Source organism: Solanum lycopersicum, chromosome 4, assembly GCF_036512215.1.
Source record: "Solanum lycopersicum chromosome 4, SLM_r2.1".
Classification (NCBI taxonomy): Eukaryota; Viridiplantae; Streptophyta; class Magnoliopsida; order Solanales; family Solanaceae; genus Solanum; species Solanum lycopersicum.
Window position 1 is genome coordinate 57,356,066 of NC_090803.1, and position 141,464 is coordinate 57,497,529.

The 141,464-nt window shown below is 33.9% G+C and overlaps 11 protein-coding genes, 2 long non-coding RNA genes and 1 other non-coding gene across 25 annotated transcripts; 6 read left to right on the forward strand and 8 right to left on the reverse strand.

Annotated features, from left to right (window-relative positions):
• Positions 1-4,780: 4,780 nt before the first annotated feature.
• On the forward strand, positions 4,781-18,978 carry LOC101260813 (putative transcription elongation factor SPT5 homolog 1). The gene is made up of 22 exons (XM_004237681.5): positions 4,781-5,293; positions 9,656-9,894; positions 10,246-10,392; positions 10,516-10,677; positions 10,758-10,841; positions 11,117-11,187; positions 11,276-11,636; positions 11,731-11,883; positions 11,974-12,071; positions 12,171-12,219; positions 12,291-12,443; positions 12,535-12,678; positions 12,791-12,887; positions 13,073-13,231; positions 13,486-13,534; positions 13,608-13,702; positions 13,797-13,866; positions 14,342-14,405; positions 16,372-16,489; positions 16,588-16,731; positions 17,298-17,398; positions 18,563-18,978. Exons 1-22 carry the CDS (start codon positions 4,975-4,977, stop codon positions 18,806-18,808), a joined length of 3,123 nt encoding a protein of 1,040 aa, XP_004237729.1. The 5' UTR covers positions 4,781-4,974; the 3' UTR covers positions 18,809-18,978.
• A 2,308-nt stretch (positions 18,979-21,286) lies between these two features.
• TRNAL-AAG (transfer RNA leucine (anticodon AAG)) lies at positions 21,287-21,367 on the forward strand. The gene has a single exon. It is a non-coding gene; the product is annotated as a tRNA-Leu (tRNA).
• A 1,902-nt stretch (positions 21,368-23,269) lies between these two features.
• LOC101261114 (alcohol dehydrogenase 1) lies at positions 23,270-26,422 on the forward strand. The gene is made up of 10 exons (XM_004237682.4): positions 23,270-23,421; positions 23,599-23,735; positions 24,647-24,693; positions 24,774-25,099; positions 25,179-25,261; positions 25,348-25,423; positions 25,505-25,566; positions 25,662-25,757; positions 25,848-26,009; positions 26,097-26,422. The coding sequence occupies exons 1-10, from the start codon at positions 23,388-23,390 to the stop codon at positions 26,211-26,213; spliced, it is 1,140 nt and encodes a 379-aa protein (XP_004237730.1). The 5' UTR covers positions 23,270-23,387; the 3' UTR covers positions 26,214-26,422.
• Positions 26,423-26,751: 329 nt separating this feature from the next.
• Positions 26,752-34,641, reverse strand: LOC101261407 (maltose excess protein 1-like, chloroplastic). 4 transcript variants are annotated; one of them, XM_069297267.1, is made up of 11 exons: positions 34,375-34,565; positions 31,342-31,400; positions 30,044-30,489; positions 29,756-29,929; positions 29,378-29,668; positions 29,199-29,288; positions 28,134-28,235; positions 27,920-28,038; positions 27,489-27,551; positions 27,330-27,391; positions 26,752-27,101 (listed from the first exon to the last, which is right to left on the reverse strand). In XM_069297267.1, the coding sequence occupies exons 3-11, from the start codon at positions 30,284-30,286 to the stop codon at positions 27,019-27,021; spliced, it is 1,227 nt and encodes a 408-aa protein (XP_069153368.1). In that variant the 5' UTR covers positions 30,287-30,489; positions 31,342-31,400; positions 34,375-34,565; the 3' UTR covers positions 26,752-27,018. The 4 variants fall into 4 exon arrangements, with proteins under 4 accessions (XP_069153368.1, XP_004237731.1, XP_004237732.1 ...); XM_004237683.4 differs by lacking the exon at positions 31,342-31,400 and having other exon boundaries at positions 34,375-34,641; XM_004237684.5 differs by lacking the exons at positions 31,342-31,400; positions 34,375-34,565 and adding an exon at positions 31,600-31,818.
• Positions 34,642-45,637: 10,996 nt separating this feature from the next.
• On the reverse strand, positions 45,638-48,283 carry LOC104647120 (uncharacterized). The gene is made up of 3 exons (XR_741225.4): positions 47,958-48,283; positions 47,386-47,656; positions 45,638-45,734 (listed from the first exon to the last, which is right to left on the reverse strand). It is a non-coding gene; the product is annotated as an uncharacterized lncRNA (long non-coding RNA).
• Positions 48,284-48,990: 707 nt separating this feature from the next.
• LOC101261913 (protein trichome berefringence-like 7) lies at positions 48,991-52,841 on the reverse strand. The gene is made up of 4 exons (XM_004237685.5): positions 51,695-52,841; positions 50,231-50,389; positions 49,668-49,972; positions 48,991-49,545 (listed from the first exon to the last, which is right to left on the reverse strand). Exons 1-3 carry the CDS (start codon positions 52,495-52,497, stop codon positions 49,684-49,686), a joined length of 1,251 nt encoding a protein of 416 aa, XP_004237733.1. The 5' UTR covers positions 52,498-52,841; the 3' UTR covers positions 48,991-49,545; positions 49,668-49,683.
• Positions 52,842-58,686: 5,845 nt separating this feature from the next.
• Positions 58,687-67,545, reverse strand: LOC112940021 (pentatricopeptide repeat-containing protein At3g09040, mitochondrial). 6 transcript variants are annotated; one of them, XM_069297272.1, is made up of 7 exons: positions 63,937-67,545; positions 62,485-62,605; positions 62,307-62,360; positions 62,099-62,192; positions 61,210-61,335; positions 61,025-61,123; positions 58,687-59,130 (listed from the first exon to the last, which is right to left on the reverse strand). In XM_069297272.1, the coding sequence occupies exon 1, from the start codon at positions 67,330-67,332 to the stop codon at positions 64,267-64,269; it is 3,066 nt and encodes a 1,021-aa protein (XP_069153373.1). In that variant the 5' UTR covers positions 67,333-67,545; the 3' UTR covers positions 58,687-59,130; positions 61,025-61,123; positions 61,210-61,335; positions 62,099-62,192; positions 62,307-62,360; positions 62,485-62,605; positions 63,937-64,266. The 6 variants fall into 6 exon arrangements, with proteins under 6 accessions (XP_069153373.1, XP_025886560.1, XP_069153374.1 ...); XM_026030775.2 differs by lacking the exons at positions 61,025-61,123; positions 61,210-61,335 and having other exon boundaries at positions 62,307-62,605; positions 63,937-65,312; positions 65,388-67,545; XM_069297273.1 differs by lacking the exons at positions 61,025-61,123; positions 61,210-61,335 and having other exon boundaries at positions 63,942-67,545.
• On the forward strand, positions 62,092-62,707 carry LOC138348328 (uncharacterized). Its single transcript, XR_011220836.1, has 2 exons — positions 62,092-62,232; positions 62,310-62,707. It is a non-coding gene; the product is annotated as an uncharacterized lncRNA (long non-coding RNA).
• A 683-nt stretch (positions 67,546-68,228) lies between the features above and the next one.
• Positions 68,229-72,384, reverse strand: LOC101262410 (serine carboxypeptidase-like 42). Its single transcript, XM_004237686.5, has 10 exons — positions 71,737-72,384; positions 70,979-71,086; positions 70,787-70,879; positions 70,583-70,675; positions 69,855-69,940; positions 69,459-69,737; positions 69,243-69,376; positions 68,950-69,042; positions 68,735-68,852; positions 68,229-68,636 (listed from the first exon to the last, which is right to left on the reverse strand). The coding sequence occupies exons 1-10, from the start codon at positions 71,981-71,983 to the stop codon at positions 68,469-68,471; spliced, it is 1,419 nt and encodes a 472-aa protein (XP_004237734.1). The 5' UTR covers positions 71,984-72,384; the 3' UTR covers positions 68,229-68,468.
• Positions 72,385-79,342: 6,958 nt separating this feature from the next.
• Positions 79,343-83,409, reverse strand: LOC101262713 (zinc finger CCCH domain-containing protein 55). Its single transcript, XM_004237687.4, has 4 exons — positions 83,232-83,409; positions 82,263-82,532; positions 79,676-81,890; positions 79,343-79,575 (listed from the first exon to the last, which is right to left on the reverse strand). Exons 2-4 carry the CDS (start codon positions 82,523-82,525, stop codon positions 79,540-79,542), a joined length of 2,514 nt encoding a protein of 837 aa, XP_004237735.1. The 5' UTR covers positions 82,526-82,532; positions 83,232-83,409; the 3' UTR covers positions 79,343-79,539.
• Positions 83,410-89,214: 5,805 nt separating this feature from the next.
• On the forward strand, positions 89,215-90,861 carry LOC104647123 (uncharacterized). Its single transcript, XM_010321740.1, has 2 exons — positions 89,215-89,338; positions 89,651-90,861. Exons 1-2 carry the CDS (start codon positions 89,215-89,217, stop codon positions 90,859-90,861), a joined length of 1,335 nt encoding a protein of 444 aa, XP_010320042.1.
• Positions 90,862-93,226, forward strand: LOC138348204 (uncharacterized). The gene is made up of 2 exons (XM_069296827.1): positions 90,862-92,453; positions 92,644-93,226. Exons 1-2 carry the CDS (start codon positions 90,862-90,864, stop codon positions 93,224-93,226), a joined length of 2,175 nt encoding a protein of 724 aa, XP_069152928.1.
• An 11,782-nt stretch (positions 93,227-105,008) lies between these two features.
• On the reverse strand, positions 105,009-110,128 carry LOC101263017 (putative UDP-glucuronate:xylan alpha-glucuronosyltransferase 3). The gene is made up of 4 exons (XM_004237688.5): positions 109,680-110,128; positions 107,970-108,179; positions 107,091-107,728; positions 105,009-106,675 (listed from the first exon to the last, which is right to left on the reverse strand). Exons 1-4 carry the CDS (start codon positions 109,745-109,747, stop codon positions 105,645-105,647), a joined length of 1,947 nt encoding a protein of 648 aa, XP_004237736.1. The 5' UTR covers positions 109,748-110,128; the 3' UTR covers positions 105,009-105,644.
• An 8,359-nt stretch (positions 110,129-118,487) lies between these two features.
• Positions 118,488-135,791, reverse strand: LOC101263308 (zinc finger CCCH domain-containing protein 38). Of its 4 annotated transcripts, none has more exons than XM_010321733.4 (5): positions 135,171-135,609; positions 126,756-127,727; positions 120,886-121,213; positions 119,003-120,503; positions 118,488-118,859 (listed from the first exon to the last, which is right to left on the reverse strand). In XM_010321733.4, the coding sequence occupies exons 3-5, from the start codon at positions 121,149-121,151 to the stop codon at positions 118,824-118,826; spliced, it is 1,803 nt and encodes a 600-aa protein (XP_010320035.1). In that variant the 5' UTR covers positions 121,152-121,213; positions 126,756-127,727; positions 135,171-135,609; the 3' UTR covers positions 118,488-118,823. The 4 variants fall into 4 exon arrangements, with proteins under 4 accessions (XP_010320035.1, XP_069153375.1, XP_004237737.1 ...); XM_069297274.1 differs by having other exon boundaries at positions 126,327-127,727; XM_004237689.5 differs by lacking the exon at positions 126,756-127,727 and having other exon boundaries at positions 135,171-135,791.
• Between the last annotated feature and the right edge of the window lie 5,673 nt (positions 135,792-141,464).

A 141,464-nucleotide genomic window follows, 5' to 3' on the forward strand; every position in this document is an offset into this window, starting at 1 on the left:
ATTGATGGACGATAATAGATATTTTAAGTGTGTGAACATGCTCATATTTTATGGAAATAGAGTGATTCTATTCTTACACGATTCCTCCTCCTTGGTATATGATGTCGGTAAAAGAGTTCGAAATATATTTGAAATTTGATTAAAATTATTAATAATAATTTTAAAGTTTAGAAAGGACCTATTATCCTTTATATTAAATGTATTTTAAAGATATATAAATGTCCACGTGAATATCATAAATATTATGTCATTATAAATAGTAACTTATCTACATTTATATATCTTTAAAATACATTATTAAAAAAGATGGAAATAATAAGTCCTGCTTAAGATTTAAAATTGTTACAATAATTTAGATCATAATTCAAATATATTTTCGACCCTTTTCCTAAAATTATAAAGTAAGATCAAAGGAGTAAATATAATAAGAATTGTTTTGAATATATATATATTTTGGATTTTAAAAAAAACTAAAGTAATTTAATTAATTTGATTTCAAAAATAAATTAATTAAGTAGGTTCTTGAAAAACGAATAATACTAACATAAATTATGACATAAAAAGTAAAATACAACATTTAGATATCAATTATCGTGTTTAATTAGTTGTCTATGTGAAAAAAATTTGATCCTTATGCACTGGTCCAAAATGAGCACATCTTTAGGTTAAATATAAAATTTAGGCCTAATACATAAACATGTCATTTATTTTGACTTCAACATATAACTATGTTATCAAATTTTGAGTGTGTACAAGTAGACAGTTGTTATTACATAAAATCGAACGACAGGCACATGTGTCCTACGTGTGTCTATTTGTTTAATTCTCTACAAGTTTAAATGTCTACTTGTATACGTCCAAAATAAAAGATCATAATTGTCAATTGAAGCCAAGTTAAGAATCATATTTATGTATTATGACCTAAAATTTACGTTATAAGAATCACACATCAAAAATGATGTTTAAAGGGTCATAATTTAAAGTTAAAAAATCTAAATAGCTCACTCTTTTGGCTTTAGACTTTCTTAAAAATGTATAAAATATCCATTAAACTAGACACAATTAAATAGATTTTTTTTGTCTAACAAATTTTATATTATATAATACTTACTGTTACATAAAGGGAGCAACATTTACATAATCCAATGGGTATAAGAGGATTTAGTTGGTAGAGAGTTAATGTGAATAGAGAGGTATTGAAGTCTCAAGTGAGATCATAGCCAATGTTGGTAGAATCATTAGCCAATGTATCATAAATTTGGAAAAAAGAAATTAGTATGAGTTAATCTCAACAATAAGATACTTGAGTAAATAAATAAAAAATATTTGTAAGATCCTAAACAAAAAATTATGTCAAAATCAGTCAATCAAAAAATTGAGATGATTACACGTGAAGGGACCTTTAATAAGACTCCTAATATATTATCGTGTTGATTGTAACATTACATGTTCAAAATTCAATAATCTCTACACTTGGTAGTGAAATTTCTTAAAAGAAGAGAGATAAAAAATAAAATGATGTAAAATCATAAAGAAGATTTTCATTCTTTATTTCTCCATCATACATTATGATTTACGTTATATATATAATCTCTAGATCATTTATTTTCACTATTTACTACATCATTACCACTTTATTCAATATTGCTCGAAAGACTTCTTCTAGTATAAATAGAAATAGTTTTCATTTGATTTGAAACACATAATACACAAGAAAATATAGAGTGCATAAAGTTTGTCAAAAAGAAAATTTTTATTAGTTGAAGGGAGTTGTTTTTTTTCTGTAGAGCTTTGGACTCGACTCTTATCCAGAAATGTTGAGTTATTTTTTGTGATTGAGATATTGTATCCGGGAGGCCGGAGGGGACAAGGTCAAGAAGGACTACTGTTGAATTGGTGAAATAACATTTGATGCAGTGGACTTGAATATCTTTAAAGAGAGCGAGATATCCGCACCTTAATAATAAATAAGATTATGGGTTGTATAATTGCAAATTTCACTCACTCCAATCCACCCTATTACCATTTCTAACAAATACATATGTTGATTGCTAACTAAATTTATGCTTTGGTAATTCGAAAAAAGAATCAAAGAATTCTGAAGCGATAACAAGAGAGAATTCAAAATTTCTGTAAAATGTATGTATTTGTTAATAAGTCATTCCCTTTAAGTTATAATCATTCAATGTGAGAAGTTGCACTCAATCATTTTTTACCATATTGATTAACTCAAAAAAGTTATATTGATTAACTCAAAAAAGTTACAACTATTGGAGAGAAAAAGACATAACAAAAGTACAATAATGAACAAATAAAGAATTAAACCTTTTACAAAAATAAAATAAAATAAAATAATTTAAGTTAACATTCTACACAAAATAATGGAAATAAAGGAGCATAATGTCACCAATGATTTTGGAAAGGTTACATTATGAAATTCAACCCAAAGTCACTAATCTCATATGATGTAGTGTAGTATTATGACACTTCAATGTAAGCTATTTTTTAGAATATTTGAATGCCCTAAAAGATCAATAAGGATTTATCTTGATTATTCACATAAATTTGTATTTTATTATTCATATAACTATTTGACCTATTATCTTATTTTAATAAGATTCATATTATTCTACATAAATATCTATTACATCTCTCATATACATCTATCGAAAAATTAGATACTATATAGGCAATACACTACAAGTTTATAACACAATAATTTTTTAATATTAGTATTTATTTAATAACAAAAGAAATAATTGCCACCAATTTGCTCGATGCAGTAAGTTATCAAAGCAAAATTGAATATTGTCTTTTTTATTTTTATTCATAGTTAGAATCAATTTACTCAGTTACTTTTTTATTAAATAAAGCTTTAATCGATCTTGACAAGAAATACCAATCTTAAATCTTCTTCAACAACTGCATTATTTTTATTGTTGATATATCTCTATCTTAAGTTTCTCTATTTTTCCATACTCTATCTCATTCTCAATGCAACTGCTGTCGCTAATAATTATAACAAACACATACATAAGTAAAACTCAATCTTGCAGTACGAGGATACAAGTTTTCTTATATAAAGAAAATTATTGGGTTAAAGTGAAATTCAGAGATCTATGAAGAAACACTAGATATATGCTTAACACATGCAAGTCGAACGTGTACGAATAAATTGTTGTAAGTTTCGTGCTTCGTTCTTCTCCTCTTGGTCGAGCTACTTCGTTTCTAGTTCTTGCCTTTTTTTTGGATGTATCACTCTGTCATTATTTGATTTTTGATTCTCTGATCAGACGCAAAATTATGTATTCACTTAACGTATTTTAATTCCTGCTCAACAGTTTTATAGCGATTATTTCAGACGTTTCTAGGAAAAGAAAGAAGCGCAACTTTGTATGCAATAACTCAATGACTACTGAGATAACATATCATACATAAATAAATAAAAAATAATCATATGTATCTAATTAAAATTTAATCTAATCATTTTTGTAGATTTATACAAATTTTTAATTATCTTGACATCAATAAATAAGTTCTCATTGAATCACCAAAATTTATTAATGTTTATTGTTCCTCAATATATTAAGACGTAAGAGCTCATCTTATATAATAGTTTTTGTTGATGGTTTGTTCTTACAAATTTCTTTCTTTTTACGATCTTTCTTTATAATTTGTTGATTGCATATGTTATTTAGGTTATAATTAAGATTTCTTATTTAATTATTTAGACACTAATGCATAAGTTATAATATACGTCATGATAATACATAAGTAAATAATAATCTTTTTCTTAAATATATGCTTTCCATATATTTCGTTTTATGTATTTATTTATCATCAATACATATTCTAATTCCCTCATTCATAAATTATGTAATATGCTATTTGTATATGTGAGTATATAAAGTTCTTGAACTAACTCTTTATATTGTCATGTTTTTAAATTCTAATAACAATGTCTTTTTTCTTCGTACACAGTATTGATATTGAACATTTTCTTTTATTAAAATATAAAAAATCACTAATGAAGTATAATATTTAAGTAATTAAATTTAATTTTCTTTTCTAATATAGAAATGTGTTTTCTTTTAATAATGATTTTTATATATGGAATGGATCAAAAGACGATCCATATTAATTATTAATAATAGTTTTCATCCATTAAAATATAACGAAGATATTATTAATAACATGAAAGTGATTATGTAATTCAAAAATAGCTGCTGAAAATTCTTGAATGTAACAGATCAGAATAAAGCAGCTACTTGTAAACATTTTTGAACTCTTTACTCGAAAAAAAGATTGACTATGAATAAAATAAGGATAAGTATAAACAATCACGAAATTCTAAAATAAAAGTTTGTACTATTTCAAGCTTCTATCTTCTTGAAATAAATCGTTGAGACGAAATCAACATTCAAGTTATTCATCGTAGAGTCATTGAATTTTGTCATATGAGATCAAAACTAACTATTATTCTTAGGAGATATTTTGGAGAATAACAAGTTTTCAAATAAATAAATAAAAATAGAATAAAAAGTAGTCGCTTCCGCTTTTTCATACAGAAAGCTTCGCACCCAACTATTTGTACATCAATCTAAATAAATAACTGATATTATTATTACCTTCTTCGTTGAACAGTATTTGGATTGTCGAGAACAATTTCTTTCACTTTTTAATTTTCGCTTTGGTGATAATATCGATTAAATTACCCAAAAAAAGAGAGAGAAGAAAAATAACAAAATGTATATTAAGGACTATTTTGAGTTTAACTACTAACTTGAGGGACTAGTTTGTTATTTTTCTCCATTGTTTTCCCATTACACTCATCAAATCTTCTTCTCCCTCACCTAGGGTTCCATCACCCTATACAATCCAGTGAACCCTTCCCATTTCAACACTTGGACCTAAGGATTTCGAATAATCTCTCTATAACTCAACACAACTCTACAAATTCGAAGCAATTCCGATATGCCGCGCCACCGGGACTACGACGACGATGACGATGAGCCAGAGGAGGAAGAAGAGGACGTGTATGAAGAGGAGGACGAGGAGGAAGAGGACGATGGAGGGAAGGCTGGACGGAAACGTCGTAGATCAGATTTTATTGATGATGCGGCGGAGGAAGATGACGATGAGGATGAGGACGATGATGATGAGGATTATGGCGGTGGAGGTGGAGGCGGTGGTGGGAGAAGACGACCTAAACGGAGGACTGGTTCGGAGTTTTTTGACCTAGAAGCTGCTGTAGATAGTGATGAGGATGAGGAGGAAGAAGAAGGCGAAGATGGTTAGACTTACTATCTATTCTGTTTCCTTTTGGTTGTTCAGCTTGATTTGTTTAGTTGCCTGAATAGAATGAAGAATTTATCATAAAAATGGATTGAAAATATTGTTTTTTTTTTTAAAAAAAAGATTGGAATTTGGGGATAAGCAGATGAAGTAGGATCGGTATAGGTGGAGAGTTTTATTTTTCAATGACACGGTCTTTCAGATCTTTAAGGGTCAATTTGAGCATATGTTTGAAGCTGAACTTGCGAAATCTTTTGTTTTTGAAATTGAAGTCCGGAAAAGAAGTTGGTTGAAGTTTATGCTATATTGAAACATGTCTTGACAGTATAAATCCCTTTGTTGTGGCCTCTCCTTATCAAATGATCAAAGGCCTCTCCTTTTCAAATGATCTTCATCAGTGGTTAAGCTTACAGATGAAGGAGTATGCTGAAGAATTCAGCAACCTGATTCAGCTCCAATCATTTGTGTTTCGTCTGAATTTTGTATTCCAACTGTTGCCTGCCAAATATTCTGTTACTTGAATTCTTTTTCAAGTACAAATCTTAATATTATTCTCTAAGGGTAGATATCCCAACCATTTATCTTGCGAAAAAGATATTGCTCCTTCCAATTAGCCAATTTTGATTCACATCTATCCACTACTCCTTGTCAAATAAATTCAGATTTTGCTTGTGCTGCCAGAAGAATCCCAGGTAACTAGTAGGAAGAAACTGTGTTTGGCATCCTAAAATTTCAACAACAATCAAATCTTGAGTTGTGTTCAATTGAATTATTCTGCTCCTTGTCCAGTTTAAGCACACATAGTATCAGCCTCAAATATCTTAATTGACTCATTTCCATTCACAAAAATTAAGAGAATCATATGTATAGACAAGATGTGAAATAGAGAGGTCGTTATCCTGTCTGCATTTTCACTCTGGAACCACTAATCCAGCTTTCTGAACTGTAGAGTTGGTTGTTTTACCAAGTCAATCCGTTGCCAATTAGAATAGGAAATGAGAAATATGATCTCAATTCTCATTGTGTGAGGCCTTGTTGGGAAGCAAAGAAACCCTGTGATGGTCCATGTATAGTACAAAGAGCCCGAGAACTTGAAAGTGGTCATATAATGCCAAGTCCAATTCATCATTTTCTTCTCAAAGACTAAACCTTTAACAAGAGTTCCCTATTCACATGAATGTATGCCTTCTCAATATCAAGTTTGCACATTGTACGTGGTAATGGTATCTTCTCGCCCAACCTAGTATCGAGGCATTAATTAGCGGTTAAAGCTATGTCCATGGTTTGCCTCCCTTTCCAGAATTCAATAGGACTGCTGGACACTAATTTAGGCATCACCCTTCACCTTTCAGCGAGAATTTTAGCCACAATGTTGTAGAAACTACCAAGTAGAATTATAGTTCTACAATCTCTTAATTCTCTAACCACACTCTTTTTAGGGATAAGAAGTATAAATGTGACATTAAAGCTCTTCTCAGATTCGTCATGGAAATATATGAAGGCCTCCATATTATCCTCTTTCAAGTAATTCCACCACTTTTGGAAGAACCGGATAGTATACCCATGTGGTATTGGAGTTTTGTGACTAGCACATTGCTTTATTACTTCAAGGAACTTCTTTTCAAATGACTTTTGGAGCGAAATATTCCTTTCATCAGTGATCGTACGAGCTAGTCTTAATTTGATTATAGGTCGCTAAGTTTCAGTCTTCAAAATGAAACTTTCATAAGAATCCAGAAGTCATTTTTATCTCAACTAAATCCTTTAATATTGTTCCATCCACTTTTATCACATCAATATGATTACTCATTCTGTTAGCAATGACCATTTTTTGAATAAAAACTTGGTATTTCTATCTCTCTGCTTTAGCCACAAGTAGGGGTGTACAAGACTGGGGTTGGTTTGGATTTTTCATATATTAAACCAAACCATTTGTGAATTTTATAAAATTTATAAACCAAACCAAATTAATAAAATTTGGGGTTTTTCAACCTCGGGTTGGTTCGGGTTTTTCAAATACCAAACCAAACCATTGTGTCGAATTTTTAAATTTATAAATCAAACCAAACTAATGAACCTCGGATCTTTTCCAAATTTTTGGATTTTTTGGGTAAAGTTTGCATATAAACATATAATTAACTTGTGCTCCATATATTTCTTTAGTCCAACCAAAATACAATTATCTAAGGTCTTCCTTAGAAAAATAACATGAAATATGTGATGAGTACTGTTGACACAAAATTATTCAATAAAAAATAATAATGAAATCGTCATGTAAATAAATATTGTAAAGTCGGAACGGAAATAATCACAACTTAAAAGTACTAATGCTAAATTAAGTTTAATAAATATTAGTTACATTACTAAATATTTAATTAATTGTCTAAACCAATGTAAAACTACAGAACAAATATTCAATATTGTTGTCATTCTTAGCGTTGAATTGATTTTCTTTTTGCAGTGGTATTAATTTGATTTTTATTTTATAATTATCAACATCTATGAACTATAATCTCTATTGGATCATTCCGAATTCTAAGTTTAAACTTGAAATAATATATTAAAAGATAAAAACTATGAAATATATAAGAAATATTTTAAAATTATATCAAAGTAAATATTTTTATGTATAAAATAAAATTTTAAAAATTTCATATATAATGTCGGGTTGGTTTGGTCTCGGGTTGTTTCTTTTTTTAGTTAAAACCTAACCAACCCAAATATAGTCGAATTTTTTTTCCAATACCAAACCAAGTCAAACCAAACCACTAGTTGGATTTTTTTTTCGGTTTGCGGTTTGGTTCCACAAACATGCCAACTTCCTTCTCCATGATATCTCTTCTTGTTTTGCTCTCTCTTTCATCTCCATTTGGATTTTGGCCTATTTTTAATTCAGCTTCAATCAAATCTATATGTTCCCCATATCTATCTAAACAGCTCGGTTATATATTTAACACCGTTGCCTAAAAAGTAATTACTTGACTTGGGATAGAAGACCTCGCCATTACTCAATAAAAGAGTATGCAGTGTAATGACACTGGTGGTATAATAAGATGAAATCTGTGGACTGCTATAATTAAAGCAAAATATGGTGAATTGAGCAATATTAACAAGCCAGAGCCCTCACCTCATGATACATATCCTTGGAAGGATATCTTTGAATTGTGAGAGGATTTCTAGTGCAATTCATCATTCAGGTTAGGTAATAGATGGATCACACATATCATTCTGGAATAATGGAAGTGGCTTTGAATAAGGAGCTTCATAATTTATGTGCACTGGCGAACAACGAAGAGCCTAATGTCGAACAAAATTGGCAGCACAACAACAGTGACCTACTACTCAGGAGGAACATTCAGGACTAAGAGATGAATGAGATATGAAATTGTTTGTTAAACTAGCGGGGGTTTCTCCATACCTTCAGGTGGAAGATGGAATATTCTTTGCGGCGAGGCACTATCTACAACTCTGCTCCACAAGGAGTTTATTTGCCAAATGGACAAAACCACCCCCTCCGCTTTAGCTGGGTAACATAATTTGATGTCTGCGTTATATCAAATTAACCTTAGGGGGAGGAGCACTCAGACATGAAACAGGTGTTATTTGTGCCAGATAGAGTTAGAAAATGTTGGACACTATTCCTGCATTATGCAGTAGCAGCATGTTCTTCTCCTTTCTCCTTTTTGTGAACTGACTTGCGTCATGCGTAATGGTATCAAGAAAGCATATGCAAGCTGGTGTTCGTGATGCGTTTGGAATGAGAAATCAGAGATGTTTTGATGGGTTCTCAGCTCCAAATTGTGCTCTAAAAGCAATGGCTTAACTTATTTAGCTGGCTCAATCAAGCTCCTGTAACTAGTTGTGCTATTTTTGGATGTGTTTCTTCCTTGATATTAGACTACAGTCTACACTAGTTTTTGCTTACATGAGCAAATACACTCTTTCCCGTTGCAATATCTTCTTGATGTTTTTAAATGAAACTTTTCCACTGCTGCCCCGAAAAGGATATTATTCAACATCTGTCACATATACTTTCTGGGTTAGCTGTTGTAGCTGTGACACTATCCTCGGGGAAATCTTTAGTTCGAGATGCTATGTACAGTTTATTTGCAGTCTACAATGTACTAGCTGGAATTTCTTGTCCAGTCTATGAGTTTGAAAGCTGGTGTGACCTGAGTTTGTCTCTGTTTAGGAAAAATATAAGGGGAACTTATTTTATAAACGGAGTAATACTTTACCTTGCTCAATAAATAAATAAATAAATAAACGGAGTAATAACTTTGAGCTTTTCTTGTGGTATCTTTCTCCCTGCATTGTCTTTTATCTGTTGTGGTTTTGATTGTTAGATTTTCTTTTGCAGATTTCATAGTAGATAGTGGAGCAGATATTCCTGACGAGGATGGTGCCAGACGTGAATATCGTCACCGATTGTTGCCGCATGAGGACCAAGAAGAAGACCTTGAGGAGCTTACGAGGAGCATTAAGCAAAGATATGCGAGGTCACCTCATGTTGAGTATGATGAGGAAGCAACAGATGTTGAGCAGCAAGCTCTCTTGCCATCTGTCAGGGATCCAAAGCTCTGGATGGTGAAATGTGCGGTATGGTGTTGGCGTTCTGCCGTGAAGTTCAGCATTTTATTATTTTTTTAAAATTACAGTGGTGTACATGGTATCTTATGTAACCTCACTATTCCATCGGTTGCCTGCTACTTCCACTAACACGGGTACCAAGTAACTCTGCTCACAAAGGCTTAGGCTGAAGGAAAGAAATCACCTATTATTTTTAGGCTCCGCTAGGATTTAATCCGAGATCTCGTGGTTCTTCTCCTACTTCATTGATCACTGGGCTGGGCCACTCCCTTGTGTGCTTAGGCATTTTTATATTTCTTTGTATTTTTTTTCAACCTTCACATTTTGTCTTGTAATTTGTTGCTACATCATGTTTTGTAGATTGGCCGTGAGAGAGAGGTTGCGGTTTGCCTAATGCAAAAGGCGATTGATAGAGGACCTGAATTGCAAATTCGATCAGTTGTAGCCCTTGATCATCTTAAGAACTATATATACATAGAAGCGGACAAAGAAGCTCACGTGAGGGAGGTATGTCATAGATGATACAGTATGCTCTGTTTTGGCTTATATTTATGTGAATTGCTAAAATAATGTGTCCATCGTGTAACCACCCAATAACCCGATTATTTGTATCATGCCTATATGCTTCAGGCGTGCAAGGGTATGCGCAATATATATGCCTCTGCGAAAATAATGCTGGTCCCCATAAAGGAGATGACTGATGTCCTTTCAGTTGAAAGCAAAGCGGTTGATCTTGCCAGGGATACTTGGGTCAGAATGAAGATGGGAACTTACAAGGGAGACCTTGCAAAGGTTGTCAAGTATTCTGCATTTTCTATTGTTATGAGTAAATTTGGAAGTTCTGTTCTGATATCGATCTTTCTGCTATGTAGGTTATGGATGTAGATAATGTGAGACAGAAAGTCGTCGTGAAATTAATCCCAAGGATTGATTTACAGGCTCTTGCGAACAAGTTGGTATGTTCACTCTTATACTTGTTAGTTGATAGGTTCTGTATTCTTGAAATACATGAGCATCAAATGTTTATGTTGTAAGAACCTATTGAATTCCTTATCTCATTAAAGGGATTGTTGAAACCTGGCTAACTTATACATCTTTGTAGATCCACAGCATTATATAAAGCTATTTTTTTTTGGCAATTATTAATATTGTGCTCACCTATTCGAAACAAATCTTTCTTGTCGAAAGAAACGGTTGACGTTCCTTCTTGCATGTTGTATTGCTTTTGTAGGAAGGGAGGGAAGCTCCAAAGAAAAAGGCATTTATTCCTCCACCACGCTTTATGAATATCGATGAAGCTAGGTAATTGTTCCTTGGTGTCTCTAGTTGCAATAAGAGCACAAATAATGGTCTACATGGAATTGCTTAATCTGTTTCTCATTGATTGCAGAGAGATGAACCTACGTGTGGAACGTAGGCGAGACCCGATGTCAGGTGACTATTTTGAGAATATTGGAGGTATGATGTTCAAAGATGGTTTCTTGTATAAGACAGTGTCAATGAAATCAATCAGGACCCTGAATATACAGCCAACTTTTGATGAACTTGAGAAATTCCGGCAAACTGGTGAGGGTGGGGATGGTGATATGGCTAGTCTATCTACTTTGTTTGCAAATAGGAAAAAAGGTCATTTTATGAAGGGTGACCGCGTTATTGTGGTGAAGGGGGATCTCAGAAACTTGAAAGGCCATGTTGAGAAAGTCGAAGAAGATACTGTTCATATCAGACCAAATCAGAAGGACCTTCCTTTGGTAATATTTCCCTTCTTTAAATACTTCTTGTTTCATGAATCAAGTGTCTCAGAATGAGTAGTACTGTCATTTTATTTACTTATTTTGGGAGCAGACTTTGGCTTTTAGTGACAAAGAGCTATGCAAGTACTTTGATCTTGGAAATCACGTGAAAGTAGTATCTGGTTCATCTGAAGGTGCAACCGGTATGGTTGTCTCTGTTCAGGGACATGTGGTTAACCTGGTATCTGATACAACAAAGGAGCTTGTAAGTTGAGCATACATGGTAATTTGAGATCTCTAATCTAAAGTCTTCAGACCAATGGTGATTCAACTTTTTTTATTTTTTATACTGCAGCTCCGTGTATTTGCCGATAATGTTGTTGAGAGTTCTGAAGTAACATCTGGTCTCACTCGTATTGGGGAATATGAGCTCCATGATCTTGTAATTCTAGAGTAAGCATTTAGCTTCTTATGAGAGTAAACAGGACATGAAAAAGTGTAGTCCTTTTTGAACCAACAGCTAAATTTCTTAATTGATTACACTTTCTGCAGCAATAAGAGCTTTGGTGTGATTATTCGTGTAGACAGTGAAGCCTTCCAGGTGAGTACTGTAGTTTGAGGTTGAAATTATTCTGCTAAGTGTGTTGCTCACATTTGGGTGATGTTATATAGGTCCTTAAGGGTGTGCCTGATAGACCTGAAGTAGCACTTGTTAGACTTAGAGAGATCAAAGCGAAAGTTGAAAAGAAAGGAAATGCCCAAGATCGGTATAAGAACCACTTGGCGGTGAAAGACGTGGTAAAAGTTCTCGAGGGTCCTTGTAAAGTGAGTATTGGCTTTTCTAAGAACTTTCTTGGGACTGACATTGTTTATACATTTTGTATGTTGTTGTTATAACAATTCTTGATACGTATAGGGAAAACAAGGTCCTGTTGAACACATCTTCAGAGGAGTAGTTTTTATTTATGATCGTCATCACCTTGAGCATGCTGGTTATATTTGTGCCAAAACCCAATCTTGTGTGTTGATTGGTGGCTCACGGGCAAATGGTGATAGAAATGTATGTATAGTATTTTCTTGCTTCTGGAAGTTTGAGCTCACTATTGCTTTTGCAATTCTATCTTAACATTGTCTTGCTGGCAAATATTGTTCTTACAATGGAACTCCTCTAGGGTAACCCCATGTCATCAAGATTTGCGCATATGAGACCTCCACCACGTGCTCCTCAATCTCCAATGAGATCATCTAGAGGTGGCCCACCTATGAGTTGTAAGTTTCTGATAATGGTGATATCTGGATGTAATAAGTTTTTTTTTTAAATTAAAAAAATCTGTTAACGTGTGGAGCCCTGATCATCCGATGTTTATTATTAAATGCTTTTTATTACCGTTTCTATCTTTATTTTGTTTTTCATTGAATTATTAGTCTCAACCTTTATGCTTGGCGCGTTCTAGATGGAGGCAGACATAGAGGTGGACGAGGGCACGATGCTTTAGTTGGAGCTGACGTGAAAATTCGCCTTGGACCATTCAAAGGCTGTAAAGGGCGTGTTGTTGATATCAAAGGAACTTCAGTCCGAGTTGAACTTGAAGCCCAGATGAAAGTTGTTACAGGCAAGTGTTTCAGTAATGTTGAGAATAGCCTCATTTTTTCTGAATTCTTTTTTTCTCTCTTTTTTTTTTTGGGTGGGGTGGGGTGATTTCTTAAATGCTAAGGGTTCTCTTTTGGAAATTTTGTGGATGGAGGCTATCTTGAATCCACCTTTTGGACAGTCATCCAAATTTAGGGCATGATATTCTCTTTGAAGTTTTTGTTTGTTCAACTTTTGACTGCTTTCACTCATTGCTGACTGCAATGTTTCTTGCAGTTGATCGCAACCATATCTCTGATAATGTTAACGTGTCAGTGCCGTTCAGGTAAAGTATATGTCCATTCTAAAATTTGGGTTATTTTTCATGTTCATCGTCTAACAATTTTTTCTGTGTGCAGGGAACCATCTAGATATGGTTTGGGAAGTGAAACACCATCACATCCTTCAAGGACTCCACTGCACCCATTTATGACACCTATGAGAGATCCTGGAGGTCCATTATTCTGCTGCCCTGTTCCAATAGTGTTTTTCATTCTTTTCCCTCCCAGCTATTTGACTTTAGCTCTTCTCGTTATTTTCTTCTATAGCAACACCTATCCATGATGGCATGAGGACGCCAATGCGTGACAGAGCATGGAATCCAATGAGTCCAACTAGGTATGTTGTTTCTCTGGCGAAAATAAGCCCAATGGCTTAAGGTTTTGAAAATAGAATGAAGGCCATGTAATCTTCCTAGTTCTTATTTAGACCTGAAACTAATCACGAACACATATGAAGACCAAAGATCAGCAATCACTGTATCTAGTAAATGCACAAAAGCTTTCAAGTTTAAGGCTATAATTTTAGAACTTCCAGCCACACAGAGGAGAAATTTACATGTGACTTGTAAATTTTCCCTCTTTGTATGACTATAAGTTATAGAATTATCATCTTGAACTTGAAAGCTTTTCTGTGCATTTGCTAGATATAATGAGTGCTGATTTTTTATCTTCATGTGTGTTAGTGATTACACTTTAAGTGGCATGCTCTTGCGTTAGATTGATCTTGCTATTTTAGTTTGTTGCTTTTACTGCCATAGATTTGGTGAATTGCAATTCTATTCTCTTTATATTAAATGGTTGCAATGGCACAGTGACAGGGGGGGTGATTGGGAAGATGGAAACCCTGCTTCCTGGGGGTCAAGTCCGCAATATCAGGTTTTCACGCTTTCCACTTTATTTCTATATAAACTGTACTTTTCTCTTAAATGTGATTTGGTGTATGTGCGTTGCACGTGTAAATCGTATGTAGTGGAAATGACCTTAGATAGGAGGACACAAACAAGGTCGCATTGCTAGTATTTTGCTTTGTTATTCTTTCACTTCCATTACTTCTTTTTTGGACTACTTTGGATTGTTTTTCCTTGAGCCGAAGGCCTATTGGGAACCACACCTCTCTACCTCTGAGGATAGAAAGTTAGGGTCAAGTCTGCATACTTCTTACCCTGTGTAGACCCCATTTTTTGGTGACTACACTTGCTGTTGATATTATAATTTCTCCTGACAGTGTAAGCTATCCCATAAAGTTACAGTGCTCTCTCTAGTCCCACTAGCCTCTAATTTTTCTCCATCTATTTGGCCTTAATTTTTTGATAATGACTCTATTATCTCCTCCATTTTTTGATTACGAAAAACATAATACATTGGCCTTCCATATGTGGATATATTTTTTTTTGTTAGCATCTTTTTCGATTGTTGATTCAACCCTCTGACATTCCATGATATAATGCTGACTTTGGGTCAGCAGATCTGGACCCAAATTCTTTTTATTGAATAAGAGGGCTGTTGGCTGAATAATGTTCCCCCATGGCATGGTCACGTGGATATTCCAACCTAGGAAGGCCTCCACCTCTTCTGGACACCCCACGTGCCCCATCTAGCTATATCACCTTGAAATGCTACCCTGTACTATATGTGCCTTCTATTATCCGCTGGTCTGATGTTCTCTCTCTTCTGGCAGCTCTGATACTGATTCTCACAGGAACTTCACACCAAATTGATACTGATTCTCACAGGAGCTTCACACCAAATTTGAATCTTAGAGACAATACCTTCACTTTCCACCTTCACCACTGTGGGACTTCGTCGCCGTCACCCCTAACCATTAGTCGTACCCCATTTTGAGTGATTTCTCAACTCCATCTCTTCTTCAGTTTGAATCTAGCCACCACAGAGGTCTCGGATCTCCTTGAAAACCTTTTGGACCATTACCGAAGGCTAAGACCTATCAATCAGACTTGATTCACCTCTTCATGTCTTGGAGCAGATCTCACCGTCGGCGTCCACCATTGCAGTTTGAGTTTGTGTTTTTTCCGGTGCCAATCACCTCTCATTACATTCTCTGTTTCCAACTTAGAAGAGAACTTGAACATGAACAAATTTTGGCCCATTTCATAAATATTGATTCCAGATGACTGCTGCTTATGCATCTTCGTATTTCTGACTAAGAGGTATCAGAAAAGTTTTCTTAGAGAGAGAACATAGAACTTCCATCTTTTCACAAAGTTACCCTTAACTTTCGATGCCTAATTTAGAAATTCAAATAGCTAGAGCATCGTTTTCGTGTTGAACGAAGTTCTTCTAAATCAAGGCATTATGTTCCATTCTTTTTGAAAATTATTTATATTCCAATTTAATTGTCGCTCTAACTCCTTTTACACCCTTTTCATTAATTTTTTTAGAAACAATAAATATAAGAGTTCATTAATTTCATTAATATAAGGTTTTAGTTGGTGTTAAAGAATGACAAAAGTCTCACACCGGTGGTTAAAGAATGATCCAAGTCCCATAAGGCTTAGACAATCCTCCTCCCTTTGAGCTAGCTTTTTGGGTGTGAGATGGGCCTAAGACCCGATTTCACTTGGTATCAGAGCCAGGTTGCATCTCACCCGATGTTGGGCTCCTAAAATCAAAATTGCCCATCCGCCAGATGCTAAGCACTGGGCGTAAGGTGGGGTGTTAAAAAATGACAAAAGTCCCAGATCGATGGTTAATGAGATGGGTAGACTTCTTATAAGGCTTGGACAGTCCTCCCTTTGAGCTAACTTTTGTGGTTGGGGGGGGGGGATTATCATGCATTTTTCTCTTCACAAAGAAAGATCATCATGCTTTGTTCATTTTTCAGCCATCTAGTCCTCGTTCAAGGGCGTATGAAGCACCTACTCCTGGTTCTGGTTGGACTAATACACCTAGCGGTAATTACAGTGATGCTGGTACCCCAAGAGACAATGGTTCTGCATATGGTAAACCTAAAGTCTCATTTATAGGAGTAAAAGCTGCATTTTTTTTCTTTCGATCCTTGTATGGAGTATATAATGCCATTTTTCTTTGTTCCATGCAGCTAATGCTCCAAGTCCTTACTTGCCATCAACTCCTGGTGGACAACCACCAATGACACCAAGTTCAGCATATATACCTGGTACTCCTGGTGGGCAGCCAATGACTCCTGGAAGTGGTGGGCTGGATATGATGTCACCTATAGGAGGTGTGTCCCTTGTTCGGCACAATAATTTGTGTCTTTTGGAATGGCAAATCACTTAGAATATATATATTACTGATAAGTTAAAATGAGAAGCATTTTACGCTATTGAGCTGGTAAACTTGTGACTGCTGCAGATTTTATATATTTTACCCATAATATCTTGTCTAGCAATAGAAAACATTTTATTGAGATCAGATGGTCTCTTGTTTCCACTTTGCCATGTGATGAACTGGTGGTCCTTGTTATTCATATTCGTGCATTTTGATTTACAGAACATTGCAGTATTAAAATTGTCATTTAGCTTACTGTGTTCAATTTTTGTATTTTCTCAATGGTTTGTGCTGATTATAATGTAGAAATTGCTCTAATGTTAATCAAAATTGCAGTGTGAGGAATGCAAATTTGTCCGAACAGTTGCGTCTTTACTTGCACCATGATGATTTAGACATAGAGGAGAATGACCTTTAATGTTGTTCATCATTGCAAATTCATTTTATTATTTTATCTAGAAGAGCCGTTGGCAATACTATTTTCAACATCCAGTATAGCTGACAACTTTGAAATTGCAGGTGGGGATACAGAAGGTCCTTGGCTCTTGCCTGATATCTTGGTCAATGTACGGAAGTCCAATGATGATACTGTCATCGGAGTTGTCCATGAGGTGTTAGCGGTATGATATCCTGCACTAATTTATCTACTCCATAGTGGGAATTCGCTTCACATACGACCTGATTGTGCATGTGATAAATATTAGTTCTCCCTCCGTCCCATTTATGTGATGGTGTTCGGATTTCGAGTCAAACAAATTATTCTTTGACCATAATTTTTTTTGTCTTCTAATTATCTCGAATTATTAATTATTACAACTTATAAATCCTTTAATATAGTTTTCGAACATATAATTTTGTTTCAAAAAACTAATAGATACTGTCCAATTATATGTTTGTTTGAATCTCGAAAAGCGGAAAATGTCACATAAATTGGGATATAGGGATCATTACATTTTAGAGGTTTTTATTTTTATTTTTAAAATTGTACATTTAGAGAATGTTGAGAAGTGCATCGAAACCTCTTAACCACTTCCTGGGAAGATGCATTGCACATGTAAATACGACATTATACTAGTGATCCTAGAAGTGGGGGTCCGGGAGAGTTGAGGTGTATGCATAGATCCTTGATTTAAGAAAAGCGTTTCCAAAAATATTGTAGAAAGGACAACTACCAACGACAAAAAATAACCCAAGTAACAACAATAGTAATATAATATAATAATAGAACAATGATACTGATAAATGGACGAGGGAGCATGGCTCTAAGCTAGAAGAGCAATGCACATGTGAATATTAGTTCGAAAGGGATTATTGAATATTCAAGTTATCCCAAATAAGGGTTGTGAAAATGACGGAGTTAGACAAATGAATGTTTTTTCTCTAATTTTGCTGGATTAGATCTTGAACTTTGTAATTTCATTTTTACTTTATACTAAAAATATTCATCCTATTTGTTCCAATTGTCGTGCTCTCGGTACTGGGACGTTTCGAAATGATTGATATCTTTCTAGTTCTACAACTTTAAACTATCCACTCTTTAACTTTGATGTGATGCTCTGTTATTGTTATTTAACCACATTTTTTCAGAACGTTCTTCCATCATCAGTAGTGTGTATAGAAGCCATTAAAGTGAATGTGTGTAACGTATATAAAACTGTGCTAATGGCTCTATTTAATCAGAGGTTGATTCTTCTGCTTTTTTGTATCTGGCTGTGAACTTTCTTTTCAAGGGAATAGTTTCATTGGAAAATTAACCAGTATTCTCTAACTTGCTTGTGGAGCAGGATGGTTCCTGTAGTGTTGGTCTTGGATCAAGCGGCAATGGTGACACTATCATTGCGCACCCAACTGAAATTGATATAATTGTACCAAAGAAGTCTGATAAAATCAAGATAATGGGTGGTCCTCAACGTGGTGCAACCGGCAAGCTTATTGGTGTTGATGGCACTGATGGGATTGTAAAGGTGGATGATACCCTTGATGTTAAAATTTTAGACATGGTACTTTTGGCCAAGTTAGCGCATGCATAGTGACAAGCAATTCTAGTTAGTGAACAAGTTGTGATCAATAGTTGTATTATATTTTCATGTTATGCTCATGAGTTTCAAGTGTTTACTTTGTTCCTTTATGTTTGAACGGAACTATGCAAATGCATTTTCAAAAGAATCGTTTAAAAGGGGATTTTCATGTTCAAGTGAAACTCCGGAGGCCATCGTTTCTGATGTGTTTGTTTATTTGGGTTTGAATTGAACGCCTCCAGTGGTCCTCTCTTGAAAATTGTCATAAAAAATGATTAATGGTTGTGTGAGAGTATAACCTGCAGCCTAAGTCCAAATGCTGTCTCTCTTTTTGTGCTTCTTCGAGATTGAGAGAGGTGAGTGGGATGGGGGTGGGAGAGAGAATGAATATGTATGTTGTATCATGAATACAATCTATACATAATATATATATCGTTGTTAGAATACAAATCTAATCTCTCTCTCACTTATATTTGATGGGATACAATTGTTGTACTTGTATCATGAATACAGTCAATACATATTATAAACATTGTTGTTAGAATACAAATTTCATCTCTGTCACTTATATTTTATTGAATACAAAATAAATTTGATATTGAGAATTGATACATATTATATTCGATGTACCCCAAACACAGTGATTCTTAAGTACAAGTAAAAATTTGCTCCATCATCTGGATCTATTGATACAAGTTAAAAATATGTGATATCTACTCATTACGTGATGGTGATATAAAGTGTAATGAAATATTTTAAATTAGGTAATTTGATCGGGCTTCGCGCGGTCATAAATAATAATTGCATTGAACTTGAAAAAAAGTTTTTACTAATATCAATATATTAAAAATAATGGAAAATAGGTTTTTCAAAAAATATAAGCATAAATTTGATTAATTTTCATTATCACATAACTCAAGAACCTATAATGAATGAATTATTAACGAAATAATATATCATTGGTTCTTTGATAAACATTAAAAGGAAAATAAAAAATAAAATAATAATATATATACAAGGACATTTGTAATAAAAAGAATCATTTAAGTTGCATAGATTATACAATTGTGATATATGTCTTAAGAGAAAATTCAAAAATATGGTAACATATTCAAAAAAAGACTTGAACATGAAAACAATTATAACTTTTGAACTTACATAACGAATTTCTTCAATTGATAAGTGAGAAATTTCATATCTATGTAAAAATAGATAACATGTAAAGCTTATATATAGTACTTTTACGTTATAGAATTTAGGCATAATATATATATTGGACCCTAAACTTGACTTCAAATTTTAACTTTGACCTCCAACTTTCATAATGCACAAACAAACACTTTAACTATCCAACTTTTAAATAAATAAACACATTAATCCTACATGACACAATACGCGTAGGACACCACGTAGGACAAAAAATAACATGTAGGACATGTGTGTCTATTTGTTCAACTTTATACAAGTTTAAGTGTCTGCTTGTGCACACCAAAGTTGAAGGGCATAAATGTGATTCAAAGCCAAGTTAAAGGACACATTTGTGTATTATGCCTAGAATTTAATATAGAATATCAAAACACGAATTCTTGAAATAGAGTACAATAATTATTTTCTACACAATTAATATACGTACTATAAATGTATATGTTCAATAATGTTGGAGACAGGAACTTTATAGTAGCATAGACAATTGAGTTTAAAACATGTACTCAAAAAGAACAATTAATATCATATGCATATATTAATGAATGTAAATAAAACATACCAGGATATGTAAATATAGAATGAAATAGAAAGGAAATAATCGAGACCACTGAATGCACGACGTCCCCTTAAGAAAACTATTCCCCTCCAATACCAGATGTTTAATGAATTATATCCTCTCACGATGGAACGATTTTATTCACCAACTTATTCATACAAAAACAGTGGTACTAGCAAGTCACTCAAAATGAGCATAGTACACGAATATTTAATTTGACAGAAGTAGAAGAAGAAGATCACAATGTTTGTTGTTTTAAAATGAGACAAAGCCCTCTATTTATAGAAAACACAGGGTAGTGTGAACAGATGTTTATTGTGTTTTATTAGAAAGGTTTTAACTATTTGGAAAAGTTGCAACCCTTCGGATTGTTCACAACCTTTCATTTAAGTCGAGTCGCAACTTTTCATAAATTCGCAACTCATAATTAAAGTTGAAACTTTTCATAAAAGTCACAACTTTTGATAAAAGTCGCAACTCTTCGTTAAAGTCACAACTTTTTATAAAAGTACAAACTTTTCATAAAATTCACATATTTTCATAAAAGAGCAAGACCAGTCTTGAAAATAAATAAATTTATAATTTTTTTTTATTATGGTGGCGCCACGTGGACAGGCCTCGGGTTCTTATATTATATAAATATACGATTGATCTTAGTATCCTCTTGTGGTCTCAAATTCTTTTGCATACAAAGATATATTAAATGTGGTGACTATTAATAATCAAATGTTGAGATGGCCGAGTTGGTCTAAGGCGCCAGATTAAGGTTCTGGTCCGAAAGGGCGTGGGTTCAAATCCCACTCTCAACATGAGAACTGTTTAAATTCTTTTGTGTGATGATGGAAAAAAGTATTAAGTATTCACATTGTAAATTAATATTCTTTTTCATCAGTTCTAAAGATAACTAAATGAGCCCTTGCTACTGTTTTACTTTTGAAGGAATAAATATTTAGTGCATGCTTGTAAATGTTGAGAATTTTTGTTCAACTATCTATAATTTTTTTCAATGCTTTTGTGTATTGATGGAAAAAAGTATTAAGTATTCATATTGTAAATTAATATTCTTTTCATCAGTTTCTAAAGATAATTAATTGAGCCCTTGACCATTATTTTACTTTTGAAGGAACAAATATTTATTCCATGCATGCTTGTAAATGAAAGTTCAATTTGTAAAAAGTACGTATGTAGTCTCAATTTGTTTGTATAGTCTCATAAATGGAGTTGAGATAATTTAACAATTTTGATATTTATGTGACATGTTTAATATCAAAAGCTATTTCATAATATAACATTCCTCAAAAAAATTATTGTATATTAATTTTTATACCCATTCATACTAATCAACAACGATGTACTCAATGTAATTTTTCATATGAACCTAATGAGAATAAAATATGTGGAAATTTTATCTCTACATGTCTTAGAGGGTTAAGGAGTTGCGGTTCTAGAAAAAAACAATTCAAAATAGTTTGGAAAGATTGACAAAAGTAAACAAATCATAACTAAAATACCACAAAAAAATCATGACAAAGTAGTATGATAAAAGGAACGAGAACTACAATTAAAATAATATGATAATCGAAATATAAGAAACACTATCGAGTAACATAAATCAAAAAACAAGAAATTACAAGAGTAATACTATGAAATAACTAGTGCGGAAAGAAAAAAAAATAACGATCCAACTACTCATTATTCTTCGACCTTGATGTGTCCATATATAATATTTAAGGTCAAGTCCTCTAGTTAAATTCGACCTTCATTCATAAAAAAAATAATGAAGTGCTTCTCACACCTCCTTTAGTTAAATTCGTTTCCCTAAAGTCTAAGAACCTTATCTAAACAAATTGTTCTTCAAAATCTCAAAAGGAACAACACTCTTTTGATTTTCACCTTACTAAAATATCACTCACATCTATTTTTCTTCTAGTCTATGGAATACCTCACTTTGCTCTCAAAATGATTTTTCTCTCTAACTTGGTGTGTACTACAAATGAGCAAGAATGCTCTATTTATAGAAGGATAAAATCATGCCTAGTCACTAATGACATATGCAAATATAGCAAAGTAAAAAAAAGGATTGCAAATCTTACTAATTTGTCAACTACCAAATCATTCATTTTCAACTCTAATTACTATTCCTTTTTAACAATTACTTGTAGCAATTGAATAACAAAAATTGACCAAAAAGATAGGATGAACTCAACAATATAATCAACTATTAGTGTTTTGATTATATCTTTTTGTACAAAATAAAATTTTGCGATGTGATTCTTTATTATTCGAAACCTTAAGAAATATACCTACATCTTTCAGAAATGATCGTTAATTGTATTATTATTGTGATTGGGGACTAGAATAAATAAAATTTTACCTGAAAAGAATCTGAATTAATAGAGCTATCCAAAAATTAAAATAATACTCTTTCCATCCACTTTTTTTTATCATCATACTTTTCATTTTTAAATTCAAACGATAAAAATTTTGATCTTATAATATTTTTTTTCTCATTATATTAATATGTATTTTATGTATAGTTTTTGAATATATAATTTTTTTTTTAAAAAAAGTTAAATTTTTAAAAAACATAACAAAGATGGTGGTAGTAGTATGCTATTTGGCACAATTACATTAAAACTATAACTAGAAAGTTGACAAAAAAAGAGGTGTTGTAATGAAGATAGAAGAAGGAAGACACGTGGTCCTAAAAACAGAAATGAAGTGTGTAAGCCTTTTTACGCTCGCACTATAACAGACGGTGCCGAGTTATCATAAATTCAACAAAACACCATTTTTAGAAAAAAAAGTTTAAGCCATAAATCAACAACAATGAATACTGCTGGTCAGGTTATTCGCTGCAAAGGTGATCCTTTTTTTTTTTTTTTTGGCTATATCAAGGATCTGTGTAGTTGTGATTTTTGGGGATTTGGTTGTTTGTGATTTGGAAAAAAATATGATCTTTTTGTGAGTGAAAGTAAAATTTCTTAGATTTTTTCAAAATCTGTGGCTCTTTTATGGTCTTGTGATTGTTTTTGTGTAGCTGCGGTTGCATGGGAAGCTGGAAAACCTTTGGTAATTGAAGAAGTGGATGTTGCACCTCCACAGAAACATGAAGTTCGTCTCAAGATTCTCTTCACCTCATTGTGCCACACTGATGTTTACTTCTGGGAAGCTAAGGTCTTTTTCTTCAAACTTTTGTGTGTTTTGAAATCATTATATCAACTTTTTTGAGTGTTTAGTGCTAGTTCAATTTGTAAGGATTTGATTCTCTGTACAAATATAGAGATATTATTTTTTGATGACAAGGGAAATCCACAGCAGCTATCCTATGCTAGCTCGCAAATCACGTAAGAGAGCTAACCTGCACTAGGCAAGCCCGGTGCGACAAGCCGGACCCAAAAGGCAAATCCATTACTTTCTCGGTGCGACGAGCTCTCGATGCGACGAGCTCGACCCAGAAGGCAAACCCCTCACTTTCCCTGGCAAGGGGTTTCACACTTGAGACCTCCAATATGGAAGTCCCAGTCCAAGCCCAAACCCCTCACTTTCCCTGGCAAGGGGTTTCACACTTGAGACCTCCAATATGGAAGTCCCAGTCCAAGCCCAAACCACTGGCCCACCCCGAAGGGTAGTTCACACTTGAGACCTCCATGTCCCAAGCCCAAACCACTGGCCCACCCTGAAGGGGAAAATGGCCCACCCTGAAGGGTAGAATGGAGAGATATCTAACCACTATGTAGTGAATTACCTAACTCTGTCAACTTTGGGTTGTTAATTTTTAATTTTCTGTGTTGATCATGCTTATTGGTGTTAGAAGCACAAAGGGTTCTGTTTATTAGATAGAAAGTTTGGTATAATGACTATACTTGTTGTTACCTATGTGATCCCAATAAAAAATGTATGTTTTTTATGAGGTTTTTGATATGTAAAGTTGTTATCTTTTGTTAAATATCACTTGGTCTGTTCTGCTTATACCTTTTTTTCGCAATCATGGTGAATATTGTAGCATTCGTCTTGACCCTTTTGCATATTTTTCCATCTTGATGGTTGGTGTAGTTATTGATTTGCAATCCTCTGTTTTGCTGTAGGGACAAACACCTTTGTTTCCTCGAATTTTCGGACATGAAGCTGGAGGGTATGGAGTAGTTGATTTTCTTATGTTATTTTCGAACTTATTCAGTATGTATAAGAGTGTTTACATTTGTGTGGTTGTAGAATTGTGGAGAGTGTAGGTGAAGGTGTTACAGATCTTCAACCAGGAGATCATGTTCTTCCTGTGTTTACCGGAGAATGTCAGCAATGCCGTCACTGTAAATCATCAGAAAGCAACATGTGTGAACTCCTAAGAATAAATACAGACAGGGGAGTTATGATTAGTGATGGTCAAACAAGATTTTCCAAGGATGGAAAGCCGATATACCACTTTGTTGGAACTTCCACTTTTAGTGAATACACTGTTGCTCATTCTGGTTGCGTCACCAAGATCGATCCACAGGCACCACTTGACAAAGTTTGTGTCCTGAGTTGCGGAATATCAACAGGTTTTATTCAACTTTAGTCATTTGAGTAAGTTTTTTATAATTGGATATTGTCTTATGGCGGAGTTCATCTATTCTGAAGGACTTGGTGCGACTCTGAATGTTGCCAAACCTACTAGAGGTTCTTATGTGGCTATTTTTGGTTTGGGAGCTGTTGGCCTTGCTGTGAGTGTACATTCCACCCTCTGCTTTTCGATACAATGTCCGTTCGTTGTCATAATGAGAATGTTGTGTCGGTCATCTTGTATTAGGCTGCTGAAGGAGCTAGGCTAGCTGGGGCTTCTAGGATCATTGGTATTGATTTGAATCCCAGCAGATTCAATGATGGTGAGTGCATTTGATTATGGATGACCAAGAATGTAATGTCAAAATTTGTTGATTTTCTGTTTTTCTTTTGAATTTCGACAGCCAAGAAATTCGGTGTCACAGAGTTTGTGAATCCAAAAGATCATGATAAGCCTGTTCAGGAGGTTTGTTTGTCTCTGGCATGTCCATCTTGTTTCCACTGCACATAACATATCATGTGTAGCAACTTCTTGTCTGAGGTTTGCGCGATGATTTTCAGGTGATCGCTGAGATGACCAATGGAGGTGTTGACCGGAGTGTCGAGTGTACTGGAAATGTTAACGCTATGATCTCTGCTTTTGAATGTGTTCATGATGTAACAATTCTCATCTGTTTTTAAGTCTTTTTTCCATCTCGTTCCACTCAAATGTAAGGGTCACAATCTTATGACATACTTGATTTACAGGGTTGGGGTGTGGCTGTGCTTGTTGGCGTGCCAAACAAAGACGATGCATTCAAAACTCATCCCATGAACCTGTTGAATGAGAGGACACTCAAGGGCACCTTCTTTGGTAACTACAAGCCCAAAACTGATCTCCCATCTGTGGTGGCCAAGTACATGAATAAGGTAATCCTTGCACCTATTTTCGATATATACTCAAAACGACTATCCGTGCATAGAAGTTGAACTTCATCCCGGAGTAAATTTTTTCAGGAACTAGAGCTGGAGAAGTTCATCACCCATCAAGTACCATTTTCAGAGATCAACAAAGCATTTGACATTATGCTGAAAGGGGAAGGCCTCCGTTGCATGATCACTATGGGACGTTGAAATATGCTAAATAGGGAAAATAGGACAGTATATTACCTAGTAATATAGAGCTTGAATGTAATAAAACAAACGGTATTTTAATGGGTAAAATAATGTTAAAAGTAGAGTTTGGAGGCAAAGTATATGTTTTCTAAAAGGCCTCCTGAGTTTGCTCAACATATTGTGTAATAATATTTGCATATTTTGAAAGACTTTTTGAGTTTTGGTCACTTCCATGTTATATTCGTACTGTTGTGCTTTAGAACAAATTTTAGACTCTAAATACTACTAACTTAGATCTTTTAGACTACAATAGGTCATTGTAACACCATCAAGACTATGAGAAGTTAAGTGCAAAAATTCAAAGTGTACGCAAATCATACTCCTTATCTATCTTGCAGAGGCAAATAGGTGTGTGGAAAAGAGACAAACCAACCAACAAGAAAGTATTAGCCACAAAATAATGTAATAACCTAAACACAATTAATTTTTTTGCAAATATGGTTTTAAACTTTATATTTATTAAGAATTTGTCCCAAAATGTAATACAACAAATATATTTGCACTAACATTGCAAATGTAGCTTTATTATTGATTAATATTACATGTAAAAGAACCACAGGAACCTTCCTCATAAACCATATGCTGAATAATTTGACATTGCAACTAGACCTTGCCTGATGTACCCCCAAAAACACTTGCCAAAAGCACTTTCACCAAATCTTCTAAAGAAGAGCAATTGATTCATAGCAGAAATGCCAAACTTTAACATTCTTGCATTTCAAATATGTAGCCAAAGCCAACAAGGTAGGACAAGTAGGATCAGTTATGAACCAGAAATCAGTTCCTTCAACGATTTCAATGGAGAATTATATCCATATACTTGTGTGTCTCTCCAGAAGCTGAACACTGTTTTCACCCACAAAGAAAAGAAAATGAAAGAGGAGTCATATTGCCATCAGCAAAATGCAATAACACGCGAGGGAACGGGGGAAAAGGCCATCATGAGGCACCCCGAGGGATGACTGGCTGAGCCATCGATGAACAAGGCATGGAGTTGTAGCCCAAACAGTATAGTTAAACTTGCGAGAGACAGAAAGTTCAAGTTAAAACAAAATAAATGAAGTGAGAGTGTACCCAGCCATGCTACAAAGGCAGTTGTTGAAGCCAAGAAAAATTCCCTGCTTATAACTTCGCAGCTGGATGTAGAACAAAAGGGATTTATTAAGTAGAACAATGCTCAATTCTTGAATAAATCTTGAAAACTATTGAGCACAGCACTTCTGCACAACTTACCAATATAAGCAGACAAGGTTTCCCCATCCATAAAAAACGCATGCCCAAGTTGAACCGGTGAACCTATTATTAATCAAGAAGAGAATCAAGAGGGGAAAATTAAACACCATAAAGAAGAACTAAAAGAAATACTCAGCATCACGGGACTAAACAGCTGACCAGGTGGTAGGTGAAATTTAATGAAGAAATTTACAAAAGAAAATTTGAATTGCACCAAATGTGAACAAATTTAGTTCTGAAGGTTCACAATAACAAAAAAGTAAAGGAAGAGAACAAGAACATTATACAAAAAAAGAAAAGAAAAGTTGTAGACAATGATGCTTGTAAGCAAAAATAAATAGGTGATGTGAGGAACGCTAGATATAATTTGACAGCTAAAGTAGAAAAAGGAAGTTTGTAATGTAAGGGAAAACAATTGTAAGATGCCATACCACATCAAATCCCGAGTAAAGAGTGCTCGTGGAATCATGAGTCCATTCCCAATCATTGCAAGCAACATCGAAAGAGCTGATAAACCTTTTATATTATCTGGATTTAGAAGGTTTGTCCACTAGACAGAAGGTATAAGTCAGGATGAGGAACCTCAAACTTGTGAAAAAACCAAGATTTGACAATTTTACTCCAAAATAACTTCATAGAAACTACCATTTGTGAAACTGGCATCCACATGAAAAGAAGTGTGGCAGTCCATCCAGATAATGATCCTACAAATTTGATGCCCTTCTCTGGAAGTTTCCCAGTCCGAGACTGTAAATAACAGTAGCTTGAAATTCAGAATAATTCAGATCCATGTTCTCATTTTCTCAAGCATAACAAAATTATCTTCCCACAGAAAGTGCATACAAAAGTCTCTAGCTTGCTCTTGAGCCAAGGAAAATGAACACAAGATAATTGTCAATCCTAATCGAGTTAGTGTGTGTAATCTAACAATATCAAAAGTAAAGAAAAGTCAATGTGTGAGCAACTGCCTTTGCGACATTATTTGGTAACATGAAAGTTAAGCGTTCTCTTATACGTGTGATATATGCAATAAAAGCAAGCAGAAAACTTTCAGATCAAGTTCCAGTTATGGTCACCATGGAGCAAAAATGACATAAAACCGCAGTAAGCCACAACAGAAGCTTCCATACTTCCAGGCACATCAATCAGATGTGACAACCTCCCTACAGAATTTCGAGCTTCCACATGCAGTCCATTATTGTACCTTTAAAAGAATATCTTCTTATTCATAAAGACACAAAGCATAAACAATCATCAAATCTGGAATACAAGCGCTCAATCACCTAGTTGAGCCACCACTTTAGACTTGCCCTTCCAGTTTATATCAGAAAACTGAAACCTTTTATTAATATTAAGGAAGAAATATGAAAAGAATTGACTGATAGCCAGTTATCCCACCCCAAGCCAGAGAAGCTATCATCTCTCTCCCCTCAGTCATGAATGAAGAAAAAAACCCTTCTTTGCTTCTTGTGTGGCCGCAGTAGTTCAGAAACAACATAAATTTGAACATAGAGTTGAGTATTCTCCCAGTGCACATGTTGAATTAGCTTTCTATTTATTAAGTCGAGCAAAAAAAAATAATCTTCTTTTTCTGGCATTGCAATATTTTTCTTCAGTTTGTTCACTTCAAGGCAGAATAATAGAAATGGCCATTTCAACATTATACTTGAAAAAGTAACCATATATACAAGCTACAGTGTCAAAGCTTACCATAAAGACAGCTAAGATAGCCAGAACAAAAGCCACAGCACCAGGCAAGATGGTATTTGGAACATATGGGATGAAAGTTGACCACATGACCTGGTGCAGAATGCCAAACAAATATAAGAATCTCAACCAAATTCATCATATGGATGAGTAGAAAATGAAAGAAAAGAGAGGGTGATTACTTGGGGAAGCGCAGATAAGCCAGCAATAGTAATGAAATCCTCCCAGTAACGCCAGATTACGGGATTGAGCAAGTGGAAGTAGTTCATGAAGTTCACAACAAGACCACACGCAATAACAACAGAAGTGACTGCATAATGAGGCAAAGGCATAGATCCAGCCATGGCTAATTGTGATATCACAACGTAAATGGTCACGACACCCAAAGTTTGCACAACAACCACTTCCGTCTCCCTCTTCTTTATAAAGTATGATAGCAAAGATAAATTACCAAGTAATCCAGTGAACATCCCCTGTATTATGTTCATCTCAGATTATTTATCTCTCAACATTAATAAGACCACAGCTATAAGTAGCTAGAATAAAGCAGAATGCCATACCAGCCATGGAACTGCAAATAATGCAGCTTGATTTCCTGCTAGAAGGTTACGAGCATTCAGTATTATTTGAGGCAGTTGTAATATGAGAAACGGAATATTTGCAGCTCCTGCAAATTTCGCAGTCAATGAATCCCATTGCTTAAAGCTCTCGCTGCTCTTTAAACCTTCTGAACTCTAGATTTAACATCACTGTTAGGTCATATTTCATTACCTCCAACTGAACCGTAGCTTACTTTTAAAAATGAGCCCAACAACCATTATTAGATGCATATGAAAGGGGATTAATACCTGTTCAATAGGATAGGGAACATCTGAGTCAAGCGCCGAAACTGGTTTTAACCGGTATTGGCAAACTAATGGACTTAGGAGCACTGACTTGTTCAAAGTATTATTCTGTTTGACTCTTTTCTTATATGGAGGGAGAATTGGAATTGACTTCGGATGCTGGAGATCAGCATTGAACATATAACATTTGGAAGGTTGGCGGGAACGTAGGACTGCCTTACCCACTGGCAACAAAGATCCAGCCATTCAAGATATCAAAAAATGAAGGAACTATAAGTTTATATTCATCACCAGCTGTAAGGGAGATATTTTTATCTAAAAAGGTCAATCGTAATGGGTATAAAGGGTAATTCCCAAAGAGGCAGCTGATCCAACTTCTAATAGTTTTCAACTAAAATGAAAAGACAATTACTGGTATGCTCCAACACAAAGTCCAGCCTGTACGAAATCTGCATCAAAAGCCAAAAGAATTAATTCACAAAAAAGAAAACAAATTAGGACAGTAAACTATTAGCACAACATACTTCAATCCGTTTAGCTATAATAAGAAAGAGCAAAATCAGAGACACCGGAACATAACAAACTTCTTTAATTTCCATCAGTCCAATTCACTGTGTGTTGGATCAGTGTCCTCAACCTTGGCTATACATTGATTTCAAAATACATAATCCGAACAACTTAAACAATCTTTGATACATTACTGCAAACCAAGTCGGAAGCACACAAAAGAACGTGACTGGGGAAAGGGGAAGAAAGTATGTGAGGGTCATCTCAGAACATGGAAGAGAACTAGTAACCATTTAAGCTAACTCTCATAATTATATACATTTTATTTCAAAGGATGTATAAATCAACATCCAAATTGATACGGAAAAGCAGATGGTTCCACCCTCGTACTTTGAACCTCTTCATTCTTTTTAAAACGGAGGGAGTATATAACACTACAACAACAATACTGTGACTCAATCACAAGCAAGTAGGGGTCGGCTACATGAATCCTCATTGACCATGTAGCTACATTTAAGACAAAGTTATGCAATACTAAACATCCAAAAAATTATTTTGAAATAACAAGATCTCCGGTTAGACCCTAACAAACACTCTTTCTCAATGAGAAGACTAACAGGGAAATCTTAAGAGAAACTCTAATAAAGAAAAAAAAAACTTAAATCATTGTGAAATTGGTGAACTGATAATAACATTTCAAACTTGAGTAAATTGCAAAGAATACATAGCTATGAAATGCTTAAACCATCCACCATAAATAGCATAGCTTCATCATAAAGTTCCAAACTTTACACCTAAAACCATCTTTAGTTCATCACCCCATACTTCTAATAGTGCATCATCTCCTAGAATTCTGCAGCAAGTTTACAAATTTCTGAAAAATGCATGAATATAAAACTAGCAGAAGTCTATTCAAAGCTCTTTTATTTACAAGAAAACAAACAAAAACTATTCACCAAAATAACATTTCATACCAAAATTCAAAGATTGTTTCGGTTCTTGAAAATACCCATTAATATTTTAACATCAGAAATGTAAATCTCAAAGCATACCCTTTTATAGTTGGCTTTAATTGGACCCTTTTAGGGGCATAAGAAGAGGTTTGTAATATAATAGTGAATTGAGCTTCCTTTCAATTGATGACTGAAATGAGAGAGTGAAGTGGCAAAGATGAGGGAAATGTGGAGAAGAAGATGATAATTTGAGAGTTTGGGGAGAAAAATCCTTATTTTTTTTTAAAAATTAGTCACCTATTTTCCATTTCTTTATTAAAAAAAAATAAATCCATTTTCACATGTTTTAAATTTAATCTTAATAGTAATATATTTGTCAGATTTAGGTTTATAATAGTGAAACCATAACATAATATGTCTAAATATAAAAATTGTGACTAATAAATTTGTTTGAAAGAACTCCTCTCAAGGGACAAGTATATGTTTGGACTGATTTTCAATTTACCACTTATAAATAAAAAATTATAAGTTGAAAATTATTATAGCTTACGATTTTTTTACTTATTTTTATTAAATTAACTTAAAAATAAGTATTTATAAGTATTTTCTTTTATTTTACTCAAACACATACCTAACAATAATGATCAATTGCCTATCATTAATTAGTAAACCATTATGTTGCAAACTCTTACACAAAGATGAGATATAAGTTTCAAAGTTGTAGATACATTGACGATATCTAAAAACCTAAACAAAAAGAACTCAATTACGAACAAAGATTCGGTTAAGTAATTTTTAGTGACCTTATAAATTTATGCCATATGTACCATATAATAATTTATGGATAATTTATGGTTGAAATTCATTAAAATTATATTCATTTTAATTATAAAAACAACAAATTCGTCAATTATTTTTATTTTTTAAAATTATTAAATAAAATAATTAAGTGTACCCAAGCTAATTTTTTTTTTAAAAATAAGGCTGACGAGATTATGCGGACTTCTCGACTTTTTTACCCGTCAAATCTCGTACTTGTATTGAATTTTTTAAATTATTCTAATTTTAAAGAATTTGACACTTTTGGAGAATCTGAATAAATATTTTTATAATTATTTGAAAATCTTAAAATAAGTTTTTTTTTATCTTATCATGTTCTTTAATTGAATTACTATTTTAGAATTCAATGATGTTTTTAAGTTTGATCTATTTTTGAAGATTATTTCAGAATGAAGAAAGCACGTGGAAAATTACTCCCGAAGAAGTTTGACGGATAAAAAGTCAGAAAGTTCGCATATTCATATCAATCTTAATATTTTTCTTGAAAATATTAACTTAGTACACTTAATTGTTTTATTTGATAGTTTTTCTTTTTCTTTTTAAAAAAAATTGACAGCTTTGTTATTTTTATTAGCTATTATTATATGAATATATAATTAAATGATTATCAATCATAAATTATTATACACTACACATGACATAAATCTATAATGTCATTGAACATTACTTAACCTAATTATATTTAACTAACTCTTTATTCCACGATTATATACCTCTAAGATGGAAAAAAAAACAAGAAGTTGGAACTTGCTCAATTTTGTATGATAAAGATAATAACTTTGTTAGGTCATAGACACATATAAAAAAGAAAGCTCAAATATCAAAACTTGATCCAAAATAGACGGGCATCTCAAAAAAATGAAGGATGGGTCATATGGATTGTGGGATTTGTGTATACTCCCCCATTCTTATTTAGTTGTTTATTTTAAGTTTCATATCCCTTAAGAAATTAGGTAAATTTATTATTGTCTTCTTATTTTGTGATCTCAGTCAGATTTTTAATAAATGAATGAAAATTAATTTATTTGATTAATTACATTCACTATTGCGCATTAACTTATTATTTAACTTTTCTATGTTAATCAAATTTATACTTTCTAGGATAAAATAGAAAGAATAATATTATTTATATATTGCTTTTGTGATTGCGACAAGTGTTCTATTAAAAGACGACATATATAAGAAGGGATGTAGTACTTAATTTTTCTATGTTAGATAAATGTATACTTTCAAGTTTCAAGCTAAAAACTTTCAAAGGATAAAATAGAAAAAATAGTGTCATCATGTATTGATTTTATGACATAACAAATACTAAAAAATACTATCTATTTTTAACAGTAACGACACATAAATAGGAATTAAAAGAAGTGAAAGAATTAAATGGCTACACGGGGATTCACAATCTATAATATAACCTAGTTGACTCATGTATATAACTATTCTATTGGTTCACTTTTATTTTTCAAAATATATTTATTAAGAAAATAATGATATGATGTGATTAGTTTATTATATTATTTTTATTAATTGGATATATTTATGTTACGTCAGTAATCAATACTTTAATATAAAATATAAGAAAATTTAATTATTTTTTCTTAATATGTTAAAAATGTGAAGTAAAAATAAAATTCAAAATAATGGTCAAATAAAAAAAGTATAAAAATGTACTAAAATATGTGGAATTCTCTATTTTCTCGAGATCCACTTGGAGCAACTTTGAAATCACGAAATGACAAGTATGGAGGTGTAATACAACGTGATCATAATAAATGGACTTATATATGTGCACCAAACACTCCTCCTTCACCTTAATTATTTATCTATGATTTAATAATAGAAAAATTTACTAAAATTTGCAATTTAATACTCATTTATTATTTAAAGAAAAACCATCTATGATTGAAAAAGCAAAGATTTTTAGTATAAAATCAATATGTTGTTCACTACTTAATTAAAATAATTCGTCATTACTGAATTAATGTTACTTGAAAAAAAAACATATAATTAAACATTAGATTATTAAACAATTACCTGAGGAAAAGTTGTACAAGATTTTGATAGTTTGATTGTAAGATAAGAATATGGATGCTATTTGAAGTTTTTGAATAGAAAAAGAAAGTAAAAATATTAATTGGATAATGAGAAAAAATTGGAGAAAGAAAAGCTTATTTATGAATCATGAATTGGAAGAAGATTTAATGGTGAGGAAAGTGAGGTTGCAATTGCTCTCAAGTCCAAGACAAAAACATCTACATACAAAATATGTTGCAAATTCTCCAAAATACTCTTACATTGTTTACTTCTTTACTCAAATATTTAAGGTTATATTTGTCAATTTAGAGACTTGGTTTTTTCTATATCATCATCTCATGTTTGTATAGACAATCTTTGAAGTACATAATACGCCAACAAGAAAAAACAAAAGTTTGCTTAGATTTTTTTATGACCAACTAGATGTTAAAAGACTTAGCATGAGACTACAACTCCAAACATTAAAAAATTCAAATAAAGAGATTTTTTAATCAATAACTTATAAAAATCTCATCCATTTGAGAGCTAATTACTTAGATGTACACTAATTTAAAATATTATGCATCTTATTAAATTTTAGTGCATGCAAATAAGTATAATTAATTTGCTCTAAATATGATGATCCAAGTGAATTCACATGTATACAAATCTCGATCGTTTTTCTTCCATCTCGATTGTCGCTCTCCTTTGTCTTTGATTAACTAAAGAGTTTTACCATAGATAGTATTTCTCTCACTTCCTTTCTGTGCTTAGAATCCTTTCTTCTCTGCTATAGTTTATTTTTTCAAACATTGTTTTTAGCAAATCAACAATAGATCTATGGATTTTATTTGTAGTGTTGATATTTGGACTTCAAAATTTATTTTATTTTTAATCATTAATAATTTCCAACCCACCACTCTTTTTTATTTTCCATCTCAAAAAGCTTAGTTTCTGTTTTCATATTGTTTTTTTTAAAAGAAGTTCTTTCGCTGTCATTCTTACAGGACGACTTGGGTAATAAATCCTAGATATTTTCCAAATCTGGCTTCTTTGAAATTCTCTTTCGTAAATTATTTTTATTCATTTTGTTAAATTGTTTAATATCTGTATATATCAATTTTTTCAACATCAGACTTAGTTAAAGAGAATGAATATATTGAAGATGTAGAAGCTGAAGAAAATTAAATATGATGAAGAAGAAAATATCGAAAAAACATTCTTCAACACATAAAGAATGAAAAGAGTCGCAATAAGTAATGTAATGAAATTGAATGAATGGTACATTTTTTAATAAAAAAACTTACATATTATTTTTCAGCAAGTTAATGATTCTTCTAAAGTATGACAAAGAAGAAAGAATTCTAAGTATAAAAAGGAAGTGAGAGAAATATCAACTATGATAAAACTCTTTAGTTAATCAAATTAATTCAAGTCATTAAATTATTTATATGACATGTTAAAATATTAATGGGGATAATGAAGGAACTAAAGGGATCCATTACTAGAGACGAGTCAAATCCGGGATGGGTTGATGACAGAAAGAGGATATTGATTTTTTTAAAACTTTATTTATTACCAAACATGCTTTTATTTTTTTTAATTTTCTTGCCATGTTAGTTTTGGTGGGTAAAAAAAATTCAGTTTTAAATTGTAAAATGTGTAATAGATTGTCATGATAATTTAAGTATGTTGCTAACTTTTCAAAATAAATTCAGAGTTAAATTTATGCATTTTAAAATGTATGTGTACCTAATTTTAAAACTAATTAAGAAATCACGAGTTCAAATTTTAAAAAATGAGAGATAGATTCTCTCGTTAGGAAAATGTTTGACTCAAAATATTGCTTTCAAGAGTTAAAAGAAACTAGAATGAAGGGTAATTACCACTCGTTATGAGAATGTTTATCATAAATGAAAGGTAATTACCATACTTATGAAAATGTCTATCATGTAAATTTAAAATTGTGTAGAGGGAACATATATTATCAATAAGTCAATCTCATAATAATTCTTAACTTAATAGAGTAATAATATTTGCATATGTAGTTTAATTTGAAACCTCTATTTTCTAATTTTGGAGAAGGCAGAATACATACATGTAATATCGTAAGTATCAGTTCAAGGTTACTAAAAATATTTGTTTCAATTTATTTGTCATTTTTCGTTTTACAAGAGTGACATAGTTTAAGTTTGACCAACAATTTACTGATTGAATTTTTAATTTTTTAAAAAAAATGAAATTTATATATTTATAAATTACATAAAAAGTACTATAGGTCACCATGATTGACAATTCAAAATGTTTAAAAAATGTATGAAATAAAAAATAAACTTATTTGAATTTCGAAAATCAAAAAGTACCACATTTAGAAATGGAGGGAGTAATTATTTTTCTTTCATGTTCTTGAAATAAAGACTAGTTTAATCTTGTTCTCAAATATAGTGCATTTGTTGGAGAGAGGTAAGGGTGAAATAGTAAAAAATACTTTTATTTATGATTTCGCAAGAAACGTGTAAAAGTAAATATCATAATTAATATGAGACAGAGGAAATACATAGACAAATAACGTTCAGAAATTAAACGTTGTATGTACACTATAATTTTCATAGAATTAAATGATCAACCATTATTAGCCTTTGATAAGGCAATTGTTAATATATATAACAAAATTAAGATGTTGTCGAGGACTATACATGGCTATTTTCAAGAGCAGAAGTTGTAATTTGTGATGATTTGTTCTTAGCATGCAATAAGTTATGATGATGAACTTCTTCTAATTCCTTTTTTGTTCTTATTATAATATCATCCTTTTCATGCAAATCTTCTTCAATTGAGAGTACTATTGTCTCAAGTTTCCCATGAGGTTCTTCAACAATTGCTTCCTTTATTTTAACATGATTATCAATGTGTTTCACTTCTTTTTCTTCAACTAGCATTGTACTCTTCTTTTTTTTCTTCAAGAAGTATGTGCAAAAAGCAAGAATAGCTAGGCCAAGTAAGATGCAACCGAATGTCGAGAAAATGAGTATTACTATGGTGTAGCTTTGATCAGAGGAAGGTGGTGGTGGTGGAAATGGGAAGTTGTTATCCATAGTTTTGATGTGTTGGGAAATTGTTATGAATTTTGTTGAGAGTTCTTGATGATGACTTTTGAAGTTGTGATGAAGAGTATATTGAGTTCTTGGCTTCTTATTTATGTGTGGTTTTCTAAAGGTTTAATTTATTTGTATTACTTTTCTTTTCAGTCGGAAAAAAATTATTTCTTTTCTTTTTTGGTAATTTCTTAATTTTAGGTTTCAACATGATTTTTGGTACATTCTACATATTTTTATTTTAAAATTACTTATTAAAATATATTTTTTATTTTTTTAAATTTCGTGTTAAGTTAAAATCAGATAAACAAAAGAGGGGTTTTCTCCCTTTGTTTTTAGGGTATGCTTTGAAGTAAGCAAAGACTTGGCTCTCATGTGAAGATATAGGAAGTCTTAATTTTGATGCGTTGATTGTAGTGAAGAACACTTTTCCCTTTGTTGCACTCTTTTACAAACGTAGTTATTTTGCTTTTTAAGTGATCTTCTAGTGTCCTACTCCTCAAAACATGGAAATTCTATAGGAAACTCAAAGGCAATTGTGGTGTTTGAGCTAATTTTACGAAATATATATCATATTTCATCAAAAACAAATATCAGGTAATTCAACATGCAACTAATTTCACAATACGTGTCAAACTAAAGTCAATGTCGGAGTAAGGATTTAAATTAAAAAAATACAATATCTAAAGAAGTAAACACACGAATAAACTGAAAGAATTCAACATACCCTATAAATACATTAAAAATAATTTTAACTATATATAAATACTATAATTTGTTTGAATGAACTCCCTGACCATTAGTTGGCTCAGCCATAGACCAAGGATAGAACAAATAAAAAAAATCACTTTCACTGATTACTAAGTCACACCGTTAATTCTGCTCTAATCATGTTGAGTACAAAATAAGTTCCATTATTGATCCACCCTTTTCTTCTCCCACTTCGCTTGAATATGTTTTAATATAATAGCTAGTAGATCTCTAGAAATTCTATCGATGTACATAAAATTGAGATTAAGGGAGTAATATATATTATTTGAAAATTACGTATAATATATTATAAATTATAATACTTAATAACTTAAAATATTTTAAAAGAACATATAAAAAATTTAGTCGATTCTCCGAATTTTATCCGCGCGACATAAATTGGACAAAGGGAATAACATATATTATTTAAAAGTGATACAAAAATTAAAATACTATAAATCACAGTAAATAATAATTTTTATAAAAAATTCAATTGATCGACTCTTCAAATTTCACAAATAAAAATTAAAAAATATGCACATATATCGGACTCGCACTTACAAAGACTTCTATCAAGTTACCGTAACATAGTTACATAATAATATAATACAATATAATATAATGGAGTAATAAATTTCACATTTTTTTTTGGTTAAAACTAAGGTAAATATGAGCTTTGTGTGAAATGGACCTTAAATTTCGCCGCTCTTTACTTCTTGTCGCATAAAATCATTTGAGGACATTTATTTTAGGTAGTTATATTTGAGAAATCCATTCAAGCACTTCAAAATAATTGATTATTGTCATCTTTTGATATTGTGTAACAATATATTAGAAAAAGAATAAAAAAGAGTTATTGTTTTGATTCTTTAATAAAATCAATGGATGCTTTGAAGGATTTAATATGGATGTCACATTATTATAGGAGAATCTGAGTAATATAGGTGTTTTAGTTGGATATCATTTGACTAGGATTAGGCATATTATGGTTTAAAACAAAATAAATGACTGAACTAATTTTTTTTCTAAAAAAATTGATTTCAATTTGTTCGATCAATTTGATTATTAATTCTAGAATTTTGGTTATTTGGTTCGGCTTTCGATTTTAAATTATTTTAATGCGGTTAAATCGAAAAATCAAAATCAAATTGCATTATACTTACAATTACGAAAATTCTCACAAAAATTTTTCAGAAAAAAAATTCTAATTTTTTCATAAATCACATTCGAAAATTGTGTTTTATTCATTGTTAGTGATCTTCATTATTCTCCATTAACTAAACTAGTAACATACATTTTCTATTATTACACAAGAACTCCACTTTATTGTATATACTAATGAACATTTTTGTGATTTGCACGATCATAAAAACTCTCTGTAAATTTAGAAATGAACTTCTTATATATTCTTACAAAATCAATAATATATATTAAAATGTTTCCTCTGATAAAATAAAGTAAAACATGAAATGAAAAGTATATAGGTAATATAAGTAGAAATTAATTGTATTTTAATATCATTTCTTAATTATTATTTTTAAAATTTTATTTTTACCCGTATCTAATCTCCCCGTCATTTGTTCATACCATAAATAATAAGCTCTAGTTTAGAAAATATATTATTTTTTCTCAATATATCATTATTCTCTTCTTGATTATCACCACTGTTTGCCAGTTACCTCTCTTCCTTAAACTCTCGCTCACCACTCTCCCTCTCTCGCTCCATCTCTCGCTTCCTCTCACTTTTATACAAACACAAGTGTATAAATAGTGTTACTGTTTGTATAAAGCAAGAAAAGATTGTATATTCACTTGCAAATGTATATATCTTCGTCTTATATGCTTATAATTATACAATACAAATATTTCTCTGCGCAATTTTTTTGTCTTTCTCTTTTTCTCGTTTTATACATACACAAATTATACAATTGATTTGTATACAACTGATTTTTTTTGGATATGTTTAGCGAATTATACAATTGGTTTCTTTGTATATGTATAGCAAATTATACATATTTATGTTTGTTATGGAGCACAATTATGCGAACTTTGCTATAACACACAAATATAAATTTGTGTTTGCTATATGTGAAAGTTACTCTTTTTTAAATACTTTTTTTCTACTTTAATATTCTCATCACCAATGAAAACTCTAACGTCTTTCATCTTTCTTCATCTTTTATAGTAATTATCTTGCCTAATTATTTAATCAAATTTAGATTTTAAAATTAATATAATAGGTTACACATTAAAGAGACTCGAATACAATAAGTGATAGTTAATAGTAAGTAATTAAAAATATGAGTTACATGTATTCATGAGAAATATTTGAAGCACTGACTTTTATTTTTTTGACATTTTTTTGTTTTAATAATAAAAACAGATTTAAAAATAGGAAAATGGTAAAAAAAATTGAGAAAAAGAAAAATGTGGTTATTAGTTATAGAGTTGTAATACCACTTTGTCTATGCCCAGTTATATAGGAATATACATAGATATTAATTTTAAATTTCCAATTACCATATATTTGGATAAATAAAAAATTGTGGTGCTAATTCAATTTTTTTTATTTGTTAATGTTTTTATTCATGAACTTTTTGATATTTTCATAACCATCTACAAAAATACACAGGAAAAAAAATTCTTACATAAATAACGAACAAAAAAGAAAATAAATCAACAAATTAAAAGAAAAACACACATATAATTATAACAAAACCTCCATCTATTTACATTCACTACTTAAATAATACATTTCTCTTCAACTTATTTCTAATTATTCTTATGATTTATTGTTCAATGTTCATTTTCATTTTCTCATTTTTTTTCTTTTATTAGTATAGTTTTTTCCTCTTTTTAAGTTTTTTTTTCTTCATCTTTTTAGAAAATTATGTACTTAATAATGTACCATATGGTATTCATTTTGATAAAGACCATGATATATTCTTCAAGATTAATCATATTGATGTTCATATTAATTTGGTATAAGTTCATCAAAATGAGAAGGAAATTTAATTATCTTGAAGGATTTCATCAAGAGATATTAGCACAAATTTTTGAATGATTTCCAAATATTTTGAAGATTTATTTGATTTCATCTAATATTATTCTATTTGTTTATATATTATTTTGATTATATATAAATAATTTCATGTTATTCAACAAAAATCAAGTTATGAAACTCTACTGATCATCATATTAGAAATCTCAATTAGCAATTTTTACTCATTTTACTTTGCTCTTCTTATTATTATCATGTGAATGAACAAAGATAAAAGGTTATACAATTTTATTTTTATGTATAGATGTTTATCGAGTTCTAGTTAATAGTTCAATTTCTGTGATAATTTGAAGATATAACATTACACATGAATCATGATACATTTCTCATTACTATTGCAAATTGGTAATTGCTGCCCCTTCAAATATATGCTATGGTTTGTCATAAAAACAATCATAAAATGAATTAACAAATAAATAAAAAACAATCTTTTTAGTATTTTTAAAATTTTTTAATAAAAAAAAGGGGAAAATGCACAAGTACCTTCTCAACCTATGACCGAAATCCCAGAGACACACTTATACTATACTAAGGTCCTATTACCCTCCTGAACTTATTTTATAAGTAATTTTCTACCCCTTTTTAGCCTACGTGGCACTAGTTTGAAAAAATTAAGTCAGCTATCCTTGGGCCCACAAGATACTGCCACGTAAGTGTGTCTCTGAGATTTCGGGCATTGGTTGAGAGGGTACTTGGACATTATCCCTAAAAAAAAGTTATTTATTGAAAAGAATGAAGAAAGAATTTCCCCTTACACATTAACTATATTAAAAATAAAATATATCATTTCTTTAAGTTCTCTTAATTATTGAGAAACATAAAAAAAGTATGTGACATTTATCTTTTTTTTTTAAAACCTCTTCTCTTATTTAAAAATTGTTTTCTTGTAAAAGTATTTTACTTGATTAAATACAAACAATTAATTATTAATGGAAGAATTATTAATGGAAGAACATTTACAACAAAAACTCTTCACATAACTCACACATTTTTAGTTTTCACTCTTATTAAAATAATTTTCATTTTATTTTCTTTTTTTAACCTTCTTCTAATTATAAATTTTAAAATAACAATTTAAAAAAAAGATATTTTAAGTTATTTTTTCTTTATTATTTAATTTCGACCAATATATCTATCTAGGTATAAAGTTAAAATATTAGATATGAAATAAGAAGATGTAGTATCTTTCTATATTCATTTTTCTCCTAAACTTTTAGCATTTTCTCTATTTTTTTCTTCACCACTGTAATATTTTAAAAAATGATTCCAAAATCTCCTCTTAAAATTTACTCTCCATCATTCACATTTTTTTATCTGTGTAACTTCTATTTTAAATTGATAATTAAAATATTCATGACTTCAAAATCTTTCTCATGTGAACAACACCTAAATTAATTAATGTGCAAGTTATGTATTTATCTTATCTTACTTAGTTGCTACAAGTAACGATTTTAAACTCAAGAGATTTTTAATAGAGTTTTGCATTTTATTACCATTATTATTTTTATATATTCTATATTCTTAGTATACTAATAATTTGGAATATTGTCATCGCTGTTGTTTTTCCCGTTCTATAATAATTATTATTATGTCGCCATCTTTTTATCTTGAGTGTTTGATTTTCATATTAGATTCACCCTAGTTGAATAATGCAAATATAATTGGTATAGGTATGATATCTCAATATACTGAAGATGATTTTCACGAAATAAAAGACTACATTTTGTCATTGTACAAGCAACAAATTTTAAAAGATGTAATTTTTTTAGATATATATTACGATATACAAGGCCCTACCCCCCTTAACCCCAAGGCCCTACCCAACCCCCCCCTCCTAGCCCCCGGCCTCGAGGAACCCAGCCCCTAAACCCAACCCTACCCTACCCCCCGGCCTCGGGGCGCCAGCCCCCGAGGCCCTACCCTAACCCCCCTCCTACCCCCCGGCCTCGAAGCACCCTACCCCCTCCCCCCTCCTACCCCCCACCAGTCCTCAGGGCGCACGCCCCGAGAACCCCCCCCCCCCCAGTCCTCGGGGCGCACGCCTCGAGAACCCCGCCCACCGGAGTCCTCAGGGCGCACGCCCCGAGAACCCCCCCCCCCAAGTCCTCGGGGCGCACGCCTCGAGAACCCCGCCCCCCGGAGTCCTCAGGGCGCACGCCCCGAGAACCTCCCCCCCCCCGGAGTCCTCGGGGCGCACGCCTCGAGAACCCCGCCCCCCGGAGTCCTCAGAACCCCCCCCCCGCCCCCCGGAGTCCTCAGGGCGCACGCCTCGAGAACCCCCCCCCCCGCCCCCCGGAGTCCTCAGGGCGCACGCCGCTAGAACCCCCTCCCCCCGGAGTCCTCAGGGCGCACGCCGCTAGAACCCCCTCCCCCCGGAGTCCTCAGGGCGCACGCCCCTAGAACCCCCCCCCCCCCCGGAGTCCTCAGGGCGCACGCCCCGAGAACCCCCCTCCCCCCCCGGAGTCCTCAGGGCGCACGCCCCGAGAACCCCCCTCCCCCCCCCGGAGTCCTCAGGGCGCACGCCCCGAGAACCCCCCTCCCCCCCCGGAGTCCTCAGGGCGCACGCCCCGAGAACCCCCCCCCCCCCCGGAGTCCTCAGGGCGCACGCCCCGAGAACCCCCTCCCCCCCCCCCCCCCCGGAGTCCTCAGGGCGCACGCCCCGAGAACCCCCTCCCCCCCCCCCCCCGGAGTCCTCAGGGCGCACGCCCCGAGAACCCCCCTCCCCCCCCGGAGTCCTCAGGGCGCACGCCCCGAGAACCCCCTCCCCCCCCCCCCCCCCCGGAGTCCTCAGGGCGCACGCCCCGAGAACCCCCTCCCCCCCCCCCCGGAGTCCTCAGGGCGCACGCCCCGAGAACCCCCTCCCCCCCCCCCCCCCCGGAGTCCTCAGGGCGCACGCCCCGAGAACCCCCCTCCCCCCCCCCCCCCCCGGAGTCCTCAGGGCGCACGCCCCGAGAACCCCCCTCCCCCCCCCGGAGTCCTCAGGGCGCACGCCCCGAGAACCCCCCTCCCCCCCTCCCCCCGGAGTCCTCAGGGCGCACGCCCCGAGAACCCCCCTCCCCCCGGAGTCCTCAGGGCACACGCCCCGAGAACCCCCCTCCCCCCGGAGTCCTCAGGGCGCACGCCCCGAGAACCCCCCTCCCCCCCTCCCCCCGGAGTCCTCAGGGCGCACGCCCCGAGAACCCCCCTCCCCCCCTCCCCCCGGAGTCCTCAGGGCGCACGCCCCGAGAACCCCCCTCCCCCCCTCCCCCCGGAGTCCTCAGGGCGCACGCCCCGAGAACCCCCTCTCCCCCCCTCCCCCCGGAGTCCTCAGGGCGCACGCCCCGAGAACCCCCCTCCCCCCCTCCCCCCGGAGTCCTCAGGGCGCACGCCCCGAGAACCCCCCTCCCCCCGGAGTCCTCAGGGCGCACGCCCCGAGAACCCCCCTCCCCCCGGAGTCCTCAGGGCGCACGCCCCGAGAACCCCCCTCCCCCCCTCCCCCCGGAGTCCTCAGGGCGCACGCCCCGAGAACTCTCCCCCCCCTCCTACCCCCGGCCCCGAGGCCCTACCCGCTCCCCCCCGGTCTCAAGGCTCCCAGCCCTGAGGCCCTATCCTACCCCCCTCCTCCTACCCCCCCGGCCTCGAGGCTCCCAGCCCTGAGGCCCTACCCTACCCCCCGGCCTCGAGGCTCCCAGCCCCAAGGCCTACCCTACCCCCGGCCCCGAGGCCCTACCCCCTCCCCCCCGGTCTCAAGGCTCCCAGCCCTGAGGCCCTACCCTACCCCCCGGCCTCGAGGCTCCCAGCCCTGAGGCCCTACCCTACCCCCCGGCCTCGAGGCTCCCAGCCCTGAGGCCCTACCCTACCCCCCGGCCTCGAGGCTCCCAGCCCCAAGGCCTACCCTACCCCCCCTCCTCCTACCCCCCGGCCTCGAGGCTCCCAGCCCCAAGGCCTACCCTACCCCCCCTCCTCCTACCCCCCGGCCTCGAGGCTCCCAGCCCTGAGGCCCTACCCTACCCCCCGGCCTCGAGGCTCCCAGCCCCAAGGCCTACCCTACCCCCCCTCCTCCTACCCCCCGGCCTCGAGGCTCCCAGCCCCGAGGCCCTACCCTCCCCCCCTCCCCCCGGCCTCGAGGCTCCCAGCCCCAAGGCCTACCCTACCCCCCCTCCTCCTACCCCCCGGCCTCGAGGCTCCCAGCCCCGAGGCCGTATCCCCCCCCCCTCCCCCGCCTACTATCCTAACCCCTACTACCCTACCCCCTACCCCCTTTCCCCCCTACCCCTACCCTCCCTTCCCCTCCCCCCAAATCCTCTACCCCCAACCCTACCCCCTACCCCTTACTACCTTACCCCCCTGCCCCCCCTCTACCCCCCTACCCCCTACCCCCTACCCCCCCCCCCCCCAAGAAAGATATTAGAAGTTTACCTCAACATGCCAGTCAAATCATATAGCGCGCATGCCCGATGGATGGAATATGTGGAAAGCCTTTCCTTTTTCCTTGCCTAGTACGATGATCAAAGATAACATTATGACATGGTTGGTGACAAAATGTTAGCAAGAAATTATGAAACAAACAATCTTTTAAGGAGACAAAAAAACAGAAATTGGTCCACTAATCCACATTAATGATCTAGAATGCCACTGGTAAATTGACAACCAAGAAGGACTTTCTACATATTGACAGACAAGGACTTCCTAAATATGAGGAATTGAAATACTCGAAATCAGAAATACAACCTAATTAAGCATTCACACTGATTTAGAAATTTCTAAACACAAACTATTGGTAAAATGATTGCGACTCCTGTAGAAGTATTTCAAATTGCATCAAGGCACAAACATGGCAGCATTGGAACATGTATATCATTAACCAACCCTATTTCTAAACAGGCTTGCCAGATGCTAGACGAAATGGGAAAGATTTACAGTATATCATTTATTTCAGAATTCATATAATGAGAGGGGAAACCAACACACAAACTCATTTGACAGTATCTAAGAGAAGGAAGAAATAAACACAAACATGATCAATATATATTTAAAAGAAGAAAAAGAAATATGTATTCATGCTCTCAGAAAAGAGCCAACTATTAACTGCAGAAAAATCATTTAATGAGTACACTTTGAAAACACTGATTGTAGACAGACTTTCAGGACAACTTATTATCAAGACAAGGACAAACAAACTTATAGTTACACAGATAAAGTTGATCAATTTTATATCAAAATATAAGAACAGGAAATTCAATGACAGTTAGGCTAAACAAAAATTTACATCGACATGAATTAGATAAAAAGCTTAAGCACATAAGCAGCCGATATCCATAAATGGTTTCTCGATGCTCAAAATAGACGATGTGGCAGATCAAAGAATCAAAGCAAAGCTAAAACTCGCTGTTAGCTAATTATTTTTTAGAGTAAATTAAACCCCAAGGAACGAGATACAAATGTAAGCTTAAATGATCCCAAAACATGAAAATTAAGCACTATGTGCATATGTAAAGCAGAATTGTTTCAACAGCCTATTAACACTGGAAATTTCTTCAAATGTTCATAAAGCAAAGTGGACAGATAAACAAAGGAAACAAAAAAGCTGCCCTTTAGTCGCTAGCTCATTTCTCTACCAAATCGTAGGAAGATGCCTCACGATTCGCTATTGTATGTACTACTTATCTTTTAAGACCATTTTCTCCAAACATAGTAGAAATTGCTCGATATGATGTCCATTGTAAGAACTAAGAAGTCATTATGAGCTGCCAAGTAGGTAACTGATTCACTCTCATTGCCAAATTTCAAGGAGTTCTTTTGTTTAATATAAGGTTATCCCAACTGGAGCTTTGTTATGATGCAGAATCAACGACAAGATGAGATGGTGCATCAAAAATGTGATATCTACAATTCAAGATATGGATAAATCTTATTTCTCTACCTTTTTCTCCTTAAGATGTCACAACACACCATACAAAAGGGTACATCTATCCCTATTTTCATTTCTATGTCATCAGACAGAATAATGTGATGTCCTAAAAACAAGTTGTAAAAAGGATAATCAGCCTGCATTGTTAATTGTAAATATTGTTTCTTCCAATAATCAGCACAACCAGGTAAATGTACATATGCTCAAGGAGAAGACAAGAAATCAGAAACTCTCACCTCATACTTTTGAACCAAAAAAGCCCAGAGAGTTTTACACTACTGTCCAGGACTTCGATCGACTCCAATAGAAAGTAAATTTGTAGATATCTCTTTCCATAGCGCCAATCGTCCACGAACAACCTGGAACTTGCTGTGGAGTTCCCCGTGCAACGTAATCAGTTTCCTAATCACATCTGTTTCTCTTTAAAGGCTTGGAAGATATCATCATAGATTGTGGAAAGCCAGAATCACTTTGAATGCTCTCTTTTCTGGATGATTATGATTCCTCCTGTGTTGAAGTTTGCACGTAAATGTTTAAATTTTCCATTCATCCAAAATACTTCTTAACCATTAAAAGAAAACTTAACTCATACATAATTTTTGAAACAGTGAACTTGTTCATACAAAGGGAAGTCAATAATCAAAGAATTCAACTACCAAATATCACAATCTCGGCCAAAAAGAAAACCCCAAAAAAAGAAATCACAAAACCCACCCATATTTTCCTTCCGTACACAAATTGACGCAAGAAACCCCATAAAAGAAATTGAATGATCAAACCATTAATCAAAAACATAGACAAGACTCACGAGTTCGGAGGAATGAGAAATCGAGCAGTAACAGTTGTATGATTCGATTTTCCGATGAATTCGCTGCCATTGCTCGTCTCTTCGCCACTGATTATTCATCGCTCTGTTCTTCAAGAGAAGGAAGAAGAAACTTATTCTTCAAGAAAAAGAATGAAGAAGAAGAAGCTAATTTGAATTGATTTAGATATCCGTTAGGAGCGGACAACGGAAGGATCTCACATTTTGAATTCCCCTTTGCTTTTATATTTTATTTTTTGGTTAATCATATGGTAATTAACAGATTATTATATTAATTAATAGAAATATAATTTGTTAGAAGGAATGAAATATGTTAGTTTATACTACGTTTGGTACATCTTAATTGGATTTAAATTTAAAGTTATAAAAAAAAAATTATTAAAGTCACGAGTAAGCATTGAAATGATAACATATTCGTTAAAATCTCACGAGTCAGCTAGATTCCAAAGAAGATAGTCTGTTAGATTTTGTTTCAAAATTTTAAACGGTGAGACTACTCATAATGTTTCCCCAATTTATTACGGAAGTTCTCATACACTTTTTTTTCAGAAAAAAAAAATTCAAGAGGTGTTAGATACATGAGTTAATAATACACAAGAAATAAATAAAAATCATTGTAGTTCCTAAAATTTTGCTCGAAATGAGAAAATATGCGTGAGAAAAAAAAACAATCGAACTATACATATAGCTTCCCCAACTTGTTACGGGCGTGTTATGGTTCAAATCGACTGAATTAATTTTTCTTTTATTTGATTTCTTTTTTTTTTTTGGTCGGTTTAGGTTATTAATTCTAAAATTATGATTATTCTATTCAATTTTCGATTTTTAACTCGATTAAACCGAAAACCTGAAATTAAATTGCACTATACTTGCAATATACAATTTACACTACACATGGGCAGTTGAAAGGTTCAAACCCAATTGAAAATTATGTCCAACCCAATTTCCAAATGGTCCAATGATTAATCATAATTTAAGGAGTTTCTCAACTTGTGTGTGACTATTGTGTCCCAAATTTGAAAATTTAGTTATTTATTAAATTTGGTATAATCAAAACCGAGAAAATCAAATTTATTTCAATTTGGTTGGTTTAACATTTTTACCAAACCGAATCGAACAGACCGAACGCCCAACAGACCAATTACCAAATCCACCTATCATCGCCGGCATAACCATAAAAAAGATCGAGACCCCCGGTAATCTCTTGCAGGGCGCACAAGGCAAGGCCCTTAGTCTTACCTCATGCAGTTTCTTTCAGGATCAAATTTTTAACTTGACACAAGTCAAATATTATGTATTCCTAATAAATTGCACGAGTACAAGCTCTCCATAACTACCACATGATTAACAACAACTTCGCACGTTGAGATCGGGCTATGTGAATCATCAGTATTCACATAGTCCACTATACAAATAATAAGAAAAAGGTATATGATGTCTGTATCAAGACAGGTTATACTGCAGCATGCATTGACAGCATCAACATGAAACCATTGACGACGATATCCTTGCAAAGTTCAAGACAAAGACGACGATGTATTTGTTAATGGTTAAACAAGTTGAATAAGACCTGCACAAAGAAAATGTATACAAATGCTGAAATCAGACTATGGAACAGAGGATGACAGGTTCGAGTCCAAACACATTATCTAACAGATGTTCGTAAGGGAAGAGAAAGAATAGGAAACGTACTTGTATATCCGTGAAGTTAATATATCTGATCCGAGAACAGGAAGGTGAAAAGCAGTTCATTCCACATATCAGGCACACCAGGTAAGCAGTAATGGCTGCAATCAGGCACTAATGGATTATCACTCCAAGTACCAACATGTGCATCGCTCCGGTATGCCCCCATCGGAGTGACATGCAGCAATGTCACGGGGCTGGATACATTTCTCACAGTGTCAATAATTATGTCTGAAAACAGATCCTCATCCTTTCCGTTGGTTTCCGACCAAGGCAGTCGTGTCACATTGCATGTATCACGGGATTCGTCACTGATTCGAGCATAAGTAAAGACTCATCAAATTTAGAAAGATTTATATGTGGAGAAAATATAGCTTTTACCATGGAATAGATTTTGATATTAAGAACACAGCTCATGAGATCTTCATAGAACAAATATGCAAACTATATCCAAGTGTCTAATGAATCAATTGTTCAATCGAAAGCCCAGACATAAATTTTAAATTTTCAATGGAAGTCATAGCAAAATCAATGGAGACGAGCAGGTTATATCAGAAAATTAAGCACACCTCCAATGAGTAGCTTCGAAAGTCCGAAAGAATACACGTGTCCTATCAGTGTTGACCTTCTTTTCAACCCAAGATTTCCAAGTAGCTAAGGCATGCTTGAAGGCGCCATTTATCGTCATTCCGAGTTTCATCTTTCCATCAATCTGGAAGTACCACCCCCTGTCTGAAGAAGCATGTCAGAAGAGTTCTCTAGACAAATTGGTAAGTAACTTTGCCATAAAGCTTTTACCAGCATACAAAACATAAAAAGCTCAAACAATTTTACTGCAAAAGTAGTGATCTTAGGATATTAGATGAGTAAGAGGAAAAGTAGTTCAATTTCTTGCATATCACGATGTCCTACAGATGCTGGTATATCACACACACACGAGCAATCATGCACGAGCAGAGTATACCAGAACTGTGAAAATTTGAGAATTGTAAAGATATGACAACTAGGACTAACTCAACCTCAAAAGCTAGCCATGAGAGGAGGAATACCCAAGTCCATATAAGCAAACCACCAATCCATTTTCCAACCAAGGTGGGACTCTAACCCACTCTAATACCCCTTTCACGCCCAAGCACAACTGAAGCGTGGACCAGGAGTCCAAGAAGGGTAAAGATATGACGATATTGGCAGATCAAAGACTCAAAGGAAAGCTAGAACTCACTGTTAGCTAATTATTTTTTAGAGCAAATTAAATGGTTAGTACTTAGGACAGAAATTTAAACCCGAAGGCATGACATACAAATGTAAGCTTAAATAATCCCAAAACATGAAAATTAAGCTACTATGTGCAACTGAAGCATGGACCGGGAGTCCAAGAAGGGTAAAAATATGACACCCGTGCCTAACTCAACCCCTAAAGTTAGCTTATGAGGAGAGGATTAACCAAGTCCCATATAAACAAACCAATGCGGGGCTCTAACATAAAGTCTCTACTGTGATCTAAAACAAACAGATTCTCTAATTTTGTGAAGTAGATATTTTACATGGATAGGGGAAAATCGTATCTTATCATATAAAGACAGTGACTTGGGTGATGTAAGACTCTCTTGTCTCATATGATGAGGATTCAGTGAGGACAGTGCCAATCTTGCTAACTGTTTTTTTGCAGATCTCAGATTCTTAATAAGACAACTCTCAACATTTCATAGTGTCCATTTAAAGACTACAGAATCACAACTGCGACAAATCTACAAGTCTCCTAAACTTATAGCTTATATCAATTATAATGAAATAGATTCAGGGCTTGTGCTATAATTAATTGATGACCATCTACCTTTTCAAGAGCATTTTACAAAATCAGAAATATACAAATGGTAAGTTTCCAAGCTAAAGTTCTATCACAATAGAGTTGCAATATAGTGTACGAAGAAAACTACCATAGTAAGAAAGGGCATAACATCAAAAGCAAATAGTTTCAAACTAAATAATAATTGACATCTTCAAGAACAAGGAATTCATCATGAATCACTTACAGTTCAAAAAGCTTCGTGGGAGTCCACCAATGACCGGTATTAAAGATTAGTATATCAGATTGAATCCATTCTTTGCTTATATCATCCATCTTATCAAGCATTAGTGCTTTCTTGATCCTCTTTGGTGAACGTTTTGGTGGCGCACCAGGTTGTACAAGGAAAATTGACCTATAAAACTCAACTGTTAAATTAAACGAGCTAAATCGAACTTGTAAATGCCTAATCTGTCTAGTGATCTTTCTTCCTTTGACTTCATATACACTTTTTTTGTCCTCAACACCAGTCATCAATATGCATATCATAGACTCCCATTGAGTTCTACTTAATGAATCACCAACAAACACAACCCTTTCCCCCCTTAACTTTTCCAAGATTTCATGAACATCAAACCTTGGAATTTCACAATTCCTAGGTTTCCACCTCCACTTAAGATACTCTTTATCCTCCCTCCCATTAGCTAAACAACTAAAACCTTGTTCAGCAAAAGGACATTCTGATGCATTGTACAAAGGATAGCTTTCATCAGGCACCCAATTTCCAACAAAAAAATTACATTCACCACTAAAGTCACTTGTTCTATTCTCATTCTCATGAACAATTGGTTCTGGAAAAGAATATATATTGTATAAATAACCAGACCCTATTGCCACAAGAAACAACAACAATAAGGGTCCAATCACAAGAACCCCATTAAAAGAATGAAAAACCCAAGTGTGACAATGTTTCATCTTGCCAAAGTTCAAATCTTTAACCAAATCTGACCTCAAATGGCCACAAGAACTGAACTTTAACTTTTTCACCATCAGTATGAACACAAAGAACCCTATTAAAACACCCAAATACAGAAAAAGAAAGAAAAAAAACAATCTTTATCTCTAAATCAAGAAGTAAAATAAAGATTTTGAAGAAACCCCATGAAGCTAAACAGGTTATTATAGCTGGAAAATTAGTTAAACAAGAAGAATAAATGGATCTTGAAGATTTTCTTCAGTTGTAGCTGGCTGATTAGGACAAACAGAAGACAATATGGGCAAGAACAGGGGATATGATTGTCATTTCCCAACTCTCAAAGTCCGAATATGATATATGAACTAAAATTTGGTGGTAAGTAAATATAGCATAATACTAAACTATATCTTTATATGTTGGAAATCAGGTGCTGACTGAGACAAAATATACTGCTCGTACGGCTGCAACTCATTCCCTAACATATTTTAATGTACAAAATTTTTGGTTGTTTTTTACTGTTTTGTCTTTCCTTATTGTTTTAGTTTCGATTTGATATTAAAGCTCGATTAAATTTATGCTACACAATGCTGAATTCATTTTGAGATAACACTTTTACCAGAACCTTTTTTCATATTAAAATTCCAACTCAAAGTCTTTAATTATAGATGAAACAATAGCGGAAGTTTACTTTTGTGACATCTTATATCAATGTTAGTTGTTACAAATAGTTCCATTCCTTTTTAGAATTAGAGAACAAACATTATTAAGTGAAACAGTAGAATTACATAGAGTAAATACCTAAATAGATACTTTCCCCTTTTCAAAATAAGTGATATTTTAATTTTATTTGTTTTGTTTTAAAATAAGGATAATGCTAAATGATAGAAAATTTTGTAAAATTTGATCAGAAATTTAAAAAGTCTATAATATATATATTTTATTTAAAAATAAATGAATATTTTATCAGTCTGTTAATTAAAAGATATTAAAGTTAAAACCTTTTATATAAAAAAGGTGATATATGTTATTACTCTTGTTTACATAATCAAGAATTATTAATAGTAATTTTTCTTTGATTGAGGGGTAATTTAGTAAAAGGAAGCCTTTGTTTTTATAAGAATGAGCAATTTTTCAAAGGATATATCAAATTGAAAATGCTACTTATTTTAAAGTGGAAGAAGTATTATTATCATTTATCAGAACCTTTCAAATAAATTAGATAAACTTTTCCACGTTAAAGAAAAATGTAAATACATATTTACACATAATTTCAATTCTCATATACATTTTTTTACTTCACTTCAGTATTTATTTATTTTTGACTAAAGCTATTTAAATGCTTTAATTCTTCAAACTTGAATACAATTTTCAGATACAAAAGTTTAATTTTATTTTATCCACCTTAATTTATAACCTCGAAAACCAAAAAGGACACGTGGCGTGCTCCCATGTCTCCGACAATTTTCACCAGTCTTAAAATCCAATTTGACTACTTCCACTTCAGAAGAGAAGATCAAGAATGAGTAAAAAATTGTTTGATAAGACAAACACTAAAAGTTCTCTATTCTTTATTTTTGTTTTCATTTTTATAATTTTATTTTTTTCAGACAATTTTTGTGTAAAATATAAAGTAGTTAAGAACTTCATTAAAGAATAGGATAAATAAAGAAAATTTAACAGTTATAACTTTTAATAGATTAGAGGAAGTATTCCTTCCGTCCACAATTAATTAACATGATTTTTTTTTTAGAGTTAATTTATAAAAATTTTGATCAACATTTTATGATGTATATTTTTATCATATTGATATACAAAAAATTGCAATTTATAATATTTTTCATATTGTTTTTAAATATATAAATTTTTGTAAAAGAAAATATCAAATTAACTTAAATTTTAAAAATTAAATAAATTAATTTTTGAAAAGCTTAACATAACAAATAAAATTGAACTTGATAGAGTATATTGAAAAATGTATTGTTAAAAGTGTAACAACCACACTTTCAATATAGTTATGAATCTCATAAAGAGTTTAATTTTTTCACTAGGGATAAATATTTGAAGTAGGACAAGTCATATAAAAAATGATAATTTTTGAAATATTTTCACTCAAGATAAATATTTGCAGTAGACTTAACATATACAATTCGTATAAAGATTGATATTTTTCCAATTTCAAAATAAGTAATGGCTTAAATTATTTTTAAATATTATTAAAAGTAAGATGAAAGTAAAAAAAAACTCTTCTTTTTTTTTCGTGTTTGGTAGAGAGGAATGATATAGATGTTTGTGAAAACAATTGAAGGAAAAAGAAGAAGAAAACGTTTTTTTTAGTTGAAAACATCAAACAAAGAAATTCTACAAAAGCATAAATGATATGAGTTTAGTATTCCTTAGTCGACTACTTTTTGTTATTTATGCTAAAAAAATTGAAAAGTGTTTTATTAAATTTATAAAAAGAATTAATAGAAACTTTTGTTATTAAGTGAAAATATTACTTTTCAACTAGTATTTGAATAGCTTGTTAAAAAATTAAATATTATCTGAAATGAATAGAAAAGTAATCACTTTTTAAAGCGAAAATAATATTTGGACAAGAAAAGAAAATATTAGGAGTTGCTCATGATTGTATACGAGGGGTAAAGATGGTAGAAAAATTGTGATAATGGGAGGTCATGTTCTACTAACTTCAATAATTATCATTGCACGTTTTAGACACTTCCAATATAGAATTAGTTTTAAAATCATTTAAGAAATACATCCATAATACTTCCTCCGTTTATTAAAGAATGACTTGATCTTATTTGACACAGAGTTTAAGAGTATAAAAAAAGATTTTTGAATCTTGTGGTTCTAAATTAAAATTTAATCAAATATACAAAGTTGTTTTTTAATTTTGTTGCCTTAATTAAACATGTCAGCTAAAAAGCTCAAATTAAAATGTTACAAAAAAAAAATTATTCTTTTTAAACAGACTAAAAAAAGAAAGAACATTATTTTTTAAACTGAAAAAATATGAAATATCACGTTTAAATTTTTAATACCAAAAATTTATAAAATTAAAATTAAAGATAAAATTATATTTGATTGTATATATTTTTTGGGAAGAATATCTAAAATATATAGTCAAACATGTCTAAATCACTTATTCCTTTGACTTTACGCGGAGGATTTTAACGTGTCTTTGGTTTCTTCTTCTTCTCAGCTGACCTTTTTCCAATTTTATTTTATTTTTTTTAAAAAAAAATGTTAGTGTTTTTCTTCTTGGATATATTTGGTACCGACTAAAATTAATTTTCATGAAAAAATTATTTTTTTGCTGTTAAAAAATATTATCTCTTTTAAAAAGAGTGATCTTATTTGATTTGACATAAAATTATAAAAAAATATAAAAAGAAAATTAATTTTATGATTCTGAATTAAAGTTATGTTAAATGTACTAAATTATCTTTTAATCATGTGGCTCTAAACATGTCATGTGGCAAATTAAAATTAAGATATTACTAAAAGAAATTATTCTTTTTTAAACGAAAACAATATTATTTTAAAGGCTGCATAGACATAATATTACTTTGTATTGTTCAAACTTCATATTATTTTCTCTTGTTTTCTTCATCTATCTTTGGTTTCTTTCTCTTGTTTTCTTCTTCAATTTTCTTATTTGTGTTTGACGATCTCTACCATGTCCTTTTTACTTTGTTTGTTACAAATCATGAAAGATTTGACAAAATCAACCAAATGTCATTATAACGTGTGTATATATATATATATATGTTTTAAAATTTATAACTTGTTTTTAGGTAATTAGGGTTAAGTTTAATATTTCTTCCAATCCATTTTATTTGTCATGTTAAATATTTTAAAAGTCAATTTGAATAATTTTTAAAATATTACATTATTTTAATATTTTAAACAAAAAATTCAATATTTAAAAGCTATACAAAAAATACTACAAATTACAATCTTTTACATATTAGTATGATCAGTAAAATAATTAGTATGTCACAAAAGACATGAACTTATAATCATCTACTACTTTATCTAATTTGTGGGTCTCTTCATTGAACAAAACGTGTACGTAGTGTCTTTTCCTAAGAAACTTTTCTCTTCTCTTTGTAAGTATAAAACTACTTTTCTGCAAATTTTACCTATGTTACACGATAAATAATCTATTACTTGAAAATAATTTTAAAAGTATTATAAATTTATAATAATTCATAATTTAAAATAATTATTATAAAAATATATAGAATATTTGGTTGACTTTTAAATTTTCACATGTCTCACGTAAATTAAAACATAGAGAATAATATATTTTATTTGAAAATTATATTTAAAATATTATAAATTACAATAGTTAATAAATTAAAATATTTAAAAATTATACGGAAAATCAATTGATCTCCCTAATTTTATATATGCTACAGAATTTTTTTTAAAAAATGAAATACGAGATATTGTGCCCATGCTTGAATATTAGAAGAGAGAATGTTGAGGAGCTATGGGTTAGTCGATCAATTGATCGATTTGCCCTTCTTCAAAAAATTGATTAATTTTCGAAATTTTGTAATATCGATTTGCCCTTCTTCAAAAAATTGATTAATTATCAAAATTTCACATGTATTGCATATGTAAAATTGAGTAACATATATTATTTGAATTGCATAAATTGTACTAAAATATAGCAAAAATAGTACTAAATTTTTTTATCAACTCTCAATTTTTCATATGCACTGGACAATTGAGTGAGTAATATAGATTATTTGAAAATTACATTAAATTACGCTAGGTGTTCTATAAATCACAATAATTAATAATTTGAAATATTTAAAAAACATATTAAAATGTGATTTAACTTTCGAAATTTCATATGTCATGAATTTGGAAAAGAATACTAACATATACTATTTAAAGGCTACGTTAAAAATATTATGAATCATTTATATAAATTGAGACGAATAAAGAAATAAACATTAGGTCCGTATTTGCTAGTGTGTGTGTGTATATATATGTGTGTGTGTGTGTGTTCCTTTCTTCCCTTGCCTTTAAAATTATAATTTCATTTTGTAAGGATGATATTTATGCCTTTAAAATGGATTTTCCTATAACAATGTAACAAAATATTTTGGGTCAAAATCAAAAGAGAAAAAAGAATCTTTTGCTTTAATTCTTGGAAATGTAAGAAACAAGAAAACACCAACACATTTTAGCATTTAATTTTTAGGAAATAAAAGGATCATAATAAGAGCTTTATAAACTGGACATAATCTTACAACTTGATGTTTTATATTGATGCAAATTGGTAGCTTTATTTTGAAGTTAGATTTTAACTCTAGGACTTTTAAGATTGCTTCTAAATTTATCATACATATGTCATCCATCAACCAACAATTGCCACAAGTTTTGATTGATGGCTCTCAAATAAGTTGTGGCTTTAAAGAATCAATCAAACTAAGTTCTCATCACAAGGAATGTTCATTTGGTTTTTATTTTAACTTTTGACATTACAAGTAGGTAAGGGGCAGATTTCGATTTTACGATTTAATTTCATCAAATTTTAATTCAATTCTTCGGTTTAAGAAAAGTGTGCACTGTTTACCAAATCGAAAGACTATATTTATCTTTGTTAAAATATTATGCCTCCAAATACTTTTTGAGAAAAACAAGGACAAAGACGAGTTCCTTTACATGACATACATTGATAAAAATAGGTTTGGATTCCTACTAAAAATTAATATTTGAAGTTAACTATTGAATTATAAATTTGTTGCTACTTTGATTTGTCATGAATAATTTAATTATTAGTTGACTTTTTAATTTTAGTTAAGGAAATGCCCATAAATAAATAGATACATATATATTTATTTTTTAATTTAATAAAAGTTCTATTCTTTTGTGTATCAAAGTACTGAGACCCTTACACCAAAAAACCATATTTATTCGGTTCGACTTTTCATATTCTATATCCACCCTTACATGTAGTAACTTATAGCATAATGAAATATTGTAATGGGTGCAGTTACTTTTTGAGAAAAAAAGTCGTTAAAATATCTAAAATAAGTAAATTCAAGCACGAACTTAAGAAGAGTACACTACTCTAATCCAAAACAAAAGGTAAATAGGATTGAGTGTTGTTGTAGTGTCTTCTTAACATTCTTTTCTCTTTGAGAGATTATTCTTCTCCGTGGAGTAAACTTTTTGTAGGGAGTTTTCGCATGAAACTATATTTTGAGATCATATACATATATCGCGATTCGCGAGTCTCCCAGAAAAATTTAACACTTGTACTTAATCTTACGTTCCTGCTTAAACTCGTGGTTTTAACCATACCAACAAATTCAAGTTTGATTTCCTGGATATCATAACAATGAGCAAGATCATAATAATATATTACTAAAACCAATCCCTATGGATCAAGATGGTCTTAAACTATACTATCTTTGACTATCGAATCATATAATTTATAGTGTGCTTTGTGCTCACTAATCCTGCAAACGGATAGCCCCGGTACCATGGCATCTACCTACACCATGAGTGGCATCCTTTAAGGTCTCAAAAGGCAATAATAGTTGCTACATCTGACCACTCAAAAATACCCTTTTTGAGTAGGGAAGTGAGAGGCTTAATGATCATTCCATCGCCAAGCCTTAACACTGGTTGGCTTGATCCAATCAATCATTTGTCCAGCATAACCAACCCTTTGACATCTGAAAATACACAATTTTTTGTTACGACCTTGAAGTACGACAGTAAATTTTTACTTCTGAAACTAGTTAAAGCTCTGCTAAAATGATGGTTTATCCTCCCATTTCCATTTTTCAAAACTTTCTTCTGGCTCTTCCCGGCCATATGGAACACACAAAGATGGAAGCGTGAGTGACGATAACTTCATTTCTTATGTTTCTTTTAGAATTTACACACTGCCAGGTGTTATTCATATTTTTAGGTGAGGATGATTATTTTGGCATGTTTCTGCAAGGGGGAAAGGGCTAAGAGTTAATGCCAGTTTATTGTCCACCTATTGTTACTTTGGAAGAAATTTCTCAAATTGCTGAGGGTAAGGTCTGTGTACATGACTACATTCTACCCTCCCCAAACTTAACTTGTGGGATTTCACTGGGCATGTTGTTATCGTTGCTGCTGAGAAGGTTATGTGTGTACTTTCGAAGGATAACGAATCACAAAGCCAAAAATTAGAGGGAAATCCAAACCTAACTTGTGGGATTTTACTGGGCATGTTATTGTTGCTGCTGAGAAGGTTATGTGTGTACTTTCGAAGGATAATGAATCACAAAGCCAAAAATTAGAGGGAAATTTAACCTAGGAAGACGGTCAAATGGCAGAACTTAATATAACCATGAAAACAACCATCTATACAAGATGAGATAAATTACAAGGACTTAAAACAGGAAAACGGAAACACCAAACAAGTTACTTATAAACATTGCATATAATGTAAGAGAGAGTCATTAGCAGTTCCATGCCATATTTGATGGGGAAATACTCAGTTTAGTGATCCGTGTGGATGATGCAACAAAGGCCTTCTATCAAAAGCCTTGTTCATATCAGAAAATGGGAGTTGATGAGTTTATGAACTTCTCCAATTCACAAGGTGGAAGACCCAATATCTATCACTAGAAACAGAGACTCACCCTCATCAATTCAGTTTTAGATTCTCTTCCCACTTATGTAGTGTCTCTTTTTCCTATACCTCGGAGTGTTGTGAAGAAACTGGACAAAATCAGAAGGAATTTTCTTTGGCATGGTTGCAAGGAGAATAAAGGATAAAATCTGATTAAATGGGAAGTAGCAATGAAAAATAGGCACTTGGGAGGCTTGGGCATCAAAAAGGAGACAGAATAATAGTCACTTGATGAAATGGTTGTGGACATACTGTGAAGAAGATCACACTTTATGGAAGGAGATCATCACGAGTAAATATGGTGAGAGCAACCAATAGTGCAGCAACAATAGCTCTATGCCCAATGAGTGTGGGGCATGGAGAACAATCAGGGATCTTTGGCCAAAGCTAGAAGAAAACATGATCGTAATAAGTGGGAGATAGAAAAAAAAGTTCTGGGGAGATGCTTGGAACAACCAGACACCTCTTAAGAACACTTTTCCTGGCCTGTTTAGCACGTGCAACAACACTGAGGCAACTGTCAAAGAATGTTGGACTGATCAAGGATGGGATCTATCTTTTAGAAGACTGGCGGCCAGTTTGCTTCTTAGACTCGAGGATTTCACAGGCACTACCCCAAATCCAGATTCTATGAAATGGGAACACAATAAAGACGGGATTTTCTCTGTTAAGAGGGCCTACGAAACAGGTAATACACAGCTAAACGAAGACAACAATTTTTGTGGAACAATGTTTGGAAAAACATAGCACCAACTATATTTACATGTTTTACTTGGTTGATAGCAAGAAAGGTATGTCTGACACATTGGGTTTTGAGGAAAAAGGGGAAGATTATAGATTCCAGATGTTAACTCTGTGGTGAAACAAATGAAACAAACAGTCACCTTTTTTTACATAGCAAATCCACTACACTATTATGGGCTCTTTTCTTACACTCACGGAAACGAAATGGACCATACCTGAGTACACTGCAGACCTACTAAGCTGTTGGATCAGAAGAGGAGGAAGCAAGAGCCAGAAGAGATGGTGGAAAATCATCCCACATTGCATTTGGTGGTCTGTATGGAATGAGAGAAATAGTAGAAGCTTTGAAGATAGGTCCAATTTCATTTACACAGTTAAATGGAATTGTATTATATCTTACTATTTTTGTTGTAAAAAGATGGACATAGATGAATTAGAAATAGTAGATCTGTTAGGGTCATTGTATGTAGTTTCCCTCCTCTTTCTCCCTATTTCTCTCTTGAAGGTTGCCAGCATATCCTTGATGCTGAAGAATACAGGAGAAATGTGACAAACTTGCAAATCATTTACCATATTTAACAAATACCAAATAAGAATCTATTTTTCCAAAGTCAAGCCAATACATTTACCACATGCCTATAAGAATCTATTTTCCAAGCTGTTTTCCACTCAAGAAACAAGAGAAATGTGACAAACTTGCAAATCATTAGGATACCATCATTGTCTAATCTCATACAAATAAGCACATGACTGTTGTAGCCTCAACCCTTAACAAACTTCATCTGTTAAGAGTCCCACATCTCTGTGGATGGGATTATTCCATTCTATGTGGTCTTGGAGAACCCTCACCTCACCATTAATTTTTGAGGTTGAATTAGGCCTAAGGTCCATTTCCTCACATGATATCCAAGCCAAACTCATTCAACTCTTGGTTTATCAATTCATGTTAGGCTTCCTAGTTGTATTGTCCATGCTCCAATATTCCAATTTGGTGTGGGATGTTAGAGCCCCACATCAGTGTGAGACGAAATTACAGGGAATATTTGTCTCCTAATATATGATTTCAGGGAAATCCTCACTTCATTAGCTAATTATTGGGATTTAGTTACGGTCGAGGTCCATTTCTTCACATTATCGGAGTGTGGTATTGGCTCTGGCAGATCTGAGGTTTGCTCTGCTCATGCTACCATCCGTTACACGGTCCTAGGACTAAATCTGTTGTTAAAGCATTTTCTTGAATTGTTTTGAACATTCTCATAACAGAACTGCACAGCTTAAAAATCTCTGACCTGCATAACTCTCTCCTGTGTGATATAGTTACCCTTGATTTGAATGCTGGGAATTTCTTCACCCATTCCATCATGAATATATGCATATCCATTGCTGCCAGAGAAAACAAAAAAGGAAAAACATCAGCTTTTAGGTAGGACAATTCTTAAATCTGATATTCAAATACAGTTAATGCTTGATCACAGCATCTAAGTTTCCTTGTTTTACCAGTTTTTGCATCGCCAGTGGTGTAGTCTGAACTTGTATCAGAGTATGACAAGCCTACTCCAGCAGGAGATTCAACAAAGAGGAGATTTCATGTTACAGTAGACAAAAGACATGGAGTGGTAAGTTCATTCTCTTTACTCATATTGTTCTAAACATGTTACAATCAGCTCTTCCCTACCCTAATTGCATGCCTTTATTCCATGATTTTGTGTTTCTTCGAAGACCTCGACCGTTACCTGTGGGAAAGAATGGTCCCAACTATGTAAAATCACCTCCACCAATTGATGAGCAACCTGGTCCTGAAACACAAACATGTTACATTTTAGTGTTCTTGATTCCGCTTTGCCAGTATTCACCAAATTCATCACATTCTAATTTAAGAAATCTTATCCAGGGAAAAATGCAATTCTGCAACTTATTTATAACTAGTTTAATTAGGTTTACTGTTCTTGACATTTTAGTGTTCTTGACTCTGCTAATATTCTTTTCTCCATTATTTTCTATATGCTTCACAATAGCCGAGGGTATATCGTAAACAATCTCTCCACCTTCACAAGGGGTAGGGGTAAGGTTGTGTACACATCACCCTACCCAGATCCCATTTGTGTAGGATTACATTGGTATGGTATTGTTTAGTTGTATCAGGCTTACTCATTAAAGATGTAAGCTTTTACTCTTATTTTTGAAGTTCTAGGTTGGTTCTATTCAACTACTGTCTTAAGCTCCATCTCACTATTAAATTTGATCGCTTATAAGCATGTGACACTTGGTGCAACCAAGCTGTTTCCTTTTCTCCAAACATCAAAAGAATACTATAAGCCTAAAAAAAACATGACACACAACAAACAAAAAACAGAAGTTTGAACCCCAAGCAAATAGTGCTAACAAAAATGTACATGGAAGTACAGATAAATTCCTAGTCACATTTGTTTAAAAAGGATCAAGTAGAGTTTTAAAAAAAGGAAAAATTGCACCTCCATTGAGCCAAAGAGTTAGAGTTTTATCATCAGGTTTCACCTTAGCTTCAACAAAGTGGTAAAACAAACTCTTCCCAGCTTTCACATTTACATCCATATACCCTGCATATTGCCTAAAACCAACCTTAGGTTGTCCAGACAATGCCTTCACTAAATCCTCCTCTGTATAGCCTTTCCTCCAACTACCAAACCCAAAATGACCAATCCACAAAACCACCACATGCCCATCTCACTAAACTTCAAAAAGATTCAAACTAGCCTCTTTTTCTCTAAAACACTTCAAATTAGGTTCATTCACATGCTCTCCTATTAAAAAAACAAATCTTTATAACAGAAATTCTGTCACACCAATTTCTTATTTTAAGAAAGCAGCAGATATTACATATGCCAGTTCACAACAAAACATAAAGCAAAGGACTGAGTTGATCCAATAAATTAACCAAACGCCAATAAAAATCTATTTTTCCAAGCAGTTCTCCACACAAGAAATGTGACAAACTTGCAAGTCATTAAGGACATGATCATTGCCTAATCTCATACAAACAAGCACATGACTACTGTGGCCTCAACTCTTAACAAACTTCATCAATTAAGAGTCCCACATCTCTGAGATTGGAAGATTTCCTTTCTATGCAGTCCTGGAAAATACTCACCTTACCATAATATTTGAAGTCAAATTAGGCCTAAGGTCCATTTCTTCACATGATATGCCAAACCCATTCATCTCTTGGTTTATCGATCAATGTTAGGGTTCCATGTTATATAGTCCATGCTCCAAATATTCCGTCTTGGGCGTGGGATGTTAAGAGTCCCATATCAGTGAGGGACGGGATTATTTATCTCCGTGTATGATTTTAGGCAAGCCTCACTTTATAAGTTAGTTGTTGGGGTTGAGTTAGGGTTGAGGTTCATTTCTTCACATTATCGGACTGATGTATTGTCCCAGGCAGGTCTGGGGTTTGCTTAGTTCACGCTACCATCCATTAAAGATCTATATCAGCAAAATAGCCTTCATCTTTCATTAATGCAGTCAAATCTTTCAAAAGTGCATGAATATCACCCGCACAAGGATGAAATTTATCCCCTGCGACAAACATATTTGTTTTCTGCCCGACTATAATCCAACTGCAGCCAGGAGGCTTCCTCACTCCTCTCTCTTTCATTTCTTTCCTTAAGAAGTTAACTCCACCCCAATTGCCTGATGCAGCATATATATTAGATAGCAGTATGTATGAAGAAGAATTTTGGGGTTCCAACTCAATAAGCTTTTCAGCAGCCTTCTGTCCCCTTGTATCATCCCCGTGTAATTTGCAAGCACCAAGGTAAGCAGACCATATCATAGCATCTAGTTCAAAATCAAATCTTTCAATAAATTCCTCTGCCTCTTTGAGATTTCCCCAACGACCAAGCAGATCAACCATACAGGCACAGTGATCGGCACGTGGCCGAACATCATAGAGGCTAGTCATATCCTTGAAGATTTGACGACCTTCAGATACCATTCCTGCATGGCTACAAGCAGTCAGAACCCCAAGGAATGTGATATCATCAGGCTTCACAGATGCCCTCTTCATTTCTTCAAAGACTTCCAGTGCATCTTCCGCAAAACCATTCTTTGCAAAGCCAACTATCATAGAGTTCCATGAGATAATGTCTTTCTTGCTGACCATTTCACTAAACACTTGCACTGAACATTTAACATCCCCGCATTTAGCATACATATCTATTAGAGAGCTACTGGTCAGTTCATCCATGTCAAAACCAGTATGGAAAATGAGACAGTGAATTTTCCTGCCATCCTGCATAAAAGCCAAGGTCGAACACGCTTTTAGGGCACTAGCAAAAGTTGCTTGATCTGGCATTACATTAAACTTGCGCATTTCCTGATAACCTATCAAAGCTTCCTCACAGCAGTCATTTTGAATATTGCCGGATATCATAGCAGTCCACAGAACTGGGCTATTTAGCTTGGTAAACTCTGAGAAGAGAAAGCTTGCGTCTTCTAATTTTCCAGAGTCATAATACATGCCTATCAAAGAGATTGCCAAGAATTCATCATTGTATGAAAATCCAAGCTTTAAAATGAAAGAGTGCAATTGCCTACCAAGCATGTAAGCATGGTCACTACATGCATCTAGAATGCTAGCAAATGTCACCTCCGAAGGCCTAAGTCCTTCAACAAGCATATTATGGAATAAATGCACCGCATAATTAATGTTTTTCTGAGCATAGCCAGAAATTAAAGCATTAGTAGACACCACACTTCGATCAGGAAGGCAAAAGAAAACCTCACTGGCAGAAGTAATGTCACCACACTTGCAATACATGTCAACAAGGGAGCTTCCAGCAAAAAGGCCACTTTCTAGACCATATTTGACCAGCAAGGAATGAACTTGTTTCCCTTTATTAAGATCGTGTATATTGGCACAGGCACTGAGTACACTAGCCAAACATGCCTCATCAGGAATAATCCTTTCCAATGTCATTTTGTGGAACATGTTAAAAGCTTCTTCTTCTTCTTCGTCCTGTACATAGCCAACTATTATTGCATTCCATGAAATATGGTCTCTCGTTAGCATTTTGTCAAACTGCTGCCTGGCATCACCTAGAGCCCCACATTTGGCATACATGTCTATTAATGCATTTCCAACAAATAAATTAGATGCAAATTTATTCTTAATGATAATTGAGTGCAGTTGCCGCCCCATTTCCACATCTTCCAAACAAGCACATGCACTCAGTATGCTAGTGTAAGTATACTCATCGGTTTCAAAAGTAGAAAGTCTCATACTCCTGAACAACTCCACAACTTTACAAGCACTGCCATTCTGTGCATAACCTGCAAGCAATGCATTCCACAACACCTCATTTTTCTCTCCCAAGCTATTAAATATTTCGCTAGCAGCTTCCATCTTTTGACATTTGGCATACATATTAATCAAAGAACTCCCAACGTAGACGTTGGATTCTAATCCCTGTTTAACTGCCACAGCATGGACCTGCAAGCCAAAGGATAAATTTGCAACGCTTGCAGTTGCACTCAAAACACTTCCCAAGGTAGAACGAGTGGGTCGAATGCTAGCTTTGATCATGTCTTGAAAAAACTGTATAGCTTCCACCTCTTTCCCTCCCTTGGCATGACCAGAAATCATCACATTCCACGCCACAACATTTGGACAGGTCATCTGAGTAAACAATTGACGAGCAGCATCAAGCCTACCTAGTCCCACACATGCATTTATGATGGTCACGGATGCCACTTGATCCGGCACACACCCTCGTTCCTGCATCTCCTCAAAAACCTCCATTGCCTTTTGAGGTAGACCTACTTGAATATAAGCAGAAATCATTGCTGTCCAAGAAACATTGTCCGGCTCCACCGCCCCATCAAAGATTCTCCGAGCATCAATCAAATAACCACATTTTGCATACATATCAATAAGAGAACCCTCAGTGAAAGAATCAAATTCAAATCCTGTTTTCACCACACTACAATGCACTTGTTTTCCAATCTCAACCTCCACTAGCCTAGCACAAGCAGACAAAACAATAGCATAACTAAACTGATTCGGCCACACTCCAGAATTCCACATCGACCCAAAAGCTTCTACAACATTCTCCAACAACCCATTTCGCGAATACATCAATATAATCGAATTCCAAGCCATACCATCCTTGTTCTCAAGCCAGAAAAATGCTTTCTCAGCCGAAACCATGTCCCCGCATTTGGCGTATAAATCCACAATGGAATTCCCCAAATGTCCTTGTGAAGCAAACCCAAGCTTCAGGCTCTGCAAATGGATGGTTTTGCAAGCTTTCACAGCACGTGCAACTCTCTGGGGCATTTCGTCGAACACCCGGCGGGACTGAAGGTTCTTGCATTCCTGTAGACATATTTTCAGGAGATTGTCGTATAGGAGAGTAACTGGAGCTGATTGAGGTTCTGGGTCTTCGTTTCTGGACTGTTTCGCCTGCGTCGTTGCCGAGAATTTGCGACGGCGATGGAGCAGTAGAGAATATTGTCTGAGAGAGGAAACTATGTGACGCATCGACAAAAATTCGATTGGGTCGTTTTGGCGGTTAAATTAATAGCCGTATAAATAAATTTTTATTGCACACAATTTGTTAATTTAATAAAATTTGATGTAAATACAAAGTATATAGAAATTAATCATAAGATTACATAAAAACTTATACGCGTTTGCCTTTTATAATTTAATACGTAATGCATAAATAAAACTTGTTTATGCAAATATAATATAATATTTATATTCAGAGCAAGAAATATATATAAAAAATGAATAGTTTTATTTTAGAGAAGGGATTTAAAAAAAGTAGAAGTAGATGAAATTTCTTGAGGGGAAGAAGAGGATTTGATTAAGTATTAACTAGTCAAAAAACCTTATATTAAATATCAAATATAAGTATATCAATGAAATTTATAATAAATATGAAATTGAAGTTTTCTTATGAGTCTCGAAATTTTTTATCACAGTAACTCAATATATATAGTCTATCAATAAAATATCAACAAAGAAATAAAAACTAAGCAAATGTTTTAATGAAATGAGAAATGAAAACAATTGTTCATATGAAGTTTGTAAATTGTAACATAAGTGATTATTTAATAATGAAGTAAGAATTGTTCATTTTTTTTCTTGCTAAACATATATGGTTTCAACCCATGTATAAATGCTATTGTAAATTGAATTACTTGTGGAATAAAGTGAAGTCCATTTATTTGACACACCAAAATATGTTACTCCCAAATAATTAAGTTGTCTAATTTATTTCTATCAAAAAGTTAAATAGAATAACGCAAAAGGATGAATTACTGTATTATTATTATTTGAAGAAATGGCATAAGTTTTCGGCATGTTTGATTTATAGAGAGAGATGAAAGAATAGTAATGCTTTATAGATAAATTTATCAAGTTTAGTGATGTTTGGAGAATGAACTTGCTTTCTTTATTTCATTCAAAGAAATTTAATTTAAGATAAAGATATGTTCCCCTATCTCTATCACACTGTCAATCTAGGAAATCTTCTTCAGCTACTTCAAAGCCAATTATCAATGCAATGGTTTTGTTTCTTCCTGTTTATATAGGAAGTCCCTAATATTCATCCTCACTCAAGTAACTATACCTATAACCAACTTTAAAGTGCTCATTGGAGAGGCTTTTTCCTAGTCGTCGATGGAGGGACGTGTGTTGTTTGGGAGCCTCCGGCCACGTATAAATGAACTAAACAGATGCAAAGCTCTTGCGGGTTGTGCATATGGTACCATATGTGCAGCACCTCTAACAGTGGCAAAGGTCAACAGATTGCCATACTCCGTTTGCCATCCTCCTACCTGTTTAAAAGACAAACAAATGGTTATACTTACAGCTTCTCATCAACCGTTGGTGGAACTTGGAAGGAAATGTTTGATATCAGAGGAGAGTGTGTTACCTGTCCTTTGTGAAACCAAGCTCCATAAGGGACTGTAATCTTGAACCCCATGTCATGAGCTAGCTCGCGTACAAGGGTCCTGGATCCAAGCAATGGCACAACAGAATCTTGGTCTCCGCTGCAAGCGAGTATAATTCAGAATCAAGCACCGTTGACTTTGGTACTAGGAAAAACGGAGCAAGATTGTGGATTTTTGTCCATTTTGGAATCTTTACCTGAAAATCCAAACAGGAATATGTTTTTCGATTATTCTTTTGAGCAACGGAAGAATATTGATGTTTCCATCTGTGTCGCTGTACTTGAGAACACTGCAATAGAAGTCATAATCCATTAGTTATAATCTACAAATACCTTATAATGGTTCATTAAATCTATGGGCTTTGACATAGTAGGTTTAGAAGTCGAAGGCTCTAAATTGCTAGTGAAATAGTTAATATCAAAGATGTAATCTGTTATTGTGTGTCTGTTTATGGTTCAATATTGTGGACTTGATAATTTACAGACTTACTTGCTGCACATCGACCAGGTATAAGGCAAGTTCGTCCTATTTGCATGAAGGGCTTTCTGAACCTCCGGAAGGTTAAAATAGAAACGCCTTTCATAGCTCATGCACACATCAACACCTACACTAATTTTAGTAGCCTGCAAAGGGAAAAGCACTATTAATAAGTTCCAGTAGAAACACAGCTATAAAGAAGTTGAGTGAATGAACGGAACCAGATACCATTTTCTTTAATCGCAGCTCTTGTTCCACTATAGACGGATAGCACACATCAAGGATCACATCATAGTTATTTATATATTCACCAACAATGGTATTTGCTTCAGATATGGCATTATTGCATGCTTGTGAAACATTGTGTGGACTGCCAAAGGTATAATCGTCAAAGTCACACTGATTCATAATTGTTAGGCCTACTTCATCAGAAATCATTCCATGAGACCAAAAGTATTCATAGGTTGCGGGAACATCACGATCAAGTCTCAGAAGTGGATTCCCAATCTGAGAAAGAAAATGAAAATGTTTAACGAACATACACACAGAAAAATTGCTTCAGATAAGAATGAAGATAAAGAAATTAATTAAGGTATGCATAAGGGGGGTAAAAAGTTCGCTTACTGCAACTCCTTTAATGTTGAACTTGTATTCCTTTGAGTGCTCATTGTGGTCTAAAAGAGCAGCAGCTAACTGTGGAATGTAATGCCCTGAACAAGAAAAGGTAAAACATTGTCAGCCTGGGGGATATTACCAGCAAGAAGAGAAAGAGCAGAACAGAATCACGAATTTCATTTCATGACAGGCAAACTGTAGATCAGCACCCTGCTATGAACAAGCTTAGGACTAAATCCCCTTTCCCGAGAAGTCTAAGCGTCAAAGCACTCCTTATAAACCACTAGGCAGAGGGACCAGTTGAAGGAGGACGAGCATGAAAATAATAATAAGATGGTACCAAAAGCAACATGTTTTCGGTTTTCCATAGTTTCCCTACAGTTCTCATCAAGCTTCAACAGCAATTACAAAACTATGCAATCTTCATAACTTTGATAGTTCAAAATCAGAATAGAAGATAAGTTTGAGTTTAAACGGTCTAAACAAGTTATGTGTCTATAGGACTCTCCACTATACAGAAGAGAGTGTGGGGCAATTTCTTGGTTCTCTCTTCCAATTTTTAGAACAAAAATTGAAAAAAAGATCAATAAGAGAAGTACTTTTGTCAAGATAATAAGAAGTTCAAAGTACTAAGTCACCCAAATTTTCTATTGGGAAAAATTCGTTGTTCAAGCATTTTTTCTTGAATTGTTTTGAACATTCTCATAACATTATTGCACATCTTAAATGTCTCTGACCTGCATAACTCTCTCCTGTGAGATATAGTTCCCTTGATTTGAACGCCGGGAATTTCTTCACCCATTCCATCATGAACATATGCATATCCATTGCTGCCAGTAGAAACAAGGAATAACAGCAGCTATTAGGTAGGATTAACTCTTAAATCTGATATTCAAATATAGCTAATGCTTGATCACAGCATCTTTGCTTATTTGTTTTACCGGTCTTTGCATCACCAGTGGTATAGTCTGAACTTGTATTTGAGTACGACCATCCTACTCCAGCTGGAGATTCAACAAAGAGGAGATTTGATGCTACAGTAGACAAAGACATGAAGTGGTAAGTTCATTTTCATTACTCGATAATGTTCTAAACATGTTATAATCAGCTACTCCCTACCCTACTTAGCATACCTTTATTCCATGATTTTGAATTTCTTCGAAGACCTCTACCGTCACCTGTGGGAAAGAATGGTCCCAACTCTGTAAAAGCACCTCCACCAATTGATGAGCAACCTGGCCCTGAAACATAAACATGAGACATTTTAGTGTTCTTGACTCTTGCCTTGACATAATTTACCAAATTCATAGCATAAGAGAAGTACAGAAAAAAGTACATTTCTGCAATTTATTTTCACTAGTTTAGTATCAGGCTTACTGTTCTTGACATTATAGTTTTCTTGACTCTGCTACTGTTCTTTTCCTCCATTATTTTCTATATGCTTCAGTTAAGCCAACGGTCTATCGGAGGGGTAAGGCTGCATACAGATCACCCTCCTAGACCCCACTTGTGAAATTACACCGAGTATGTAATTGTTTAGTTTAATGGCAGCACTCATTTAAGATGTAAACTTTCACTCTATTACAAGTTCACTCTAATTATTGAAGCGCTAGATTGGTTCAATTCATATACAGTTTTAAGCTCCAACTCACTATATCAAATTCAATCTCTTGTAAGCTTGTGACACTTGGTCCAAACATCAAAAGAATACATAAAGCCATTTAAAAAAAAAAAGAAGCAACACACAACAAACAAACAAAAAACAAAAGCTCAAACCCCAAGCAAATAGTACTACCAAATAAACTACATGAAAGTACACAGAAAATTCCTAGTCACATTTCTTTAGAATGAATCAACAAAAGTTAAAAAGTTAAAAAAAAAAAGAACACACCTCCATTGAGCCAAAGAGTTAGAGGTTTCTCATCAGGTTTCACCTCAGCTTCAACAAAGTAGTAAAACAAACTCCTCCCAGCTTTCACATCCACATCTACATACCCTGCATATTGCCTAAAACCAACCTTAGGTTGTCCAGGCAATGCCTTCACTAAATCCTTCTCTGGATACCCTTTTCCTCCAATTACCAAACCCAAAATGACCAATCCACAAAACCACCACACACCCATCTCACTAAACCTCATAAAGATTCAATCTTTACCCTCTTTTTCTCTAAAACACTTCAAAAATTAGGCTCATTCACATCCTCTGTTATTAAAAATAAAATCAAATCTTTATAAGAAAAAGAGGAAAAGGGGATAAGAAAAGCACGTGAATTCCGGAAACTTTATAAACAGAAAGCTATTTTTTACTATATATAGATAATTATTAACAAGAAAACTAAATAGGTAAGAAGTAGGATAGAATGAGAGTATGCAGGTATTTGGTTCTTGGGGTTGGTGAGTTGTGCGGTGGTGTTATGATGAGGTTAAAAAGGCTGTGGCAGCATTGCTGGCATTTTCTTTTCTTTATAGAGTGAGAGAAGAAGAAGAAGAAATAGACGTTATGAAGTTGCAGACCAGTGGGTGAGTATTTACCCCCACCCACCCCCACGTCAAAATAGGGGGTATAACCAATTGTGAATTTTGGGTAGTTCACATCTTTCTTTTTGTTTTTCGATTCGATGTTCGGAGTCCACATTAAAATTTTGATTAAATTTAGATCGTGCGCTTTCAATAGAATTTTTCTATAGTTAAAGCTCAAACTCAACATATGTGATTAAAAATAAAATATAATGCACCACAATTCATGTTGATGGCTACGTAATAATTCAGATATATTTTGGCAGCATATTAACCTAGTCAATAGAATATTTTGCTTTCAGAATTAGATTGATGAAAATAGAAATATTAATTGATTTATGAGTTAATTATTTAGATTGATATTAGCTTGTAAATGTATGATTATTAGATTTTGGACTTGCATATATATATATATATTGATTTTATATATGTTTAGATTCATAGGATCAAAATTAAATTTGTTTTAGTATTTAAATAGATTTTATATATGTTTAGATTCGTAGGATCAAAATTAAATTAAATTTGTTTTAGTATTTAAATAAATTCATATATATTTGATTCTCTAGCTCACATTTTTCCTACTTGGTTTTTGCTATTTTTCTTTCTTGCTCACCTCTAACAAATACATGTATGTGATTCGCATATATTTGGAGATTTGGCTCGCTTTTCTTCTATTTCGCTTGCATCTCTCTTTATCTTCCCTTCGTATTTTAGTGTGTTTAATAGCAAAAATATATATATTCCGATGTATCTGGTATTAAAAAAAATATATTCAAGTCATTAGGTTGTAGATAAAAATTAAATTGATTTCAACTAATACCATTTAGATAATGATGTGTCCCTCTATTTGCTGTAAGACTATATACAACCTAAAAAATTTAGGATAGAAATATAAATAACCTTAATAAAACGAAAAAATATTGACATACCAATATTTTCAAACTTATATTTATCATTTTTATTTTACCTAATAAATAAATATTATCAGATTTTGAGTACGAATCGACATATGCTCCAAACCAATAAATAGGAGAAGCTACTTTAAGGAATTACAATTATAGTTTCATTTAATTAATCATAGGAGTCACAAGACAAATCTTAGCCAAACAATGATAATCTGACATTAATTTTATTTAATGCCGATATACATATAAAATAGGGACAACATCTTTATAACTTTTTGCTTTTTTTATTTTAAAAATGATTTATTCTTTTTGTATAAAAAAAAAAAGTTACAGAAAAGGTGTTTCTTTAACCAATAGTATATGCTAATAATTAAAATAATTCAAGTCCAGGCAATAATAAGTGAAGCTAATTATTTCCCCACGGCTCAAGTTTGAATTAAAGGGAAATAAAAAGAGACAATATTTTTTTTTATATATTAGTTATAAAATAAATTATTGATTCCTTGCTTATCAAATCAATTCTCTACTTGAAAAAGATTCAACTATTATTTTAATAGATGTTTTGATAGCAATCAACCAGATAAGAAAAAAAATGTCTATTCCATCGAAAATATGTTTTTATTAATAAATTGTTTCAATAAGAAATTTTTTATTAAATCGCTATAAAAAAACTTTTATTGCGTGACTCACTCTTCAATTCTCACAATATAAAAGAAGACAAAATTAGAAGCTTCACATGACCTTTACCTAGTTGTGAACACAGCTTTACAAGAGTAGGAAAAATAAAATAGTCTTGTGAAAATCGAACTTTTTAACACATAAATATAATAATTATTTGGCAGTTCTATGGAAATTAATATTATCACTCAATTCCAAATTAATAGATTATTGTGCCTTGCAAGTATAAAATATTTGCAATTGCAAGCTGGATGATATAAGTACAAAAACATATAGATAGACATGGCATAAGCTTATTTAATATTATTCTTATAAGTGATAATGTTTTTGTTATTAGGAACAAAGTTTTTTCTTGATTAATTATTAAGTATTTAATTACATAGTATAAATGATAAGATAAATAATTTTAAAGTTAAACGTAATCAAATATTATATTAAAATTTTAATTTTTAAACAATTTTTTTATCTCAAAATTATTTATTTTATCTCTCGTATCAATCGGCTTCGAAGATAATAGATAACTAGAAATATAAATTAAGTTGAAGAATTTTATCTCTTGGTTGGGAAGTTTTTACTTAGAAAAGAATTTATTAATACTTGGACAAGTGGTGGAGCCTTCCTTGTCAATGAGGAATCAATTGATATCTTTGTTGAAAAATTACGATGTATAAACATAATGGTGAAATCAAATTATTAGCTATAAATTTAAATAAACTTGAATTTATGCGAAAGATAAAAATCCTTAAACTAGCTATCATTTGTGAACATCTCATTTCACACTTATAAACTGCATTTAGTATAATTTGTATTTTATATATCAAATATCAATTCTTGGCATGATAATGACATGTAAGGTTTTAACTTATTTATTAGTAAAGATTAACGGCATATAATTTTATCTTTCAAAAACAAAACAAAAAAATTAATCAAAAGTGTCCAATTGAAATATTCTATTAAAAATTGAATACGACTTCATTCAAATATCTAGATAAAATATTTAATACATTTAAAAATTCTCAGTTTAACTTAAACTAATCCCTTAATTGACAAAAAATTCCTACTAACGAGACAGAAAGTAAAAAACTGATATTATATTAAGCCTTAAAAAATAAAAAGCACAAGGAAAAGGACTAAAAACTTTGATTTATCATTTGCGTGCATCTTTTTAAATGATATGTATATAGTAAAGAATCTAAAAGCATAATTACATAATTTCTTAACTAATGATTCCCAAAATCCATAAAATCATAAAGTTGTGTTCACTTTTTTATTAAGCTACCAACAACTACCACGTTGATTACGTTCGTTAAATATTCTAGAAAATATTAATTTTTTTTTTAAAAAACGAATCCTTTAAAAATTAAAAAAAAAATTAACTCTCATATTAAAAGTAAGAAAAATAAGCTATATCCTACGATAATTCTCTTTAATTTTCCACCTTCAGATTATTGTATTTGCCTAGATTAAATATATAAAATTATAATTTTACCTAATACAATAAAAAAATTAAAAAGACAGCTTGCTAAGAGCATTCATGCACTCAAGAAAAATACAAAGGTGTTTTTAATTAGGACCATTTTTCAAAAGCTTATTATTATTATAAATAATGGACATTAAGGCAAGATAATATTCACCATTTAGCATAACAGGGTTACCACAAGAAGGAGGTTTAATTTGTTCGATATTTGATATTTTTATTAGGGTTCAATAAAATTTGAATTCATATCGAAAAGTCTCATCGACGAAATTATCATATCTTTTTTTATACATCCCTATTATCTCAAATTTTGAGTTGAACTAATCCATTGATACAAAATAGTGCATCAAAAAAAAAAATCAAGTTATTTTGGCTCATGACGTTTTAGAGTCAATAGAAATAGTATATGACTAAAATTTATTTGTGGGGATTCTAAATATTATATCACAATTAAAAAATAAAATATCCACAAAAGTATTAGAAGAGGTCACTATTCGAAAGTGGACATTCAAACTCAATGCATGGTGCATAGCACCAAATTTTGTATTTTTTGTCAATTCAATTATTTTACGTGGTTAATTAATTGAGATTTTATGAATATGCACAGAAACTATTTAAAAATCTGAAACGTGAGTGTCTAACATGAATAGTTTATATATCATGTGTTTACGTGCTCAACTACATGCGTTTAACCAGGAAATTTTTATTTTCTTACAGGATTAAACTTCGAAAAAGATGTTTAGCCATAAAATTCTGAATCTCAACTCTAGGATTATCAAAAATTTGAAAAATAGAAGTGTTTTTTTTTCTTTCACTTCAAATTACTCTTAAAAAGTAAAAAAAATAATTAAAAAAATCACTTCAATTTGTATTTCTGGTCAAAGATTTTTTTCACTGTGGAAACAAAAGGTCAAAAAGTATTTTTTTCAAATGAAATTTACCAACAAATTGCTTTTTCTCGTGTTTGGATGATCATACGATTTATAAGCTGGTCCACCTAATACTACTTTACACCATGCGTATTGCCCACTACAGTAGTGCTTTCTTACATTATGTTCATTGCAATTTGCATGCCTATGGAGGAGACCTTTTTTATTTATTTATTTTACCGAGGGAAATCCGCAAGTCGCTATCTTTTAAGTACGTATTGGATAAAATTTCGCTCCTATATAATAGCTCGTAATCCACATTGGAGGGGTAATCACACTAGGCAAGTCCTATCAGAGGCGGTTCAATGTAATTGGGGGCCTAAAACGTAATTTTAATTCGCGACCTAATATATAAATACACTTTATATACGTGTTTATTCAAAAAATATTTTTTACACTATTTAGATGGAAATTATTAGTACTTAATATTGTTTTTTCAGTTATTAATTTTAGGTAAAATTTTATCAATTCAACATTGAAAAAACATCCTTTAAGTGAGACAATTTTTATATATATTATTAACATAATACTATAAGTAATAAATTGATAAATATTAAATAAAGATACGAGTAAGAACCATAGAATTTGACTCAAAAAATTAATAACTTGATATACCTCATTTTAATATAATTATATTCTAGTAATCCTTGTAACTAATATTTAAAAACAAAAACAAAAAAAAACTTGTAATTCACTTTTTCTAATATTTTTCACTATTAATTTTTATTTTAATAAATTACAAAAGATGTTATTTTTACCTTCCTTTGGTTTAATAAAGTACTAATTTTTTTCTTGAGTTAGTTGGTTACCTTCCTTTTGGTTTAATAAAGTACTAATTTTTTTCTTGAGTTGGTTGGTTTACATAGGTGTGATCTTACTATGGGTATATACAAATTTCTACAATATATCATATATCATATATATTATTATAAGTAGGAAGCTTCTAACTTAAGAATTAAATTATCATTCTATCCTTATTTTATTCTTAAACTAAATTAAATATTAATATATAATAAATTTAATATTAACTAATAATTTATTTAAATTCATGCATCTAGATACAAGGGTTCAAATTCTTTGAAAAACAGTTACAATGAAGAGGAAAGACCAAAAAGTTGTATTTTCCTTAATAAATGTATATATCAATTCTTCTTTATCAAAAATCAATTTAATTTTGGGGACTTGTGTCAATGACTATTTCTTATCACCATTTGTTGTTAATAGAAAAGAAAAATATCTAGGAAGTAGCAAAGACACTAAAAGTTATTTCTTTCGTATTGAATCTTTATGTTTTTTTCCTTTTTATTACTTTAATTGTTTAATCTTGAATTTTTTTATTGTTTTGCAATTTTTTTTTGTATTTTAATATATTTTTTTCAAGTTTTTTATCTTGTTTTCATCAAATTGTGCTAATAATTTGTAATAAATTTGTCTGTATTGTTTAATTTTGTGTGGTTCTTAAGTGCTATCTGATTTTGATTCTTCATTCTTAATGTTTAGTGATTTTATCCCTATGCTAATTAAAAAAAGTTATAAAACATTTAATTAATAAAACATCAAAAAGTAATCATATATATATAAAATACCATTTTGTCTATCAAATATTGAAGGTTTATTTTGCACTTCAAGCTTTCATTATTTCTAGAACATTTGTGTGTAATATATACATACATTCTACAAAGAATTTAAAAAATCTTAAAACAAATTTCATAGAATTAAGAAAACGTAGTAAACGAGAAGAAAAAAAATGATAGTCATTTAGATGGCTATAAATATAAAACATGTTCATATAGGCTCTTAATAATGTTTCAAATAAGGGCTTTCTCAACAAATAAATAAATAAATAAATAATTAATCCTACATAAATTATTACTGCATTAACTAAACTTACGTTAGCTAACCTCCATGTCTATAATCTGGAGAATTGAAAAGGTCAATAAGTAATTAAAATTCAAAAAAAAAAAAAATACCAACCAAAAAAAGTATTAAAAGGGGATAAAGGGTTTACATTTGAATATTTTTTAGCAATTTTTCTGTAATTTAATCATTTTGGTTTTCTACAGTTAGGGAAGCATGCACAACCATTAGAAGTTGGAATAAGAATTGCGCGTGATAAATTTCCTTCTTAGAGCGAAACACATTCATACAATATTTATTGATTTGAAGATATACAATGTTTATCTGAAACTATGGATAAAATTATGAGTCTTTACTATATTAGCAAATAGTATCTTTATTTTACAAATTCAGATATTCTCCTTGTACGTTTCATTTTTTTTTTAGTTCTTTGTATGTCAAAATTACCCGTCATTACCAAATCAGAAAACATTATATATATAGCAAACAGATTGTTTCTACTTTAGTTATGCAAAGAGAATATGATGTCTCTTTCATTATCTTCTTAATTAGAAACTATATGTTATTTTTCGAAGAAGTGTCAAAAACTTCAATAGAAAGATTTGCAAGGTTATGTTGGAAATTTCAAGATCACGGCCATATACATATACACACACATATATATATATATCAATTCGAAATAACACAATTGTGTATCATTTTATTGTTTTTAAGAAAAATGGTAAAGAAAATGCAATAGAGAACAAAGATTTATTTGGAAGAGTTAAGAAATAAAATTATGGTTATTTTAAAAAATTATAGTCATTAACATGAATTTTTGATGTTGCTACACTGCGGCACAAACTTGCCTCATGTTAGAAAAAGGACTGCTAATACCGATACAAAATTTTTGAACAGTTTTATCATGTCAAGGTTAATTAATGTAACTCTTTTTTTGGATAGTACGTCTTAAACATCAGATTTCGCTTACAAAACTAAACAAGAGACTTGGTTTACAATAAGAATCAAACTCCGTGATGTGTGTCTACCACACATTCCGCATTGCAGTACCTTTGACATTAACCCACAGAGCTAATGGCTACTTCAAGCTTAGTACTGAAAGAGGGATCAAAGTCCCTGGTCACAGAATCAACAATCAAATTACGAGAAGAATTTCATTGGATGGTGATAATTTTCTTTTTTTAAGTAAGGTAAAGAAAATGAACTAAAAAGTAAAATGTCTAACTAGGAAAAGACTGGAACATTGTATCAGACAAACAAGGTACTTATTAATAAAATCATAAAAAAGTTACTGAATTTGATTTTTCCAGAAGAGGAGGGGAGTACGGCATCTCAAACTTCATTCTTCATAAACCACTCCACATATGCCTGTCAAGAGAATAATAAGTAGAAGTTAACATCTAAAAAAACTGGGCTAGATCAAAAGCAAGAATTGTTCATTTGTGCTTGGTAATTTTAGGCAACTCACCTGTACAAGTTTGGTAATTTTAGGCTTTGAACGGGACAAATATTCCTCTATATCCTCTTGCGTCTTAGCGACTTGTTCTCCTTGAATTGAACCAATTACCTTATCAACCACCTTCTTAACAATTGTTTTATGAACTTCTCTACTCATTTTACCTTCTTTCCAAATGGGTTTTAGGATCTCCTTCACAAACTCTATCAGAGCATTTTTGAATAATCGCATCACCTTTTCGTTGTTGTTACCGCTTCCCTCCTCAACCTTTCCATGCAGATTCATAGCTCCTGGATGATCATTTTCTTCCACATTCTTCGACTCCTCGAGAGCTAATTTATCCTTTTCATCGACATCAACTAATTCATTCTTCTGCTTCTTTACTTCATCAATTTGATCATTGTTTCCAAGTTCAGGATCAACAGTAGATGTTTGATTCATCTGGTCCATGGAAACCTTATTACTATCTCCATATAAATAGAATGAATTGTCAGGGGGCAACTTAATGTTGCCAGATGTATTCAGCTCTAAGCCATCTGGAGGATGATAGTTATCTGGAACCCTCATCTCAGGAATTATTTGACCATATAGAGCATGAACAAGTGCAGAAATGGGATTTGAAGGTAGCATTCCAGAAGAATCACAAGGATTTAAGACACTTTGTAGTTGGGTTTCTCGTTGTCCTTCCTCTACTTTCTTTGTCATAGATGCTGGAGAGGTTTCCATTTGATGTACTTGCTCACCACTAACAGTAAGATATTGTGGGACTTTGGAATCCAGCATCTCTGGCGTGCCAAGAGCTTCTATCTTATTATGGCCAGTTGATGGGACAGGTAAGAACACATTCTCTTCTTGGTGTGTTTCATTCAAAACTGCAGAATGTTCAGAGCTCATACCAAAACCTGTTCCACTGAAGCTCTGCCCAGGCAAATGGACATGATGAACACCATCTCTGTCATTCATAAATTCATTTACTACATTAGAGCCAAGTGTTCTTGCAATGTTCTCTTTTGTCAATCCATGTGGTTGTACAAAAGATTCAGCAGATCCATAAGGCTGAGTGGTTGTGGTAGATAGAACGATCTCTGAAGCTCCTTGATTTGAACTATGTCCAAGGACATGAGTTGAAGCGCTCTCCAGATTTAGATCAGAAGCTTGGGAAATAAGATGAAGACCTTGAGCATTAGCAAAGCTCTGTGTAACAGAAGATTCTGTAATGTTCAAAGCATTAAGATGACTAGCAGAACCCCTGTGTGGAGAAACACCTCTCTCTGTGTCAGAATTGATAAATTGTGGTTCTATTTCCCAGGCTTTATTCTTATTTTCGAAATGATGGTCAGGTTTTTCATTGGTCCCATCCGTAAGAACTATGATAGAAGTATCCGTTCTCACAACACTTTCATCCCACCCACTAGCCTTTACAAGTTCCGAGGGTCTTGTTTCATTATCCCACTTTGGACCATCTAACCAGATATTCGTGCCATCAAACCTATGGCCACTGTTGTCATTTGAGGGCCTAATTTCATGATTTCTCGATGTGGCATCATGAGAGAATTTGCAATTATCCTTATAGCACTTTCCCGCTGCAAAGTACTCACAAAGTAATTTTCCGGTTCTGGTTGCTTGATTGCCTTGAACATAATTAAATGATTCACTCTGAGTGCCCTTCTCATAGTTATCACCTGAGGGACTATCATGTGAAAATCTACATGATGCACCCCAGCGACAGTCGCCTTTCACAAAATTCCTGCAAGTAATTCTACCTCTACTCTGGTTTCTATGCAGTTCATCCTCCAAATTATGCAAATAAGGAAGCTTGTCCCTTGATTGGTACCCAAGACCTTCACTATCATTATACCTTGAGATATGTCCACGCTCAGGTCGACTACCCAATCTTTCTGACAAGTTGTCCTCTAAATTACCTCCATCCCTATGAATGGCAGCATCTGGATGAAAGAACCAGCATTGACTGCCTCTCCTACAATTCCCTACTGCAAAATTTCTACATACCTTGGAATACATATGAAGGCCAGTTCTTCTATCAGCTGATGCATATGGATCACGTTTAGAATTATGAGGACTACGACTCCTATTCTGAACTCTCATACTACCCTTGTCCCGGCTCCTGCTTCTGCTCCTGGTCCTAAACTTGTCCCGTCCCCTGCTACGACTCCTGCTCCTACGTTCTCCCCTTCCCCGGCTCCTGCCCCTGGCTCTGCCGACGTATCTATCAAATGAAAAACAAACAAACCACAACATATTAGTAGAGGTGTGATCAACCATGTTTTCTAGCCCTATTCCCTCGTACCCTTCCCCTTCAAATCGAAAGGGAGATCAGGAAAAAGAGAGAGAAAACCAAAAAAATGATGGAAAATGAAATAAACTTTGGAGCAAGTAAAACTGAAATATAAAAGAAGATAAAGTAGTGTTTTTCCACTAGCTAGAGCTTCTTTCCTTGCAAATTGTGATATACAAAATGCATCTGAAAACCCAAGTAACAACCTTACTTTGGAGCTAATAGGTTTTACAAATAAGGAATCAATTATCTTTTGATAATGATGAGTATGATGCATCATTAAACCAAATATTGTAAACAGACCTGCGAGATTGGGCCCGACCATTATCTGGAGAGTGGCTATTGCTTTGCCTTTCAAAAGCTGGAGACATGCTCTTGTCATGATAGTTATCCTTCCTCAAATCTTCAGTTCCTGTAACATTGTCCCCAGATGACCAACCAGATCTACTTTTGGACTGCCATAAATTATCAGCTTTTGGAGGTCCCCATTCCTCATATTTCGGACTATTTGGACTCTCTTCTTCAGCATCCCACAAAGACTTTCGCTCTTTTGCATTTTCACCCATAATGGCCCTTGATAGAAATATCACAAATATTTAAGTTGTTTACTTGAAAAGTATAGACATGATTTTACTATTTCAGTGAATCAAATAGCCTTAAGCTGGTATTGATCAATTGATTAATTTATTGGGAAAAACAAACATGTAGAGCAAAGAGTACTGGAACGACACACTAACACAGTCAGTCTGATGCAGTAGCGACCTCTTGATTTATCTCTCAACCAAGACAAGTCTATGCCAAGAACCAGAAATTGCACTCAAGAGTAATTAGATCATATTGATTTGAGTCTAGTTGCTAGAATTATTAGTTTTCTTTAATACTCAAGTTATCGTTCTCCATAGAAAAGTGTTTCCACAAAACAACAGGTTTGTTAAACACAGACTAAGCAATACAAATTAGTATTAGTTTATATTGGTAGCTATGCAATAATTTTTTTTACAACCTAGAAAAAAACTCGAGATCTAACCCTTTTACAAGATTTGAGCTAAATCAGCTAAATTCACATACACGAGCTTGAATCACCCAAAACCCACAAGATAAAAGCAAGAAAAAAGACAAAAAATGAGTCACAAAATGATACAAGATTTGTTGCCCTAATTCGATTTTTCATGTTAACATACAGAACACAACAGAACAAATCAATTTTTTTTAAAAACCCTAATTCACTAACACAAAAAGAGAAAAAGAGAGTGAGGAGAAAAGGGTACTGACCTTTGACAACAAAGATGAAGATAAAATCCCTCAAATGTGGAGAGTGAAAGATAAAATCCCTCAAAAGTGGCGAGTGAAAATGAGAATTTGAGAGAATTGTAGAAGAAAAAGATTATTTGAAGGAGTTTGCCTAGGGCCTATAAGTCTTCACAGCCTCTCTACACACACGAACTACTGAGTGTGTAAAAGAGAGGTATTAGCTAAATTATAGTCACTTTAGGGGTATTTTGGTCATTTTCCCACCTTACACAATCTATAAATCTATCACAGATTATTGATATAATTATACATATACCCTCTATTGACACCTAATTTTGACCCCCCCTCTCCAGATAGAATTTATTTTTCGATTTTTTTTAAATTTTAGAGGATTTAAAATAATTAGTAAAATTTAATATATTTCTAGAGCGTCACTTTTTAAACATCTCTCGTTTGTTTTACCTATTTTTAAGTATTATTCCTGTTTTATAAGGTCGTATATAATCAGTGTTTTATCAGTATTTAGAAACTCGTCTCAAAACTTTCTTAAAATGTGGTCTAGAGTAGTGTTACAATTAATTTATTTCGTCGTGTTGAAATCATTTAATCTATATTCAAGCTAAGGCGTTTATTTCGTCATAATTTGGAAGCTCGAAAATTAATTTTTGTTAATCTTTCCTTTTAACCAAGTTTTTTATGGTCAATTTTGTTGGGCTAAATTCAATTTCTGTTTAGCAACACCTTTTTTTTTGAATTCTCGAGCCCAAATTCCTACACAATTGCTCCGCCCTCTTACGTTTAGTTCCAACCCAGTTCATTTACCTTAACCCAGCCCAAATTTCCTTTTCCTCCTTCAGAAAAAAAAGGATAAATAATTAAGAGCTGGAGGGTCAAAAGTTTTTCCCAAAAAACGTTAAAAGAGTGGCGCCAGCGATAACCCAGTAGCCACGCGATTCACAGTAGCCACGCGATTCACAGTAGCATCGCCATCTTCACGCGATGGCAACAGTGGTGCATGTCTCCCCAGTATTTGACTCCTTCCCCCGAGTTTTTTTTCTGGCCCTTTTGACGCGTGAGCGGCGACGCGCCCTCAACGCTTCCTTTCTCTATTTCTGTCAAGTTCAGCCTGTAGCCGCGCGATCGTACTTCTCTAGCAGGAGGCGACTATTTCAAATCATCCTTACTTGCGTGGATGGGCAACACGTTATGTGCAAGGACGAGTGGGGCGAATCAAGTCGTCGATGTTATTACCCATCCGAACTTCGTGGGATACGAGTTTGATATTTCCGTATGAAGAGCAGCTTTATCCTGAACCTGGAAAATTTTAGAAATGGGGAATTTGCGAGGGTGTGATTTTGCCCTTTCCCCCCTTTTTTCCTAACCCTAGTCTGTCCCTGTATATATATTCTCTTTTGCCAGTTGAAAGAAGGGAAAGAAGGGTGGTCGTCTATTTATTTTGGTTATATATTTCCATGGATTTCTGAAAGATTGACAGGGGTTGTTAGTGTAGGGGGAGGCGCAAAACAACACAAGTAGGATACAAACCTACAAGGATCGACTTCAAGACAATCAACCAATTATACTTCACCCAATTTACCAAAAGAAATTCACCACTAAATTAACCAAGCTCAAATCAGCAACATATCAAAAAAAAATCACAAGCAAATATGAATAATAAATATGCAAGTGACACACGAGATTTATACGTGGAAAACCCCTTCGGTGTGAAGGATAAAAACCACGGGACTTGTAGGAGTCCACCCTTCTTCTTATCTTATTATGAAAATTGAGGGTAAAGACACCCAAATCAGTCTACAAGGATGTCACAGCCCACCAACAACAACATATATAAGAGCCAACACAAAAGAGAAGAGAAATTGGGAAATATCACCCAAAAAATGCAGGTTACACCAGCTGCAATAACAGACGATCAAGAGCTCCGATTGACGATCTGAACCATCAAGATGTAGTGCTATATGTTGTGAACCAGCTGTGAAAATTTCAGAACAATCCAACGGTCGGATCTCCGGAAAACTGAAATTTTGTCAAGGCTGTCCAGAAAATCTGCACTCAAACCCTCTCTCAAAAATCTGTTTCTCTCTCTCTATCACACACCCTCTCAATTTCTTCTTTTCTTCACGTCAAAAACCCCCAGAAGAAAACAGCAGCTCCCAAAGACTTCTAGAAGAAGTCAACAAAGCCCAAAACATATGGGCCACACATCAATAAGTGATTGGGCTTTCACTTAAAAAAATTATAACAAATGGGCTGGACCCTTAACAATCTCCCCCTCCAGCCCAGTTCGGGGAGACCAAACATAAAAGGTCATCAAGAAGACATACCTGCAAGCTTGGAACAAAATTCAAGCTTGCTTCCAGGGACCACCTTTGTCAACATATCAGCACCATTCTTGTTGGTGTGAATCTTCTTCAACTTCATTAGTCGCTCTTCAATGACAACACGCAACCAATGATATCTCACATCAATATGCTTTGTGCGAGCATGGTACATGCTGTTTTTGCTCAAGTCCATAGCACTTTGACTATCACAAAATACAACATACTCACTTTGCTTCAAACCTAACTCTTGAAGGAAACGCTTTAACAAAGGCATTTCTTTGCTTGCTTCCACTGCTGCTATATATTCTGCCTCGGTTGTAGACAACGCTACACACTTCTATAGCTTGGATTGCCATGAAATGGCTCCCCCTGCAAATTTGAACAAGTAACCCGAGGTAGACTTCCAGTTATCAAGATCTCTAGCCATGTCAGCATCCGTAAATCCCTCAAGAATAGGCTCACCACCTCCAAAACACAAACTCAGATTTGATGTGCCTCGCAAATATCTTAAGATCCACTTTACAGCTTCCCAATGAACCTTGCTCGGATTTGCCAAGTATCTGCTAACCAATCCAACAGCATGTGCTATATCCGGTCTTGTACACACCATGGCATATATCAATGAACCAACAACAGAGGAGTAAGGAATATGAGACATACTTTCCTTTTCTTTCTTGGTTGTAGGACAACAACGCTTGCTCAACTTGAAATGGGCTGCAAGTGGTGTATTAACTGGCTTGGCATTCTTTATATTGAACCTTTCAAGCACCCGTTCAATATACTTTTCTTGTGACAACCAAAGCTTACCAGTTTTTCTATCACGAGCAATTTCCATACCAAGAATTTGCTTCGCAGGACCCAAATCTTTCATATCAAAGGACTTTGACAAATCCTCTTTCAACCTGCAAATCATCTCAACATCTTGTCCCACAATCAACATATCATCAACATACAAGCAAAGGATAATGAAGTTACCTTCAGAGAATTTTCTAAAATACACACAAGGATCTGCAGTAGTTCGCTTGTACTCATTACTACTCATGAAGGAATCAAACTTGTGATACCATTGCCTTGGTGCTTGCTTGAGTCCATAAAGACTCTTTTTCAACTTGCAAACAAAATTATCTTTTCCCTTAACTTCAAATCCTTCCGGCTGCTCCATGTAAATCTCCTCATGCAAATCACCATGTAAGAAAGTAGTTTTAACATCAAGTTGTTCAAGTTCAAGATTCAAACAGGCAGCTAGTCCCAAAATCATACGAATGGAAGTCATCTTCACCACCGGTGCAAAAATCTCATCGAAGTCGATGCCCTTTTTCTGATGGCATCCCTTCACCACTAATCTTGCCTTCCGCTTCACTAGCTTGTTGCCATCTTTCTTGTTCTTAAACAACCACCTGTTTTTCAAGAGTTTCTTCCCTTTTGGAGGCTTCACCAAGTCATAGGTTTCATTCTTCTTCAAAGAATTCATCTCCTCTTACATAGCCTTGAGCCAATGGTCTTTGTCTGAATGTGACAAGACCTCTTGAAGGCTTTCAGGCTCCCCCTCATCAGTGATTAGGATGTATTCTGAACTTGGATAAAGTCTTGAAGGTTGACGAACTCTGGTTGATTTTCTAAGTGTTGGCTCTTCTACCTGTGGGCTGGATTTCTCCCCCTGATTAGAAGACTCTCCATGTTGAACATCTACAGCTTCATCATCAGGTTGTGGTACAACAACATCAGGTTGTACCTCTTCAATATGGTCATGTTCATGAGCAATTTCATGACCATCCTCTGGAGCATCACCTGTTAATTGATCATCTGAAGCAGAAACATGAGGCATGGGCATATCAATAACATCATGAGAGAAATTAGAATAATAAGTCTTATCAGCACCAAAGAGATGAAAACCCATCTCGTGCTCATAAAAGACAACATCTCTACTTCTCACAACTTTTTGCTTTGCTGGATCATAAAGTCTATAACCAAACTCTTCATCACCATATCCAACAAACATACAAGGAGAAGTCTTGAAATCAAGCTTCAATCTATGTTCCTTCGGCACATGCATAAAAGCCTTGCATCCAAACACCCTCAAGTGAGAATAAGAGGGGTCTTTCCCAAACCAAACTCTCTCGGGAATCTCAAACTCCAAAGGAACTGATGGTGCTCTATTTATCAAATACACAACAGTTCCAACTGTTTCACCCCAAAATGACTTAGAAAGATTAGACATTCTAAGCATGCATCTCACTTTCTCAATAATGGTTCTGTTCATCCTCTCGGCAACGCCATTGTGTTGTGGGGTACCCGGTTCTGTTCTCTCATGTCGAATGCCATATTTTGAGCAATATGCTTTAAACTCTATTGAAGTGTATTCACCTTCATTATCAGTTCGAAGACGCTTCAGTTTGCAATCTGTCTCCCTTTCAACCATTGCATGAAACTTCTGGAAGATACCGAACACCTCACTTTTGTGCTTCATCATATAAACCCAAGTTCTCCTAGTAGCATCATCAATAAAAGTAACAAAGTATTTGTTACCACCAAGTGATTCCACTTCTATGGGACCACGCACATCAGATTAAACCAACTCTAACTTCACTTTCTTTCTTGTAGATGTCCTCGGAAAAGAAACTCTGTGTTGCTTTCCTGCTGAACAATGATCACTAGGGTCAAGTGAAATAGTAACATCAGCAGGAATAAGAGATTTACCGGCCAACAACTTTATACCCTTCTCACTAACATGACCCAATCTTCGGTGCCATAAGTTAGGAGAAGTTTTCTCCTCAATAGCATTCAACTCACCACTACACACTTTCAAATGTGTCTTATACAAGGTACAACAAAGCTTGCCACGAGCAACAGTCAAGGAACCCTTAGACAATTTCCATTTACCCTCACCAAAAGTGTGCTTGTAACCCTCTTTATCAAGTACATTAGCAGACAATAAATTGAGGCGTAGATCTGGAATGTGGCGAACATCTCTCAACATCAAATAGTACCCAACATTGGTTTGGACTCGAATATCTCCAATGCCAACAATACTTGCTGAGCTCTGGTTCCCCATCTTCACACTACCAAAATCTCCAGCTCGGTAGTCAATAAAGTACTTGTTGACACCCAATTTTGACCGACCTTTGACCATGTTTAGGAATACTATTCAATTAAGTACGTATTTTATGTTATGCCCGAGAATGCCAAAATACATTATTGCATGCGCTCGATATTTTATGTGCCCGAAGAAACACATTATTGCATGTGCTCGATATTTCATGTGCCCGAGGAAATACATCATCGCATATGCCCAATATTGACTTATGCTCGAAGAATTGCATTATTGCATGCGCTCGATATTTTATGTGCCCGAAGAAATACATTATTTCATGTGCTCGATATTTCATGTGCCCGAGGAAATACATCATCGCATTAGGGCTAGGGTTCCGTGCCCGAGGAAATGCCCTACCTCTGGCTCAATGAGGTTCCGTGCATTTAGGGCATTTATCTCAAAACAACGTGTTGATATTATGATATTATCCTAACCCCTAACTCTTTTCTTTTGATTCTATTGTTTTCCCATTTCCCAAGGTTGATCTGTCCTTCATCCTGGCACATACACGATCAAAAAGGGACCCCCCCCTTCTCCTTCTTCTCAAAGAGCAAGCTCAAAAGACAAAGGAAAAATGGTTGACGACAACAGAACCACTGAAAGGGTAGAAGCTTCTGAGGGAGGACAACCTCATAGTAATCTTATCCTAAGACTCGAGCGCAAGATTTCGCAATTGAAAGAAGAGGTAGCCAGCATGCGTGATTTGGCCAAGTTGTCTATCTCTCTTGGAACATAATTTGGAGAAAACATAGACAATCCTCCTAATCAAACAGCCACGCCAGACAATACTCCAATCCATATATCCCCACCTGAACCCACTCGTCCAAATGCCTTTCCACTACCCCATGCCCAAAATACCCAATTTCTATTTCACCACTATTACCAACATACCAAACCAATTGTCCCAGAAAAAACCCCAAACACAAATATCCCATATACTTTTGGGAACAACAATCCCGATCCCATATACGTTGAAACTGCTCCTCTGACTCATGGCTTCTATGAATCAGAGTCCCATCAGAAAGACATCCTAATAAAAACCCTAACTGAGAGATTAGACAATTTGACCAACAGGGTACAACACGTGGAAGGAAACAAAAAGTTGGGAGGATTGGGCTATGAGGATCTGTGCATGCATCCTGATGTGGAACTGCCCGAAGGATACAAGCTTCCGAAGTTTGAGACGTTCAATGGCATTGGGGATCCCAAAGCCCACCTACGAATGTATTGCGACAAACTTGTAGGGGTGGGGAGAGATGAGAGGATACCCATGAAGTTGTTCATGAGGAGTCTTACTGGGGAGGCCCTATCATGGTACATTGAGCAAGACTCGCGGAAATGGATAAAATGGGTTGATATGGCAACTGACTTCATGAATAGGTTTGGTTTCAATATTGAAAATGCGCCTGATTGGTTTTACATTCAGAACCTAAAGAAGAAACCGACTGAATCCTTTAGAGAATATGCCATAAGATGGAGGTTTGAGGCGGCTAGGGCCAGACCCCCTATGGAAGAATCTCAAATGAAAGACTATTTCATCTGTGCCCAAGAACCACAATACTATGACCGAATGATGCTGGTGGCTGAAAAGAGTTTCGCTGAAATCATCAAACTAGGCGAAAGAATTGAAGAAGGCATAAAAAATGGGACTATCATCAACTTGGAGGCTTTACAAGCAACCAACAAGGCTCTGCAATCTGGTGGAATGACAGAGAGTCGAAAGAAAACAGGTTCTGTAATGATGGCTCATGGAACTAGGACCCCTTTGAGGCACAAGACAACAAACCCACCACCATCCCCATACCCTCACACCCCATACCTTCACACCCCATACCCTCAACATCCCTCAGCTCCACCCCCTATATCTCCCCAACCCATGCCAATATATTACCAAAATGCTCCTCCTCAATATTTGCATGCCTCATATCCTGTCTATAATGTTCAACCAACACACTTCCAAACTCCACCACCCACTCAAACACCAAATTACCGAAATAGACCTTCCTATGAAAGAAGACCTACAAAAACCTATACCCCTTTGGCTGAACCCATAGCACAACTTTATGAGAGACTGAAACAGGCTGGGTACGTCTCTCCAATTCCTGCATTACCTGTGGATGTTCGCGCGAAATGGTACGACCCTAACAAGGTCTGCGCCTACCATTCTAGAATGAAGGGCCACACTACCGAAGTTTGCAGAGCCCTTAAGGATAAGGTTTAAATGTTGATTGATACAAAAACCATCCAACTGAAGGATCCTACACCGAATGTTGCAAATAATCCTCTCCCTAACCATCAAGTCAACATGGTGGAAGCTGGTGATGTCTGGGATTGGGAAGAATCTATCTGGGCCGTCGAAACAGAAGAAGCCATGCCTACCACTGCCCAAGCACCACTAATAGTGCAAGGACTCGCCCCATTTGAAGTAGAAGTTGCTGCACCCAGACCACCATTGGCTGTCTATAAGGCATCCTCCCCAATACAATGTGACACACATGCTGTACCTTGGGATTACAACAAAAGAGAAACAAATGTGGAAGAGACAGATGTTGCAACAGGGGTCACCAGGTCTGGAAGAATTTACACTTCTGAAAATTTGGTTCAGGGAAGCTCTGGCAAATCCAAAGCGCCAGTCATAGAGCTCGAGGATCAAAGTATTTGGAAAAATGTTAAAGCTAAAGAATACTATGTCATTGAGCAGCTGAGTAAAACCCCTTCCCAAATATCAATTCTGGAGTTACTACAATCTTCCGAAACTCATCGAGATGCCCTTCTGAAGATCCTTGGTGAAGCTTATGTCCCGTCTAACATCACTCATGGAGAGGTATCCCAAATGGTGGGGCAGGTCTTTGAGGCTTACAAAATATCTTTTCACAAAGATGAGCTGCCAATCGAAGGAACAACTCACAATAAAGCTTTGTACATTTCGGTTCAGTATCAAGATAAGGTGATAAACAAAGCATTAGTTGATGTAGGTTCAGGTTTAAACATTTGCCCTCTGAGCACACTGACGAGACTGGGTGTGGATAGTGCAAAAATTCAGACATGGAAGATGAATGTGAGGGCATTTGACGGCTCTCAGAGAGGCACTATTGGGGAGATAACCTTGGACATGCTCATTGGTCCTGTCACTTTCCCCATAGCTTTCCAAATTTTGGACATCCCTTCATCGTACAACTTATTGTTGGGTCGTCCGTGGATTCATATGGCTGGAGCGGTTCCATCTACTCTTCACCAATGCCTGAAGTTTGAATGGGATTACGAAGAGGTTGTAGTCCATGGGGAAAAAGGGCATCCTGTATACACGATTGAAGGAAGAGAGAATATGGATGGCGAAATGTACCATACAGTGGAGCTTGTTGGTAATATTGAGTTGCAACCTTGGTTCAGCCAAAAAATCATAGATATGATGGCCTGGTTCGGTTTCGAGCTTGGGAAAGGTTTGGGGGCTGAATTACAAGGGATAGTCGAACCTATACAGCCTGTTCGACATTCCACCACTTTTGGTTTGGGTTATAAATACACCACCGAAGAATGGCTCGATTGGCGACCACCTAGAGATGGGTTCTACTACCCATTGAAGAAACCCATACCGCCATTGTATCAATCATTTCGATCAGCAGGTTTCATGGAAGACAATATTGATGAGATCTCAGACGACTTGAAGGGGTCATCGCTAACCAAAGAAGAGGGGAAAGTTTGCAACGTCGTGATCAACGAGGAGGAGAAAGGGGGCCCTAGTGGAAGCAAGGAGGCAAAGATCAGCGTCAGCAACTGGACCTCGACTCCATCCAGACCTCGTCGAGCATCTGGGTAGCCTTGGAAGATGTTTTTCTATCAAGTTTTAATTCAAATAAAGGAGTTTTTAATAAATGTTTTAATTCCCGTCCCATGTATTGCTTTCGAATGAGGACTTATGAAATTTTCAAATCTTTATCAATAAAGTTCTTTTCCCCATTTTTTTGTCTTGTATTTAATTTTTGCTATTTTTTTTTCTCACCAGCAAAATTCATTATAAAAATGTAGAATCTGAGACTGTGGCATACAATGAGGCTGCTCAGCTTAACCTTAATGACTTAGAAGAAGTCGAAGACAATGAGGTTCCCGAGGAGTTAATTAAAAGGGTTGAGGAATTCGAGGAAAAACCCAATCCAAATTTGGTAGAGACAGAAGTGGTGAATTTGGGAAATGCAGAGGTGATACAAGAAACCCGAGTAAGCATCCATATGACAAAAGAAGACAAGAAAGAGTATACCGAGTTTCTCATAGAGAATAAGGATATTTTTGCGTGGTCCTACGCAGACATCACAGGGCTAAGTACTGCAATCGTAGCCCATCGACTACCCACTGATCCAGCATGTCCTCCGGTAAAACAGAAGCTGAGAAAATACAAGCCCGAGATGAGTTTGAAAATCAAAGAAGAAGTATCAAAGAAATTAGATGTTGGGATACTCCAAGTGACAGAATACCCAACTTGGCTTGCAAATGTCGTTCTAGTGCCCAAGAAAGACGGCAAGGTCAGAGTTTGCGTGGATTACCGAGATCTCAATAAAGCTAGCCAAAACCTATCAATTCAGATTCTGTGAAAAAGTATTACATCTAGAGATTGATCCATGCTCTTTTGTAATTTGGAACTACGTCAGACCTGATTCCCATTTAAGAGGGGATACGTAGGCGCTCCTATGGGGTTCGGTCTTATTATAAATAAAACTTTCATTTCCCCCTTTTCTATTGATAACTGGGGCAGAATTTTTGAGAGGATCTCAAAAATTCCATTAAGATTTCTCCTGGCACATCTTCATACTGGGGCAGAAATTTTGAGTTCACCGAAAGTTTCTTCTCAACAAGCAGTCAGCTTACAACGAAGATTAAATGATAGCTCTACTTTTGAGTCAGACGTTGTAAAGTCTCAACCTATGCCATGGTCAAAGATTCGACATCAGCTTTTATTAAAAATCTTTCAAAGCTTGTTTTTATTTTTTTTCTCTCCTTTCCCCCTTTTTATGAAAAAAAAAACAGACGCTCGAAGAGGTGTGGATGGCAAGTCAAAGGAGCACGCTGCGTCAAATCATGGATACAGATCAACCTTCCCCCCTTTAAACTAACTATTTTTCTTTGAATGTAGAAAATACAGGTACATATACAAAGGCAACTGCAACAATCAACATCACCACATTTGAGCCGACACATGACACTCGGTCCTTCCAATAAGGCGAACGCCCAAGCTACTATATGCCCTCAATGCAACTGCTGTGCTGACAAATCACATTATGCCCGATATTGCATCATTTTGCACCTACGCCTGATATCACACTATGCTCAAAGAACTACATCATTATGTTATGCTCGAGAATGCCAAAATGCATTATTGCATGCGCTCGATATTTTATGTGCCCGAAGAAACACATTATTGCATGTGCTCGATATTTCATGTGCCCGAGGAAATACATCATCGCATATGCCCAATATTGACTTATGCTCGAAGAATTGCATTATTGCATGCGCTCGATATTTTATGTGCCCGAAGAAATACATTATTGCATGTGCTCGATATTTCATGTGCCCGAGGAAATACATCATCGCATATTCCCAATATTGACTTATGCTCGAAGAATTGCATTATTGCACGCGCTCGATATTTTATGTGCCCGAAGAAACACATTATTGCATGGGCTCGATATGTCATGTGCCCGAGGAAATACATCATCGCATGTGCCCAATATTGACTTATGATCGAAGAATTACATTATTGCATCCTCTCGATATTTTATGTGCTCGAAGAAATGCACCATTACATATGCTCGATACTGCATGTGCCCGATATTACATTGTGCTCGAAGAAGTGCATCATTGCATTGTGCTCGATATTGCATGTGCCCGAAGAAATGCATCATTGCATGTGCCCGAAGAAATGCATCATCGCATTGTGCCCGCAGTTTGCATAAGCTCAAGATTGCATCGTGCTCGAAGTTTACATGTGCCCGAATCAAATCAAGTCATAAGTATCAACAGATGTCAAAAACAGATATGCTCTCTTTACTCATTACTGATATCCCAAAGGCGTCATCCTTCAAAGGCATCATCTTTCATGGCCTGCGAACTTCATGTCATGGCCCGAGGACTTATTTTATGCATATCATGTTCCTAAGGCGTCATAGTCTAAAGGCATCATCCTCATGGCCTGCGGACATCATATCATGGCCTAAGGGTTTAATTTCTGTCTATCATAATCCGAAGGTGTCATAGTCTAAAGGCGTCATTTTCATGGCCTACAGACAACATTTTCATGACCTGAGGATACACCCTGCATATCATGGCCCTAGACATCATAGCCTAAGACGTCATTTTGCATGGTCTTAAGGCAAACATTCATGGTTAATATGGGAAATTGCATCATGTTTACATTTACCGCTTTTTCTGCTCTAATTACTCTACTACAAGTTACAGTTATGCTGATTACAGACAAAGCTGCTTTCTGAACGGCTATTCCCTCGCTTACAAACAAAGGCTCCGACAAATTCTTGGCTACTCGCACTATCGTTTCACTACTCATCTATCATTCAGGCTGCCATGAAGATATCTTCGGATTCAACTTGCCACTGTGACTTTCTATGTCTTCAGCTAGGCTCGTCCGCCTTACAATGGGACATCTAGGCTCGTCCGCCTTACAATATGACATCTAGGCTCGTTCGCCTTAAAATAGGACATTTAGGCTCGTCCGCCTTACAATGGGACATTTAGGCTCGTCCGCCTTAAAACGACATTTAGGTTTGTCCATCTTATGGGACATTTAGGCCGTCCACCTTAAAAGGGACATTTAGGCTTGTCCACCTCATAGGACATTTATGTTTGTCCGCTTTATAAGATATTTAGGCTGTCCGCCTTAAAACGACACTTAGGCTCGTCTGCCTTAAAACGACGTTTAGACTTTCCTTATAACTAGAGATTTTCGTCTACTGTTATATCTTTATAGTATCAAATCTATTGGAGTTTGACGTCATTCTTCAGAGATGGGTTCAATCCTTCGAGAAGTTGAAGACTATCAAGGCTTGCACTTCGTCTCAAATAGATATGTTTCATCACCTCTTTTCTATTTAGAACTCATATTTTATTATTATTGGTCATACTTTATCTATTTAAGCTAACATTTTATCTAGAATTTGCAGATATGATCGATCGCCCTTGATTACAATCATCACGCTATCCTCTATCACAACAATGACCCTATCAATTCTTCGTTTTTCATACTCCGAACCCTCGCTCAAAGGCTGATAGCCTCACTCTATCATGCTCTTCTCGCTTCTCTGTCACGCTCTCTTATTCTCTCAATCTCTCTCTTCTCGTTACTCTAATCTTATCTATTCAAGCCGATATCGTGCCTTCCTAACACCTTACCGCTCTTTCAATTTTTAAGAGTTTCATTTGCTCTTGAATCTAGAACTACACACGACCTGATTCTCGTATAACCAGAGATATGTAGGCGACTTAAAACCAAAGTCTCGATCGTACCCTTTTTCAACTCTATATCATTTCAATTGACCCCACTGACATCTGTCGTCGGTCGGACAAAATCGGCTACTAAGTCAACGTTGGTTGCCTGACAATTCATTCTTCATTCTCAATCAACCAAGGGGCAGCTGTTGACACCCAATTTTGACCGACCTTTGACCATGTTTAGCAATACTATTCAATTAAGTACGTATTTTAAATTTTTAATCGACTTTGCTTGAAAATTATATATTTTAGTACGTTTTACTTTATAAAATTATCGTAAATATTATTAAGATATTTTAAAGTTATTAATGAATTCCAAATGTTTTAAAATTTAAATGATTTTTCAATTATATATAAAAAAAAAAATTAATCTATGTAGTATTTTAATAGTAATTCCTACACTTTCCTTAAATTTTAAATTTTAGCCTATTCTATCACAATTTATTTCAATTCTAGCCACTACACTTCAAGTTTTATTACAATCATAGCCTCTCTTTCATTTCAATTCTAGCCAAATGTTATTGCAATTTTAGCCACTCTATATCTTTGCCAATCTAATTTCAAGACTTGATCTTTTGATCTCATCCGTCCATCTTAATTAATTCTCAGATCTAATCCTAACCCTCCATCTCTATCTAATCGACGGTTGTGATGGAACTCCCTTTTCTTCTTGATTTCAATACACTAAAAAATCAAAACCTAATTTTTCTACTCTTCCCCTCTTTCAGCCGCCTCTCCCCCCCCCCCCCCCCCTCTATCTCTCTCTCTCTCTCTTTGCCCCCTCTTCTTCTCCCTCGCCCCATCCCCTCTTCTTCTCTTCTCTCCTAGCAGTGATGGCTTCTCCGGCAGCTGTCCCTCTCCCCTTCTCCCGTCGCTCCTCCCCTCCGTCTTTCTCCCCTCTCCCGTCGTCCACCTTCTCCCTCTTTCTCTCCTCTCCCCCTCCTCTCTCTCTAGCCGTTGTTTCTCGTCTCTCTTCTCTCCACCGGCATACGACAAAGACGTCGAAGCAGCAAGCCACCGGTCGACTCCAATCACCGAACCAGGATCAGCAGTTGCAGAACTCCGGACAGCAAGGGAAGCAGCCAGCAGCAAATCAAAAACCAACTCAACCGTGCTCTAGCGAGAAAATAAGATAGCAAGCTTGAGGAAAAGCCGAATCCGTACAGATCTGTCCAGGTTTGTCATTTTCACTCAATTATCGATCTGTTCTTGAATTATTAATTTTTTTAAGAGGTTTCATGCTTGTTTATTTGATGCGAAAAACAACAAGTCGTCGTAAGTCTCGATATAAAATTAACATGGTTTAATATGCTATTGAGAAGTAATCATGTCCTACCTCTAAATTATGTATGCTATATTTTTTGATTACTTTGTTAAATTGGATACTTGTGTTGTACTCCGTTAATCACCTCTCCCTCACTATTGCACTATCGCTCCGTATAAGCTTAAGTATAGTCTACCGACTTGTTGGGCATATTGTTGTTTTTTTAATGGATTATAATGCTTAATTCTAGTATAGTGGATTATTTCTTATTATTAACTTTAGGCAGATTGTTATTTGCTTCACTACAGTGGTGGATTGATGGCTTATTATTTAAATTCCCTTAACTGTGGTAACTTGGCATGCTAACTAATTCTTGATATCTCAATTGATTTAAAAGAGTTATTACTTGTTTATTTATGGAAATTTAGTCAAATATTGCTTATTTGAGGCAATTTACAAATCCCTCTTCTTTTTATATTTGTCGGTTTATGTGTTTTTATTTAAGTGCATACCCATGCCATCGATGCATTATTCTCAGTAATTTTGATAATTATATTATTGATTGCCTTCACAATATATTCATGCATTGCTTAATAGTGACTATCATTATTTAAATTTTTTCTTACTTGTTGATTTTTGGAAAAATCATTATCCGTTTGGAAAATATTTGTTTACTTATTGCATGCTCTCTTATTTAAGAAAATAATATTAATTGATCCCTCCTTACTTTAATATTTGGCTCTATTAATTCTTACTTGCTTATTTATGATAATTTTAATTATTTTCTTGTCATATTTAGTTGCTCATATATTGGGTAAAATAACTTAAAATAATTTTAATTTTGGTTCTCTATTTAAGGAAAATATATTGCTCTTCCTAATTCTTTCTTGCTTAAGTTTAGTAAATTTTTTTTAAATAATCTGATTTGGCTCTTAAATAAAAATAAGTTTAATTGATTTTCTTATTTTTAAATTTACTAATTTATTCTTACTTGTTTATATTTGGTAATGAAATATTAACATATTTTCTGATTTGGATATCCTTTAAAATAAGGAAAATTGTATATTAATTGATTCCTTAAAAATATTTCTTTTCCTTATTTGTTTCCCCCCTCCTCTACTATATAAATAAGACCCTTCCCTTCATTATAAGACTCATTCACTCTCAATCACAAAACTCTCTCATCACTCTCTCTTCTCTCATTGCTCTCTTGCTACTTTAACAACACATTAATATTCCGGTAATTATTCAAGGGTTCTTCTTTGCTATCTTATTCCTTTGTTCAAGTAAAGGTTGAATCAATTCGTTTTGCTTAACGGGTTAGTATTCTTAACATTCACACTATCTTTACATTCACAATTTGTGTAAGCTATTGTTTTGTATGTAGAATTCGTCATTAAACGATTGCATATTGTCTCACCTTAACTAACAAATGTGATTACTTGTGTAGTTATTTAATTACTTTGACAGGTTTCATATTTGAAGTTCAAGTTGAAGATTAACTGAAGAAGGATTTATTTATTTGTTTGAATGTATATATATATCTATATATTTTATTTTTTCCGCTATTTTATTTATTCGAATGTTGTAACAATTGTAACCCTAAAGATCATATAATAAATTTATTTGGGGGTCGTCTAGGGGAGGGGGATTTATATGCTTATTTGTTCGTTATATTTTAGAAATCATGCCTGTAGGTTTGTCTTTAACCACCTAGATTTAATGTTTATAGGTGTTATAATCAATTTTCAATTTGCTTGACACTTTTGTTAATGAAGTCTAAAAAATAATAAACTAGATTCCGTTAATGTTAAAAGCAAATCATAGTAATTTAATAGGCCGATTAGTTGTTTTAATAATGTTATAATTTTAGCATCATCTTGTCATGTAGAAACCATGTCTAAGGTTTAATTTGTTCATATCATTTACAAAATCATGCATATATATGTTACATTGTTTTTTTAAACACCTAGAAATCATGTCTATAGGTTTGTAAATAATATTTAACAAAATTTATTTGTGCATATTTGTGCCCTCCCCTTAAAATTAGTTAATATCATTAGAAATCCTATTTGTCCTCTTGAAGATTTCCGCATTCATTATGCAATTTTTTTATTTTTTTTTATTTGAATCATTTTATGCATCTAGCAAGTTACTTAGTTTAAAAATATTTCATATCAAAACCTTGCAACATAATTCAATCTTTCTTTAAATTTTGGATTGATTATGACTCTGCTTATTTTTGAAATAAATTATAAAGTACTATCTCCTAACCTATCGTTAGTGGGAAAGTCAAAGGAACTACGAGGTCTAGTTCCATTTTTTTTAAACCCGGCGCATCCTCGGAAGTACCGCCTACCCATGAATTTCAAAAAGAATTATGTGCATTTATATGTAAATGTTTATGTGCCTACGTGTGAACTAAATCTTTTAAATCATTTTTCAAAACATAACTATTTTTTTATATACCGACCTCAAATCAAAATTGTTTTTATGGTGGAGGAGCGCGATCAATAATATCGTGGCATCATCCCTATAAAGAAACAAACATTTTTTAAAATAAAAAAATTCATATTCAAAACTTGCTCAATTTTCAAAACCTTACATATTAATTGTTTAATATTTATTTTGTTCATAACTTAGTCTTATGCTTAAATATAAATAAAACTTGATTGTTTATTTATTGTCATCACCTAGCCTTTCATGCTTAAATTAATAGTATTAATTATTTTATACTTGTTATCACTTAGCAAACATATTAATGAATAATAATGAAGCGACCTTGATTGCTACTTGTACCCCCACATAGATTGCATGAGATACGGCCGGGACCCACACTTGTGGACCTCGAGTGATGCCTAACACCTTCCCCTCGAGGTAATTTGAACCCTTACCCTAATCTCTGGCCCGTTGACCTTAGTTAGACTTAGTTAGGTTAGATAGGTGCCCTAACGCGCCTTAATTCGTTAGGTGGCGACTCCAAAACTCAAAAATCCCAAAAGAGTTGTTAGGTCGCGCACAAAACCCGTTTTCTGCGAAAAAGGGGCGCGACAGTACTCCTTATTAGGAACACAATGATAGGAGGCTCCTGTATCAATAAGCCATTCAGTGTCAGAACTATCAACATGACAACACTCTCCAATAGCACATATCAAAAAAACATGATCATCAGAACTAGAAGTTGTAGCAGCTGTATTCTTGTCATCACCCTCTTTATGATGGTCATTTTTCTTATTTCGTTGGTCTCTTTTCAACTTGTAGCAAAACTTTTGAATGTGGCCTGGCTTGCTACAATAGTGGCATATCGTAGGTTCTCTCCCATCCTTGGACTTTGACCTATACTTTGACTTGCCACGCCCTTTGGGACCTCTACTCATGCTTCTTCCTCTATTCTCTACCACAAGTGCCTGCGAAATATCAACACCCATCTCCTTTCTTCTAAGCTCTTCATTGAACATGCTCTCTTTGATGACATCCAATGAAATCGTACCATCTGGAGCTGAGTTGCTGATGGATACAACCAAAGTTTCCCAACTGCCTGGCAAAGAACTCAAGAGGAATAAAGCCTGCAACTCATCATCAAGGACAATTTTCATAACAGTCAACTTGTTAATAATATCTTGAAAGTCGCTAAGATGCTCAGAAACAGACTTCCCTGGCTTCAACTTGAGATTAACAAGCCTCTTAATCAACGAGGCCTTGTTATGAGCGGTCTTCCTCTCATAAAGACCCTCCAATTTTCTCCATAGTTCAAGCGGCTCAGTCTCCTGGGATACATGATTGAATATGCTAATATCAATCCACTGTCTGATTGTCCCCAAGGTCTTTCTCTTCAGCTTTTCCCATTCTTTATCTGTCATCTTCTCTGGCTTAGTGGGCTGAACATCTTTCTTTGTTTTATCCACATCAATTGGGTCAAACAAATCCTTGCAATATAGCAAATCTTCCATCATCGGACGCCAAATGGAATAATTGGTTGATGTCAGTTTAACCATAGAGTTATTTTCATGCTCCATGTCTATGGTTTAACACTCCGCTCTGATACCAGATGTAGGGGGAGGCGCAAAACAACACAAGTAGGATACAATACCTACAAGGATCGACTTCAAGACAATCAACCAATTATACTTCACCCAATTTACCAAAAGAAATTCACCACTAAATTAACCAAGCTCAAATCAGCAACATATCAAAAAAAAAATCACAAGCAAATATGAATAATAAATATGCAAGTGACACACGAGATTTATATGTGGAAAACCCCTTCGGTGTGAAGGATAAAAACCACGGGACTTGTAGGAGTCCACCCTTCTTCTTCTCTTATTATGCAAATTGAGGGTAAAGACACCCAAATCAGTCTACAAGGATGTCACAGCCCACCAACAACAACATACATAAGAGCCAACACAAAAGAGAAGAGAAATTGGGAAATATCACCCAAAAAATGCAGGTTACACCAGCTGCAATAACAGACGATCAAGAGCTCCAATTGACGATCAGAACCATCAAGATGTAGTGCTATATGTTGTGAACCATCTGTGAAAATTTCAGAACGATCCAACGGTCGGATCTCCGGAAAACTGAAATTTTGTCAAGGCTATCAAATCTGCACTCAAACCCTCTCTCAAAAATCTGCTTCTCTCTATATCACACACCCTCTCAATTTCTTCTTTTTTTCACGTCAAAAACCCCCAGAAGAAAACAGCAGCTCTCAAAGACTTCTAGAAGAAGTCAACAAAGCCCAAAACATATGGGCCACACATCAATAAGTGATTGGGCTTTCACTTAAAAAAAATATAACAAATGGGCTGGACCCTTAACAGTTAGTTGAAATTCTTGGAGAAAATATAGAGAACAATTTCAAGGAAGATCATACTAAAGGAAAATTAGAAAAACATTCATAGCAAGAAAGTGTTCTTTTCTCGTTGAACTTCTGATGCGACATTTATAGGCGGGGAAGTAGCCTTGTAGTCTTGCTTGTTCATCCTCGGGGAACTGAACTCCCTTGAGATAGGAAAAAAAAAAGAGTGAGGTAGTGGACAACTAAGAAAGAAGTGGGGTATCACATCTTCGCGCTACTTGTGTCGGTTTCCTTCAAATTTTGTTGGTTGGACGTCGTATTGCTGCTCGTTTTGTCCTTTGTTCGCTGCCCGGAGAAGGTAATGTTCCCTTCACGATTTTTTTCGTTTCTTCATTTTTGAAAAGAAAGATCAATATTGTGTTGGATGTTCGTTGCCTAGTTAGAGTTGGACAGATGAGTTTTGACTTGAAGTATGCACGTTTGGTCGTTATTTGCAGATAGACCGTAATATCTTATAGAAGCTTTGTTGTGTGATTTTTATTCTAATTCGCAGTCCCCTGTCCAAAATTAGCGTCTGTTTGTCTTTTTAAATCGTGGTCGACATGCTGAAAATTACTAGTTTATTTTCATTACCTTAGGTTTTCTTTTTTTCTCTTTTCTAGTCAAAGGATGAATTCTAAATTCTTTGTTCCTTCTTGGGTTGTAGGCGTGTTCAGCGTCATGAGTATGCTATGATTTATCGTGTAGTAGTTTTAGCAATCGTCTCGAGAGTCACTCAGCATGCTTTGGTTGTATTTCATGTCATTTTGGTGAAAATAGACCTTGATTTGAATGTTCGGGTCCTATGAAGGCATGTGTTACTGTGCTATCGTATGGTTGTTCTATGTGTTGTTTGGGACTGTTGATAAATATGTTAAAGTAACTGTGCCTATTTCGTGGTCTCGTTAAGGATGTCTAATTAAATTATTTTCTCTTTTCTTCTCACGGCTTTAATTAATCTATCCCCTCCTATTTTCCTTTTGGTTGAAAGATTGAATCAGTTGTATGATCACAAAGTGTTTAATAATTAATTTGAACTTGACTAGTTTGGCAGAACCTTCTTTTTCGCTTACCATTTCGATATATTTTGTGCTGTCAAATTATGTGAAACTTTGGATTATAATCCTATCTCGTCATTCATTTATTTGTTGTTAATTGACTATCCATGTCTGTTTTTTCTTCCATTAAATGTCCATCATGCATGATATTTTGCTATGTACTCTGATCGTTTCGATCTAAATGGTATGCTAAAGTTTCGGGATTCCTACAACTCTAATATTTTACTTTGCAACTTGGTATTAGTATAAATTAAATGTTTAGGAGTTAAAAGTTGGCATAATTCATAAATATACTCTTTAACTTTACTTCATTTTATATTGGTTGAAAAATTTCCATCAACTTTCACTTAGATACCATAACTAAGGTTTGTTCATTTTACACACCTCATGTCATGCCCCGTTGTGTCATATTGACATCTTTTACTGAATTCTCAAAGTGCGTGTGTTGCACTGATTTTAAGCGCGTGAAAAATATTTTTTTAAAAAAATATATTTTTTCACTTCATCTTCTTCCCCCTTTCTTCTTCATTTCACCAACATTATATATTGATTTTTGTAAAACAAAAAAAATCATATACTCATTGAAAAAGATTAAAAAAGAATCATAAGCTGACTGAAATAACTTACAAAGGTTATTTTTAAAAAAAAATTAGATCTAAAAATTAACATCACTATCTCACTAGAAAAGATGGAGATCCACCATTTTTGTTACTATCTTTCTCTTTCTCTTCCACCAAAACATATTTTATTTAGAATTAGAATTATTAGTGATAAAAGAAAATATGAGACGTCATCGGAAAAAAATTGGATCTAAATCTCCTCAATTTTTTCGACGGAACTCTAATTTTCGGTGAAAATTTTTAAATGTCATGAGTCATTGAAATGAATCCTAGAAAATAAAGTCTTTTCTTATTGAAATGTTTTTAAAATATAAGTTTATATGGTTTTTCTTTCTTCTTCTTATAATTATTTTTATTCTTTTAACCAAATTGATACGTCTTCCCATAATTTGTCGTCATGTCATGTCATCAGTGAGTGGATTACACACATTTTTTAATTTTTATTGATTGTTAAAAAAGTGTCAAAATGACACAGTGGAACGTATTATAAAGTGTCTAAAACGAACAAAGCTCAGTTAAAGTGTTTTAAGTGAAAGTTGATGTCAACTTTAGGAGGGCAACAATGGATTCAGTCTTTATATTTATGTCCTCCAATTTTGAGTGTGCATAAGTACACACTTAATCTGTCATCATACACGACAATTTGCATTCTATGTGGTGTCGTGTGTGTATTGTGTCACATAGGACTAATATGTCTACTTATTCAATTTTATACAAGTTTAACTGTCTATATATGTACATCCAAAGTTTGAGGGTATATATGTGAAATGAAACCAAACTAAAGGGCATATATATATATAACGCCTTAAAACTTTGACTACTCTATTTTGAGTGAAATATATTTAAATGTAATTGATTAACAAGATGAGTTGTTTTTACTTACTTTGAATATATATTTCTACGTGCATAATGTGTTAATATGATATAATTGAAACACTCTTTGAATTGTCAAAGTCATAACACTCTATTATAAGAGTATATATCTACTAGTCGAAGTTGAACAAACTATGATTACCAATTTACCATACCACAAAATACCAAAATCGAACTTAAAATATTAAACCATACCGAATTAAATTGGTCCATAAAATCTACAAAATCGAATTTACCATTCAAGTGATTCATCCAAACCTCCTTTGATGAAAAATTGGGTTTCTACAATCAACAACATACATAAATAGTGTAAGTCTGCTTCGTTTGTACACTCACTACAACAGTAATATGGTGCCTCAAAACAAACAGATTTCTCAATGAGACAGTGACTCCTCGTTGCAGCATTTTGCTGAACTTCAATACAATACCTTTACCACTATTATAAAGAAAAAGGACAACCAGGTGCGCGAAACATCACATGTTCACGCATGGTCTGAGGAAGGGCCACATTCCAAGGGGTTTAATGTAGTCTGCCTACCCTGACTCAAGCATCAAGGGGTGTTCCCACAGAACGAATCCATACGGAGACAACTTAATTGTTTGCTCCAATGCTCCCCTTATAACTTAAGTAAAAGGACAATTAAGAAAAGAACATCTCTTGAGGACAAGAGAAAACAGTCGTATAGGAAACAAGAAAAGATGAGAAGCAATTGAAGCAACACAGCTGCAGAGTGGACTATATTCAAGGGTAGGGCAAGTGCGAACACCATGCGTACTAATGGCCATTGGTTGACATTCAAGTTGTGACTCCGTATTACTTACAGACGAGCGAGGTATAGCAACAGAACCTCCTAGTTACAAAGAAGAAAGTGAAGCAGTATTGACCATGGGAGGTGTTGGTGAAGAGGTGGCATTATCTGTCCAGTTTGTTTCCCCCCAGTGCCATAACATGCTTTCCCAGAAGCAAAATTCTTCAAAACAAGTTTCCAAACGTGGGTCTTTTATTTTGATCTTCCAATGACCATCTGAATAGTTAGCTTTCTCAGCTTCTCTTCGATCCCACTCTAATGCAGCCTTCTGTTTAGACCTAAGCAAACAATATTTATGTAAGTTATCTGGCATGGCATCATGGACCTTCCACCACGTCCTGTGTGCCACATCACTTGCAAACTCCTGCAACTTACCCACATTCCAGTTGCAATCGTAGTCCCTGAAGCATAACCAAGGTTTCAGGCCTAAGTAGTGCAGGACATAAAGAACTGGAGGATCAGCACCAAAAAGAGATGTTTTCATTTGCTTTTTCTCCTCCTCATCACCTTCCCAATAATGTTTCAAAAAGTTCATGTGTTTTGGGATCCTATGCCACCAGGTGAAGATTTCGTTCAGATACCCCTGATCCCCACCATTGTACGATTCAATCTCATTAATATGATCCATCAACAGCTGAAATGTGCAATTTGATGGTTCAACGACCATCACACCTGAATTAAAAAGGGTTGCATTATTTCCTATTGCAGTTATTTCAGGCATCTCAAAGAGAAAATCAATATTTCTCAATATTAACAAATCTGCATCAATGAAGATGATTTTGTCATAATCTGTCAGCTGCCAAAGACGAAATTTGCTATAGTTCCACTCATTGTAGGCATCCTGTTCAGCTTTAGGATTCCTTATTCTCTTTATCGTGTGGATCTTCCATCCAGCAGCCTCCAAACCACCCCTGTGGTAGTCACTGATAGACTCATCAACAAGTATCACAAGATCTCGGGTTGAACCTGCCAAGCGGATACTCTGAGCTGCAGCTATGGCTCCACATACATAAAAATTAGCTGAGTGGAGAATAGTTGCATAGGCTTCTCTTCTTACATTTCCAGAGTGCCAACTTGCTGCAGAAACTTATGATGTTAGATTCTGAATATCATTTCTCGAGAAATTAACTTGAACTTAGAGATTAATCCTCTCATTATTTTCATTTTAGATGGAATAATAAAATGGTGCTCGACTGCTAATCTCACTACCACACTACCACAAATTGCCAGGAAAATGAAAGAAAACAGTAAGATGGATAGAAGCCGAGACAAACAGTTGTACAATATGTTTTCAGAAAAGGAAAATAACTTTAGTCTAAAGTTCTTTGAAATATGGAAGGAACAATGTCACCTACCTCAATTTGACCCTGCAATGTCTTGCAAGGGTCAGTTTAAACTTTAAAGGATGGTCAGATTGGTAGATTTAATTGTTAAATAAAAAACAGTATCAGAGTTATAGTGTTCTGACATAAAACTACCATCTGGAACCAACCTTTAGCCTTGAGAGGAACTGCAAGTTCACATGATCCAACAGGGAGGTGGAGCTTCTCTCTTAAAGTGTTCAAATTAGGTTCATATAGCCATGCATTGCCTTCACGTACAACTAACTCTTTACAGGTGAACAGATTGGGGGTTGGGAAATGCTCAGTAACCAGAAGCACATGTATTGGATGATACCCTTTATTACTGGCAGCCAGCCTTGCTGCTGCAAGCTGCAAGTGAAAACGAGCTACATCTCTATACCAGTCCTTAGACTTCTTGCATGGAAGCTTTACAACTATGAGATCAATCCTTGGTTTACCCAGAAACTGAATTTTGGGCAGAGAAGGACAAGTGGGGACCTCAAATTCTTCTTCTTCATCTATCCATTCAGGATATAATGTTTCCCATGTTATATTATTTGGGACGTGATCCAGGTTCAAGATCACATGCTCAGCGTCCGGTAATAACTCCTTCAACTGATCAATTTCACTGTCATTGAAGTTTAATATCCCGATGCCCTGATACTCATGCCTATCGGCCAGTTTCTCAATAACTTGGGAAATTTGGTCCCAGTCAATATCTAAAAGTGATGTATAACGTTGATCAGCTGAAGGATGATCGCTTAACTCTCTGTGCACCAAAGCAGCCCTAGAATCAGGATTTTCACCATTGAAGCAAAGAAGAAGAATTAGAATATCAGATATAATATTGTCCAACTGATAACTAATCATGGCTAAATTACTTCTTACACAAACATCAATAAATAATCTATCTTTGATGGTATGCTGGAGAAGGACACCCAAGATAAGAATGTTTGAGAAAGTTCATTTGATGGTATTTTCTTTTAACATAACGAAATACAAACAAAAGCAAAACATTCTATACTTACCGCGAGCCTGAACGAGATATGTATTCCGTGTTATAAATTGCTGGAGAATGCCAAAGTGACCAAATTGCAACCAGAGCAATAAAACCCAATATGAGCTTTATAGTTGGGAACTTGCAGGTAAAATTCCTGTTTTTGGTGGGACTATGAAGAGCTCTCTCCCCATCTCTGAAAACTTTACTTCTCAAGAACCTTCTTTTGCTTGTTTCCTCGCTGAAAACAAAGAATAGAGGTTATCATAAAAAAAGCAGGAAACGTTATCTTAAACATGAAGAAAGAACTATCACAGTGGATGATTTCTGACTTTTTTTATCCTTCAAGGATGACAAACTCACAATCTCTGCTCCTGGAGAAGAGTAAAAACAAAATGGGCATCGTACTAATTCCTCAGATGTAAAGAAAAGGACATAGGGAATGTAAACCTGACAATTAAAAGGTTGCTATTTCAAACCTGACATGGGTAAAGATAGAGAGGAAAGAAATCACTATGTTTATCAAGAAAACTTAACAAATGTAACTGAGAGGAAGAACCAGTTGCTGCAGGATTCAAAGATCTCCCACTATTAGAAATGAAAAGGTTAATGAAGGTTAAGTGTGGCAGATATCCTTTCTCTACTCATAGAACTTTATGCCAGAATGGAAGAAAAAAAAACTTAATACAAAGGATACCCTTCCATTACATCCTCTTCCTCTTAATCTAAACACATATCATTATCGATTGGGAGTCATCTAATGTGAGGTAAAACTCATTAGGAATAGGATTTCGGTACTAGGAAACAAAAGAAAGTAGTTGAAAACGCACATCATGTAAACACTTCTAGATTGCTACATCTTATATTTTCACCTTGAATACAAGCTCTCAACAAGGCTCCTAACGTAAATATTTTTCTCAGTTGAGCAGGTATTCATCACCCAAATTTTCCATAAAGTCAGCAAGCATACAGAAAATGATAAAACAGAAAATACTAGCAGTCAAACAACTAAATAGAGACTACACATGGAAGAAAATAGCTCAATCAGCTGAGAGGTCATGCAGAAAAGCAGAACAGAAGCAGTTGCATAACTATCTCACATCACAGGCTGCTGTCAGAACAACTAAAAGGTGTGATCTGGTATGACTAGATTCTCATCAGACACAAATTAGGTGCAGCAGAGATGATAAAAAACAGTGACATATAGTCTCTTCAAGATATCTCAATTTTCAACAAACTCATTTTGTCTCTTCATTTCACATTTAGGCTATGTAATTTCTATGATTAAACTTCGATGATATTCGAGATCTACTAATTGCACAAGAATTAACTGCACGTACCAATATCATCCCAAAAAGAAGTGACCTTATACTTATACCTAATGCCCCAAACTCTGATTTGGGTGACAGTTGGATGCAAAATTCTAGCTAACAAAAAATCCATAAACTAGCACAACCAAACCCAACCCACCCTCTTGATTTTCCCCCAAATTATGCTCAGAAGTAAACGAAAGTAAGCAAAAAAAAAAAACGAACTTGATTCCACTGGAAATTCAGTACTCAACAGTCAACTCCATTTCCCAAAGTCTAAAACCAAAAACCCATCTTGACCCACATGCTCAAACAGCAAAATAAGCACAACCAGATACGTAAACAAAGACAAGAAGTAAGCAAATCAGTAGAGTAACTTCAATCAAGATCAATGGAAATTCAACAAGTAGAGACCATAGCTAGATACTTACGTGAATACAGAAAGCCTCTGTCTAGGTTCAATAGGACTAGGTGGTCCACCAGCTAAACTTCCTCTCATTGTGGGGTTCCCTTTGTCAAGTTTTCTAGCTCAAGGAAGACAAACACCTGAGTTCGAAAACTGAAAATCAAGTTCCCATTTCAAAGAATCAAGAAAACATAATCTAAAAATCAGTTCTTGATTCAGCTGATTATCTGGGGGTAGATGGGAAGTAGTGAGAAAATGCCAAAGAATCAAGATTTGATTCAAGTCAGTAAAACAGATCAAAAACAAATAGTTAAGGTAGCAAAAAATACTAAAAAATTGATATGCATTTCAGTCGGCTAACTACACTTTCTTTTGGGCCTTACATATAACAAAGACAGACACAATTTTGTGTTCAAATGAAATTCGCTTCTAACTAAGACAATTTTCGTATTTAATAATATTCAAAAATAAAATATCTAAATTAAAAATAAAAGAATATTTATTACTCCACCAAAATAAGTTTTAAAAAGAAAAAGGACTCGAAGGTCCACCGGGTAATTTTTTTCATTCTTAACCAATTATTATATGGTTAAAAAGTATAATTTAATTCTTATCAAAATTGTGAAATTCTGTAAAAAGAAGAAGAAAAAACAGACCTCCTATCGATATAATTTTTCCTAGTTTCTATTATATAGAAGAGTGAAGTGGTAAGACGACAAGAGGAAAAATGTAATTTCATACTAACAAAAATAAAAATCTATCAAGAATGATAACAAAAAAACTAAATAGTTCTAGAAACATCTTTAATTATTGTTACTACTATTAACTCAGTTTATTATTACTTCACTTTTTTTTATGAATTACTGTGATATCTATTCATAATTCTATTTTACTATTAGTTTAATCTAATTCTTAATATTTTTAATATTCATTAGACTTACTAAAAATGCATACTTCAATATAAAAGTTCATTATTTGAAATATAATTAAATATTTTCACTTGTTTTTTTGGCTCAATTAGCATACTTGAAAAGAAATAATTGTGAAAATTAATAATATATATTAGATTGCAATTAAAGAATAAATAAAAGTAGTTTCAATATTTTAAAAAATATATTTTAAAAGATGTTAAAAAGTAATTAACTTTGCAAATAAAATGAATAGGATGGTACATTTGCATTTAAAGTAAAAGTAAAAGTACTTACTAGATTATAAAAGAGTAATTCTTTATTAAATTATATAATCAAAATTTTACTTTTATTTGATTTTAAACATATTAATATAAATAGTGAACTAATGCAAATTTGATTTAAATTTAAAGTTGTTCGGGCAAAATTTGGTATTTTTCTATTATATTTCTCTATTTTTAGAAGAGTGAAGTGGAAGGACAATCAAGGGCAAAAATGTAATTTCATGCTAATAAAAAACTATTAAGAAAGATAATTAATAATCTATAAACATCTTTCTATATATGAATTGAATAATGACCAAGGGCAAAAATATAATTTCACGCTAACAAAAATCTATCAAAAATGATAATAAAAATAAAGAAATAGTTCTAGAAAGATCTTAAGTTATTATTATTACCATTAACTTTTTATTTTGTTATTACTTCACTTTCTTTTCTTCTGTGAGTTATTGTGATATCTATTTTGTTATTACTCTATTTTACTATTACTTTAATTTAATTCTTAATATTTTCTTCTATTCATTATGCTTATAAAAAAATGTCTACTTTTATATAAAAATTTACAATGATTTAATTATTTCCATCTTTATTTTTGCTCTAATAATATACTTGAAAATAAATACGTGTGATAAAATTAATAATATATATTAGATTGAAATTAAAGAAAAGGATGTTAAAAAGTAAAGTAACAAATAAAAATTGAATAGGATGATATGTTTGTATTAAAGACGACTACGAATAAAAATGTAATTTCATTCTAACAAAAATCTATCAAGAATAATAATTCTAGAAACTTCTATATATGAAGTGAATGATAATCAAAAGTAAAAATGTAATTTCATGCAAGCAAAAATCTACCACGAATGATAATAAGAAAATTACATAGTTCTAGAAATATTTTTAGTTACTATTATTAGTGTTACCTCATTTTTGTTATTCCTTCATTTTTTTTATGAGCTATTGTAATATCTATTCATTATACGAAAGTAAATAAATAACGATTACGTTTAGCTCTTAATAATTATATATTAAGTATAATATTAGGCGGAATCAATCAAAATTAAAAATAAAATTTATATGTATTTAAATTTTGTGTGTTGAAATATTTTTTAATTTTGTGATCTTAAATATGCTATATAAAAAAATTAAAATTCAGAAGTTATTTTCTTTTTGAAATAAAATAAAAAAATAACTTCATATAAATCGAAAAAGGGGGGATTCATATATTAAAAATGAAATATATTTTGTTATTTTTAAAATGAGCTTTCATATATATATATATATTTATTTTAAAATCATTTGGCTTCCTTCTATTAATTTGTGCATATATATGAAGTTTTAAAGATTTGAACATTTTAATACAGTAATTTGAAAACTTACTTCATTTTAATTTATAATTTGTTACATATTTGAAAATTACACAAAATAGTTTAAAACGCAATGTAACAATTTAAGATATTTTTAGAAAAACTTAGTTAAAAAAACATAATGAAATTAGGTTGACTTCCTTATTTTATCAAAAAAAAAAAGTTGCATATATTGTTTGAAAATAACGTAAAAACTAAAAAGTTTTATGAATTACAGTAAAATGACAATTAAAAATATATGAGAATCATATAAAATTTTGTTGACTTTCCTAAAATCACTTGTATCATATAAAATAAAACAGATGTAGTAACATATATTAATAAAAAATGACACAAAAGGTACATAAGTTAATAACTTAAAGTATTTTTTAAGAAACACATATAAAAATTTTAGTTCACTTATTCAAATTTCATTTGTATCACATAAATAAGAAGAAAAAAAATTAACATACATTCGCGGGCACATGATATCTAGTATATATATAAAACCATTTTGTCTATCAAATATTGAATGTTTATTTGCACTTCCAGCTTTCATTATTCCTAAAACATTTGTGTGCAATATATACATATATTCTACAAAGAATTTAAAAAATCTTAAAACAAATTTCAACGAATTAAGGAAACGTAGTAAACGAGAAGAAAAAACAAGTGATAGTCATTTAGATGGCAATAAATATAAAACATGTTCATATGGGCTCTTAATAATGCGTCAAATAATACCTTTGGCTTTCTTAAAAAATAAATAACTTAAATTAAATTAATCCTTCATAAACTATTACTGCATTAACTAAACTTACGTTAGCTAACCTCTATGTATATAATTTGAAGAATTCAAAAGGTCAATAGGTAATTGAAATTCAAAAAAAATACCAACCAAAAAAGTATAAAAAAGGGATAAAGGGTTTACATCTGATATTTTTTAGCAATTTTTCTGTAATTTAATCATTTTTAGTTTTCTTCTTTGTTAAACAGCAAGGGAAGCAAGTACAACTATTAGAAGTTGGAATAAAAATTGCACGTGATAAGTTTCCTTCTTAGTGTGAAACACATTCATACAATATTGATTGATTTGAAGATATGCGATGTTTATCTGAAACTATCGATGAAATTATAAGTCTTTTACTATATTGGCAAATAGTATCTTTATTTTTATAAGTTCAGATGTCTTCCTTGTACGTTTCATTTTTTTATTTTTTGTATGTCAAAATTACCGTTATTACCAAATCAAAAAACATGGAGGAAGTAAAGGAAAAATTCTAAATATAGCAGCACATGATCCACAAAGATGGAATATATATATACATATAAGAGAACCCTAGACCCGCCTACGTGGCGCCACCACAAACAAGGATTTCCTTTAAATTTATTTATTATAAAAACTAGGCTTTCCCATTCATGAAAAGTTGTGATTTTATGAAAAGTTGTGACTTTTATGAAAATTGTGACTTTATGAAAAGTTGAGACTTTTATAAAATATTGCAACTCTTAGGAAGAGTTATGCCTTTTACGAAAAGTTGCGACTTTTATGAAAAGTTTTGAATTTTATATAAGGTTGTCACCCTTCAGAAGGGTTGTAACTTTTCTAAAGAGTTGTGATCTACAGTTTGTTTAGTATAAATAGAGGGATTTTCTGCCACTATCATTTGTATTTTTTTTCGTTATAGGGTAGTCGAATTCAAATACATTCATTTTGTTTCTTATGAAGTTTGTTTCATGGCCATTTATACTTATTTATATATATTAAGGGAAAAGGATCTGATATACCCCTCAACTTTGTCATTTAGAACTGATATACCCCTTGTTAGGAAAGTGGCTCATATATACCATTTTGCTCTAACGAAAATGAAAAAAAAATTAATCTAAATTTTTATTATTTTTTTCTAAAAAAATAAAATCTCATATGAGTAAATTTAATCCTCATCAAACATATTTTTTTGACTTTTTTTTGTTTCAATGACTAATTTATAATTATTATTTTGATAATCAAATTTATTTATGTTTCACTAATATTCTTGTAAAACTTATTGTAGATGACCAAATTTTTTCTTCGAATACGAAATTAAATTACTATACACACAAAAAAAATAGTTTAATTTTTAATTTTTTAAACTAAGAAATGAAAGAAAACAACAAAATAAGAATAAGAAATTCAAATAATTACAATAAAAGAAGTCAAAAAATAATTTATGTATGAAAAAAATTAAAATATACCTTGAACTTTGATAGAAGAATCATATATACCCCTTAATAATTTTTTTAAAAAAATTATAAGTAATAAATATAAATTTAAAACTAATTTTTTAACTTCCGTTAAATGAAGGGTATATGTGAGCCATTTTGTAACGGCAGGGGTATATGTGAGCCGTTTGTATAACGGTAAGGGCATATATGAGCTACTTTTATAACGAGGGTATATCAGCTCCAAATGATAAAGTTGAGGGGTATATCAGACCCTTTGATCTATTCCAAATAATATAATTGTGTCTATCATTTTATTATTCTTTTAGGAAAATGATTAAGAAAATGCAGTAGAGAACAATGATCTATTTGGAAAGGTTAAGAAATAAAATTTTGGTTTTTTTTAAAAAGTTATAGTCATTAACATGGAATAAATGTGCAACCCATGTGTTTATAAACTAGTATATATATATATATATATATATATATATATATATATATAATTCGAGCTAAAAGTAACAATTTTAGTTGAATACGCAAAGACACCTTAAATCCATCTCCAATGAGGAAAGGAGAGATCTTTGATGTCGCTAAGCTGCGGCACAAACTTGCCTCATGTTAGAAAAAAGATTTTTAATACCGCTACAAAATATTTTGAACAGTTATTTCATATGTCAAGATTAATTAGGATCCGTTTGGTAGGCGGTATTAGGTAGAATAATTCATGGATTAAAATTTAATCCAATTAGTACATTGTTTGGTTACTTTATTTAATTCAATCCATGGATTGCTTATCCATCATACGTGGTAGTATCTTATACCTTGGAAATGAAGGGATAACTTATCCAAGGTTTGTTAAACCTTGGATAAGATCCTTAAATGACTAAACTAACCCTTTATTCTTTTTTTTTAAATTTCTTTTGTAATTTAATTTCCTTTTTATTTATATTAGAGTGGTTATAAATATTCTTTCTTAATACTTCAAATTCGTTTGGTGTAATTTAATGATTTTACTAATATTTTTTTCTCTATTTTTTCTTGATTTTTTTTTATATTCAAGATAATTTATTAACTACCCACTTGAACTATTGTTTTAAAAATAATAAAAATAAAAATAAAATAAGCTTGTGTTAACAATTTAAGTAGTCTTAAATCTATGTTAAATTTAAGATATATACTTAACTCACAAAAAATTAGAAATACATTGTGCTATCAATGTGTGCTCGGAAAATCCTAATTGGAAAGTTTGAAAGACTCTCCAACCGGGACTGATAATCCCGGATGATGCAAAAAAGAAAAGGTTCTTAGTGGTATATCATACCTTAAAATTAATAACAATTTTATATATATGTATTTGATTTAACTAATTAAATGGAATAAATCATTCTTTAAAAAAATTATCCAATTTCGGTGGTTATCTACATTGACCCAATTACATGAAATAAACACTCATAATAACAGAAGGTATAATAGGAAAGGATCTTTTTGTAGAATTATAAATTAAACACAAAATTAAGTGAAAAGTAGTGAACCAAACACTTGACAAAAAATAATTCCTACATTACTAATCCCCGCATTACTAATCCATGCATGACTAATCTCTGCACTATCAATGTTTGTATCAAACGACCCTTAATGTAACTCTTTTTTTGGCTCGTCCGTCATCCTTCTTCACTTAAACATCAGACTTCGTTTATAATAAGATTCAAACATGTGACATCCTTCACTTAAACAATAAACTCGGTTACAATAAGAATCAAATTCCGTGATGTGTGTCTACCACACATCCCGCATTGCGGTACCTTTGACACTGACCCACAGACCTGATTGCTACTTCAAGCTCAGTACCGAAAGAGGGACCAAAGTCCCTGGTCACGGAATCAACAATCAATACATTAAATTACAAGATGAATTTCACTATATAGGGCAAATTCAAGTCTGATAATTTCCTTTTTTTTTCAAGTAATCATATATTATTATAAGTGGGAAGATTTTAAGTTCAAAGTTGAATTACGAAAATGCCCTTTATTTATTTTTTTAATTAAAATCTATCAAAGTTAAAATCAATAATTACAATGGTTAGATGTTACAACTTATCATTTTCTACTCCTTAATGACTTAAATTGTTATTTTTTTATTATATTAGATAATTATTCCATCAAATAAACCCAAAAACCGCTAATATCTTCAGATTGACAAAACTCAACTTCTTGTAGTCAAGCCATACAATGGGCTCGTTTGGCCATAAATTTTCCAAATAATATTTGGGAAAAATTTGGCAAATAATGTTTGTCCATACAATTTGCCATTATTCGGCAAATATTTTTGGCAAATATCCCAAATTTCCAAATACTAGTTTTTTCTAGTATTTGGGCCAAATCTCATTATTTGGGATATTTTAAAAATTAAAATTTTACCCCAATCTTTTATCTTTTACAAAAACACCCTCTCTAGTAGTTGTTTGCGTTGTATTACATCATTGTTTACGTGAACATCAAAATAGTGATGAAATATGTAGTGAATATCAAATAATGATATGATTGTTGATGAAAATTATTAAAAATTGGCTTTAGGTAACAAAGTCATGTACTTTGTCTACTTCACGATGTATGAAATAATTCTTGTTGCACTCACTCCAAATTACCACATTGCTTTAGTGTCATGGACATTATTTGTTATTGTTGTAACGAACATTCATTGACTTGTAATACAAACTTTTAGTTAATTTTGATAGTTTTTAAAACTTGTGTGTATAAATCATATTTTTCTAAAAAGGTAAAATATATTTCCCAAATTTTATGGCCAAACACATGGTGAAATTTCACCCAAATTTTCACTCAAATAATATTTGCCAAGAATATTTGGAAATCTATGGGCAAACGCTAGCAATGTTTTTTTTTTCATTGTGAGCAACTAAATAGTTGAAAGGGAGGGGGGGGGGGGGGGGGCAATAGCTAAAAAAAGTGAAAAAGGAAAGTGACATAATAATTTAAAAAATTTTGTTAAATCACATTTAAATTGCACGTAATTATCTTTTTATTAATTATTGTGCTAATAAATGAAAAATAATGGAGCGTTATAATAACTTATAAATATCCAATGAAGAGTCCAAAGGAGGAGTTAATACCAACCGTTAAGATTTAATCATCTCTTGCCTACCACGAAATTTCGTATAAATATGCATATATTTATTGAGATTAATTTTTTTTGTTCTTCCCTAATTGATTTATGTTATTATTATTCATTTCAGATTGAATCAGTTCTCAAATTGAAACAACAAATATCATTTTCACCAAACTTTTTCTTTCTTCATTTATTTATTATGATTATTTAATTTACTTTAAATATCCACATTCATGAATTATATATAATTACCTATCAATTAATTTCTTGATATTACATGCTTTTTATAATCATAACCTCCAAATCTTTAATTTGAAACTTAATAATATCTTTCGGATTTTCTGCATTTTTATCTATATAAACTCATTTTTTTTTGTTTTATGAGACCCCCACCAAAATTATGCTTTGTCATTATATTATCAAACTAGAGAAGCACTTATATTTAATTTTGTAATATTTGATTCATTCTTCAGTCTTACTCAATGAAGAAGACTCTACAATTTTGATTGGTTATGAAAGTCACAAGCAAAAATTTCAAAAAAATATGTATTGATTTTGTATATTGTTATACCTCTATATTGTTATGATTAAAGTTTAAAAAAGGATGTGTATGTTGTATACTTTTCCTTCTCTATTCATTTTCTGTGTTTTCCCTATATATATTAGACTTTTTTAATTTGAAATTTTTTATTTTCGTAAGTCTGTACTTTTTTGAGGCTCTGTTAGCCATTTGTGACATAATTAAAAATTTGCTAACTACTAAACAAAGTTCAAAGTTTGTAAATGTTGTTTTTGTCGCCCTTTTTATTTTATTTTATTTTTTTTGTAATTGTTGTTTTATTACTAATGATATATACTTAATCGTTGTAATGGACACACATGCAACGCACGTACTCAGAAACTAGTTTATAAAATAAGGAAAGAAAATGAACTAAAAACTCCAACTAGTAAAAGACTGGAACACACCCGAATATTATATCAGACAAACAAGGTACTCACTAATAAAATCATAAAGAAGTTAAGACTACAATCGACTCAACAAGAAAACGCAGGGAGACTGAGAAATCAGCACAACTACCATGTGATTGAATCTATAAGAAAGGAACATATAATGCTCAAACATGGTAAATCGGAAAATAAATGGTCGGAATAACAGAAAACAGCTTGCTAAACCAAATCTATCACACTATGAGGATATGTGATTTCAGCAAACAAAGATATCTAACATAACTAAACCTTCCAGTACATGTTGGAAAATCAAGTCCTTATTGAATTTGAATTTTCCAGAAGAGAAGGGGAGTCCGGCACCTCAAGCTTCATTCTTCAGAAGTCGCTCCACATATGCCTGTCAAGAGAATAACGAACCATATTTACAAAAAATAACATTTTAAGCCCAATGTGAGAAAAAACAGAATATGGTAATACAGATAGGAAGGTCTAATAAAACTTCATTTTTTGGAGGAATGGAGGGTTTGATAGGCAACTCACCTGTACAAGTTTGGTAATTTTAGGCTTTGAATGGGACAGATATTGCTCTATCTTCTCTTGCGTCTTAGGGACTTGTTCTCCTTGAATCGCACCAGTCACCTTATCAACCACCTTCTTAACAATTGTTTTATGAACTTCTCTGCTCATCTTACCTTCTTTCCAAATGGGTTTTAGGATCTCCTTGACGAACTCTATTAGAGCGTTTTTGAATAATCGCATCACCTTTTCATCTTTGTTACCGCTTCCCTCCTCAACCTTTCCATGCAGATTCATAGTTCCTGGATGATCATTTTCTTGCACATCCTTGGACTCCCCCGGAGCTAATTTATCCTTTCCATCAACTTCAACTAATTCATTCTCCTGCTGCTTCACTTCATCAATTTGATCATTATTTCCAAGTTCAGGATCAACAGTAGATGTTTGATTCACTTGGTCCATGGGAACCTTAATACTATCTCTATCCAAATAGAATGAATTGTCCGGGGGCAACTTAAAGTTGCCAGATGTATTCAGCTCTAAGCCATCTGGAGGATGATAGTTATCTAGAACCCTCATCTCAGGATTGGTCTGACCATATAGAGCATGAACAAGTGAAGAAATGGGATTTGAAGGTAGCATTCCAGAAGGACCAGAGGGATTTAAGACACTTTGTAGTTGGGCTTCTTGCAGTCCTTCCTCTAATTTCTTTATCATAGATGCTGGACAGGATTCCATTTGATGTACTTGCTCACCAATGTCATCCAAGGGCCTAATTTCATGATTTCTTGATGTGGCATCGTGAGAGAATTCACAATTATCCTTGTAGCACTTTCCTGCAGCAAAGTACTCACAAAGTGATTTCCCGGTTCTGGTTGCTTGATTGTCCTGACCATGCTCAAAGGATGTACTCCGAGTGCCCTTGTCATAGTAATCACCTGAGGCACCATCATGAGAAAATCTGCATGATGCACCCCAGCGACAGTTGCTTTTCACAAAATTCCTGCAAGTAATTGTACCTCTACTCCGATTTCTGTTCAGCTCATCCTCCAAATGATGCATATCAGGAAGCATGTCCCTTGATTGGTACCCAGGACCTTCACTATCATTATACCTTGAGATATGCCCACGCTCAGGTCGACTACCCAATCTTTCTGACAAGTTGTCCTCTGAATGACCTTCATCCCTATGACTGGCAGAATCTAGATGAATGAACCTGCAATCACTGCCTCTCCTACAATTCCCCGCTGCAAAATTTCTGCATACCTGGGAAGATATATGAAGGCTAGCTCTTCTATCACCTGATGCATATGGATCACGTTTAGTATTATGAGGACTACGACTCCTATTCTGAACTCTCATACTACCCCTGTCCCGGCTCCTGCTTCTGCTCCTGGTCCTAAACTTGTCCCGTCCCCTGCTGCGACTCCTGCTCCTACCTTCTCCCCTTCCCCGTCCCCTGCTGCGACTCCTGCTCCTACCTTCTCCCCTTCCCCGGCTCCTGCTCCTGGCTCTGCCGACGTATCTATCAAATGAGAAACAAACAAACCACAACATATTAGTAGAAGTATGATCAACCATGTCTTCTAGCCCAATACCCTCTTCCCTTCCCCCTCAACCCAAAGGGGAGATCAGGTAAAAGGGAGAGAGCACCAAACACGAATGATGGAAAATCAAATGAACTTGTACACACTTCGGAGCAAGTAAAACTGAAATATAAAAGAAGGTAAAGTAGTGACGTCCCGCCAGCTAGAGCTTCTTTCTTTGCAAATTTTGATACATGAAATGCATCTCAAACCCAAGTAACAACCTTACTTGAGAGCTAATACCTTTTACAAATAAGGAATCAATTATCTTTTGATAATGATGAGTATGATGCATCATTAAACCAAATATTGTGAGCAGACCTGTGAGACTGGGCCCGACCATTATCTGGAGAGTGGCTATTGCTTCGCCTTTCCCGCCTTTCAAAAGCTGGAGACATGCTCTTGTAATGATAGTTATCCTTCCTCAAATCTTCAGTTCCTGTAACATTGTCCCCAGACGACCAACCTGATCTACTTTTGGACTGCCATGAATTTTCAGGTTTTGGAGGTCCCCACTCCTCATATTTCGGTGGACTCTCTTCTTCAGCATCCCACAAAGACTTTCGCTTTTTTGCATTTTCACCCATAGTGGCCCTTGATAGAAAATATCAGCAATATTTATGTTCTTTCATGAAGCATATTTGGAGACCTGAAAAGTATAGACATGATTTTACTATTTCAGTGGATCAAGCAGCCTCAAAGCAGTAACAAAAAAGATTCTATCATGCGCCCTTTCTGGATTACTTCCATAGAAGATTGATTATCGTAATTCAAAAAAATGGAATAACAACAAAATAAAATACAAGTTCCAGATAAGAGTGAATGTTTGACCACTAAACTTAAAATATGCAGAATATGTGTTGTAGAAATATGAAACTCAAGATGAATATGCAAGTAGCATACATAAATGAGAAAACGAGAGAAGATCCCATGAAATAGTGTCATGTCCCTATGTAAAGTTCCAAATACACTTGTCAATAGGTGCGGTAATATAATATGCTAAAGGGGACAATAGAGCTATGATCTCTTGCAAATCAACAATAGAAAAAGAAGAAAAAAATGTTACATGAAGGCAATATCAATTAGTCAAAATTAAGATGTTATTACACATACATTGGATTTAATGATTGTCAGGTGTTTTTACTTTTGTTAGAGAGCTTTATGTTGGTGTTACAAGTGTCAATGTACAGATCCTCAAGTTTAATTTTATATCGATTATTGAGTACTACAATCAAATGGGCCCTAATAGAACGTGATTGATATAAAGGATTCGTACAACTGATATATCCTCTAAAGCTGGTATTAATAAATTGATTGATTTATTGGGAAAAAACAAACATGTAGAGGAGAGAGTAACGGAACGACACACTGACAGAGTCAATCTGATGCAGTAGTGACCTCTTGATTGATCTCTCAGCCAAGACAAGTCTATGCTAAGAATCAGAAATTGCACTCAAGAGTAGGTAGGTCATAATATTTTTGAGTCTAGTTGCTAGAAGTATTAGTTTTCTTTAATACTAGGCAGAAATGGCTCGTGCTACATTGACATATTTTTACGAGCTAAATATGAGCATATATATATATATATATATAAACATCGGCTTTTCACATATTGTACTTGTCTTTTTGTGCCACCAAAGAATCCTATCAATCTTACCTGCATTAGCATAAAGAAACAGGAAGATGTTGTATGTTTTAGTGTTAGGAAATATTCCTCCCTACTCCATCTTGTTCTCCAAAACTTTCACCTTTTTCAGGAAGCCATGACTTACAGAAACAAAAATCATAGTATTAAATGTTACAGTGTCCAAAATCAGATTTTCAACATCTCATTAAACACATTTGCAGGCCTTCCATACAAATTAATCAGACTATTATAAGTGGCAGTCATTCGAGGTCTCCTAACTGTTTTCTCAATTTCTGAAACTCTAGACCTGAAAAACTCTGTCAACAAAAACTGCTTCAACAGAAAATTTCAGAGTCATCCAACTCAAAAATCAAAATCATCCAACTCAATCTTCCAATACACCAATCCTTATAGAACCTATCTGCTCTTATTATATTCACCTACATCCTTTAAAACTTATAACAATTGTATTCATTGTAGCCTAAACCTTGGGATTTAAATAGCAAGAACGCAGATTAAAGTAAGTTCAGTAATTGGTGAAATTGAAAGTTTAGGTATGTATATAGAAGAACTCTCTTCATGTTATTGTGAGAATGTACATGAATGCAAGGTTGATCATTCATGCAAATATGATTTTTAAGAAGTGTCAACTATACACAAATAAAATGAACATCATCAAAGTAGGATGCTCAACCTTGGTGATCGAAAGCTCATCGATTATGGAACAATGACATTATTCAAGCAGTGAGCAACAACGTAGTCATTACCACATTATTTCATTCCAACATGCATTTGTAGGTTGACCAAAGGAAAACAAACCAGACAACCAAGAATTTCATTCTTCATAGGAATGATCTTACAGGTAAACCACTACTATATCCCTATAGGACTTACCATTCATTAATGAAGTTAGTTGAAGTCGTCAATTTATGTAGAAATCAAAGTTGATATTTCAAACTCACTAATATGAATTTTCAGTAGTGTCTCTAAGAGAAGGTACTTGTAACCTCCTATTTTGTTTAAATTTCCCCAAACACGTCCACTTCAGATCAAGAACCAGCTGAACATAGTTGTTGAAAGCAAAAAGCCCAAAAGAAATTCATACAAGTACCCGGTATCAAGTAACAATCAATGAATCAATAATTCAGCTTGCCTTCAATCCCACTAGTTGGATCAGCGGTATGAAATCACTTAGGTATGTCTAGGTCTATATAATTCTAATAAAGGAATTAAGTACTATTAATAAGACAGAATTATCGACTTTTATGTTGATTGCTATTCTTTAGTTGTGTGTTTATTATTCCTTAACTTTTTGGTTGGTAGGGAATTGATGGCTAGTGATGGTGATGCGCTTGGCAGCAGGGATGACATGTAAATGTTGCAGATCATACAGAGCAAACAACATTGGACTGGAGTGTTGTTCGAGGAGTAGTGCAAGTTGCTGAGCTCTTACTACAAGAGGGTGGTCGTCTAAATGCAGCTAATATGGATGGTTATCAGGTACGATTTTTCTAGTATGCTTTTAGTAGACATTGCATTACTTGAAACACTTTAATAATTCATTTGGTGCTAAAATTTCTGAAGCTGAATCTGTCCAGTCTCCATGGTATTCTAGATACCCATCTAGCGCCTCATGAGCTGATCTCATTATCAAATTGGTGCATATGTGATTTGGATTTTGCTACACCACATAGGTGATGAGGGTGCAAGGGAATTGTAATCTTGCCTGATGTTATAAAAAGTGCAAAATTTTCTTGTTTCTAGCAATGTAATAGACATGTTATATTTTAATATTCCCATAAGAATGTAATATGCACTTGTAGTTAGATACAATGTAATGAATTGTACCCTCAACTAATAACTAAAATGACAAAAAATGTACAATAAAGGAGACAATAAGATAATATTTGAGAACTTCACAAAATTTGGAGTGTAAAAAATAACAATTCAGTTCACCAAATGCCAATTTCATAATCTCAAAGTGACAAGAAATTAACTTAAAAAGTGATCCTTAATTCTTGATCTCACTCTTCCACTCGAGTATTAGCATACCATTATCTACAACTCAATCAAGAAAGAGAAAACTAATGCACGATAAAAAGAAAAATTGGAACAACGGGAGGAAGAAAACATGACATATCCGTAGCTGAAAATCTGATAGAAGTAGCAGCCGATAGTTAACTTCACACTGTAAGTGAAAATAATTTCAGAACCTAAAAGTATCAAATAACAAAAGTCAAAACAAAAATTGAAATTGAAAAAATAGAGAAAATAGCATCCAGAAAATGCAAAAGGAGGCGGTGAAAAAACAAAATAAGGAAACAAAAAATTGAAGCCACTACGATTCAAATTATTGGGGTCTCCAAAGCACAAACAGAATTGAACATCAACAACAAACCCAAATAAGAATAGAAGGAAATATGAAGATACTCAGATGTTGAATTAAAACTGATAACTGCATAGCTAAGGGACTACTTTGAATCTACCTTCAAACATAAGTGATCATTTTTATCATCATAGTTGTTTAAGGTTAACAATTACAACAACCATGGGAAAACCAACCATTATAGTTCTGAAAAAAATGGAAATGTTAGGAAAACATCAAAGAAATTTGGAGGAGCCTTACCCAGGATGAATGATGGAAACAAACAGATAAGATTTGAGGTTCTATGATTCCTAGGAATACATAGCGGTGAAGGGAGAAGTGGAAAGATGAAACCATACATTAATAACAACACACACATGATAATAACGTGTCAATTCAATATAGCTTTACAAGACACATAAGGTATAGTGAAGTACTAAAATGACAAAGAAATCCCCAGATTTAAATTAAAAGATACAAAACACACATGTTGAAGAAACCTTTTCTAATATAGTAAAAAGTAAAACTCAAGTTACCGTTCTCCAAAGAAAAGTGTTTCAACAAAACAATAGGTTTTCTAAACATGGTTCAACAATACAATATTAATATTATTTTCTAGCTATGCAATAATTATTTTACAACCTAGAAAAAACCTGAGAGCTAATGACAAACAATTTGAGACTTGGTGGATAACGGGTCCCCCCTCTACTCCTCTTCACTTAAATATCAGGTGTTTGCATGCGGCAGGAATTCAAACCCCTCAGGTGCACCTAAAATGTCACGTATTGCACACCTACCACTAGACCCAAGCTCTAGAGACAGCAGCAATAGAATAATTGCTATACATACAAATAGAAGGACCAAAATAAAGTAACTACATTTCTTTTGTTTGATTGATATAAGAAAGTAAGATAATAAATGTTCCACGAAGATCCCCAAAAAATTAGGGACAGCAACACCAATCCCCAATAAATCCAAGAGAAGAAAGAATATCCAACAAAATTAGCTACACAAACTAGTGATCCAAGAACACAACAAACAACTAGCAACTACCGCCATTAACAGAATAAGAACCAGAACAAATTTCATGTTATAGCACTTGAAGATAACAACTCTATTCATATCTCCAAATCATTATAGTCAATCACTTCTGACTGTTGGAAAGGTTCTTTATCCTAACTAAATTTACTTTGCTTAGGCTTCAGGAGATTCGGAAACTTAAAACGCAGTTGCTAATGGTCCAGCATCACTTGGTTCTTCTACAAGTTCTGAACCAGACACAAAAATTTCCAACTTTCTATGAACTGAACGATGTACGGCCTTCCACAAAATGGAAGCAGTAAGTATTTTGAGCAGGATGAGGCATCAATGGGGTTGTCAATCCTTTAAATTTTGTTGACAGACTTCACACTCGTCACAAACAACTTAAACAACAACATACCTAGTGAAGTCCACCCAGTGGGTTCTGGAGAAGGCAGTATGTACGCATACCTCATCTCTACCTCAGAAGTGATGTAGAGAGGTTGATTCTAATAGATCCCCTTCTCAAGACAGAGAGTCTAGGCAAAGACATAATGAAAGTACAATGGAGTATGGACAATAAATAGTAACAAAAATAACAGAAAGTAACTAACAGTTCTATAACAAAATAATACTACAAACAAACTACACAACATAGAAAATAGTCACAGAAATTGAAGAGCGAGAAACTACAAGAGTAGTCCTATGACTGCTATTTAGGGCAACAAGACAACTTAATGGCTAGAATACCAGTTGCAGCTGAATAGAACACTGGTGAGAGGTTATGTTGCATCCTAAGGCCATCACTTAAAATGTATATCTGATGTTGCCAGCTAATGCACGTCCATAGAAGATGCAACCATTTTGCGAGCCTAAATATAAGATGTGATTCCAGCACTCATCTCTGAAGACAATTTGACCAAAGAACTTCTATTGAACCTTAAATCATCCAGTGGATATATACTTCTATAATTAATGGGCTCATTTGGCTTTTCAGTAGCAGCTAAATATAAACTTTATTTATGTCAATTATTGCACTTGATGAATCAAGTCATGACAGGTCTTCCTTTTTAATTCTCAAAAATAAAAGTCATGACGGGTCTATTAGTTTCACATTCAACAATCTCCGACGCATATAGTAAAAACATCCCCAAGTTATTCTTGGTAATAAAGTCGTACCCAAATTTCTTTTGACTAATACTTTGGTGTTGAATAATGGCCTCTTCTTTTTATATTCCTTTTCTTCTCTTCTGCCTCTTTTGTTATCCCGACTCTCCAACTTCTACTAGCTTTGACTTTATACAGCATGCTACAGCTAGTCTGCTACTGCTACTTCTGATGGTGAACAACCATGTCATCACGTCAAAAGAAGCAGAACCGATATAACCATCCAAATGTGCATCAGTGAAGCGCAAATGACCGATAATATCATTCAAGCCTTGCCTAATTAAGGATGATTAACAATAATACCAGTGAACTTTAACAAACACAAATTATATTGGAAGTCTTTCATCAAATTCCATGAGGGAACTGAACTTGCCAATACACCAATAAATACCCACCCAAAACCATTTACAAGGGTCTTTCAGTTCCTTCAAATTCTCTTCTGTTTGTTCGTGTTTATATTATCCAAGATACATGAAACAAGGAGCTAACTTCAACAATCTCATTTTCAGCCTCGTCCTTCTAAATATCCACCCTAGTAGTCTCTCTAACTATTGTTGATGTCATAAATTCAATTTCAAACACCTTCCACACCATGCACCATAACATGTTTGTGTCGAACCATGAAGCAACAATTATTAACATTCTCTATTGCAGTCCTACATATGAAACACCAATTTTTATAAATTTTACTCCTCCATTCTTCTGTGTGGATGGCTTTCCATGCAGATCTTTTATTGATGAAGTAAAGATGACTTTCCGTGCAGTTCATCAAGTTAAGAAAGGTGAATTTCTTGAAGCTCTGGTAACCCAACTGAAGTGTAAGGGAAGTGTTCGTTCTCTTTCAAGTAATATGTTATAGAAAGACTTAGATTGAGAAAATATCATCTCCCGGACTTCTCATTTGGGCTGTTATTATCGATAATTGATATTTTTTTGCTTGTAGAATGATTAGATCACCTTGTTGAGCTCTTCCATCACCTAGCACTGCAAATTCCTTTCGAAATTCAGGTCCAAATAAATTTTAATCTCTATGTTGCTGGCATACAAGACTAAGTACTACTGTTCGTAGGCAAGACATTTGATGACAAAGAGACAAGTGTTACAAAAAAAAAGAATATAGTTGCACCATTTTCAGAAGTTCACAATTTCTGGCTTTATTTCCAAATAAAAGGCTATCTTTTTTTGGTATAGGAGGACCTCTCACTTTTTAATGTTCACTAGCTTAGTGCTTGGCTAATTTTTGCTATCAATAAAATTTGTTTATTGACACAAAAAAAATTATGGCTTTATTTACTTAAATCTGATAACTATGTCAAACCTGCCCACCCTTTCATTACACTCCTTTGTAGAGTTGCTCTATAAGGCTGCATGACTGATCTCAGTAATTCTCCGACATGATCCTCCTCTACAACACTAGTTACTCTTTAGAGAAACTTCAAATCCCTTTTCCTATCTTTTGTAACTTTACTAGCCTTTGAGCAAGAGCAACAACTCACCAATACGGCAGTACCGCCAATAAGGACATGCTATAGCTTAGAGTATTTCAAATAGTGCTCTTAATCAATACTTCTTCTTTTTAATACTAGCCACACTTCATCTGGAAGTATATGAGAAGAGTAGTGAACTCCTCATATAAATGAACGAATTTAATGCTTCGGGCAAACAACTCAAGAACAGTTGTTCATCACTTCCGGCAAACAGATTAGGAGCAATTGACAAAGCTAATTACCCACATTCCAGTAATCAAGCTTCAGATCTAGTCTATATGCAGAATCCCCAGAATACTATCCAACAAATTAAATTGTCCAAGTCCCAACCACAGTACAAATTCAACCAACAACAAGCATAAATCAATCTTAAACTAGTTTGGGTCCGCTATATCTATGTCCACTACACTCTATTTTAACCCATTTCCTAAAATTAAGATCCCTTAAATTAAATATCATTTGTCCTCCACTTGCTAACATGTCAAAGGTCAGTACCCTTTGTTCTGAAATCTTCTATATAAAAAAATCCCTCAAGAGTAGAGAGTGAAAGAGAGAATGTGAGAGAATTGTAGAAGAAAAAGATTATTTGAAGGAGTTCGTCTATGGCCTATAAGTCTTCGCAACCTCTCTACACATGAACTACTGGGTCTGTAAGAGAGGTATTAGCTGAATGATAGTCACTATAGGGGTATTTTGGTCATTTTTCTCACCTTACACAATCTATAAATCTATCATAGATTATTGGCATACATATGTCCTCCTATTTTATATGGTATAAAATTGAATTATTAGATACACACGTCATAATGTGACAATTTATGTGTGCCACCAAGTAAAATATATGCTTAATCAACTCTATACCAAATTTACGTACGTCTTTGCACACTCAAAATTAGAGAGTTTCTTTGATCTATTTAGTTTGTTGAAGGGTAGGAGTGGTCATGGTATGGTATATATCGAAATTTTTAGATATCGTGATTTTGATATTATAATATTTGGTATGGTATATGATATACATTTTAAATTTTTTTGGCATTCAATATGGTTTAAATACTGAATACCTTATTGAAGTATATTGTTATATAAACAACATTTATATTATTAAAGGCATAATAGATAAACATGACATTTAACTTGGCGTCAGCTGACAACTATGACCTTTAACTTTGGGTGTGCACAAGTAGGCACTTAAACTTGTATAAAATTGAACAAATTGACACATTCGTACTGCATGACACCCTACATGGCAATTTATGTCTTTTACGGCATTGTATGTGTATCATGTCATATAGCACAAATGTGTCTACTTGTTCAATTTTATACAAGTTTAAGTGTATACAAAGGTAGGCAGTGATCAAGCATCTAGATTGTTGAAGTCTCTCTATGGTCTTAAACAAGCTTCAAGAAAGTGGAACATTAAACTCACCACTACCTTGATTGATTCAGGCTTCATACAGATCACTAGAGACTATTCTTTGTTTACTAAGAGGAAGAAAATAAATTGGTGGTTGTATTGATTTATGTAGATGATTTACTGATGAGGGGAAGTGATTACAGTATGATTCATGAAACCAAGATAGTCTTGCAACATGCATTCAAGATTAAAGACCTAAGGGAACTAAGCTACTTCCTTGGGTTGGAGTTTGCTAGAAGTGAAGCTGGGATTCTCATACATCAGAGGAAGTACACTTTGGAGTCATTAGCAGACATGGGACTATCAGGTGCTAAACCAGTGTCAACACCTATGGAGCTGAATCTAAACTCACTACCACAGAGTTTGATTCTCACATAAATCCTGCACATATTGATACACTCCTTGAAGACCCTACAAGCTATCAAAGGTTGATTGGGAGGTTGTTGTATCTCACAACCACTAGGCCAGACATATCATTTGCAGTTCAATGTTTGAGTCAGTTCATGCATGCACCAAAGGCCTCACATATGGATGCAGCACTCAGATTGGTCAGGTATTTGAAGACAGCACCAGGTCTAGGAATTCTAATGTCATCTACTGGTGGAAATAATTTGCAGGTGTTTTGTGATGCTGATTGGGGTTCATGTATCAACAGCAGAAGGTCAATCACTAGATACTTAATCAAATATGGAGATTCTCCTGTCTCATGGAAGTCCAAGAAGCAGGTTACAGTCTCCAGAAGCTCAACTGAGGCTGAGTACAGAGCCATGGCCTCAACTGTTGCAGAAGTTGTTTGGGCTGTTGGTTTGTTTCAGGAGTTAGGTGTTGTCATCTCCCTACCAGTACCTGTTTATTCAGATAGTACTTCAGCATTACAAATTGCAGCCAATTCTATGTTTCATGAGAGAACAAAACACTTTGACATTGACTGTCATTTCATCAAAGAAAAGATCCAAGATGGATTGCTTATCACTGCCTATCTACCATCCTCAGATTAGCCTGCAGATGTTCTTACTCAGACAAGCAATTTTGAATGTCATATAACCGGAGTGTATGCTCCGAATAATAAAGTGGAGAGGAGGGTTGTATAGGAAGAACTGGCTGATGTAAGAGGCTTGATGGATGGTCCATGGGCTGTTTGTGGTGACTTTAATGTCTGTAGATTTTCTTCTGAAAAAAAGGAATGCAACAGGTTAAACTCAGCAATGACAGAGTTCTCATAATGCATTGAAGACGTGAACCTCATTGATCTGCAATTAAGTGGTGGACGGTATACCTGGTACAAGGGTGATAGCCATATCACAGCATCCAGGATAGACAGGATTATAGTTTCAATAGAATGGAATAATCTTTTCTCCAACATAAAGCAAACTATTATGCAAACAGTGACTTCTGATCATGTTCCTATAGCCTTGCTATGTGGGCATTGGGAACAATCTAAATCCTATTTTAAGTTCGAAAATTGGTGGCTGACACAAGAAGGATTTGTTGATAGAACCAAGGTTTGGTGGAATGATTTCGAATTCTATAGGAAGCCAGATTACATCTTAGCATGCAAACTCAAAGCCCTCAAAGGGAAATTGAAAGAATGGAGCAGAAATAACAAGGTAATCTGAAATTGCAAAAGAACAACCTTCTCAATCAGATGGTTGAGTTAGAATCACATCAGAGCAACAGAGTGTTAACTGAGGAGGAGATAGAAAAAAAAGCCACACTTTTCATAGAGTATGAGGGGTGTTTGAAGAATGAGGAAGTGGCCTGGAGATAGAGATCGAGGGCTTTGTGGCTCAAGGAAGGGGATAGGAATACAAAGTTCTTCCACCAAACAGCTAATGCCCACAAGAGATGCAACAATATTGATCAACTGGAAGTTCAGGGAGAGACTATAACAGAGCCAAATAGAATCAAAGAAGAAATTATTTCTTTCTACAAAAAATTGTATATAGAACCTGAAGATTGGAGACCCTCTGGAAATATCAGCAACCATCCTACCATTACAGAGGGTGAAAATGAAGCATTACAGGCAGATTTCAAGGAACAAGAAGTACTTGAGTGTTTAAAAAAGTGTGCTATAGACAAAGCCCCTAGTCCTGATGGATACACAATGAGGTTCTTTCTAAAATGTTGGGAGATCATTAAGCATGACATTATGGGGGCTTTTCACAATTTTCACTCAACTGGGATGTTTGAAAAGAGCTATAATGCAACCTATATAGCATTGATTCCTAAGAAGATCGGAGCGAAGGAACTCAAGAACTTCAGACCCATCAGCTTAATTGGAGCTTCTATAAGCTAATGTCCAAGGTTTTGATAGAGAAGGTTGAAGAGAGTTGTGGATAAGTTGGTACACAAAAAACAGACGGCTTTTATCAAAGGCAGACACATCATGGATGCAGTGCTCATTGCTAATGAAGCAATTGATTCTAGAGTGTCCCAGAAGAAACCTGGTATACTATGCAAACTTGATGTTGAGAAAGCATATGACCATGTGAATTGGGATTTCATTCTAAGTATGAGGAGACAAATGGGATTTGGTAGCAGATGGATCGGTTGGATCAAGTTTTGTATTTCAACTGTTAAGTTTTCAGTAATCATCAATGGGTCTCCCGAAGGCTTCTTCAATGCATGCAGAGGAGTCAGGCAAGGGGATCCTTTATCACCCTTCTTGTTCATCATAGCTATGGAGGGGCTTAACAATATGTTGAAGATAGCCAAGACAACTGGAAGAATACAAGGATCTGAAATCAGTAAGGTTTCGGGAATAGCATGGAGATCATACACCTACAGTATGCTGATGATACACTAATATTTTGTGGGACTGAGGAGGAGCAATTGCTGATTTTGAGACTTATACTAGTCTACTTTGAAGCCATATTTGGACTACATATAAACTGGAACAAAAGCCATTTGTATCCAATTAATGTGGTTCCGAATATGGAGCACCTCTCACAACCCTTGGGAGGAGTGATAGGTACTCTGCCATCAGTATACTTGGGCATGCCTTTGGAGGCAAAGTCTGGAGCCATAGACATTTGGAACCCAATAGTGGAGAAATGTGAAAAGAAACTAGCCAGATGGAGATCACAATACCTCTCCTTGGGAGGTAGATTAACACTGATAAACTTTGTTCTCTGTTCTGGATGCTCTACCAACATATATACTATCTATCTTCCATATTCCTCAGTCAGTAGTTCAGAGGTTGGACAAAATTAGAAGAAACTTCTTGTGGCAAGGAAATAAGGAAAGAAAAGGTTTTCACTTAGTCAAGTGGAAGAACATCATTATAAGTAAGATGCAAGGTGGATTAGGTATCAAGAATCTTAAAAACCATAGCAAAGCTCTTAAGATGAAATGGTTATGGAGGTATCATCAGGAGGACCAAGCACTATGGTATAGGGTGATCAACCACAAGTACGAGGAGCTAAATAAATGGGTAACCAAAGAGGTAAATACCCCCTATGGATTAGCCTTTGGAAATCCATCCGAATATTTTGGCCCAGTACCCAGTCAACTGTCAAGGTACAAAATGGCAGAAAACCAGTTTCTGGTTCGATAAATGGTTGGGTGGTATGAGCCTCAAAGATCGTTTCCCTGACATCTTTACACTGGCTCAACACCAACAGAAGACTGTCGGTGAAATGTGGACACAACAAGGCTGGGATCTGATTTTCAGAAGAAATTTGAATGACTGGGAAATTCCCAGAATACTTGAATTGTTTAAGGTTCTGGAGAGTTTCCAAGGTATACAAACAGGCGAGGATTTTTTATGGTGGCAGGGGCACAACAAAGGTAGTTACAAGGTGAAAGAAGGATACAAACAAATAATTATTGGTGGCATTCAAGACTTCAAATGGCCTTGGAAGCAAATCTAGAGGACCAAAGTGCCACACAAAGTGGCATGCTTTACATGGCTACTAGCTAAGGAGGCAGTCTTGACATTGGATAATGTGGCCAAGAGAGGAATCTCTCTATGTAATAGATGTTCCTTGTGTGGGAAGGCTAATGAGACAGTGAGACATCTATTCTTACATTGCAACTTCACTGGGCAACTGTAGCAGACTTTCCTTAATCTCAGAGACATATCTTGGTGTCTGCCTAGCAAAATTGATGAGACTCTATTCGGTCGGGAGATGGCTGGAGTTAGGGCTACAAACAGAGAAAGATGGTGGACGATCCCTGCTAGTATTTGGTGGACTATATGGAGGGAGAGAAACGAGAGATGTTTTGAGAATAGGAACAACAACTTGTAGGAAGTAAGCTTAAGTGTATTTTGTTGTTCTGCTTTTGGTGTACAAATGTCTACTCCAATGAAACTGAGTCAATCATAGATGTTTTAGGATCCATTTAGATTTGGTTCAGTTTTTGGATAGATTATACTTACTTTCTGCTTTTGTAAATATGGTTTTTCAGTACTACCTAAGTACTCTGTGAAATACAAATGTTACAGTTTCGAAAAAAAAGAATGGAAGAAAAAAAACTTATTACAAAGGATACCCTTCCATTACATCCTCTTCCTCTTAATCTAAACACATATCATTATTGATTGGGAGTCATCTAATGTAAGGTAAAACTCATTAGGAATAGGATTTCGGTATTAGGAAACAAAAGAAAGTAGTTGAAAACGCACATCATGTAAGCACTTCTAGATTGCTACATCTTATATTTTCACCTTGAATACAAGCTCTCAACAAGGCTCCTAACTTAAATATTTTTCTCAGTTGAGCAGGTATTCATTACCCAAATTTTCCATAAAGTCAGCAAGCATACAGAAAATGATAAAACAGAAAATACTAGCAGTCAGACAACTAAATAGAGACTACACATGGAAGAAAATAACTCAATCAGCTGAGATGTCATGCAAAAAAAGCAGAACAGAAGCAGTTGCATAACTATCTCACATCACAGGCTGCTGTCAGAACAACTAAAAGGTGTGAACAACTAAAAGGTGTGATCTATTATGACTAGATACTTATCAGACACAAATTAGGTGAAGCAGAGATGATAAAAAATAGTGCCATATAGTCTCTTCAAGATATCTTCTTCATTTCACATTTAGGCTATGTAATTTCTACGATTAAACTTCGATGATATTAAATGCTTCGAGATCTACCTATTGCACAAGAATTAACAGCACATACCAATATCATCCCAAAAAGAAGTGAGCTTATACTATACCCAATGCCCCAAACTCTGACCTGGGTGACAGTTGGATGCAAAATTCTATCAAATAAAATTTCCGTAAACTAGCACAACCAAACCCAACCCGCCCTTATGATTTCCCCCAAATTATGCTCAGAAGTAAATGAAAGTAAGCAAAAAAAAAACGAACTTGATTCCACTGGAATTTCAGTACTCAACTCCATTCCCCAAATCTAAAACCAAAAACCCATCTTGACCCAAATGCTCAAACAGCAAAATAAGCACACCCAGATACGTAAACGAAGACAAAAAGTAAGCAAATCAGCAGAGTAACTTCAATCAAAATCAATGGAAATTCAACAAGTAGAGACCTAGCTAGATACTTACGTGAATACAGAAAGCCTCTGTCTACGTTCAATAGGACTAGGTGGTACACCAGCTAAACTTCCTCCATTCTGGGGTTTCCTTTTTCAAGTTTTCCAGCTTAAGGAAGACAAACATTCGAATTGGAAAACTGAAAATCAAGTTCCCATTTCAAAGAATCAAGAGAACATAATCTAAAAATCAGTTCTTGATTCAGCTGATTCTCTGGGGGTAGACGGGAAGTTGTGAGAAAATGCCAAAGAATCAAGATTTGGTTTGAGTCCGTGAAACAGATCAAAAACAAATACAAAGTAGGAAAAAACACTCAAAAATTGATATGCATTTCACTCGGCTAAAGGTCAAGAAACAACCCTTCTTTTTTTCGGCGCTTCTAACCCGTATCCGATAGAGTTCGCTTCTAATACAGGAAATTTCCGTAGTTAATAGGGTTCAAATTTAAAATCTCTCAATTGAAGATGAATAAGTATTGAGTCAGAAAAAGAAAACACTTGAAGGAGTAATTTTTTTTTATTTTTAACCAATTCTTATATGGTTAAAAAATATAATTTAATTATTTTCGAAATAGTGAAATCATATAAAAAGATTATTTGTAGTAGTCACAAAAACAAAGATATTTGTTATCATGACCTTCCTATAATTAGGTGATATATTAGTAGTGGAAACTTTCATATACACCAAATAAAAAATTTATATTTTGTATTCTATAGCAAAGTTTACATAATTATGCTCCATAGCAAACATAGAAATTGTATAATTCGCTATACATATACAGTTGAAGCAAATTGTATAAAACGAAGTGTATAAAACAAGAAAGAGAAAAATACTTGGGCAAAGAATATGTATAAAAACGAAGTGTATAAAATGAATTGTATTATTATAAGTGTATAGAATGATTATATACAATTTAAATTGGTATAAAATGAGAAAGAGAGAAAGACAAAAGAGACTTGACAAGGAGTATACAATTGAATCGAATTGTATAAAACGAGAAAGAGAGAAATTAGATACAATTTGAAATTTGTATAAAACGAGAAAGAGAGAAAGGCAAAACAAACTGGGCAGGGGAGCATTTTTATTGTATAATTATAAGTGTATAGGACGAAAATATATGTGTTTGCATGTGTATATACAATTTTCTCATGCTTTATACAAACAGAAACGCAATTTATACATTTCGCTTCTGTTTATATAAGTGAGAAAGGCGAGGGTGGTGAGCCAGATTTGGGAGAGTGGCGAGCGAGATTTGGAAGAGGGGAGAGAGAGGAACAAAAATATATGTATTTATACAATTTTCTCTGCTTTATACAATTAGAAACAATTTTTATACACTTGTGTTTGTATAAAAAGTGAGGAAGCGAACGAGAGATCGGAGGAGAGTGGCGAGCGAGATATTTGGAAGAGAGACGCCTGACAATTTGTTGCAAACGTTTGCTATGAAGCACAATTAAATCAAACCCTAACTACTCTATTTATTTTAGGTTATTGATTTGCTATTATGTACAATTTTTCAATTAGTATTACTATATCTAATTGATGACCATAGCAAATTATTGTAGGTTGGTTAGCATTAATTGTGGAACATTAATTTAATCTGTCGAATTTAATATTCACTAACAAAATGTTAAACTAAACAAGTTTAGTTAAAGACCAATGCCAAAACTGCAAAATATTAACTACAGATCTAGAATAGAGGTACAAACTTTTTTTTTAAATGGTTTTAAAAAAATAGTATCTCTAATTAGTTCTTACTATACCAAATATTTTAATCCTAAATCAATATTAGAGTGATTAGGAATATTTTATAATATGATGGAATGAAGACATGAGTGATGTTAGTGAAATGAGGATCGGACCACTTTCATAATTTTGTATGAAGGATCAATTCTCATACTAATTTTATATGTAATGTGTTTCGAATTATTATATATTATAACATATATTATTTTCATATAACTTATATAGTATTGATTAACGAGACATACAATAAAATTAATGATAAATTAAAAATATTGAGACAAATTCTTCGGTCAAAAATTTTTAAACTGAGCTGATTAAATTAAAGTAAATGGAGTGTAAGTTTAGTTTTACATTACAAGAAATGAGTGAGAATAATGCATGGGTCATTCAAAGAAGAAACTCTCCAAGAATGCTAGTTCTAGGTCAAAACTTGGTAAAAAGTTACCCATTATTTATTAATTTCTATTAATATTTATTACTATCTCTTCCGAAAAAGTTTTAATTATAATTTAAGTGATAAATAATTTTTTTTAAAAAAAAGAAAAAATTATGTTTAATGAGTTATAATTATGACTGAATCATTGATAAATTTGAGCACATAATTAATGTATTATTTTGCCTATATTGTTATTTTGTTATTATTGATTGTTATCAATTATGTTATAAGGTAATTTTTAACGGAATATATTTATTATAAAATGATAATATAAATATATGAGTTTTCCCATAATTTTTAAAATTTATGTGTATAAATCATATTTTTTAAATAGTCAAATATTCTTGAGAAAAATTGGGGCCAAACACATGGTTTAATTTCACCAAAAACTTTATTCAAATATTATTTGTCAAGAATATTTCATCGGAAAATTACGACCTCTTGAATCGTGAGATTTTATATTTAAAAAATACAAAATAATAAAATGCATCATTTGGGTTCAACCCTCAATATTCTCTTTAGTAGCTTGGTAGGATACATTTCTACAACTAGATAATTGATGCTTATTGGTTAAAAATTATGTTACTTTTCACTTATATTTTTTAAATTTATATTTTCATGAGAATGAATCAATCTCATAAGGATTTTTTTTAAGAATTTTTTTCAAAAAAATAAAATAAAAATTGACCTCCCAATTATGTTTTATCCTATGCTTTGATTTCATTACTAAGTAATTTTATTTCTTTTATTTTGATTATCCTCAATATTTGTATTGACACTTTTTATTCTTTAACATTTGTATCATTCTCTCAGTCCACAATTATTTATCGGGGTAAAATCATGCACTTCGTTCAAGAAAAATTTAATACAAGATGTAATTTGAATAGTATAATCCTATTTCAAGAATATCAAAAGTCTATTTAACTTTTCAGCTGAACAAAATGGAGTAATTATTAAGGGCAAAATTGAAAAAAAAAAGCTAATTATTTCTTGGTTGTTAAAATTGACAATTAATCTTGAACATCTATTTTTAGTATATCTGCCAAACAATTATGGATGGAGGGAGTAGTTATTTTATTTTCGCGTTTCTTTTAAAGTATTTTCTTGAATCAATATTAAAAACTGTTTTTTTATCTCATAAATATAAAAATAAAGTATGTATTGTGCAATCCAATAATTCTATACTTAAATATGAATAATGAATATGTACTTATGATTATAAAGTATATTGGACCTTATAATGTATGTTGGGCCTTTCATATACACTCTTTACCAAATTGTATCTTATTTATTCTATCACTAAGTATTAGGTGAAGATAATTACATTCTAGTAGTCAAGTTTAACTGTAGTGTGTTAATTTGCTAGCGGAAACATAATCCATTTTAGAAAAATATTCACATATAATATGATAGTGCTATTAGGATCGTCTCTATTTGGCATCAAGATGAATCCTTGAAGATGTATTACAAATAATTCTAACAAAATATGCCCAAATAATTTATTCTTTTCTTAAATAGTTTGTATAATTGCATTCTGTGGTAAATTTTATATTTGCTATGACTATTAATCTGTATATCTTGGTATACATATACATAAAAAATTGTATTTGTATATTTTGATATACTTATACATGAAAACCTGTCATGTCTTGATCTGTATATTCAGTAATTTATATATTGATTTGTATACAAACTAAAATTTAGTAATTGTACGTAAACAAAATTACTATATATATACATAAAGAGACTACACATACATGTTTTGTTATGTATAATTATGACACATATACAAACAAATGTTATACTAATATGTATAATTAATTTTTATATAACAAAGGGAATTCGTATATACTAATATACCCTCCGAATGAATCCCGCCAGATAGCAAAAATATGAAATGTTTGTTGCGAATACCAATAAAACCTTAAGAAAGAAAAGCTAATAGTGTGACATAACTAACATAAAAACCTTAAGAAAGAGAAGGTAATAGTATGACAATAACTATTCCATTCTCATTATCCATTGAACTTTCCTTGAACAATTCTCTTTTTTGTCATATTATTATTGATGTAATCATAAAAAAAAATAAAATTCCATGCTTCCTCAAAATATTTTCAATTCTTCCCTCAACTTTCTTTGACAAAACTCAATTGACATATTTAGTTTGAAGAAAGTAAGAAACAAAAAATACACCAACAGATCATTGAGAACATGAATAAAATCAAACAGTCTCTAGGTTTTAAATTTTAATTAAGGTCTAATTTTGAATTAATCAAATCAATAATCCTAAAATTCTTTTTTGTATATATGTGGACTCCACACTGTTTTAATTGATGCATTATTTACATGTCCTTGTCCTTTAGAAAGTTTGGTTTGATCAGCCACCTAAATCATGGACTTGTTAGTTGTTAGGCAGGGTCCATTCTATTTTGGGTACTAGAATTGTTTTTTGTTTTCATAGAAATGATATCTAAAGTTTTTTATAAAAAAAATTATAAAGCGTTGGAAAAATTATGTCTCTCACGTGTTTGGTTAACAAAACACATAGGGCTACATTAATCATAATTTGTAGTCACATAAATGCATGATGATATTTAGAATCACAAATATCAAAAGTCTTATAGCTACATATAATATAATATATTTGAAACACTAATTTTAAAAATTGGATGAAATATTTTTAAATTATGAATACAAAGTCTATGAACACAAATCTCCTCCACCTTAAATGTTGTATTGTTGAATTCTATTACTGAAACTATTGTATTTCATATTCATTGCTTATTTTTGTCATATGGGCCTTTCTTAGCTTAAGTTATTTAAAAATCTTGTCAAAGTGTTTCATATGCATTATTTCTATGAGTTCAAGAATTTATTTTTTTAAGCTTCAAGTGCGTTATTTTAAGAAAGAGTTTAAGAAAATTATTTAGCTTCAAGTGCATGAAAGAAAGGAAAGTCATATTTCAAGAAAGCAAAGTCAATTTAAAAAAAAAGCATGTTTAGCTCCATAGAGAGCATACTTCAGCGATGAGAAAATATATTTAAATTTCCAGAAAAATATAGTTGGTTTGTTCAAATGAACTATATGGAGCAAGGATTCAAAGAAATATTTTCAATTTTTCGCCTAAAGTGAAACACTTTTTTATATTGTGGGTCATCTTTGAAATTACTGAGCAACAATGCATGTTTCGAAAATGACATTGAGCATCAAGTTACATAATGAATTCAAATCTAACTATGTCACCAACGTATGATAAAATCGCGTTGTTGACACAAGCAACTCCTCAGAAATCCTCTAGTAAGGGTTCATAGATTGAACCCATTAATTAGTTAAGTTTGTTCTATATCGTGACAAGGTGTATGATGGCTCTGCAACATGAGCAAATCGTTCTGTTATTATGATGCTAAGGTGATGATTATTAATTAGAGAAAATTACTAAGATAATAAAGTTATATTATCTTAGTTTTTTTTATTGGTGCATATTTTATGTTGGTAAGTTCGACATTAAAATACACATGCTTTACTATATATTCAATTGACTTTGTATTAGTCTACCTTTAAAATTATTCGTTCAGCATAGTATTTTCAGTTGATAGTCGTTTATTTTATTTAACTATTGTACATATCGTACATTTCAATGTATTGCCGTCATTTATCGTTGCATTGTTTTATGATGCCGACTCAAAATTGAAAGAAATTGCATTACTATAATCTAAAATTCATTTTGCTCTGGAGAGACCTCCATACTTTTAGAGGACTCTAGTTTATTTAGAGTATTAACATTTATTTGATGTTATAAATATAATATTTAGATACCCTTTTGTTTTAGTGACCTATCTTCAATACATTAGAACCTCATAAAGGCGTCACGTGTAGAACTGTCAATATGGGTTAGACTAATTTAACGTGTGATTTGATAGGGCTGGGTTAAGATTTTTGGAGTCCATTTTAATTTTTTTTTTAGCCCGGCATAAATAAATCTACTGATTTGCGAGGCTTGATAAAAATGAATAGGCCCGACCAGTAGGCCAAATAAAAATTAATTAAAAAATAAAAATAAAATAGAGTAATAAAAATAATAAGAGTCCAAACTCAAAATGTGTTTAAGTTTGCAATATTAAAA

Bases quoted from the DNA above. Each gene is read 5' to 3' on its own strand.
- LOC101260813 (XM_004237681.5), top strand. From the start codon at position 4,975: ATGCCGCGCCACCGGGACTACGACGACGATGACGATGAGCCAGAGGAG. The intron at 10,393-10,515 runs GTATGTCATAGA...TATATGCTTCAG, and splicing joins AAGAAGCTCACGTGAGGGAG to GCGTGCAAGGGTATGCGCAA. The intron at 11,637-11,730 runs GTAATATTTCCC...TTTTGGGAGCAG, and splicing joins ATCAGAAGGACCTTCCTTTG to ACTTTGGCTTTTAGTGACAA.
- LOC101261114 (XM_004237682.4), top strand. From the start codon at position 23,388: ATGAATACTGCTGGTCAGGTTATTCGCTGCAAAG. The intron at 23,422-23,598 runs GTGATCCTTTTT...GTTTTTGTGTAG, and splicing joins TCAGGTTATTCGCTGCAAAG to CTGCGGTTGCATGGGAAGCT. The intron at 24,694-24,773 runs GTATGGAGTAGT...GTGTGGTTGTAG, and splicing joins TTCGGACATGAAGCTGGAGG to AATTGTGGAGAGTGTAGGTG.
- LOC101261407 (XM_004237683.4), bottom strand. From the start codon at position 30,286: ATGGCTGGATCTTTGTTGCCAGTGGGTAAGGCAGTCCTACGTTCCCGC. The intron at 29,289-29,377 runs GTAATCACCCTC...ATTCTGCACCAG, and splicing joins GCTTATCTGCGCTTCCCCAA to GTCATGTGGTCAACTTTCAT. The intron at 28,236-29,198 runs GTAAGCTTTGAC...TGTTATTTACAG, and splicing joins CTATCTTAGCTGTCTTTATG to TCTCGGACTGGGAAACTTCC.
- LOC101261913 (XM_004237685.5), bottom strand. From the start codon at position 52,497: ATGGTGAAAAAGTTAAAGTTCAGTTCTTGTGGCCATTTGAGGTCAGAT. The intron at 50,390-51,694 runs GTAAGTGATTCA...TTCTTCAGACAG, and splicing joins CCCACGAAGCTTTTTGAACT to GGGGTGGTACTTCCAGATTG. The intron at 49,973-50,230 runs GTGTGCTTAATT...TGCTCGAATCAG, and splicing joins TTCGAAGCTACTCATTGGAG to TGACGAATCCCGTGATACAT.
- LOC112940021 (XM_069297273.1), bottom strand. From the start codon at position 67,332: ATGCGTCACATAGTTTCCTCTCTCAGACAATATTCTCTACTGCTCCAT.
- LOC101262410 (XM_004237686.5), bottom strand. From the start codon at position 71,983: ATGAGGTTTAGTGAGATGGGTGTGTGGTGGTTTTGTGGATTGGTCATT. The intron at 69,377-69,458 runs GTATCTGGTTCC...TTCCCTTTGCAG, and splicing joins AGCTGCGATTAAAGAAAATG to GCTACTAAAATTAGTGTAGG. The intron at 68,853-68,949 runs GTAAAGATTCCA...ACTCGCTTGCAG, and splicing joins ATTCCTGTTTGGATTTTCAG to CGGAGACCAAGATTCTGTTG.
- LOC101262713 (XM_004237687.4), bottom strand. From the start codon at position 82,525: ATGGGTGAAAATGCAAAAGAGCGAAAGTCTTTGTGGGATGCTGAAGAA. The intron at 81,891-82,262 runs GTCTGTTTACAA...TTCATTTGATAG, and splicing joins GGTCGGGCCCAATCTCGCAG to ATACGTCGGCAGAGCCAGGG. The intron at 79,576-79,675 runs GTGAGTTGCCTA...TTCTCTTGACAG, and splicing joins AAATTACCAAACTTGTACAG to GCATATGTGGAGTGGTTTAT.
- LOC104647123 (XM_010321740.1), top strand. From the start codon at position 89,215: ATGGTTGACGACAACAGAACCACTGAAAGGGTAGAAGCTTCTGAGGGA. The intron at 89,339-89,650 runs GTGATTTGGCCA...TCTATGAATCAG, and splicing joins AGAAGAGGTAGCCAGCATGC to AGTCCCATCAGAAAGACATC.
- LOC138348204 (XM_069296827.1), top strand. From the start codon at position 90,862: ATGTTGATTGATACAAAAACCATCCAACTGAAGGATCCTACACCGAAT. The intron at 92,454-92,643 runs GTAGCCTTGGAA...TTTTCTCACCAG, and splicing joins AGACCTCGTCGAGCATCTGG to CAAAATTCATTATAAAAATG.
- LOC101263017 (XM_004237688.5), bottom strand. From the start codon at position 109,747: ATGAGAGGAAGTTTAGCTGGTGGACCACCTAGTCCTATTGAACCTAGA. The intron at 108,180-109,679 runs GTAAGTATCTAG...CTTTGTTTTCAG, and splicing joins CAGAGGCTTTCTGTATTCAC to CGAGGAAACAAGCAAAAGAA. The intron at 106,676-107,090 runs GTTGGTTCCAGA...AAGTTTCTGCAG, and splicing joins AGTTCCTCTCAAGGCTAAAG to CAAGTTGGCACTCTGGAAAT.
- LOC101263308 (XM_004237689.5), bottom strand. From the start codon at position 121,151: ATGGGTGAAAATGCAAAAAAGCGAAAGTCTTTGTGGGATGCTGAAGAA. The intron at 120,504-120,885 runs GTCTGCTCACAA...CTCATTTGATAG, and splicing joins GGTCGGGCCCAGTCTCACAG to ATACGTCGGCAGAGCCAGGA. The intron at 118,860-119,002 runs GTGAGTTGCCTA...TTCTCTTGACAG, and splicing joins AAATTACCAAACTTGTACAG to GCATATGTGGAGCGACTTCT.